Source organism: Mercenaria mercenaria, chromosome 16 (assembly GCF_021730395.1).
Source record: "Mercenaria mercenaria strain notata chromosome 16, MADL_Memer_1, whole genome shotgun sequence".
NCBI classification, from domain to species: domain Eukaryota; kingdom Metazoa; phylum Mollusca; class Bivalvia; order Venerida; family Veneridae; genus Mercenaria; species Mercenaria mercenaria.
The window spans coordinates 64,482,025-64,626,203 of NC_069376.1; the positions used below are offsets into that span (position 1 = coordinate 64,482,025).

Sequence of the window (144,179 nt, forward strand, 5' to 3'; positions counted from 1 at the left end):
TTAATAAAGATGGTCAAAGATATGGCGTCTGACGTGTTAACAAGCATTTCCTTTGATTTGATCAGGTGACCTACTTTTTGACCCCACATGACCCAGTTTCAAACTTGGCATAGAAATAATCAAGATGAACATTTTGACCAAGTTTCATGAAGATAGGGTCATAAATGTAGCCTCAAGAGTGTTAACCAGCTTTTCCTTCCAATTGGCTGAGTGACCTAGTTTTAGACCCCATATGACCCAGTTTTGAACTTGGTATAGGAACCATCAAGATATACATTCTGACCAAATTTCATGAAGATAGGGTCATAAATATGGCCTCTAAAGTGTTTTTATTTTTTGTGGGGGGGGGGGGGGGGGGGGGTGTTGACATCACATCGACACAATTATAGGTCATATGGCGACTTTCCAGCTTTGATGGTGGAGGAGGACCCCAGGTGCCCCTCCATGCATTATTTCATCATGAACGAGAACCTGGGTAGAACCACCAACCTTCGGTAAGCCAGCTGGATAGCTTCCTCACATGAACAATTCAATGCCCCGAGTAAGGCTCAAACCCACATCGATGAGAGGCAAGTGATTTTAAGTCAGTGACCTTAACCACTCGGCCACAGAGGCCCCCCACCTCTACAGTGTTAACAAGCACTTCCTTTGCTCTGAGAGGGTGACCTAGTTCTTGATCCCACATGACCAAGTTTTGAACTTGGCCTAGGAATCATCAAGATAAACATTCTGATCAAGTTTCATGAAGATAGGGTTATAAATGTGACCTCTAGGGTGTTAACAAGCTTTTCTTTTGATTTGACCTGGTGGCCTAGTTTCTGATCCCACATGATCCAGTTTCGATCTGGCCAAGAGATTATCAACATTCTGTGCAAATTTGTATCAAATCAAAGCATAAATAAAACTTCTAGATGGCTGAAGGGCAAGTAATTCTAGAACCCATAACGGAATTTGGCCGGCTTTCGAAAGGAACCAAGGTAATTGTGACTTAAATTATGTAAGTCTGGTTAAAATCAAATGTAAAATAATACTTCTATCGTGTTCACAAGGTAAAATTAACAAATTTTGGCTCTTTCCGGTGTCAATCAGTGGCCATAACTCCAAAACTTATGATTGGTTCTGCCAGATTCATCATGGAATTCAAGATCTATTGTTGTTAAAGATATTTTTAAAGTTTGTATCAAATCAAACCATAAATGAAGTCTATATGACTGCAAAAGCCAAAATAGCAAATGATGGGATCTGGCCAGTTTTTGAAAGGCACTGAGGTATTATGCCAATACGATGTGTGCAAGTTTTATTAAAATCAATTGCAAAATGTGGTTTCTTGCTTGTTCACAAGCCAAAAACAACAAATTTTGGCTTTTAAGGGGCCATAACTCTAAAACCGATGATGGGATGTGGCCAGTTTTTGCAAGGAACCGATATATTCTGCCAATGCAAGTTGTGTGCAAGTTTGATTATTTTTTTTTGTTGGATTTAGCATCGCACCGACACATGATAGGTCATATGGCGACTTTCCAGCTTTAATGGTGGAGGAAGACCCCAGGTGCCCCTCCGTGCATTATTTCACCTGGGTAGAACCACCGACCTTCCGTAAGCCAGCTGGATGGCTTCCTCACATGAAGAATTCAACGCCCCGAGTGAGGCTCGAACCCACATCGATGAGGGGCAAGTGATTTGAAGTCAGCGACCTTAACCACTCGGCCACCGAGGCCCCTAGAATAAAATCTGTTGCAAAATGTGGTCTCTACCCTGATCAGAAGAAACTGAAAACGGACGGATGACAGACTAAGGGCAATCACAAAAGCTCACCTTGTCACTATGTGACAGGTGAGCTAATAAAAACATTTATGCATGATAACAGTTTTATGCATTAGGGTTGAAAATAGTACACACTTCATACAAATATAGCTTAACACTGAAAAGCTGGAAGTTTTCTTAAGGTACCGCTGTTACTGCATAATGTGTAAGTGTGAACATTGCACTACACACATAATTAATATATATATACAATGTATTTAATTAAGTTAAAAACATTGACAAGAATTTGCTACATTTCAAATAAATATCAAAAGATAAAATATTTTCGTGAAATAGGCATTGGATATCTTCAAGCAATCAATGTCAAAGCTCGTCTTAATCCACAAAGACTTCAAAGTATTTTGCATTCGTCTGTCACTGGGTTAAAAAGTTGCAATTTCACACATCTTAAGAAACTATTTAATTATCCTCTGGCTTCAAAAACATTCAATTCAATCTGACTTCGTAGCTTACAGTTTCAATCTAAGACTTATTCAATTTCAGTTAAATCATCAGCAGTTGCCTTGAGTCCATGTTTCATTAACAAGTGAATTTCAAGAGCTTTTCTACGAGCTGTTGCATAATGGCATTGCTTACATCTGAATGGTTTACTGTGAACCCTCATGTGTTGTTTGTAGTGCGAATTGGTTAATGCTATACCACATATGTTACAAGTTAAGAAGGCCCTACGTTTCTTGGATTTTCCAGTAACCTCTTCAACACTGAAAGTTTCAGTATCATCACTGAGAGAATTAGACGTACTTGAATGTTTGAAAAGAGCGCCACCTCCTGTAGGGCTCTCAGATGCCACTCGGGACATTATTTCTAAACTGTCCGATGTTGCTGTATCCATTGTTTCAATGGTAGATTTTGTAGGATCTCCAGTATATGTCCTTTTTCTTTCTTTCTCTGGACGGCTGTATTTTGACAGGAAGTCCTGTATTTCTTTTCTCAAGCTGTGTCCTTTTGAATCTTCACTGTCAGAACAAACAGTGCCAGATGGATAATGATGCTGGACAGTCAAATGCATATTTCTTTCTCTTTTATCACGAAACCCAATGCCACATTCCTTGCACTTGAAAGGTTTAACATGTGTGAATATATGTTCAGCAAATCTTTTTCCATGAAATTCTTTACCACATAGTTTACATGAAGCATACTGGAAGCCATCTTTGTACTTTATTTTATAAAAAAAATTCTCTGGACCTTTACTATCTGGGTTATATGAACATTCATCGTTACTATAGCAAATATCTTCAGTGTCTGAATTATTATCTGTTTCTTCCAAAGATACAATGCTTTTTTCACATTCATGTTCATCTTCATTTGTAATCTTATTTTCAGCATTTGAATCTCTAACTTTCATTTCTATTTGTTCAGAATCATTACCAGACTGAAATGGTTGACTGTCAGCAGGCAAGTCTGAAAATATGCCTAGATCATTTTCTGACTTAAGTTTATTATTTCCAGCTTTTTTAAGATGTTTCTCAGATTTATGTTTTGGTAAACTTCTTCTTGAAATGACACTAAGGAAGATATCTCTTATTCTCTGTGCTTCATAGTCTTCTTTGTCATGATGACTGTCCTTGTCAATATTATGTTTCTTCCTTAAATGGTTTGTACGGTCAACCCTAGCTCTAAACCCTTGTCCGCATTTTACACATCTGTACGGTTTGGTATGTGTTAAAATATGCTCTGGGAACCTTTTACTCAACAAGTCTTTTCGACATATTTTACACTTAATGTACTGTTGTCCATCATCTTTAAATACAGTACTGTCAATATATTTTTCAACAATTTCCTTTTCCTCATCAATCAGCTTATCTAACTTGTCACCAAAATCCGAGGTCAGAAAACCTACATAATCACTTCCAGGCACAGTTTCCGTTGATGTTGGTAGAACTGAATCATTAGGAGATGTGTCTGGCGATTCCATCACAGAATCAGCAGACTTGTCACTGGTACAAATACTTTGCTTTTTGTCCAGATCGTCTATACATATATGCCTCTTCAAGTGGCAATGAAAATCAAATTTTCTCATACAAGATGTACATGAGTACAATCGATCTTTTCCACAACTATCACTTAGAACAGTTTGCTTTTCTGTTGGCAGATTCCTATAAATAATGTTACTACAATCTGGTACTGGAATATCTTGCAAATGTTCCCCATTGTGACTGTAATCCACTGTCTCAACTGAGTCCATATCATTCAAATTTTCATCAACAACTGTTTGGATGTTACTGTCACTATTTGTTAACTCAATGTCGAAATCAGCCATTTTATTATCAAAATCTGTAAACAGATTTCTATTCAAATTTACTGCTGTGTCTTCTTGCATTTTTACAGTTTCACTTTGTTCAAAACATGCAACAGTATCTGTATTTAGGTTTATTTGTTCTTTAACTTCCTCCTTGTCACTGTGAGTTTGAACTGAAAATGTCTCCTCTTCAGAGAGTATTTCACTAGCAATGCTTCCGGAATCACTTTCCAATGATGCTTCAGATTTATGTGGCACAAACTTAGAGCTATTTTCTTTAGAGTAAGCGCCTGATTCTGCACATTTCCTTCCTGTATCAGGCCTTTCATCTGTAAAATAATCTTAAGATAAATAACACTTGCCTTACCAGTTAAAAGCTCGAAACACAGAAGTATTGCTTTCTGTTTCATTGAATGAAAATTCAGTTTTTGAATAAAACGTTAATGATTTCATATAAAATAAATAAAAACAAGAGGGCCATAATGGCCCTATATCGCTCACCTGTTATCATTGCACTTAAGCCTTAAGGACAAGAAGGTCAAACAAGAGCTGTCAGTTGACAGCGTGCTTGACTATTCTCAGTGCTTGATAGTATAATATAAGCTATGAGTAAAACTTTAACATTACAATAGCATATTCTAAGTCGAAAAGGGGCCATAATTCAGTCAAAATGCTTGATAGAGTTGCCTCCTCCTTTTTACAGACTGGGGTAATGATGGTAAGCAAGTATGCAAAATATGAAAGCAATATCTCAATGGACTTTGAAAATATTTGGGGTGGTACGCAAACTTTAACATTTATTCTAAGTCGAAAAGGGGCCATAATTCAGTCAAAATGCTTGATAGAGTTGCCTCCTCCATTTTACAGACTGGGGTCATGATGGTAAACAAGTATGCAAAATATGAAAGCAATATCTCAATGGACTTTGAAAATATTTGGGGTGGTACGCAAACTTTAACATTTATTCTAAGTCGAAAAGGGGCCATAATTCAGTCAAAATGCTTGATAGAGTTGCCTCCTCCTTTTTACAGACTGGGGTCATGATGGTAAACAAGTATGCAAAATATGAAAGCAATATCTCAATCGACTTTGAAAATATTTGGGGTGGTACGCAAACTTTAACATTTGTGTGACGCTCACGCTAACGCTAACACTCACGCCGATGCCGGGGCGAGTAGGATAGCTCCCCTATTCTTCGAATAGTCGAGCTAAAAATCATAATCAAAATCAATCAAAAGAATTATGAGAAAATATAGCTGAAATTTTCTTAAAGTTACTTCAAATAGAATTATTTTCAAATCAGGCCAGTAGTTTCATGCCCGAAGGATTACATCAGAGGAGGATAGGAGCAAAATTTTGACTGATGAAGTCCAAAGGACATGAACAACAAAGGGAAGAAATTTAACCAAAAAGAAAAAATAATTCTTACAAGGTACAGATATGTCAAAATACACCTAAAAATTTGAGGTACCATCCATATTGTACCACAGAAAAGTGGTTTCGGTTTTCCTTACGGCCAATAATAAAAAAGTTACTAAATAAGCTATTCATAGCAACATAAAAGGGAAGTAATTAGTGAACAAAAGAAGGATCTGCCAAATAAAAACAAGAGCACTGCAATGCAGAGCAATATACACACAAAACAAAGTCATATGACCTTTGACCCCTGAGTGTGACCTTGAACTTGAAGTGAGCCATCCGAAACATGTGCTCTGAACGTCGTTTCGATGAGGTGAACATTTGTGTCATAGTTTCTTTGAAATCCTTCAAGAGGTTCAAGAGTTACATAGCAGAAGGGAAATTGCTAACCAACAGACAGACAGACTTCAGGGGCCATAACTCTAGAACCCATTATGGGATCTGGCCGGTTCAAAAAAGGAACCAAGATCTTATGATGACACAAGTTTTGTGCAAGTCTGATTAAATTCAAATCATAAATGAAGCTGCTATTGTGCAGACAAGGTCAAAAAAGCTAATTCTGGCCCTATCAGGGGCCATAACTCTAGAACCAATAAAGGAATCTGGCCAGTTCAAGAAAGGAACCAAGATCTTGTGGTGATAAAAGTTGTGTGCAAGTTTGGTTAAAATCAAATCATAAATGAAGCCGCTATTATGCAGACAAGGTCAAAATAGCTAATTCTGGCCCTTTAAGGGGCCATAACTCTGGAACCCATTAAGGAATCTGGCCTGTTCAAGAAAGGAATCAAGATCTTATGGTGATACAAGTTGTGTGCAAGTATGGTTAAAATAAAATCATAAATGAAGCTGCTATTGCGCAGACAAGGTCAAAATAGCTAATTTTGGCCCTTTCAGGGGCCATAACTCTGGAACCCATAACGGAATCTGGCCAGTTCAAGAACGGAACCAAGATCTTATGTTGATACAAGTTGTGTACAAGTTTGGTAAAAATCAAATCATAAATAAAGCTACTATTGTGCAGACAAGGTCAAAATAGCTAATTTTGGCCCTTTCAGGGGCCATAACTCTGGAACCCATAATGGGATCTGGCCAGATCAAAAAAGGAACCATGATCTTATGGTGATACATGTTGTGTGCAAGTTTGGTTAAAATAAAATCATTAATGAAACCACTATCGTGCAGACAAGAAATTGTTGACGCACAAAAATAGCAAATTCTGGCCCTTTAAGGGGCAATAACTCTAGAACCCATGTTGGGATCTGGCCAGTTTTCAAAAGGAATCGAGATATCACGCCAATACAAGTTTTGTACAAGTTTGATCAAAATTGCTTGCAAAATGTGGTCTCTATAGTGTTCACAAGAAATTGTGGACGGACAACGGACGAAGGGCGATCACAAAAGCTCACCCTGTCACTATGTGACAGGTGAGCTAACAAGAGGTGTCGGATGACAGCGTGCATGACTAGTCTAAGAATCGATGGAAGAATGGGGTCAAAATAATACCACAGATTTTCAGAAAAAGAAACAAGAGTGCCATAATGGCCCTATATTGCTCACCTGTCATCATTGCACTTAAGGACAAGAAGGTCAAAAAATCATAATCAAGATCAATCAAAAGAATCATGAGAAAATATAGCTGAAATTTTCTTAAAGGTACAGATATGTCAAAATACACCTATAAATTGGAGGTACCATCCATGTTGTACCACAGGAAAGTGGTCTTGGTTTTTCCCTACGGCCAATAATAAAAAAAGTTACTAAATAAGCTATTTATAGTAACATAAAAGGGGAGCAATTAAAAAAAAATTATTGTAAGTGAACAAAAGAAGGATCTGCCAAATAAAAACAAGAGCACTGCAACGCAATGCAAATGCAGAGCAATATACACACAAAACAAAGTCATATGACCTTTGACCCCTGTGACCTTGACCTTGAAGTGAGCCATCCGAAACATGCGCTCTGTACATCGTTTCGATGAGGTGAACATTTGTGTCAGGTTTCTTTGAAATCCTTCAAGGGGTTCAAGAGTTACAGAGCGGAAGGGAAATTGCTAACCAACAGACAGAAAGACAGAAGGACAACGAGGCGATAACATAATACATCTCTTAGGATGTATAAAAAGGAATCTTATGGTGATACAAGTTGTGTGCAAGTTTGGTTAAAATCTAATCATAAATGAGGCTGCTATTGTGCAGACAAAGTCAAAATAGCTGATTTTGGCCCTTTTAGGGGCCATAACTCTAGAATCCATTATGGGATCTGGCCAGTTCAAGAAAGGAACCGAGATCTTATGGTGACACAAGTTTCTGTGCAAGTTTGATTAAATTCAAATCATAAATGAAGCTGCTATTGTGCAGACAAGGTCAAAATAGCTAATTCTGGCCCTATCAGGGGCCATAACTCTGGAACCCATAATGGAATCTGGCCAGTTCAAGAAAGGAACCAAGATCTTGTGGTGATACAAGTTGTGTGCAAGTTTGGTTAAAATTAAATCATAAATGAAGCTGCTATTGCGCAGACAAGGTCAAAATAGCTAATTTTGTCCCTTTCAAGGGCCATAACTCTGAAACCCATTATGGGATCTGGCCGGTTCAAGAAAGGAACCAAGATCTTATGGTGACACAAGTTTTGTGCAAGTTTGATTAAATTCAAATCATAAATAAAGCTGCTATTGTGCAGACAAGGTCAAAATAGCTAATTTTGGCCCTTTCAGGGGCCATAACTCTGGAACCCATAATGGGATCTGGCCATTTAAAGAAATGAACCAAGATCTTATAGTGATACAAGTAGTGTGCAAGTTTGGTTAAAATAAAATCATAAATGTAACCACTTTGTGCAGACAAGAAATTGTGGACGGATGACGGACGAAGGGCGATCACAAAAGCTTACCCTGTAACTATGTGACAGGTGAGCTAAAAAGTAGATTAGACAAACAATGTGTTAATTTGGATAAGTCTTGCACTAAATGGCAATGTGTGATCATGAAGGTAATGAAGTGTTCAAAGTTTCAAAGTCATATATCAAACAGTTTAGACAAAATATAGAATGGCATGATAATCTTAACTTATTTCTATGTCAAAAAAGGGCTATACTGAGTTAAAGTCCTTGGCCTAGTTAAGAAGTCTTGCATACATAATGTAGACTGTGATGGTAAACATGTGGTCAAAGTTTCAAAGCCATATGACTAACAGGTTTGGTAAAATATGGACTGGTATGAAAAATTTAACTGATTTCCTAGTCCAAAAAGGGCCATAATTCAGCTAAAATAGTTGACAGAATTTTGTACTGTTGCCTACAGATGGAAATTATGTTGATAAACAAGTGTTAAAAGTTTCAAAGCCATATGTCAAATAGTTTTGACAAAACTCTGACTTGTATGAAAAACTGAACCAATTTCAAAGTCAAACAAGAGCACCGCCTTGCTGGTGCAGACGCTCATCTGATTTTTTTGCCTCTGTATAATAGAAATATTGTCCTACCCATGATTTTCTAAGTCCAAAAAGGGCCATAATTCTTACAAAAAGCAGGATGGAGTTATGTTTCTTGATATACAGGGTCAGCTTATGATGGTAAACAACTGATGCAAGTTTCAAAGCAATAGCTTTGATAGTTTAGAAGAAAAGTTTACCTAAACATAAAACTTAACCAAGAAATCTGATATTTTCTAAGTCCAAAAGGGGCCATAATTCTTACAAAAAGCAGGATGGAGTAAAGTTTCTTGCTGTTCATGGTCAGCTTGTGATGATGAACAAGTGTTGCAAGTTTCAAAGCAATAGCTTTGATAGTTTAGGAGAAAAGCTGACCTAAACACAAGTTTTAACCAAGAAATCTGATTTTCTAATTCCAAAAGGGGCCATAATTCTTGCAAAAAGCAGGATGGAGTTATGTTTCTTGCTGTACAGGGTCAGCTTATGATGGTGAACAAGTGTTGCAAGTTTCAAAGCAAAAGCTTTGATAGTTTAGGAGAAAAGCTGACCTAAACATAAAACTTAACCAAGAAATCTGATATTTTCTAAGTCCAAAAGGGGCCATAATTCTTGCAAAAAGCAGGATGGAGTTATGCTTCTTGCTGTACAGGGTCAGCTATTGATGGTTTCAATAGCAATAGCTTTGATAGTTTAGGAGAAAAGCTGAACTAAACATAAAACTTAACCAGGCAATGCCGACTCCGATCAAGTGATGACAATAACTCATCTTTTTTTTCCAAAATATCAGATGAGCTAAAAAAGGCCATAATTCAGCCAAAATAATTGTCAGAGTTAAGTACTCTTGCCTACAGATGGAAATCATGATGATAAGCAAGTGTTCAAAGTTTAAAACGTGGACTTTTACTAAAACAGAACCAATTTCTAAGTCAAAAGGGGCCATAATTCAGTCAAAATCCTTGATGGAGTTATGTACTCTTGCATATAACTGGACATGGTAAAGGTAAACAAGTGTAGAAAGTTTCAAAGCTTTATCTCGAAAGACTTTGTCAAAATGTGGAGTGATACGAAAAACTTAACCAAGGTGTGATGCCGACGCCGTGCTGAGTAGGATAGCTCTACTTATTCTTCGAATAGTCAAGCTAAAAATTGATTTTCAAATAGTAATTATAATTGTAAGATACAAACTGAAGAATTCTAGGTCAAGCACTGGTCGAAGTACATCATCATTCTGACATCTACTTTGCTCTGTCAGACGTGGATTACTTAGCCCCATTTAATTTGACCTTATTGCAGTCTTTTAATTTAGACTTTTTAAAATGGAATAAAATATTGTAAAGCTCACTACTATAAACTGCTTATCGTATCTTTAACCCTTACCATGCTGGACACTATTGGTTCTGCCTCTGCGACCGGTGTAGATCATGATCAGACTGCACATCTATGCAGTCTGATCATGATCTGCATTGTTCTCTATTCAGTCAGTATCTTTTTGGTAAGCACCCCTTTTAACAGTTAATGGTAATGTCCAAATTGGAAGATGGACAAGTTCATTAAAGAAATTTAGCATGGTAAGGGTTAAAATGGATCAAAATATCTAAAACAGCTTTAGTACCCCGATTCACTCTAATGTACTGTTCAATGAATGGGTCTGGCATGGTCTTTTAGATGGGTATGGTCTGATTCTGGTATTACAATGATCCCTTTTGTTGCTAGAGCATCCTAAAGTGGACGATAATACATCTCTCTGAACTGATGGAACAATGGTAGAATTTTCTAAACTGAATTCCTGTGATGAGCCAGAGAGTCTAGGAACTATCTTCTTTCCGGGTCTAAAGGAGTCCATTTGTTGACATGTTTTCTCAGGACTGGCCTTTACAAGGTGTGCTGAAATAATACATGTAATACCATAAACTTACATCCATTTTTTAACCTTTAGCCTTCTGCTGGCAGCATGTGATTCTGCCTTTGCTGACCATGGTCTGCACTGTTCGCTACTCAGTCAGTAAATTTGCAGTGAACACCCCTTCAAATAATAAATGGTATTCACTATTGCCAAACTGAATGATGAACCAGTCCATTTTAGACATTTAGTTGGCTAAATGTTAAACAGTGGTGTAAGAAATGTATCAAAGATTAGTAAATCAACAATGATAGTTTAACATATTCTAGAGGCTAAATGAGAGTTTCATTATCCATCACAGTGACTTAATTCAGATGACATTTTTCTTCAACTGAAAACCATTCACTCATATTTAAAATGTCTTATCACATTCAATTAAACATTGTTCTGTAAAAGTACTGTCAAATTCATACAATCAAAACTATTTTGACAGACCTCTATCTTATTTCTCAACAGATTTCATAGAAAACAACAAGTTTAAAGGAAATTAAAAGCCCTCAGGTATAAAGAAGATATGAATCAACATTGAAATCCAAAACTTAAACCTGAAAAATGCCACCATGGCCCACATGATTGCACTTGACTGAGTTGCAACCATGATTACAATGTAATGTTTGCAGCATGGGTTCTGCATATCTTGGTTAAGCAAACATCTGACTCAAGATTCATTAATATTCAACTAGAAATGTGTCCCATGTGTCCATGGGACACAGATGCCCCCACTACATGACATTAAAATGAATTTTTTCCCAGGTCAGGGGCCAGAACTCCTACAATACTGAATGAATCCGAATGCAAAACCCCAGGTGCACAACTGCACATGCTGACCAACATTCCTGTAAACTTTGGTGACTCTAGGTCAAATACTTTTGGAGATACGCACGACACAACATTAAAATGACCCATTTTTAACTAAGTCAGTGGCTATAACTCCTACATGACTGAATGAATCCGGACGCGAAACCCCAGGTGCACAACTGCATATGCTGACCAACATTCCTGTAAACTTTGGTGATTCTAGGTCAAATACTTTTGGAGCTATGCGCGACACAACATTAAAATGACCAATTTTTTACTAAGTCAGGGGCCATAACTCCTACATGACTGGATGAATCCGGACGCGAAACCCCAGGTGCACAACTGCACATGCTGACCAACATTCCTGTAAACTTTGGTGACTCTAGGTCAAATACTTTTGGAGCTATGCGCGACACAACATTAAAATGACCAATTTTTTACTAAGTCAGGGGCCATAACTCCTACATGACTGGATGAATCCGGACGCGAAACCCCAGGTGCACAACTGCACATGCTGACCAACATTCCTGTAAACTTTGGTGACTCTAGGTCAAATACTTTTGGAGCTATGCGCGACACAACATTAAAATGACCAATTTTTTACTAACTCAGGGGCCATAACTCCTACAAGACTGGATGAATCCGGAAGCAAAACCCCAGGTGCCACTACACATGCTGACCAACATGCCTGTAAAGTTTTGTGACTCTAGGTCATATACTTTTGGAGCTAGGCGCGACACAACACTAAAATGACCAATTTTTACAAAGTCAGGGGCCATAAGTTCTACATGACTGAATGAATCCGGACGCGAAACCCCAGGTGCACAACTACACATGCTGACCAACATTCCTGTAAAGTTTTGTGACTCTACGTCAAATACTTTCAGAGCTACGCGCGACACAACATTTTCGGAAGGACGGACGGACAGACAGACGGACGGACGGACGGACAAGAGCAAATCTATATGCCCCCCCACCCCACAAAGTGGGGGCATAAAAAGGGTGTTGGGCATATGGACTGGCAACCGTGACCTTTAGCGATGTGGCTGCAATGTCGGTACTGCACATGACCTTGATGAGGTGATCAAAAGACTTCACTAAGTTCCATGAAAATCCTTCATGGAATTAAATAAATACAGACCTCTCACGGAACACCATGTTCATCAAATATTTTTTGTTAGTTCTAATTATGAGTTTGGCACCATTTGTCAAAACTATTTCAGTTATGTAGTTACACTAGCTTTCCTGAATTAACTGACAATACTCACTTCTTCACTGCCAAAAATATTAAAATCTTCTCCATAGCAATAACAGGTGAAAGACCCATGACTTCATTTGTATACTGTAAAATCTGCTGACAAGCTCTGCCTTGTCTATGGTCTGAATTTGTGACCTCTATCTCTATGGTGATAGTCTTCTGCTCATCTAGACAGGCTCAAATTGTTAAACTTACCTTTTAAACAACAGTCTGCAAATGTGATCTGATATGATCATGGTCTTCTAGGAAACTTTTCACCGAGGAAACTTTTCCCCAGAAAAGATTTCAAAAACTGAATCAAGACTAGCAGGTATACAATTACCATGTGTTGCGCTGGTGGTTAAAAGTACTTTTAATTCTAACACGATCCGATTCATTTTCCGATTAAACAAAGAAGGCTGGAAACAGTGAATTATTAAACAACAATTCACTGTTCTGACGTCACAATTATTATGTCATAGCGTGAAAAGGCGTAGCGGCGCACTGGAAAAGAAACCGATTGAAAATGGGCAAGTATTTAATGAATGCCAACAAGGATGTACTTTAAAGTCCTTGGTAACGTGTTAGAATCAAAATAATATATCTTATTTAGTGATTTGCTCTTGAAAAAATCATTGTTTGTTGTTCAGATGCGTAGTATTATATCACTCGGGCTGTGCCCTCGTGATATAATTCCTTCACATCTAAACTCCAAACAGTGATTTATTCAGAGACAAATCACCGATGAGATATATTATTTCTTAATTCTAACACTGTGCAGTCTCAAACTATTAAAGAGCTCACTCACCTTTTAAACAACAGCCCTCTTACTGCGATCTGATATGTTTGTGGTCTTCTGGGAAACTTTCTCCCAGAAAAGATTTCCCATTCTCTCAATCAAGATTAGCAGGTATACAATTGCCATGAGTTACGCTGGCTGTTAGAATCAGAGACTTTTCTGTGCAGACTCAAATGACTGAAGAAATTACCTTTTAAACAAAAGTCCTCTAATTGTAATCTGATTTGTTCATGTTCTTCCAGGAAAGTTTTACCCAGCTTGGAACTAAGATTAACAAGTGTACAAACACCATCAGTTATGCTGGCTGTAAGAACTACTGATGCCTCATCAGTGCTACTTGCTAACTGTTCAACCTAAAACAAAACAGAAAAATAATTATAGAAAACCAAAACCAGCACATACCACAAATGAAGAAATCTACCATGTGTTTTTTTCCTATCTTTTTATCCTTTGTTCATGTCTCAGCAATGTACATTTTCAAGTTCATCATACAGAATTACAAAATATGAAAAAGTACATTGCCATTTTGTATAACATTACCTTTTGTATATTTATAATTAAACCATACAATAACATGAGGGCCATCATGACCCTAGAGCATTCCCCCAAGTTTCACAGCTGGCTTAAACAATTTTGGTAGAGGGTCACGCAAGGAAAATACCAGCGAAATCAGGTATGAAATTGGGCCAGGAGTTCTAACAGCAAGAATTTTAAAGTTTCCACAATATATATATTGGAATCACAATATAGATAAAGTAAACTTGAATGCATCGTATTTTTGCTATGCTTTTAAGGACGTCTTCTTTGACCTCTAAGTTTGACCATGACCTTACATTTAGGGGCACAGGCCTGCTGACATTCTAATTCTGGTGAAAATTTGTGCCAAGTAAATAGAATATTCATCTCTGGACAAAAGTACATAAGAAAAATGACCTAATGTCTATGACCTTTGAGCAGACAAATAAAATGACCTAATGTCTATGACCTTTGAACATAATAATTATGTGCCGAGTTAAATCCAAATCCCTTCATCTATTGTAGAGTTATTTACCTGATATGAAATAGGGCCTGTAAACATTTGACCTTTAACTTCGAGCTACAGGATAAAGTGCTGTGTGCATTATATCATCTCATCACTAGACTGTGACATATAATTTAAAAAAAATCTTGAAAAATGGCAGAGTTATAAAGTGGAAAAGAAGGAATCACTGACAGACAGACAACAAGTGCTAACCTATGGTCCCCAAAACTGATTTTCAACAAGCAAATGGTATCCCCTGCTGGTTTCATCCACGAATGAAATTCTTTTATTTGGCTACTAGGCTACTTTGTTTAAATTGGAATTTAAAGATTTTTAAACAAGTCAAATGCAATAACTCTAAAGGTAGTTGAGATCTCCTGACAAATGTTGCAGTGCACAACTGCTGTACAGTAATCTGTATTTGTACTAAATTTCATCAAGATCCATCGATGGGTTACTTTGGTATGTGGGAATTTATGAATTTTAAAACAATTAGAGAGCAATAACAAGAGATCCTGATGAAATTTGCATGACCAGCACTGCCCTATAGTGATCTAAATTTTTTTTTTTTTTAAAGTTTCATTAAGAGTCATCAACAAGTTACTAAGGTACAGTCAAATATCCCTTAATAAAATCAAGGGGAAAAACTCTGCTTTTACTGAGTCAAGGGGGATGATATCAATTATATGTGAGCAAAGGTCATGTGCTAATTAATAATTATGTGAGGTTTGGTGATTCTAGCTACAAGTATGTTTTGAATTATAAACATGTTCAATTCTGGACGGGCGGATGGATGGACAGACAGAAGCACGCACAGATGGACCAATAATATCAAATCTATATCTTTTTACCTTCAGCGGGGGATAAAATGTATTATTGGAGATTAATTCACCAAGTAGGAGAAATGTCTCCAAAATATCTTTTGTGGGGTGGGGGAGGCTAAAAGGGTGTAGGTAAAAGTTGGGTTGGGGTTAAGAGGGACACTAAGAAAGAATATTACAAGATGCAAGATACATGCAGGTGTAAGAAAGTGTGAGAAATGTAAAAAATCTGTTGTTGTTTTTTTGAGGATGGGAGGGGGTGTATTGGATGTGAATGTGTGTGTGTAATGTTGTGTGTGAATGGTGTAGAAGTTGGGGGTATGATCAGTATACAATTCAAGTTTGTTTAAGACCCACATGACCTTGACATTAAGCCTAAAAAGAATATATTACCCTTAACCAAATGATGTATGCCCCTTGCCAAGAGTAACCATTATGTGAGGTCTGATGACTAAAAATAAAGATACAGTGACATTGTTAAGCTTACAATGAAACTTTAAACAGCATTATTACAATATGGGATCTCAGTGACCATGAACTTTGAGCACCTGATCCTTGGCCATAAAATTACTACCCCTCATCACAACCAACCCTTATGTTAAGTCCAATGATAACAGGAGCAGTTATTTAGAAGATATAGTGAAACTGGGAAGCTTCCCACAAAACCTTAACCTAAAATCAACGGATGACAACACCGAGGAGAGTACAATAGCTTTCCTTATTCTTCAAATAATTGAACTTAAATGAGTACTGACATACAATTTGCAAGACAAAACTACAAATGTAGGAAAAAGGCAAATCTATATACACCCTCTCCCACTCAGTTTGATGGAGAGCATAGTCACACAAGACAGAAAAAAGTCTTAAAACAAAATCTTGGCTGTCCCTATGCACATGGTAAGACTGCTATGGTATAAAGTCCAAATATTAAGATGTCAAAGAAGTATAGTAACTTTTTTAATAGTCACTGTCTTCAAATTGGTAGACACTACCTATAAAATATCAGATCATAAAATGAGCCACGCCATGAGAAAACCAACATAGTGCATTTGCGATCAGACCAGCCTGCACATCCGCGCAGTCTGGTCTGGATCCATGCTGTTCGCTAATGGTTTCTCTAATTGCAATAGGCTTTGAAAGCGAACAGCATGGATCCTGACCAGACAGCATGGATGCGCAGGCTGGTCTGAATCCATTCTGGTCGCAAACCCACTATGTTGGTTTTCTCATGGCGGGGCTCAAATGGTATTTAAAAATCATCCATGTAAGTCCATTAATTAAGGCTAATGGCATGGAAAAGTTACCATTTTTTTCTAAGGTGGGCAACACTATTAAATGAACAGCTTACCAAATGCTGAATCTGGTTTCTAAGAACAGCTTTCAGAATAACACTGTACCCTGGTATTTCCCTGAGCATTTCATAATCTCTGTCTGCTTCTTCCATTCCAACTCAAGTCTAAATAAATATAAAAATGCATGCACTTCAGTTTAGTGGTTTGTTTAGCTAAATATACAATAAATGGACAAAGATGCAAGCATCTGCTTCTAGTTATTAAATGGTATACAGGATTATGTCTTGTACAATTTTGTTAATTTTTAAAATATGGTATATTATAAGGCCAAGGAAATATATACCTGTGTAAATGGTTACTTGACCCTAAAACTATGGTAGGTAGGGAGGCTATTTTTCTTTCCTGATACTTTTTTTTCTTTTCTAGTATTTTTTTCCAGTTTTTATTTCATGTCAACAAAATATTCTTTAAGGTATACTTTTGGCAAACAAAGGTAAAGGTTGGTCGGAAACCTTAAACACAGGTTTTTTCCAGGCCTAAGTTAGAGTAGGATGAACTGAATAGGATGTAATATTGTTTGCTCAATCATGCAATATTATGAACATTTTGGGCTTGAACTTTATTCCAGACAAAATCATTGATGGAGTTATGTACTCATGCCTAAAACTGAACATGGTGATGGTACACAAGTGTGAAGTTTCAAAGCTTTATCTCAAAAGGTTTTGTCAAAATGTGGACTGGTACGATAAACGATAAACTTAATCAAGGTGTGACACCGACACCGTAGTGAGTAGGATAGCTCTAAAAATTTTTTACTGAAATTAACAATTTTGGCTCTTTCAGGGGTCAAGCAGGGGTCGTAACTCCAGAACCTATGATTGGATCTGACGGATTAATAATTGAATCCAAGATCTAGTGTTGTTAAAGATATTTTGCAAGTTTGTATCAAATCAAACCATAAATGAAGTCTCTATATAGCTGCAAAAGCCAAAATAGCAAATTTTGGCCTTTAAAGTGGCCAGAACTCTGGAACCCATAATGGGATCTGGCTAGTTTTCGAAATGAACCAAGATATTATGCCAGTACAAGTTGTGTGCAAGTTTGATTAAAATTGATTGCAAAATGTGGTCTCTATCGTGTTCACAAGAAATTGTGGCCGGACGCGGATGACCACGAAAGCTCACCTTGTCACTAATAAAATCAGTGCAAAAATCGACAGCCCTGTATTCCATGTAACTATTACCAATAAAATAAAAGTAACAAGGTAGGTGTCATCATAAAGCCTAATATTATACAGCATTGCAAAACAGTGGATTGATGTTGACATGAAAAACAAACATTCAAATGATCCAGATAAAATAATTTGTTTGTTTGTATATAAGCTTATTTACAGCCGTCACCGGTAGCCCATATGGCTACTCCTCCAAATGACTGTTAGTAATGTTAGTAGTAGGAATGTGCAAGATATAGATGAAGCTTCCCTGGTTCTTTAGCGTTCCTGGTGTAAAGCACCTATACACAGGACTCTTATCCCAATGTTTATGTAGTAATTTTTAGTCGGAGGAGCCGGGGCTCAAACACCAGGGTTGGCCTGAATTTCCTAGGGGCGGGAATTCCCGCCGGTATTTACCGGGAGTACCCGTACTGGAAAATACTCCTAGAATTGCAAAAAGTAGGAAATTCTGTCCATCAGTTATCACCCGGAAACCACTTAATTGTTCCGGGTCACTGTGACCTTGACCTCTGATCTACTAACCTCAAAATCACTAGGGGTCGTCTGCTGGTCATGACCAACCTCCCTCTCAATGTTCATGATCCTAGGCCAAAGCGTTCTTGATTTATCATCCAGAAACCGTTTAACTGTTCCAGGTCATTGCGACCTTGATCTTTGACCTACTGACCTCAAAATCTATTGGAGTAATCCGCTGGTCATGATCAACATCCCTATCAAGTTTCGTGACCCTAGTCCCAAGCATTCTCAAGTCATAGCTGGAAACAGTTTAATTGTTCCGGGTCACTGTGACATTTACCTTTGACCAAATGATCTCAAAATCAATAGGGGTAATCTGCTGGTCATGACCATTAGTGCTGCAAATCTACAGAGGTTTAGAGCATCGAACTGGTCTACGTGTTGCAACAGAAAGTTTTATATATCAAAATGTTTGTCAGGGTCTCTAGTTTCAGGAACTGCTATTCATTTGGTTTGACCTGGACGCAAAAGTTGAGAAATCCAAGATGGCCACCAAGATGGCCGCCAAACACAAATATTTATTGAATATTCATATTTTCCCTTCCCACTATTGAGTTTCAAATTATTTACATCATCTTAAAAGTTAGAAATAATGTTACTCATGGGATATAAGTGTACGTTGTTACTATTTTGTCGTTTTTTATTACTTTTGTCACCTAAGATATGCTAAATTAAGCTTAAAAATAAGGGTTGGGGTAAACAATTTCATTTTTGTTTTAAAACAGAACACACAAACAGATGTTATTTTCATTTGAAATTAATGAACAGTGTATAGACACTTATGTAAAGGCCATACTTTTGACAATTAGTGGGTTTTATGATGCAATAGTGTATATAAATAGTAAGTGGGGAAATTTAAACTCCTTTCAACTGATTCTCATGTTGCTATTTTACCTATACAGTTTGGTGACTCTTACAATATTACACATGGATTTACAACTTTAATAACAGTAAGGTATATGTTGCGATAAATCACATAATTTGTAGGCCATGGCTAAACAAGGATTATCCCATATTGTGACTAACAATAGACGAATACTTAATGTAAGTTTGATAAACACCGAATGTCACTAATACGGCAATATAGGTGTTTCATAGCATAGCCTCGTTGAATATCATCGAAATATCCATTCCATTTAACAAGAATATAGACATTCAATTCTTGCAACTTGTACACTACTGTAAAATATTATCAAGTCATCTACATTGTGCAAATCAATACATACGTTACTGGCACCACTTGATAGATTGTGTGTTTAAAGGTCTCTGGTTTTCTAATTGTCCAGTGTATATTGTAATAATGTAGCATATGTTTAAGCAGTTGTCAACAGGAGTTAGTAGACATTTAATGATTAGCACTTTAATGCACTTTTTACATATCTAAGCATATGTTAAATGCTTGACCCCAGTTTATTGATACATTCGTAACTATCAATAATTATAGGACATAGCGATGAAAAAATTTTTCGATATATTTTTTGACTATCTGTGTTACTGCGAAAGAAAAAAGTAACATTACAGAGTTACGTGTTATATATACTGAACTGCTTTTGATCTTTACTCTAGGGTTAGAAATGGGTTGATACATATGTTTCAAATTAAATCTAAAAGTAACAAAAAAGCAATAATTGTCTAGGAAACTGCTTGTTCTGGAAGGAAATGTAAAACACTTTCATAAACAGGATATTTATTTTACAAACAAGAGGCAATCTGTTTGTAGTTCAAATTATCAGAGAGATGCTTACGTGACTGATATAAACGATGCCATAAACATTAGAACTAGTTTAATATCCTCCTCCTTGTTTAGATTTTCATTGTCTTGAGTTGTTTTTGGAGGTCATTATATTAAACAAGAGGGCCAAGATGGCCCTAGGTCGCTCACCTAAGAAACACACCATAACAGTGTAAAACATGTCTGACCTAGTGATTTCATGGAAACAAATATTCTGACCAATTTTCATTAAGATTGGACCAAAAAATTGGTCTCTTGCGATAAAACAAGCATTTTCTTAGATATGACCTAGTTTTTGACCCTAGACGACCCATGTTCAAATTCGACCTAGATTTTATCAAGGCAATCATTCTGACCAAAATTCATGAAGATCAATTGAAAAATACAGCCTCTATCACATACACAAGTTTTTTCTTTGATTTGACCAAATGACCTAGTTTTTGACCTCAGATGACCCATATTAAAATTCTACCTAGATTTCATTAAGGCAATCATCCTGACCAAATTTCATAAAAATCAATTGAAAAAAACAGTCTCTATCGCATACACAAGATTTTTCTTTAATTTGACCTAGTGACCTAGTTTTTGACCTCAGATAACCCATATTCAAACTCGACCTAGATTTCATCAAGGCAATCACTCTGACCAAATTTCATGAAGATCAATTGAAAACTACATCCTCTATTGCATACACAATGTTTTTCTTCGATTTGACCTAGTGACCTAGTTTTTGACCCCAGATGACCCATTTTCGAATTCGAACTAGATTTTATCAAGGTAATCATTCTGGCTAAATTTCATGAAGATCAGTTGAAAAATACAGCCTCTATCGCATACACAAGGTTTTTCCTTGATTTGACCTAGTGACCTAGTTTTTGACCCGAGATGACCCATTTTCGAACTCGGCCTAGATTTCATCAAGGTCATCATTCTGACCAAAATTCATGAAGATCAATTGAAAAATACCGCCTCTATCGCATACACAAGGTTTTTCTTTGATTTGACCTAGTGACCTAGTTTTTGACCCAAGATGACCCATTTTCGAACTCGGCCTAGATTTCATCAAGGCAATCATTCTGACCAACATTCATGAAGATCAAATGAAAAATACAGCCTCTATCGCATACACAAGGTTTTTCTTTGATTTGACCTAGTGACCTAGTTTTTGACTGCAGATGACCCATTTTCGAACCCGGCCTAGATTTCATCAAGGCAATCATTCTGACCAATATTCATGAAGATCAATTAAAAAATACAGCCTCTATCGCATACACAAGGTTTTTCTTTGATTTGACCTAGTGACCTAGTTTCTGACCCGAGATGACCCATTTTCGAACTCAGCCTAGATTTCATCAAGGTTATCATTCTGACCAATATTCATGAAGATCAACTGAAAAATACAGCCCTTATCGCATACACAAGGTTTTTCTTTGATTTGACCTAGTGACCTAGTTTTTGACCCGAGATGACCCATTTTCGAACTCGGCCTAGATTTCATCAAGGTTATCATTCTGACCAATATTCATGAAGATCAATTGAAAAATACAGCCTCTATCGCATACACAAGGCTTTTCTTTGATTTGACCTAGTGACCTAGTTTTTGACCCGAGATGACCCATTTTCGAACTCGGCCTAGATTTCATCAAGGTTATCATTCTGACCAATATTCATGAAGATTAATTGAAAAATACAGCCTCTATCGCATACACAAGCTAAATGTTGACAGACGACAGACGACAGACGACAGACGACAGACAGACAGACGACGGACGCCGGACATTGAGTGATCAGAAAAACTCACCTGAGCATTGCTCAGGTGAGCTAAAAAATCTAACTTAATAATCTCGAATTTGATTAGATTTGATGGGAACCTTCTTACTGATAATAGATATAGTGGATATTATTTTCCCAATGGCTCTATTTGTTGCAAGCATTCTCTTGTCTGATGTTCTTTCCTTTTAAATATATGTACAAGCAATCTTGAATACATGTCCATATGTTTCACGAAGTGCAAGGATACATACGTTATAACCAGTAACGTATGTACTGATGTTTTCTAATGCCTGCAAATTGTTACTGATTTGCTTTTTTGTATACCACTGTTATTCTTTAACGGGTTATACCAATTGTGTAGAAACATACAAATTGTATAGAAACACTACATGAAATGCACTGTATGAATATAGAAGTATAACAAAATTTCCTCATGAATATCTGGCCACCACTTTTAGTTTAAATATACCAACATATTCTTCATTTCATCCTTGATTGTTGGCAAAATGTTTCTAATGTATATCCTTATTTGTCTGCATATTTCGCGAATATATTCAGCACAAAATCTGTTATCTATAGCATTAATATACAAACAATATGGACTGAAATACTGCTGAAAAACGGCGTTAAACCCAAACCAAACCAAACCAAAACAAACAAAATGGCAATCCTTTGTATTTCAGCGTTTTCTCAGTAACGTATGTACCGATACTTACGTTACTTGCTTTTATAGTTCAAATACTAATTACATGTATTACAGCAGTGAACACTCTCTTCAGTGTGCCATAACTTTTGTTTCACAAGTTTGGGGTTGGTGTAAATTTCAAAGATGACTCTTTATATGTTAAACTGTGTTAACAATTCAAAATTTCTGGAACATTTCTTTTTCTTTTTATTAACAATTATCATTTCAGCCTCATTAGTGACATTGGCTGTAAATTCAGCATAAAATGATCATAATATTTCACAAAAAGCGAATATCATTAGAAAAAAATGTGTACCTTTCTAAAACTAAGTTCTTACAGTAGGTTCATGTTAAGTTATAAACATTTTAGTGCTGAAGAACAATCAAATCTCTACGAGGGCTGTTCAAAAATAATGTAGCAATTTGCTGTCAAAAGCTACATTTTGTGTTTAGTGCAATGTGAGATATAATTATGATTCGCAATTTTTGTGTACTTCGGTCATACAGTTTTTGTAACATTTTTGTTGACATGCGAAGCGCGTAGAACGTTTGAATTACTTACAATAGTTACGTCTAACCTGGACAGTCGCTTTTAGTATATGCGATCGCTATGTTCGCACTGAATATAGGTAATGACAATGAGCTCGGATAACGAATAGAAAGTTACCGCCTTGTTTATGCCAGAAAACAGATATGATATTTGATACATTATAGAATTGGATCAATAAAACAATGTATGCTGGAATACAGTGGCATTTATTATTAATTTAATGATAATATGTCAGGAAGTATAATATTCGTAAACACTTTGTTCAGCATGACCCCAACTTCAAAATACTTATTTAATATTGACATGCTTCTTTTTTGAATACGACTCATTTCACATTTATACATTGTGTACATTTGTAGTACATTATACACCATTAACCTGGACTTCATTAGCAAAACTAAACTGTTAACAAGAGGGCATAACTCTGTCAAAAGTCAAATAAAAGTTGTGGGTATTGTTTCTCCTAGCGTAGACTTTGCATTTGCACCCACCTTGCATTTGCACCCCTCCCATTTTACTAGGAGTGAGTTATTGTACCCACCATTATTTTGGCCTGCTTGTTTGTGTGTACGTGCGTGGGTAAATGTGTGTCTTGGGCATTGCCAACGTTGTTGTTTTTCGTACTTGTGTGGTTGTAAGTTGTGTGCGTTTGTCTTTTGTACTTGGATGTGCACTGCTGTAGTTTGCATTGTTGGGCTACTGCGTTTCAGGAATGTGGCTTTCCCTTTTGAATATTCATCCTTGCTCCACTTTCCCCCGACATTGTATCTATCCCTTACCCCTTCGCCTTTTCTGTATTTTGCATAGTTATAATTAAAATGTACTTGTTTGGTTTTTGAAGCAACCCGTCTACAATATTTTTCCGTTACAGTATCTTTTTGTTTACTTTACGATGCATGGTTCTATGGCTGTGTTTGGGGTGCTCTGTGCTTTCGAAAAATGTGCTCTTACCTTTTATCTTTGATAGTAAATAACTATTTAAGTTTCAAGTCCAAAGCTTTGATAGTAACAGAGATATTTGACTTTATCAAAAACGTTAACCAAAAGAATCTAAGTTAAAAAGGGGCATAACTCTGTCAAAATTCAAATAAGAGTTATAGGGGATTGTTTCTCCTGGTGTAGACGTTGATAATGAATAACTATTTAAAGTTTCTAGTTAATAGCTTTGATAGTAACAGAGATATTGGACTTTATCAAAAACTTAAACCAACGCCGACGAGTACAATACATGTAGCTCTACTTCTTCGAAAAGTCGAGCTAAAACTGGTTATTGATCGCACCCAAGGCTGTTATTGGCACTTTATATTGTATCTTTGCAGAAAGATTAGAAATGCATTTAGTAGGCTAAGGGTTTATTACATAGACTAAATATTTAAAGAGGGCAGGTGGCATAAACCTATCCAATTCCTTAAACTGAATGAAAATGTCACTATTGCAATACCTAAAGTATGAGTTTAATTTTGTTTAAGAATGCTCGCATTTAATGATTTCAGGAAAAAATATATAAAGAAATATATCCGGTCAATACTAAGTACGCCAATATTTATTGAATAAATGACTTCCGACAATGTTAATATTAACAAGAACTTAGCTATATATGTACATAAAGATTTTGACTTTGTTATCATACATAATGTATGAATGTATATGCATATAATAATGATGTAACAGTTCTAAAAATATGAAATAAGGCACTACCTCAATCCGGAATGAGTCCGACTTCAACTCATCCTATAACATTTGAAAATAACTGTCTAATGACAGCACGGAATGACATGATATTTTAAATCGATAGTAAAAGATCATTCGGTATATCGCACGTTACCGTGGAGGGATCGGTCCAGATTTTCATTGCTACGTAAAGGATCGATTCCCCATCAATTTAAGTGTACATTTTTGAATAAAAAAACACCGCCCATGTTATATTGAGTTACAGTTAATTTCCGCCTGTTGGATATGCGCACCCTCCGGAGATGTATATTTATTTTGAGCTATATGATCTGTGCTCACTGTGTACTTTTATTTACAAGTGCACACTACATGTATATATACAATATATCCATATTTGTAGTTGTAGTTTGGACAAATTATGTGGACCCTTATAAGCACAAGGAAAAGGCGTATTCTTCCAAAAAATCCAAAGTCAGACGCTCTGTGCACGTGCCGGAAGTACACACTTTTTTAATTCGATAGTATATATCTCATTTGGTATATCGCATGTTATCGTAGAAGGATCGATCCCGATTTTCTATTTATATAGTACTGATACTTGGAATATATACTAACACCTTGTAAATTTCTTGTGCATGTATATAAATTTATATTTTCATATATACTGAAGGATATGTGTGGTCCACTGCGTCAGCAGATAAACTCTAAAGACAATTTATTCATTAAAATGTATACATGTGTACACTCTTACTAATGAAGAAATAATATAGTAGCTGTCTTTTAGGAAATTGAGAATATATTACTATATCATAATAATGTGACATTTCATGGAATACAGTGTTTTTTTTTGTAAAATGTAAAATCAAATAATGACTAGTTAGTGTAAGTGTACAATGTATACTAGCGGCTGATACATTTATTAGCTTACTTAGTAATTCATCATTTTATCTGCTTTGAATGATGATTTTAGTAAAATGTCTACAGAAGTTTTTTTGTATTTAGTAAATACTGATGTGAAAGCACACAGCTATCAGTTTAGAGTAAAATATACAACATTTTGATCCCTATTTCGATCACCATTTTGGCTGCCATTCTGGATGCAATTTTGGCAGCCAATTCGGACCATATTTTGGTTAATATATTGAAATTTTGACTTGGCGTTAAGTTAAATACTTTGTTACTGTATACTGAGTAAATGTATCAATCAGATATTATTGCTTTTTCATTTATAATATAATGTAATAACTGTAGAACCTAACACTATACAAGGTGCATCTGAAATGCATTAGAATTACCCCACTCACCCTTGAAACCCTACAGCTTAATTCTAACACACTGGTTGTTCTTTTATTTGATGAAAGATCTAAATAAACATACTCGGAACAACAATTTCGGCTTGAAATCAACATTTTTTTGTGTCCTTTGTTATCCTACATATGAAAATGCTAACCCTTACCCCTAATTTTGAGCTTAATTTTGCATATTTTAAATAAGAAAACGTAAAAAACAATGATAAATAGAATCAAAGTACACTTATATCGCATTAGTGGTATTATTTCTACCATAAAAGATGATATATGCCTTTTTGAATCAAATCATGGAAAGGGAAAGTAAAGAATATTAACATCCCCTAACTGTTTGTACTTTGGCAGCCATCTTGGATTTCTCTGACTTTGCATCCAGATGGAACCAAATGAATAGCAGTTCTAGAAAGTACAGACCCTGACGAACATTTTGATATATAAATGTTATTGTTGCAACACATAGACCAGTTACCCCTCGAAATATGCAAGTAATTTCAGCTGATTTGCAGTACTACATCCTCCCTACCAACTTTCATGATCCTAGGCTGAAGCATTCTTGAGTTATCATCTGGAAACCATTTAACTGTTCAGGTTCACTGTGACCTTGACTTTTGACCAAATGACCTCAAAATCAATAGGAGTCATCTGCTGATCATGGCCAACCTCCCTATCAACTTTCAATCTGTAGTCCTGATTGGCGACATATAACCTATACTGTGTTGGTGCGCCGTAAAACCCAAATAGATAAATAACTATCAACTTTCTTGATCCTAGACCTAAGCGTTCTTGAGTTATCATCCGGAAACCGATTGGTCTACTAACAGACTGACTGACATACCGACCGACCAACATCTGCAAAACAATATACCCTACCTTCTTCGAAGGGGGGCATAATAAATGCTAGTGCTGAATATTTATAGGTTATTAGCCTTGTTTTGGGAAATATGCAAGAGTTCAGCAGCGGAAATATTGCACCACTTTAGGAGCACAATATTATTCCGCTAAAGAACGAGTGCATATTTCCCAATGCAAAGATCTACACGTATGAATGTGGACTAGCCAAGATCCAAACGGAACTAGACAAATTTTAATATTTCACACTCTATTCTGCATGGAATCAGTGAGCCTATCTAAATCTGTATAAGGTCATATGAAGAAATCTTATAGGGATTCTGTCTTAAAATAAAAGCTGTGTAGTAGGGTAGAGTATAAAGGTGCACTTATACTTCCTTGCTTTTGAGCTAGCTTTTATAGCGACGTGGTAGTGTCCGCCTTAGGTGTGAGAGGTCCGGGTCTGATTCCCAGTCAGGCTAGTCCAAATAATAGGACGTTTCGGGACAGTGTCATAACATTTGACTGTCGCTGTCTCCGTCACGTCCAAACTTATTCTGCATATTTCTGTTAGGAAATCCCCAATGAACGTTGGGAACGTTTTCTGGTACATGTACAAAGTATTTGTAATGATTACATCTTTGACAATGAATTTATGTTGACATTATTTTATGAATGTATATTTTGTGTTTTGTTTCTGCAATTTAGTGTCGTTTATTGAAACCGGTGTCAGGGTAGATATCTCCTTGCACTGTCAAAACATATTAAGATTTAAGTCTCTTATTTAAAAATATAAATTAAATTCAACCTATCTGAAGTTTCTACTGGAATATTAACGTTTAATTTATTAAAGCAAGTAAGTCTGACCAGTATATTATGACTTTTTTGGATTTTTTAATGTCTTCGTTTTCCTAACAGTAAAATGCAGATATAGGTAAGGCTTAGACAGGTCGGAGACTTCCCCTGGATTGAGAGACAATCTCTCGATCTAAACATTGTCTCTCGTTCCAAAGACAAAATGTCTGATGGAAAGACTCAAATTAGCTTAAGCAATGAAAATCAATGAAAGAGTAATTAAAACTTTCTTTTCAGAATGCGCAAATTTATTTCAAATATAGAAAATTATCTTTCTTTTATGAAATTTTCAAAATCAAAATTATATTTCTTGTAAAGTTTACTTGAAATAACAAGTTGTTTCGATAAATAATTAATGCGACTGTAATGAAATTGATTGTTTTGATAATGATTTCATGTTTTTTCAACACTTATTTAGCTAAATACAGTCTTTCCATCGAAAGACATTTTGTCTTTCAAACCAGATGCAGGGTTTAGATCAAGAGACTGTCTCTCAATCCAGGGGAAGTCTCCGACCTGTTAGAGGGATGACAACTATATAATTATTTAATATCAGATTATAAAATAAGTCATCCCGATAAGCCAAAAATGAGTAAAGCTACGGTCAGGCCTGAAGTATTTTCAGCCTGTTACATTTGGCGCCCAACGTAAATAACTCTAAATGAACACCTAGGAACGTCCCAAAGAGGTTCAAACTCCTGGAATTCGCGGACAAATTCTAAAATGGAGGGGGGTGTATGTAGTAGGGCAGAGTATAAGGGTGCACTTATACTTAATTCCTTGCTATTGAGCTAGTCTAAATAATGAGACCTCGGGTAGACCAATTTTACATTTTGATATTTTACATTGTCTACCTAGAGGTCTCAACAGAAACAATCAAAACTGTGGTGGAAACTGTGGTCGACTGAAATTACTATTTATCAGTAGTAACGATTTTTCTTTAGCCCTAACAACTTACCTGTTGTTTTAAATCATAAATAGTAAATAAAAAACAGAAGAACGGGACATATTTATCAAGAATTTCTGTTGTAAAAAATTTAAACCCCTAACGTTTCAATCGTCTTCATGTAATGGCGGTCGGAGACGTGACCAATGAAAACGCTTCGTGTAGTAATGTGTTTACCTGTATCGACCATTTTCCAATATGTAATACACACGATTTAAACCTCTGAATTTTTTTAACTGCCATAGTTTGAAAGTTTTTTAAGGAATCTAGATAATATATACATCACTGGAAAGGAAAAATTACAGGCTTTCTATATGTATGTATTTCTTTTTGTGATCAGTCGCTTTATTATAACACAATTCCCACCCAACGGATTCAGTTGGGTGTTATTTACGCAAAGAAGGGGACAGTGCTATCACATTCTTTTCCTTTTCTGGTTTGTACTCGGAGGCGGATATCCACAAGTCAAAAAAATATAACGATATTCAACTCTCGAGTACAATTATTTGGACTACTATTGAGCTAGCTTTTATCGCAACATGGTAGAGTGACCGCATTAGGTGTGAGATATCCCGGGTTCGATTCCCGGTCAGGTCTGAAGTATTTTCAGCCTGTTACATCTGTAGCAGTATTTACTACTATGCCCAGGTTACTCTGTTAGATTTTTAAATTCACTAAACTACAAGGAACACAAAAGCAGTTTACCGGGTACAAGATGTATTTTATTATTTTCACATGGCTCGTTTTACATCATAGACAAAATACATCAGTAACAGTTTATACATTTTCAGTTAACAATATTCAAAACAACTAAGCCATAATTACAACCTACAGAAATTAAAGTCCTATACCTAACGAAGCTAACGTAATTTTAAATAATTTTGTCTTTAAATTTAGATCCCGGTCCAAAAGGAAACAAGAGCTGTCCGTAAGACAGCCAAGCTCGACTATTCGAAATATTGTCACAGAAGCAGGAAATTATTACCCAAAATGTTAAATATCAAAAGAGTTTTAAGTTCGAAACGGGACATAATTTGACCAAAATGCATATCAGAGTTATGGGACTTGATGCTATCAACTAGTTTAATAACCCCGAAGAAACATGTTAAGTTTCAATTCCATATCTGCATTAGTTTTGGAGATAGTAACTTGCATGTAAAACTTTAACCAGAATTTTCTAAGTCCAAAAGGGGGCATAATTTGCTCAAAATACATGTTAAGAGTTATGGAACTTGACCCAGTGAGGTTGGTAACTGACCTAGAAAAAGAATAAATAAGTTTCAAAGCTATATGCCTTTTGGTAATAGCTGTATGTACTTGCACGCAAAACTTTAACCAGGATTTTCTAAGTCCAAAAGGGGGCATAATTTTCCCAAAATACATGTCAGAGTTATGGGACTTGACCCAGTGAGGTAGCTAGTTTTATAACCCCGAAGACACATGTGAAGTTTCAATTTAATATCTGCATTAGTTTTGGAGATAGTAACTTGCATGTAAAACTTTAACCAGGATTTTCTAAGTCCAAAAGGGGGCATAATTTGCTCAAAATACATGTCAGAGTTATGGGACTTGACCCAGTGAGGTAGGTAATCGATCTAGAAAAAGAAAAAATAAGTTTCAAATCAATATGCCTTTTAGTAATAGCTGTATGTACTTGCACGCAAAACTTTAACCAGAATTTTCTAAGTCCAAAAGGGGGCATAATTTGGCCAAAATACATGTCAGAGTTATGGGACTTGACCCAGTGAGGTAGGTAATTGATCTAGAAAATGAAAAAATAAGTTTCAAATCTATATGCCTTTTAGTAATAGCTGTATGTACTTGCACGCAAAACTTAAACCAAAATTTTCTAAGTACAAAAGGGGGCATAATTTGGCCAAAATGAAGGTCAGAGTTATGGGACTTGGTGCTATCAACTAGTTTTATAACCCCGAAGACACATGTGAAGTTTCAATTCAATATCTGCATTAGTTTTGGAGATAGTAACTTGCATGTAAAACTTAACCAGAATTTTCTAAGTCCAAAAGGGGGCATAATTTGCTCAAAATACATGTTAGAGTTATGGAACTTGACCCAGTGAGGTTGGTAATTGACCTAGAAAAAGAATAAATAAGTTTCAAAGCTATATGCCTTTAAATGATAGCTGTATGTACTTGCATGCAAAAACTTAACCAAGGTGTGACGCTGACGCCGACGCCAGGGTGAGTAGAATAGCTAGACTATTCTTCGAATAGTCGAGCTAAAAATATACCCAAAGACAGCAAGGGGTGGAAATGGCTAGGCTCTGACTAAAGCAGTGATTTTTTTCAGTTTTGGGGGAAGGGGGTTGGTGCCCTTTGGAGGGGGAAAAATACAACGTAAAACTAAGAAAAGGGGAATTTATCATTTGTGTTGAAATAAACTATAGTTTCAAGTTTATTGATAAATTCAGGGCCCATAAGAGCATGTGACATGACATATAACACAATGTAGCATATCAATACCAGATAACCAAATAAATTTTTCAAATGTGGAGGATAAGACATCCATTAGACTACCAAAATTTACAACAGACATTAGGTCCCTTCTTAAACAAATCGGTGAGTGGCTGTTTTTATTTTATTTCTGTCAAATTCTGTCATTTGCAGTCACTGTTACATTTGACCTGTCACAATAAAAACAAACTGTAAAAAACAATGTATGCATTGGACTAGTCCCTTCCCAAAGCATAAAATCAAACCCTGACTGACTAGAAGATGGAAAACTCAACACTACCCAACCAAACAAATAGAATGCAAATCATTTACAGACTAACATTCAACAGCGTTGCTGTGCAGAATAATAAAGCGCTTCGATGATTCTGATTAATCAAGGGAAGTTACTCCAACCGGTGTAAACAAAACGCGAGATACCGCGGTGAACTGTTTTCTATATGAAAATAAATAAAATAAACTAGTGAATTATGATTTAATTGATCGGCATTTTTTTTATTTTCGGAGGGGAATTTTAGGCATTGGAAAGGGGAAAAAAACATACTATTTTGAGGGGGGAATGGGGTCGAATTTCGCGGTGAAAAAAAACGCTGTAAAGGTAGAAGTTACCTTTCGAGAGTCGGTGAACACTAGCACAGAGACTGCCAAAATCAGGGCTTATATACCCTCGCATTGGTAAAAGGCATGAAAAACCCATGCAGAAAAATTGCAGTACACATGGAGTGTTCAATAAATTCTTAAAAGTGAAATTATTACCTGTAGCATTAACAATACATAAAGAATGGTCAAGCTTATGTAAACATTTGTATCAACCCTTACATGACTGTATGCTAAAGTTACACCTGAGTGATTTCAATATCATAAGTATAGCAAGTACATGATAGTGTAAACCTATTACCCAAAATAAGGTTGTATAAATTTAAGTAGAAAGAATACTGTAATTAGCAAAATGCACTAATATCTATAATAAAGTTATAAGCAAAATTACATTTGAAAGTGCACAAGCTTATTTAACTAAAGTGTTTCAATAATATTAAGGTTCATGTAAAGTGTTTGGAGACCACCCCTCAGGTGAATTTTGATTTTGGAAATTTATTCTTCAAAGACCGTTACTATTTATTATAAATACACTGAATTGTTCAGAGGAAGTAGGGAATACATTATACAAAGGTAAGCTTCTTTGAGAATAAGTATTTTGTCAAAAATTACATGTACTTCGATCGTCACAGTTCTATTTTGTAGAAAATATTAAACTTCTTTTTCAAAAGTATTTTTTCTTTAAATATGTTTTGTTTGTGTCTCTAACATATTTATCTAGGTACTCCCAGTATTAAAATAGGGTTAACTTACATATTTTCTGAAATATAGGAGTATTTTGTCATTTTGACAGCTCTACTTTCACTTTCCTTTTGCAATTTTTGCAATTTTTTGAAATGTAGATGTATTGTAGCAATTTTAACACTGGGAGTACCTGGAGAAATATGTTAGGCATACAATAAGTATAGACCTAATGTCATAATATTTTTGAAAAAGAAGTTTGATATTTTTTACAAAACAGAATGTGGACAAGCAAAGTACATGTGATATAAGAGAAATATTATTGTACCGAACAAAACAACCTCTCTTGAATGACATTTCTACTCTTTCTGAACAGTTTGGTATATAATGTATGAAAAACAAAGGCCTATGAGGTCTCAAAACATGAAACGAAAATTCACCCGAGGGGCAGTCTCAAACACTTTACATGAACCTTAAGACTACAGTATGACAAGGTTCAGAATACCGACTGCAAGCTATACAACAAACTTTAATTGTTATTTTAAACAGTATAATATTAGGATACATGTGTAAGATAAAGCTAGAATTAGTCATTCCTGCCACACATCTGTAAACAGGACGGGTAAATGTCCGCCTTGATTTTACAGAAAATCAAACATTACACAATATCCTTCAATGGGCCTAGGCAAACAAATAACTTATGGAGCGGACAGATGGACAGACTGTGGAGAACGTACCACTCTGTTTTCGATGGAGGATAACAACACAAAAGCCTATATCGACACGTGCATCATCAAACAACGAACTGAAGTAAGCTATATATTCTGTACAAATGGCGAAGTACCAAAAAGGGGAAGTAATCACTGAGTGCATACAATACAATACAAATTTTATTTACTGTCGGTATGGCATAACAAATCAACATTAACTATGAATAGCTATTGACCGACTTATTTAACAAATATATAACAATTGATACACAATTTTAGTATGAGTAAAAGTATTTGCACACATATTAATAAAACAACATAATGTAATATTTAGCAGTATAAAAAGAAAATCCGAGGTACTGGTGCTAATCTTGACCGTAGCCTAAAATGCCTTAAGATAAACATGGACAGGCCGATAAAAAACAAACTGCATATGAAAATCAGCACAAGTGTGTCTAATTTAATCATTAAAGTACTAAAACACCTATCAACTTGAATTAGATTCAAGGTGACCTGATTAGCACCGGCATCTCGATAGTTGCAGCAAACATAACGTTATATAGCGTGCATACAATCGTAAAGCATAACACAAATAATGCAGGTACAACAAGGAAAGATGCAAGGAAAATCCTAGTCCGTGAGTGAGCCACGATATTGTGATAATTTTTGCATAGGTCAATATCTTTCCTCCATAAAGAGAGGGATTATGACCTATCACGAAAATATCTCCGTCAAATTATTTGGACTAGGAAAATCCTGTAATAAAATACAATTAGAAATATTTTAGATAAAAGCATAGATAAAAGCAAGCATAACAAAATAAAAATCAGCAAAAGCAAGATCAAAATAAGCATATAACAGAGGTTAACTCAAAAAACAGCACATGAAGAGCATCTGCAACTCTGTCTGCTTCAGGCATTGACCAGACTCCGGAACTGGCTCAGGTTTGTTTCTCAGTCACGGAAGTGCTGAGGGAGTGTGTTCCAAAGTCTGGGCGCTGCTGAGCATAGCTAGAGATCTTTGACATTATCGGAAGATATATCTCTGTCTGCTATTATTTTGCTTGGTTGCAAAAGGATCTTTTTATCGATTTTATCATTAAAACTACCACAAAAGCAATCTTTAGTAAGAGCCGGCTAGGCAAACCAGGTGACCGCAACAGAGGGATAATCGTTAGGTTTGTCTCGCGTGAATAAAAAGAATCTTCGGGGCAAGGTGAAATGCACGAAGGTATTTTGTAATGATGATCTCACTCCACTCAGAGTAAAGTGTTTTACCTCCGTGAGGAAACTAGATCAGTTGGAATGAGCCTTTACAAGAGATGGTAAGGTAGTGTGTGTTCTAAAGGACAATTATCGCCATGTCATAGTTGAGAATCCAGATGATCTATTCAAGGCTGGTGTCAACCATGTTGATTATGTAGCCTTTGGTTTTACACACTTTGAATAGGACAGACATGGAAGACCCTATACTAATATTGCAAACTGTCGTGAGGATGTGAATGGTGTTTTTGTAATGTAATAACTTTCAACCGAGTAATCTTTCTGTGCAAAATAAGTGTGCAAATGTTGTAAGTTCAAACCTAGATATCTCAACAGCAAGTGTCGGTAATCTTGAACCATATAACAGGAAGTGTGATGCTGCAAGTTTTCGTGAACCGTGTTATTTTGATGATAAAACATTTCTTTTAAGATGTGCGATGCTACAAGTTAATTTAGATGCCTCAGCGTCAAGTGTCGGTAATCAGAAACTATGTAACAAGAAGTGCGATGCTACAAGTTTTCGTGAACAGTGTAATTTTGATGATAAAAACATTTCTTTCAAAAAGTGCGATGCTACAAGTTCTCGTGAACCGTGTAATTCTGATGATAAAACAGTTCTTAAGTGTAGTTATTATAACAATAACAGTACTCCACAAAATATTTCAAATAATATTGAATAATATTAATACAAACAGCATACATCCAGTGACTAATAACTCCTTTTGGTGGTATTTCTAACAGCTTGTTACTTGATCGCGTACTCGCGGTTCAAAACCAAATTACAAATTTAGTAATGGATAAGATTGAATCTGAACTTGAACATATGTGAACGAGGAAAATACGGTAAAGTCTGGGAAAATTTCAATGACGTCTGACAGGACTGGTAGCATACATTCTGAAGCACATATAGGGAACTGTCAGGACGATAATTTAGGCTGTGTGCATACTGATTCTCATTCTCATTTAGTTAACTGTCATGATGACAGTACTGGTATCACGCATATGGAATCGCGTTTAGTTAACTGTCAAGATGAAAACCCTTTTCTTATACAAACCTCTCAGGGTCATGAGACCCTAATTGCGCATGAGCCTGTTAGTCCTTTTAAACCATTAATGTGCAAATCCCTATAGGGGAACATCCCACAGTGTGTGACATTGATATGGTTCAGGAACATTCGTTGTTCCATTCACAAATTTCAGTTCTCAATGAAGTAAGACCAGACGTTAATGCGGTCGGTAAAGGTACTGGTATCCTTGACCCTATGCTACCAACGCAAATGCCAAGGGGATATGGGGGCGTTGGTATTCTATGGAAGGATGACATTGACTATTGCATTAAACCACTTGATGAAGGTGGAAACAGAATACAGTGCATACATATTGATAACTTTGCAAAAGGGAAGGTCTTATTGTTATGTTCCGTTTACCTCCCTAATGGTAGTACTCAAGTACCCTCCGACAAACTTTAGAATTCTTGGGGCGATTTAAACGAGTCTTTGAACACAGACCCAAACACTAGACGTTCTAAGTATCTTTATGAATTTATTTCTGAATTTAACTTTCGCTTTGCATAATTGTGGTTATACGTATATAAATTCATTAGGGTGAGACTGCAGTGAGATCAACTACTTTTTGTATTGTATACCTGAGGAATTAGTTCAAGTACGGAAAAACATTTTGAACAACATGTTTCTTAATGTATCTGATCATCATCCAGTCAAAATGACCATTCTGAGTGAGACTGAGTCGCGAAATCCCACGTCTGAAACGCCATCAAACACAGTAAACTGGAATAAAGTGAATCTACAGTTGTACAGTACAACGGTAAACGAACCCATGGACCGGCACTTGTGGCTACTCGATACAGACAACACAAACATTAATCTAGTCTTACATCAGTTCTGTACAATTCTAAACGAGGCAGCATCGGCAGCTAGTAAACCAAAAAAGTACTTAAAATCAAATCCAAAGTTAAAGTTACGGAATCAAGAAATTATTGAGAACTCAGAAAAAATGACGGAGGCTTATTTTTCTTGGAGAAACGCGGGAAAACCGGTGGGCATAGATAATACATTGTATGAAAAAAGAAATCTTACTAAGAAGCTATTTCGCGCATCCTGTAGGTAGACAATAGCAAAGCGTGATTTTGAATTAAAACAGAAAATTTTAGAAGCTAGATCTTATGACTCTAAGTACTTTCATAAACTGGTCAGGAGCCAACGACAGAGAGGAAACACATTTATTTCTGATCTACAAGTCAACGGGAACCACTTTGAGGGGAATTCCAACATTTTAGAAGGTTTTAAGCAACACTTTGAACAGCTAGCCACTAAAAGTAGTAACGAGCTCTTTGATGAATCATACCACAACCAAGTGAATTCCGAAATCAAACATATTGGAAATCTTGTAAAAAATAAAAGTGTAAAACCAGTGTCGCTTGACGAATTAAACATGGCAGTGAAAAGTATAAATACGGGTAAATCACCAGACATATATAATATTTCAATCGAAAATAGTCTGTATTGTTCACAGGGTGTACTGAACTTCCTGTTGAAGATCGTCAACTTAATTTTTGCTAGTGGTGAGTTTCCAGACTACCTGAAGGTTGGAATTGTGTCTCCTATCTTCAAGAACAAAGGACTTTCGGATGTTGCTACAAATTATCGAGGCATTACAGTTCTTCCAGCCATCGGTAAAATTATGGAAGCTATTATTCGAGAAAGAATTGCTCCAATGGTAGAACAGTCACAGAACAGTGTACAGAGGGGGTTCACCCGCAAGACTTCTTCAATAAACTCTGCCTTCCTCATTGAAGAAATGTATAGAGAATGTAAAGACTTAAACTCCTAATTGAATCTTATATTTCTCAATGCCAAGGCTGCATTTGATGTTGTAGATCACAAGCACATGCTTCACAGACTTTATCACACTGGTATAGATGACAGTCACTGGTCCAATTAAGTTCAGTTCAGTTAAGTGGCGAAATCAAATTTCAAGTCAGTTCTTTGTAAATCAAGGTGTAAGACAGGGAGGTATACTTCGTACCGACCTATATAAAACATATGTAAATCTTTTACTTGACCGACTTCAAGAAACCCGGATCGGAACAAGAATCGGTAATGTTAAATGTGCCGCCAGTGCCTGTGCGGATGATGTCTGTTAATGTGCAGTGAATGACAATGAAGCTCAAACCCACCTAGACATGTCTGCTGACTTTGCCAATATGGAAAGATATCTCCTCCGGCCCTCAAAAAGTGTCCACATCAGAGTAAATAATAAACGTAAAAAAGTACTGAAAGAAAATTTTGAAATGAACTGTAAAACGATACCGTTAGTGTCCAGAACTTACTTCTCACTTGGATATAATTAGAACAGACTCCATCGGTTCAAACCAGAAAGAAAATGTAGATGAAAATATTAAGAAAGCTAGGCGAGCAGCATATAGTTTATTTGGAAGTGGTCTTAAGGGTCAGATAGGTCTCAATATACTTGCAATCGTGCATCTGTATAAATCATATGTTGTACCCGTTTTACTTTATGGATTGGAGCTTCTGCTACCGACACAGTCATTAGTTTCAAAACTTGAAGCATTTCAGAGGAAATTTGTCAAAGAAGTTTTACAACTAACCGACAGTACAGCTAACACTGCGATATATACGATAACTGGTCTCTTACCTATAGAAGCTCACATTCATATACGAGCATTGACTCTTTTGATTAATATATGTCATCAAAAAGAAGATAGAAGAAAATTTCTGAGGCAGTTAGAAACTAAATCAATAAAAAGTAATAGTTGGTTCAGTAATATACAGATAATCCTCTGGAAATACGACCTCGGTATGCTGTGTGACATCGTCGAGGATAATCCTTCTAAATTTAGGTGGAAAACTCGTGTGAATAAAAAAGTACGCCAATTCTGGAGTGAAAGGTTAACTCAGTCGTTGGCATATTACCGATCTCTACACGTTATGAAATTTGAGGTATTCAAACCAGGAACCTTGATGCCAGTTTTTTTCATGTGAATTCTCTGCCCGTGAATCTGCATGTCTAAAAATCAAGCTACGGCTAAATACCGGTATATACATGCTCCAAACTACTCGTAAAAAAATTAATTAGTACAATATAGACACTACTTTTCAACTTTGTATTAATTTCCCAGAGACTGCAACACACTTTGTTCTGGAGTGTATATCATTAGACAGTGTGAGAGCCGCGGTTCTACCTAGTATTGAACAGCGGTGGTATGAACTAACTACCCACAGATTCCAAGAACAGCCGGAGGAATAACGCGCTCAGATCATCATTAACTGTTGGCCAGTCCTACAAGAATACACCAACTCCTCAAACCTGGTTGCATTCTACAACTTCGAGGTGGAGTGTAGTAGACTTCTGTTCAACCTCGATAAGGCACGCCAGTCAATACTCAGTGTTGTATCCCAGCAGTAGCCCTCATAGCCCAAAAACAGTGTACATTAGTCTGTTTTCTTCCAAGAAACTTTCAGTAGACTTACATTTCGAAGTATAAATTTGTGTGTTTATATATACGTAAATAACTTATCAATAGTGGTCAGTGTAATAACTGCCTTGGTGTTATTCGTGGTGAAGGGATTTACAGTATACACGTTATTCTTGGAGTTTGGAGTTATATTCGTGTCTATTCTACGCCCTTGTGGTGGTTCTCCTAGGAAGGAGGGAAGATATTCAAGATACAAGATTAGTGAAACTCGTTTACAGAGAAATAATGATATGTCTACTTATTTTTGCTCCAATACAGATGTCACTTTATTTGAGTCTTGTTCTAATAATGTCTGTTGTAATGATAAAATTTTATCAACTGCTTGTTCTTGTATCAGTAAAACTAAACGTTGTTGTAATGAAGCTGTTACAGAAGATGAATGTACTTGTAACAAAAATACTTCAAATTGTTGTAAAGAAGCTATTACAGAGGTTTTATGTTCTTGTACCAACAAAACTAGAAGTTGTTGTAATGAAGTTGTTGCAGAGGTTGCTAAGTCTTTTTCTTGTACCATTAAGACTATAAATTGCTGTAATGAAGATGTTATAGGAAATACATGTACGTGTAACCCTTAGTCTAAAACTCGTTGTAATGAAGTTGTTATAGACGATTCTTATAAAGAAGCTGTTATAGAGGACATCAGTCACACTTCTGAATCTAGTAATCTCTCTAATCATTCTGTTAATACAAAAGATAATACTAAAGATCAACATATCACAGGGAGGATCAGTAACTTTCATGATCATAATTATGTAGAACCTTTAAATATCAGTCATTTGAAAATTGTTTTTCTAAATATTTATACTCTATTGTCCAAATTGAAAGCATCTGATTGTGAAGATTTTTTTTTCAACAATATGATATTGTTTGTCTAGTTGAAACTAAGCTTTCCAGTCTTGATACTTTTGATGTAAAAAAATTCAAAAGTTTACACCTTTTGAATCGCAAAAATCCCTAACGTACCTTCTTATAAAGAAAACTTGCACAGGACTACTTACTATCTCAATTGAAGACATTAGACTTGCTATAAAGTCATTGAAGAATAATAAAGCATGTGGAACAGATAATGTTTTAAATGAATTTTTAAAGAATTCAAGTAGTGTCATGATTCCAGTATTTCATAAACTGTTTAACATTGTATTTAATACTGGTGTTGTGCCTGATGCGTGGACGAAGGTATGATATGTCCACTATATAAAAATAAAGGTGATCCCACGGATCCAGATAATTACAGAGGTATTACCATATTAAGTTGTTTAGGTAAACTTTTTACGGCTGTTTTGAATAATCATTTGAATCAGTATCTAAATTCCATGAATGTACTTTCTGAGGAAAAGCAGGTTTTAGAAAGGACTATAGCACAATTTATCAAATTTTTAATCTGAAATGTTTAGTGGATGTTTATCTTCATTTTAAAGCGCCTTTGTACTGTGCATTTATTGACTACCGTAAAGCATTCGACTCTGTCAATAGAGCATCATTGTGGATGAAACTCTTACAGTAGAGCGTTGATAGTAAAATTTAAGATTACCCAAAGCTTATACCAAATTGCCAAATCTTGTATCAGACAAAATGCTAAACTGTCTGATTTTTTCATAAGTAATATTGGTGTTCGTCTGGGTGAAAATTTATCACCGACTCTTTTTTCTATGTTTTTAAACGATCTTGTTGACTTCGTTTCAAAAGCAAATGATGGCTTAGATTTAGTGAATGATATTGCAGGAGCTTTGCTTGATAATGAAGAGGTGCATGTTTATCTCATATTGTATCTGTTATTATATGCAGATGATATTGTTATTCTTGCTGAATCCAAGGAACAGTAACTGTTACAGGCTGCTTTGAATGCTATGTACTTATATTGTCAGACATGGAAGTTAGAGGTAACTCATGTAAAACAGAGGTCCTTGTATTCAGCAAGAAGAAGCAAAGAAACAAACCTATATTGACTTTTAATGGGGAAAATTTATCAGTAGTTGATAATTTTGTGTACTTAGGTATGACCTTTACTAGTAATGGTAAATTTGATAAGGCAAAAGTGTATTGATAGAACAAGCTAGAAAAGCCATGTTTGGTGTTCTACAAAAAGCCAGGAAGTTGGCATTACCTTTAGATATGCAACTCCAGTTATTTGACAGTTTGATTGCTCCAGTAGCATTGTTTGGTTCTGAAGTTTTTGGATTTGAAAAGTGCGATGTATTAGAGTCTCTTTTTATACAGTTATACAAATATATACTTCATTTTAAGAAAACCACACCAACCTGTATACTTTATAGTGAGTTGGGAGATACCCAGCTGAAATTCTTATCAAAGCCAGAATGGTTGGTTTCTGGAAAAGAATTGTACGTGGTAAACAAGATAAGATATCTGCTATTTTGTATAAACTTTTGTTACAATATTTTCTCTCTAAATGGTGATGCAAAATTGAAGAAACTCTGAATTATTGTGTTTTTTTCAGGTTATTGGCTAAATCAGTATGTACATCAATATTGCAGTCTTGCAAAAATGGTGTAAAACAGGTTGTGTGATCGGTTTAAGCAAAATTGGTATAATTCTATATATATAATGCCTAAATGTTTAAATTATAGGATATTTAAAACATCTCATTGTTTTGAATATTATCTCAATGTACTGCCGACTGACCTTAGAATAAGTTTTAGCAAGTTTAGATATGTTAACCATAACCATAAACTGCCAGTAGAAAAGTAGAGGCGTTGCACATTTCATTACCTTTCATAAGACATGCATATAATATGCCCGAATTGACTATGTACACGGCCCTGGTGTGAAATAAAACTCAAATATGAACAGACTAAATCAAACCAAAGAACTCTTTGATCAAACCGAGTCTACTGTTAATTTGCTTGGTTGCTATGCTTCCAAAGAATCTTTTTATCGATTATATGTAAACGTTAAAGATGAAGCCCTTAAAAGCTTAAGATATTCCTACAAAATATAAACGACATCTATGTTGGGAAAAGTAGTTTGTGGTGCTGACAGTGCAGCAAGCGCTGACTTCAATTCGTGGACTGTGTCAACGCCGATAGTGCAGCAAGTGCTAACTTCAATTCGTGCACTGTGTTAGCGCTGACAAGTGGTGGAAAAATTTCAATGCAACAACCATATGCGGGGAAAATGAGTATTTATAACAATACTATTCACTGCAACTTGTATGTGTCTATGGTAGATCTATCAACTTACATTACACGTGACATCTCGGTGTCGTACACACAAGGAAATCCTAAATTCAGGTAATATTTCACTCATAATTTCCTTTAATATTACTTGACCGAATTTAATAATATGAAACGCATTTAAGACGGGAAAACAAGTGCTTTTCATAAAATGTCTTCCAGACGTTCTCAATATTTTTCTCGAACACGTCGCCAAAATGTTTTTTTTTCCACGGATCATCTGTGTAGATAATGCACACACCGGCATTTGGGCGAAGTGTTTGAAGAAAGTATATCTTCGGCGTATTTTTATCTTAGTCTTTTATCATTAAAATCGTTTTACCGCGTGATTACAGCTGATTTACACCTTGCACACTGGAGCGAAATTTTGTCAGTCCTTTTTCGTTTTCATTTCTATTACATTTCAATTTTCGGCGTATATGAAATGGTACATTTAAGTTTTTGGTTCGGTTTCGGTTCTATGCATATGTGTAATGGACTATATGCAAACTAAGATATACATAATGTGCGATTGAAAACTGAACATAGCTTATAATGTTGCAGGTCCGGTTCCATAATATTTTGACGCGGGGAGAGGGGCACCAGTCTAGAACGAAGACGTCACCGTCGAAGCGCATAGCGGGGATAAGGAGGATCTCTCCCCTGGAAATTTTTTAAATACAGGTACGCAGTGGTTGCCTCAGGTGCATTTACTGGTAGGGCACTCCATGGGGCTCTCCTCCTGGAAAGTTTTGAAATACAGGTGCATTTTGATATAACGGAGGGGCAACTCCCTTCTTGGATTGCTCTCCCCTTCAAAAATTTTGAAATACAGGTATCAAATTGTTGCCTCTGGTGCATTTCTGGGTCTAAATTTTGAGAAAATATTATTTCATTGCCAAAAGAGTAGGGTGCATCTTGATGAGTATAGGTCACTTCTCAGCCAACTGGGAGGGGGGGGGGGGGGGGCGCACGAGCTCCCTTGGCCCGGCCCTGGATCCGGGCCTAATGTATTGTTGTCACATGTGTCCGGCTATATAAATACTGTTACAGTCAAACCTGTTATAAAGTGTACGTCTGAATAAAGCCACTGCTATAAAACCTTTCATAAAGGCGATTATCTTCTCTTCCCGTTTAACCATAAACAGTATCGAGAGACCACCATTCAAAAGAAAGGTCACGTATTTCATTTTACAAGGGTGGTCTTTATATAAACAGGCTTGAATGTACTTGACTTATCTGGTCTACAGCTTATACCGTTTTCGCTCGCAAAAGAGACTGAGAAACGTAAAAAAATATTCTGCCGATATAAGAATCAGTTAGCCACTAGCTGGTTTTCACTCGATGAGAGATATTTTTGATCTCACACTGATAAAGAAAGAAATCGTTGCCGTTTTAGTCACCTCTAATTGTCTTCAGGGTCGCACCTGTGCATGCGCGTATAATTTAGATTTATTATCGGGAAAATGAAATTTTAAAGCATAAAATGCGAAAAATACAATAAAATGTAACGCTTGGGAGTTTCGTTTAGGTATGATATTATATTTCTTGTTTCTTTTTCTTCTTATATGTATTGATATAAAGACCATTTGCAGAATAATGAAATTGTTGTGTTGGTAAATGTGTTACTTATTACCATATACAGGCACATTTCACCTGACTGAATATGTTTATTGTGAAAGCTTCTCCTGTGCTTAAACTGAAAAATAGTCCGGGAACGACCCTGGTTTATGTAGGACAGTATTTAATTTATATAATTTCATATAATAAAACTCACATAGTCATTGCCTACATATTATAAGAAATTATTTTGATCATATTCAGACCGTTAATATGCGTGTCTAAGGACTTTTGATATTGACTTATCAAGTTCAATTAAACCCTATTTTGAATATGTTTTACAGGAATAACAACAGACTGTTTTTTTTTTTTCGTTTTTTTTTTCGTTGTATGAGTAAAGATATAATTAAAATCAGATTTGTCTATGTAGTTAATCATGACATTTTAAATGGACCAAATAGAGCGAGGTCAAATCCCGCCTCAATCGGGATTCGAACCAACTACAACAAGGTTTCATCGGAAATCATACGCTTCACCAATACGCCGCTGCCCCGGTAAATGCAGTAGAAAAAAACAGCAACTTTTTTATTTTAATGTTTCTTTTACGTCTTTTGTTGATCAATTACTGAATATATACATAGTGTTGTGTAAAAATCCATTTAATGAAAACCTGTTGCAAGTAAAATGTTTTAATTTAACCAGTCACGTGATATCGATCAGACTAACAGCTTGACACATGACAATTTTCATTCTCTTCTCGATTTAACAGTTACAAAACTGAAAAGGATTCCCTAGGAATAATAAGGTAAGAGGATATTTAATATTGTTATTTAAACGCATTAATCATCGACATGTACGTGTGCATGAAGATCTAAACATTTGTGAAACGGGTACGTTTTGATTATAAAAGAGTTTAATTTAACTTTTAGTAAAAGACGGAGCGGATAATTTATTTTTATCATTTTCTTTCGCCTAATCTCGTCCGTTAAATAGTAAGAGAGGATTATGATCGCTAGGACAGAATTAATTTGTGATTTTCTGGTGCCTTCCGAAACACACGGTACCAAGCACAACATATAAGTATATTCATATACATGTATATTCCTAAGCCCGTCCAGACTTACTAAGCTCTGTAACTTGATCAGCATGCAACAGCCAGTCCTATCAGCTCCGTAGAGAGAATTAAGAGGTCAAAAGTTCGACTCTTAGAGCGAGGTGAATACTCTGTGTAACGACTACCAGACGACTTGGCGACGTTATATCTTAATTCTCTACCTTGGAGTGATGTAGGAAAGTTCTCCGTTAATTTCTCAGAACAAGTTAGAACTGGTACAGAATCAAGGAACATTATCGGCCGTTGGACAACAACATTCAAACAGACAGTCAAACAAAAATAGACAGACAAACAAACAGACATACGAATCAATATTCAACTCATCCCGAGATCTTAAGGTCTGAACCATCTGGTACCGACTGCGTTATCTCGTTAATATATTCCATTCGATAATTTGTTAACGAGAAAGACGACTGCATCTTTAATGTTTCTTTTAAAGGAGCGAGGATACCGTATGATGGAAATTTCATTTTGAAAACGTACTGAAATGTTTGCTGGTAGAGTCTATTCAACTGCAGCTAGCATAAAAATGACAAGGTTTTATAATCTCAGCATTAGAATAGAATATCTGTGCATACCAAAATGCTTTTTGTGACCTATCAAGGCCTCTGTGCTGAGAGATCTATATATGAAAAAAGCCACACCATTGTAATTCCCTTACATAGTACACGTCATGGGTCCCTGTTAAGCTCACTAGAGCACAACGTGCTTGATTACTTAAAGAGAGCTAGTATGAACACTCACCATCCGTATATGGCCGCAAGGGAGCGCGGATATTTTCCCTCAGATTTCTCCAGCACCATTTCAACTAGATGTAGATGACAAAAAGTATCGGTATCTTTTTTTATTTTTATCGAAGTTTACAATTGTGGGTAGAATACTGTCGGACTATTTCTGAGATTTTAAATTGCAGGCAGGAATGGTCTGAGACAGTACAAAAATGGCGGCACCATTCAATGACGCCACCAAAGACATACCTGGATATAAAATCATCCTGAAGTCGGTACTCAAAAGTCAGATTCAACATTTGGTAAGAATTTTATCAAGCTCCAATTTATTAAGCAGTAGTCTCCCCTTACGAGAAGCTTCTGTATCGTTGATTTTTCCATCGTTTTAACATTCTATAATCACATTATTTCAATATATTGCATTTCTTCTTACACTTAATAAGAATGTGGGTATATACCTTCTTGGGCGAGGGGTTAAACTTCGATGACCTCGAATAATGTACCCCTCACCCCTTATAACGTTCGAAAATTTGCTGGCTTTAGGTATAGAATCCTTTAATGATGAGGAAGCCATTCAGCTTGTTTGCGAAAGGTCGGTGCCCGCTTGAGCCTGAAGTAATGTCCGAAGAGGGACCTCTGTGGCCTTCTTGCACTATCAAAAGCTGGAAAGTCGCCATCTATACAAATCTGGGAGCCGATCTAGAACTGAACATTACTTAAAAGTTGCTAATGCCATAGCATTATACACGTGTTAGAAAAATCGAACCACCCATAAGATTCTGAATGATCCAGCTATACATAGCTTATGTTAACTTGCTGAAATCTCACCAACAATAAACAAAGTTGATTTGATCTCTGTGACAGTGTCAATACGTAACATATGTTGAGTTTTACTTTATTGAAACTCAAAGTATTTACTTATGATCAAATTCGAAGTTTGCAATAAAACGACAAAAAAATGGACGTGTGATTAACCTTTACCCTGCTAAATTTCTATAATGGACCGGTTCATCATTCAATTTGGGAAATACCATTTATTATTCAAAGGGGTGTTCACTGAAAATTTACTGACTGAATAGCGAACAATGCAGACTTTGATCAGCCTGCGTGGTCTGCACTGGTCGCAAAGGTAGAACCACTTGCCGCCAGCGGGCTAAAGGTTAAACTTTGTTTCATTTATTTTAAAAAATTGCTAACATTCTAAAATATATTGTATATGTTACACTGTAGTAGATCTTAGCTTATCTTCAGACCAATCTATATATCACCACACAAGTGACTTCAACATTAACATGTACATGTAAGTTATTGATATTTTCTAGCGGAGTACAAAAGATGTATAAACTTTTTATCACTTTCAAATCACTTTCAGCTGTTACTTCAAAAGGTTCACAGTATTATCGATCAATTTTACATCGATTTCACAATGTTTCATACATAAGGCTATCCTAAAGAATGTTTGTTTGTCGTGCTTCAAACAAATCACCAAAATTGCACATATCCAAACATAATTTGGCCTTTGAAAATGAGAAGAGTCGCGCCATGAGAAAGCCAACATAATGCATCCGCGCATGCATCCGCGCAGTCTGGTCAAGATCCATGCTGTTCGCTAACAGTTTCTCTAATTGCAATAGGCTTTGAAAGTAAACAGCATGGATCCTGACCAGACTGCGCAAATGCAGTATGTTGGTTTTCTCATGGTGTGGCTCATAACTACCTACATGAGTGAAGGTTATTAGGCGACCAGTCATGCACACAGAAACCGCCAACTGGAAACATTGTTAAAATACTGAAAATGAAAGCTGGCGTAAATACACGATTGAGATATGTTTACCGGGGCATATCCCATCCTGGTCACACCGTGGATGTACTGATTAGCAACCCCTCTTTGCATGCTTTAAAACAACAGAAACGATTGAATAAAGATCATAGTCATTAAAAATTATTTACATAAATAGACCATGTTCCTATTTAAAATATTATGACAGATTTTGGCACATAATCTAATAAAAAAGATAAGTTAAAAGTGCATTTATTTTTTTAAAAAATAGATTTGACAAGTAAAAAAAGTTATGCTCAATGGAAACAGCTTTTGCGTCACAATAATATGCAAATCGTCAAAGGTTACAATTAAACAAAACATGATACTCGGATTTTACTGAAACACAGAATGAGAAATACGATGTTTCTGTTATAATAGGAGTAACGTCACATTGAAATTCATTCATAGCTGCCCTATGAAAAGTGTTACATTATTTCTCAACGACAAAGTCAGTTTTAAACTCTAAACTTGTTTCTTCCTGTCAGTTCTATAAACTTAACTTTTCAGTGTGCAACTTATTTCTCCATTACATGGTGAGGAACTTGTTTCATAAACACAATGTTTTGATGCACGGTTTCAAAAGAAACATTATTTATAAATTATATTCAAATGAGCCGCGCCATGAGAAAACCAGCATAGTGCATTTGCAATACGGATCCATTACCTTTACTACAATGTGTAATTTTTTACAATTTCTAGCTTTGTAATCCACCCAGAGTGTTACTGTCTTACTCCATATGTTGCCATTCACCGGCTTGTTTTTTTGTTTTAGCAACTGACAAATGTGAAGTAGATGTTGAATATGTGCAACTAAAAAAATATAATGTACAGTTGTTCATCAGTAGCTTGTTGACAGCTGAATGGTTGAGATTTGTCCAGCATTTGTCTTGAAAATGAGCTAATACCGCTTATTAGTTATTGTGTTGGTCCTTTGTTGATACGTTATATTATTTAGTTATTTTCTTATGTTACAAGCTTTATATATCCCAAACAGTGAAATGTCTATGATAAAAATCATTGTTTGAAGTTTAGGCTCGAAGGAATTATTTCCCGAGGGTGAAGCTCGAGTAATATAAAAATACTCATCTGGACGACAAACTGATCTTATTCATGAGCAAATCACTGTTTGAGATATATTATTCAATTCAGATCGTTATCAAAGTTTGCTATATATATCTTTGTAGATATTCAACAAAATACTTGCCTGTTTAGTATGGTTTTCTTTCCCAGCATGCCGCCGTGACATTTGACGCTATGACGTAATAATGTTTGCACAATGAAACACAGTTTCAGTCTACTATTACTGTCACAATGCAATGATCAATCGTTTATTTTTATAACTTATGAAGATAATTTGTCTTTGACCAATTATATGGCGAATAAACAACATTTTAGGTTGAGCAGTTGGCAGCTAATACGGATGAAGAGTCAGTGATTCTCACAGCCAGTGTTTCTGATGGCACACTCAGTCATCTTGGTTCACAGTCCGGCAATGATTTTTTGAACGATCACGAAGACATAAAACTACAATTCCTCGGCTTTTGTCTAAAAAGTAAGTGTTAAACTCTCTGAAAAACGGGTTATTTTTGCAAGCTGTTTGATAGTATGTTCGTTTCTTTCATTATTTAGTTGATTCCTTTGTGTATTGCATATAAGGTACTAGATCTAGTACTTTATGTATGCTTTTAGTATATTTTGGCATTATACATTTTGGCCGTTCTTTGAACTTCAGCCTGTAAGTGTAGAGGAAGATCCGACATTTTCTCTAATTCAGATCACCAAACACATGAGCTCCGGACAACCACCTTCTCAGTTAACTGTATATTAGTTCTAACAAGCTTGTCACATTCTAAATTTAACGTTGTTTTGATGTTTTATAAGTCAGTGTCTCTGGTCAGGAGCCTTTGCTACAGTTTTCAGATGTAAGAAAAAAAAAGAAATAATTCTGAATCAATAACAGTTATTTCTATATTTTTCAGATCACTATGAACGGAGGCTTGAAATGCAACGGCAAGAAACAGAAACCTATTCGCATGATTCAAAAACACAGTATATGAGTAATTTCGGGGACGACAATGAAACTTACACAGCGACCACATTCATTCCACCACCAACAAGTGACTCAGTTTACAACGTAACAGCAAAACCTTTACCTTGCAGATCCCCAGCGAGATCTCCGCGGGTAAGATTTGAACCTTACATGTCACCGAAGCGGTCTAGAAAATATCTATATAACCTCCACCAAGACCGGTATAGAAATCATGTGTTTGGCCAGTCTGTATTTAATGTTCCGAATGAACATTTACCTGATGAGGGAAATGTCGATATTGATGAATCTAGCAAAGTAGTTGAACCCACAAAAGAAAGTACTGATTTTCCTTTCTCTCGACCTAGTTTGAAAACAGAGTCTTGCGGTGTATCTGACCAAACATTGACTAAATGTGACAATGACTCTGGATTAAGTGAAATAGACAATGTGCCTGAATCTAAATTTAAAGAATCTGGAAATATGTTGGAGCCAGGTAATAAAAATCCCAACCAAGAACAGAAAGATTATCGTCATGACGCAACTGAAAATGACGTGAGCGAAGACATTGATGATGAGGATGACACTACTTGTTCAACATCGGCTCAGCAGTGTGATGGTTCGAATTTCAGTATTTCTTCAACTGAAGCAAATCAAAATCAGAAGGACATATTGCAAATTATAAAAGGCAATGGGAGTGGTAAATTTTTGAATGTCGAAAAACATTCAAAATGTAGTAGAGTAGAACCAGATTTGCACGCAGATAGAGAAGGAATAAAGACCCCGAATTCTGTAACAAAAAGTCAAATAAAAGCAAATGGAAGTAGTAAGTGTAATGAAAATACCGAGAAAACACAGGAGATGCAAGATACTGCAAAAATGTCTGATAATTCATCGGCTTCAGCTAATAATAAGGGCGATCAAGACAATCATGAATCATATTTGTCCAGGTTGCGAAGTTCCAGATCTCTACAACGGAAGTACGAAGTAAATAATGCTTTGAAGTTGTCACATGCTAGGCGGGCATCTAGACGAGGTGCAGGCAGGGAACATCATGCACGTGTTTCATGTTCACTAAGCACGGATATTGCTGTATCTAACACATGTGACACTTCAGCAACGAATACAGAATCCGAATACGAAAATTCGGAGCTGCAAGAAAATGGTCACTGTAATATCAAGGTCGAAACCCCAAAGGATCCTCTGAGAAATCCTCAATGCAATAAGAAGGAGATCCGTGTCAAAGACAATGAAGAAGAGAGCGAACAAGAACAGGATAGAAAGGAGAAGGAAGTAATGAAACCAGAACTTATCAAACAGGAAACGAATTCTGATTCTGAATCAGAATTAGAAATCATTGCTATAGAGCCCGGAAGTGTGTTCTTATTCAAAGACAGTTTATCTAAACTGAAAAAGCCGGAAGACACGGGTGCAAAACAGAAGAAAGTGTTTATTAAACGTGGGAGAAGTAAGTAGAGATATCTATAAGAATAATGGTTTACCCTGTAAATATGACCGAACTGTTCGTTGCTGGTTTTTGCACCCTTTGCTGTGACACGTTCATTTATTTTACAATTGATTTTAATGTTGATTTAGTACGTATACTCATTGCCTTACTCGGGCTTACTTACAATCTTTTTATTATGAACAAAGTTCACACATGTCAGTTTTAACTGTAATGTTTTAGGAAGCTTGAGACAAGTTACGCACGCACGTACGTACGCAGGCACTTTCACTCACTCACGCACTAAAACTCATACAAACTGCACAAACCAGCCTAGCCTATGTTTGCAAATGGTTAAACTGACCAAGTTAATTATTAATCCAAATATTCGTTACAAATGGTCCCCTTCAGTATAGGTTTGAAAATGGTTTACTGGACCAAACTAAGCCATTATATTTGCAAATAGTTTGCTTTTGAAATTTGTCATTTAGTGTTTAAATACACACACACACACACAATATGTAAATTTGATATGCACAAACTTGTACTACCTCCGTTGCTAGCTATATTTCTGTTCATTGTTTCGTACAGTGCATGCTGTCTTACATTTAAAAAGGCAACATTTGGGTTTGATAGGGATACTGGGTCCAGCGTGTCTGGGAGGACTACTATTTATTATTATTATTATAATATTATTGGGAACTATTAGATCGCACATAAGTTTTAATTTACTTATTTTGTAACAGGTTCGTCAGGAAAGAGCATATTTGTAGGGAGATTTTCTTTCATAATTTGCAGTTTTACGTGTTGTTCGGGATAATGTGTTATTAATTAACAAGGTTCTCGTTTTCCTTATATTAAAATTAGCGTCAGGGTAGGATTTAGTTTGTTGTCATTCTAAGTCTGGAGAAACAGGAAACAAAAACAATCTGTAGATTATACTGTGAAACATTGTCGAAACTATACACAAGTTTGATTTCTTAGAATATTCCTTTGAAACACTGAGCTTAAACCAACAAGTTGTAGCAGACTTGGTTTAATTGTTTCGGTTCATGACCGGAAATCAAAAGCGCAACACTCCCTACTCCTACATTTACCGACTAAGGTGGAACTTTATTTAAAAAAACATTGTGTGTTCTCTGCGATCGCAACAACAAGTACGGGTTAAAATTTTTACGGCCGCCACACAGCATTTAAAAATTGTTTTAAGGGAAGGTTTAAGAAAGCTGTAAGTACAATCGTAGGATGCAACCGAGCAGAATAATGAGAAACACGGTTTGACAGAATCTGTGTATGAAAGACAATACAACGTACAACACCACTCACGCTTATTAGGTCTGGCTTAACCACTGAAATTGACTAGAAATAATAATACAGTAGCGACACCGAGGGCAAATTCTAGCAGCACTTAATGTCGATGTTTTGAAGATTAATAAGAAAGATCCATAAGAAAGTCATTTGAAGTAAGCAAAAGATAGCAGACTCGGCCTGACTGAATATTAATTAGGCAAAATGAAACATTAATCGAACTCCATGACCCCGTATACCAGTAATAGTTACCACAATGAAACACATTACGGTGTGACTTTTCGCGAATATCCTGCGACACTTATAGACTACTGTTGTGGAGGTAATCATTTCATGAAATGCGACCAAGAATTCCCGAAATTCTACCCACAAGAAAAAGTCGGTTTCGAAAAAAAAAAACCCCACAAAAATTTCATGCCCATGAAATTAGATTATTTGACAGCGTTGTCAGGTAATGGTAAATTATTGGGAGGACCCAGAAGTGTGAATCACAGTAGTGTTAAACAGACTAGCCCTGTGATTTCAAAATGTCTATCATTTTTCTTCCGACTTCAAACAACGGATATATTTCGATTGATAATGCAATTTGCAGCCTTAACTAATTTGGGAAATAGATCTTAGTTTTGCGTGCTTTGTTTGCAAATAAAACGCGTTTTGAGTTCAGATGCAAAGGCCTGAGTGATTAATTACGACGCGTCTGAACTCAAAACCGTGTCATATTTGCCAACAAAGCACGCAAAACTAGAATCTATTTCCATTCTAACACGTTCAAATTACACCAGAAAGGGATACTAATCTGGAATCCGTCTTTAGCCAAAAGTAGGTCATTTTGCGAAACGTGTTTTAATCGACAAGACAATGCACGGTAAAATCCTTCCTTGTTTATATAAAAGAAAATCTTAAAAGTGTTAGAATCGTCATTAACCTTTACCCTAAATTTCTATCATTCAATTTGAGTAGTACCATTTATTATTTGAAGGAGTGTTCATTTTCACTGAAAATGTACAGACTGAATTGTGAACAGTGCAGGCCATATGAGCAGGGTGATCGTGATCCGCACTGGTTGCAAAGGCAGGATCACTTGGTGCCAGCAGCTAAAAGTTAAGACCATTTTTCTGTAAAAAATAAATAACAGAAACTCTAATTCACAGATTTTCATAAAGTGATATTTTTTCTTGAAGAGCTTGCAAAATTAAGCTTTTCCTGTTTTTCTTTTTCTTTTTTTCGCTTTAAGTCTTTGCTAACATGGAGATGACGAGGTTCTTAATTTTATAAAAGCCAGGAGTGCGTGCTTCTTTTCTTGAAAATACTGTAAAGTCGGTTTCACTTTTATACTTGCAAATTTTAAAACTTAAGAAACAAGGTTTCACTCAAAACTTGTATTTCCAAATATTTATTGGATTCTTCTGTGATGTTAAAGAAACGTGTTAACCCTTACCCTGCTAAATGTCTATAATGAACTTGTCCATCTTTCAATTTGAACAGTACCATTAACTGTTAAAAGGGGTGCTTACCAAAAAAATCTGACTGAATGGCGACCAGTCCAGATCATGGTCTGTACTTGTCGTAAAGGCAGAATCAGTGTGTTCAGCATATAGTGTTAATATTATGCTCAGATTTCAACCTGATTTTACATGTAAGCATACAAATACAAGATTGCGTTCTTGTGCCCGATTTCATACTTTGTTTCACTGTTTGGTCGAGAATTAGAATAGATTGTTCATTGAATTATTGGAGCCGTGCCATGATAAAACCAACATAGTGGGTTTGCGACCAGCATGGATCCAGGCCAGCCTGCGCATCCGCGCAGTCTGGTCAGGATCCATGCTGTTCGCTAACAGTTTCTCCAATTCCAATAGGCTTTAAAAGCGAACAGCATGGAGCCTGACCAGACTGCGCGGATGCGCAGGCTGGTCTGGATCCATGCTGGTCGCAAACCCACTATGTTGGTTTTCTCATGGCACGGCTCATTGTAAGTAAAACTGATGTTGTATCTGTCACTCTGTTGTTGTGTATTTATTTTATTTCTTTGATATTAGTTTAGAAATTCAGTGACGTAACGACGGGTAGTTAACTAAACTAGAAACTGGCAACTTTATGAATTGAACAGAGAAATCAAAGTCTGGTTCTATCTTACCAAGAAAGTTATTATGTCATTTAGTCTTTGTGAGCACCTTATTACTTAAAATACGTCTTTTTAAACCACATAACTAGAAGTTATAAGCTCGGTTCGGTAGGATTATGAATTTCATTCAATTACATGTATCTTGTAATAAAATTTTGCATAAGCAGGAGTTAGGGTGGAGTGGGAGATTTTACCAATTTCATGACAGAACAGACTCATCAAACCAAGTCTGCTATTTATTATACTTTGAATAAAGATATGATCACGTGTTGTAAATAATAACAATAAAAAGTTATGAACAAAATGCGTTTCAAGGTGTCCGCTATTCTAAAATGTATATGAAATGTATATGTCACCTTAAAATGTACATATATAGAAGCGTGGCTTCCGTGGCCGATTGGTTAAAATCACTGACTTCAAATCACTTGCCCCTCACCGATGTGGGCTCGAGCCTCAACTGGGAGGGGGGTGGGGGGTAAAATTCTTCGTATGAGGAAGCCATCCAGGTGGCTCACGGAAGGTTGGTGGGTCTATCTAGGTGCCCACGAGCGATGAAATAATGCCCAACGGGGCACAAAAATAAAACATATACAGAAGACTACGGCAATAGTTTGGTGAAGGTATTAAGTCAATTTAGGTTCTGTCGAAGGACAACGCCTGGTTCTTTTGAATTGGAAACACCGAGTTTCAACTGCATTCTTATGCGATTGTCTCTGATTTACCTATCGCGTCTTTTGTAACCATTCCCGTGTGACGTGATTATTTTTTAATACTTTTCGGTATCTTTGAAAAATGTTGACGATAACAACTCTAGCTATTTGCTGTTAACATGTTTAGATTCCTCACTACTGTTTTTCTATTACCTTCACTGTGTTCCATTATTTTTCTTGTTCTTGTCACGTCTTTTTATCTCACCTGAGCACAAAGTGCTCGAGGTGAGCTAAATGAACGCTCACCGTCCGACCGTCCGCCCAAAATTTTCTTTAAACAACATCTCCTCCTAAACCAACTGGCCAAATTTGATGAAACTTCACATGGATGTTCCTTGGATGGTCTTCTTTAAAATTGTTCAAAAAATTGAATTTCATACAGAACTCTGGTTGCCATGGCAAGTGAAAGGAAAAATTTAAAAATCTTCTCGTCCAAAACCACAGGTCCTAGGTCTTTAATATTTGGTATAAAGCGTTATCACGTGATCCTCTACCAAGATTGTTTAAATTATCCCCCTAGGGTCAAATATGGCCCGCCCCGGGGGTCACATGGTTTATATAGACTTATATAAGGAAAAGCTTTGAAAATATTCTTGTCCAAAACCACAGGGCCTAGGGCTTTGATATTTTGTACGTAGCATCATCTAGTGGTCCTCTACCAAGATTGATCAAATAAATTCACCCCAACACCATTGGAAGAAATATGGCCCACCCTGGTGGTCACATGGTTTATAAAGACGTATATAGGGAAAACTTTGAAAACCTTCTTGTGCAAAACCACATGGCATAGGGCTTTGATATTTGATATGCAGCATTAATTGTATTGTAGCCCTTTACCAAGATTGTTCAAATTATCCCCCTGGGGTTAAAACTGGCCCTGCCCTGGGGGCACATGGTTTAAATAGGCTTGTATAGAGAAAAACCTTTAAAAAATTCTTGTCTTAAACCAGAACTTATACATTTAGTATGTGGCATGCTGTAGTGGTTCTCTACCAAGATTGTTTAAATCATGACCCTGGAGTCAATATATGGGGTCCCTTGTTTTACATTGACTTATATAGGAAAAATGTTTAAAAATCTTCTTGTTCAAAACCATAAGGCCCAGACCTTAGATATTTACTATCTAGTATTGTCTAGTGGTCAACTATCAAATTTGTTCAAATCATGACCCTAGGATCAAAATTAACTGTGCCCCGAGGTCAACAGTTTTTACATTGGCTTATATAGGGAAAGCATTAAAATATTTTTTCTGAAACCATAAAGCCGAGAGCTTAGATATTTGGTATGTGGCATTCTCTAGTGGTTCTCTACCAAGACTGTTCAAATCATGACCCTGGGGTTAAGATACTCATCAATTCTCATCTTGAATAGTCTTAACCGTGACCAACTTTCTTTCTTGTTCTTGAAGGTACAACATAGAAATTTGGACCATCTGAAGAACTTTTTAACTCTATCAATATTAGTATAGATATTTAGCTCTATCTGTATTACTATAGATATTAAGCATTAAATGTGGTGCTATAGATATTTAGCTCTATCTCTGTTACTAAAGATAGTTAGCTCTATCTGTATTACTATAGATATTTAGCTCTATCTGTATTACTATAGATATTTAGCTGTATCTGTATTACTATAGATATTTAGCTCTATCTGTATTACTATAGATATTTAGCTCTATTTAGCTCTGTCTGTATTACTATAGGTATTTAGCTCAATCTGTATTACTATAAATAGTTTGCTTTAAATGTGGTGCTATTAGAAATTTAGCTTTATCTTTGTTACTATAGGTAATTAGCTTTATCTGTATTACTATAGATATTTAGCTTTATCTGTATTACTATAGATATTTAGCTTGATCTGGTTTTCGTAAGATATTAAGCTTTATATGATAATAATCAGTATGATTTCTAAGTATTATGCGGAACACTATGAATACTAATAATTACCCGCACCACTATGAATACATTTTATTATCCGAACCACTATGAATATTTAGTACTATCCGGACAACTATGAATACTTAGTATCAAGAGGATCACTATGAATACTTAGTATTATTAGAATCACTATGAGTATTTAGTTTTTAATGCTATGAAGTCTTGTATTACCATCCTGTATACGTGTTTATGAGATTACTAAGGAAATAATTTTAAAAATCTCTTTAAAACGATATAGGAGAACCTTTAGAATTACTTTAGTATTGTTAAGGGTTTAAACTATCAAATACGTAAATTCATGAGGACCTAGGATCAAATTATTGCGCCCCGGGGTCAACATTACATGTTGTATAGGGGGAGGCATTAAAACTGTTTAGTTTTTCTGACTAGTCAGTGCTGTATTTCGTTGTGGTTCTTAGTGTCTTCCAGACGTTCAATCATGTGGTCAAATACTCACCATATCCTTAATATCTTAACCGTAAACTTCACATTCTGTTTTGAAGGTACCAACAGTAGTTGGCAGCTGTTAGATTTTTTATGTAAGTAAAAATTGCTCAGTAGTTTATGGAAACTCTTCTGTTTTTTTAGTTTAGATTACTATATACATAGGTACAGTTTCTTATTGCTACATCTCTACAATATCTAGCTGGACTGTATTAATGAATTACCTACTGTAGTACTATAAGTATTTGTCATTGGGATTTAGTTTTCTTAGATATTATTTTTTTTACAAGGGGTTATGATTTGCTGTTTCTGTTTACTATATATATTTACTTATGATACAATATTTAGTGCGCAGATTTGCTCTCTATCCTTGATATTTAGCATCTGTATATATGAAACTCTATCTGATTATGATTCAGTATAAACAGCAGTATTTGCTGTTGGCATAGTTTTAGGTTCTTTTACATAGATATTTATTTTTTTACTATAGTTATTTAGACTTTTGTATATTTTTTTTGTTCTTATACTATAGACATAGCCATCATTACTTGATTTGGCATGATACATATATTGCTGATCGTATTGACTCAAGATATTATGACTTTCACATAAATACTATCAGTACAACTAGTATTGTGCTATTGTATTTTAGGTTTTTCATCGTACAAAATTGCTAGTAGTTATGGTATTTATTGTCTGTTTCGTAAGATTAGCTTTATATAATACAGTATGATATGCAATCTTTGCACATGCAATCTAAATTACCCTGCACACAATGAATAATTATTATCACACAATGATCTTAGTACTAATCCTAACTATGGAATGAGGACATGAACATTGATTTTAGTATAAATATATTCTTGTATAAGTTATGGTACTTTGTTTTATGTATGATACTGTATTACCATACAGTCTATATACATATAGAGATCACTAATTATGCTAGTATTTTAGTGTCATATGAATACGTGTAGTGCATGAGGAATTCACTTATGATAGTTATTATATTAAGTATTATGAAGATCAATATGAATACTTAGTGTAATTAGTACCATTATGAATACATAGTATCATCTATTATGAATACTTGGAATTATCAATATCACTTTTACTTAGTATTATCTGGACCACGACGAATACTTAGTATTTTCAGGATCACGATGAATACTTAGTTATATCAGAATCACTTCTCAGTATGGTCAGGATCACTATGAATACTAAGTATGTTTTTTGAGCACGATGAGTACAAATATAAATTGCAATGAAAATTACTTTTCAGAGCTTGGAGTTAAAATGAAAAAGAAAACTACTGGTGAAAATGAAGAGCAAGTTTTTCAAAGGACCAATTCAAATACCGAAGGGAGATTGTGTCCTCCGGCCCCATATGTGACAAAATTGCGAAGATTTAAATCATCAGTTGCTAAAATTAAACCATGTTCTTCATCACTTTCAATCTCTGGAGAATGTTCCAGCCGGGAATCAAGTGACAGATTGCCTATTACAAAGTTGACAACCTTCAATTCTGGTATAGAACGTTCTGCCGGACCGAGCGCAAATAGAGATGAAGTTTATGTAGAGTCAATATCAGAAACAGAAATCTCATCCACACAAAATTTAAATTCTAATGAAGCTGGTGAATTCGAAATTTTAGAGGTAGATGAACCAGATAGTTCTAATCTTTCTGATGTAAAAGCAAACAAATCGGACCGAAATTTTATAGATGAAGACACCCCATCTCCCATTTCTTTGTCCAACAGTTACCTGGAATCTGAAGATTATAACGATGAAATGACTTCTGATTCGTCAGTATCTTTGACTCGCTTTTCAAAATTTGCAATGGGGACCCACCAAACAGAGCAAGACCCTGTAAGTAATAGAGTAGACTCGAATGTTAATGCTAAATTGAAGAGACTAAGATCTAAACTGAACTTGCAAATTTCTCAAGTACGATCTGGTAGGACAGAGTTAAACAAGGACAAATGGGGAAGTAAAAGTTTAAAGACGAAGAAATTACTTTTCCGTGACGTTGCTTCAAAGAAAGGAATAAGGTTAGCAAAGCAGCAAAGAAGTAAGTGCACGTATCATATACTACAAAACGTAACTTTAAATGTTCCATTCTAAGGCAGTATCAGTTTATTATTGTTATTATAAGAATAGATAACAAATAAGTACATTGTCGAGCCAAATATTGCCCCACAAATGAATTATGAAGTCAATAAAAATATGTAAAGATTCCTGAAAAATGTATTCCATTTCTGTTAATACTTATGAAAACTGATAAATTCGGATGTACAGTAAATTTGCATTTACATAGGAATTCGTTCTGGGTAATCGGACTTGGAATGTGTTCACATTCACAAATCACCTTATCTAAATGTAAAGTTTTGTTGATTTCCTTTATGTTTTCCTTGATGTATGTATTTGTTTGTAACAATACTTTTATCACTTTAGAAAACTAAAACCGACACCTTGTTCATTTCTTTATGTATCTTTTGGTAGTCTAGTTTTACTATAAATAATTCATTTGAACCATTTATTTCACACAAAAATGCCACCCCTTATCCTTTTCTTCTATTACAACTCGCTACTCAATTGAAATGCACAGTAAGTTTTCAATTTCTTCCCGTTTCAGAAAAGGGTATTCACAAACATAGACGCAAAAGAAAAGAAAGAAAATTATTGAAATTAGGAATAAAAGTAGACCCTGAAACGTATTGTTACACCATTGCACCATCAACTGCTGAGTTACAAGATTCATCATCCAGTCAGAGTAGAAATCGAATACCGTCAATGATCTTTACAAAGTTGTCATTGGATTCTCAGATGAAGTCTTTGAGCCTTAGTAATGACGACCAATCAACACAATCTCCACAAACGATCAAGTCTCAAAGAGACAGCAAAGAACATGATAGGATGTTTAGTCAAGAGCAGATTCACTGTACGGACCAGGATGTATACCATGAATATCGACCAGTTCAGAAACAGGATTCCAGCTCAGAACAAAAGCATGGTTCGGAGTCAGAACAAAACCAAAGTCTGGATTCAAACCAGACGCATGTTTTGGTCTCGACGGAAAACCAACGTTCAAAACAGAAGTATGTTTTAGGGTCTGAACAAAATCAGGGTCCGAAATCACAACAAGGACTAGATTCTGAAGCAGAACAAACGAAGGTTTTTGAGGACAATAAACAGGCTCTCGTGGATACCATGGTACTTCAAAAACAGCCGGATGTCGACTGTAGCTTATTTGAAAAGTTTACTACAAGAACCTTTAATCACATAGTATATGACCCTAACTGCGCATTAACAAAAGAAGGTATGCAGTTGGAAAACGAAAGAAAACATCTAAATAAAGCAAACAATGATAATGTGAGTGAAAACCATGGAAATAATTCAGTTGAGAATAATGGTATGCAACCACATGAAAGCAAATGCGTCAGAGACAACGGTGATGATAGAAGCAGTGGGACTGCAAATCCTGGTAACGGCAATAAAAAGAATACTAACTTGTCAAATATATTTGTGTGTTCTTCTGAAAATAACGTCAGAGACAACGATGCTGATGGAAGCAGTGGGACAGCAAATCCTGGTTACAGCAACAACAAGAATTCTACCTTGTCAAATATACCTATATGTACTTCTGAAGTAAACTTTTTACCTTCATCACTAAGATTTACAATAAGTAAATTAACAGGTTATGACAGTACTGTGCCCCACAGCAATGATATCTTACAAGCTTCTGACAAAATATGCACATCATCTCCTCGATCAAACATTGACAAAGGCCCCGGATTTCAAAATAATGGCAGCGCTAATACAAGTGCAACTGATTATATTTTATCATTTAAGCAATCTGTTCCGAACGTCAACGTCGAAAACTCCCAGTCGCAAAGTACATGCCCCGTCAATAATCCTTACGTGGAATCTCCATTACTTATTTCGAGCTGTATGCTAAAAGCTCACGAATTGTTCGAGGATAAGCAATGTGCGAGGTCCAGTAAAGAGTCGACGAGTGTAGACTATGTTGAATGCAAAGACTCATGTCAGCTTAATTCTGTCCCTGAGGAAAGACAGGAAATCCATTTGCGGCTGAATTCATTTAACACCGGACTACATGATAGTTCGGATATGTTAGTCAATGGCTACCATGATAACTCAGACAATGTTGTGGAAGATAGTTCTAGATCATTGTCATTACCATCCTTGACGGATACTGTAACATCATTAGCAGCAGCATCAGTAGCAGCAGCATCAGTAGCAACAACATCAATAGCAGCAGCAGAAACCTCTCCTTTAACATTGTCATTGTCATCGCTTACGACATCGTCATGTTCATTGTCATTGTCAGTATCGCGATCGTTAAACTCATCACCATCATCATCGCCTTTGACATCGTACCTGTCATCACCTGTGCCATCATCATCGCCATCGTCTTCAACATCTTCATCTTTATCATCACCATTAATCCCAAAATTTTCAAATGAAAATGACAGCGAGATAACTGATGTAATCAGAGCAAATAATAATAAAGATCATATACAATCGACACAGCAAGATTCTTACAGAAAAGGTAAATATCAGCATGAGGACTCCGAATACTTTCGGAATGATCACAAACAACCAGCTTATATAGACACTCAGTGTGACATAAATAACGTAGAAGATTGCTATTTCCACTGTAATTTAAAGATCAAGAGGGAAAATGAAGACATACTCCTTGTAGCAGATGGTCAAAACAAAAATGAATCTGTTCAAGTGACATCTGGATCTGACGTTCTACGTTTCAATGACTTAGAACCACTTGAGGCAAATCTTAGCTCAGAAACAGAAATATTTCAAGATTCTGCAGAAGAGAGTATACCTGACAACAAAAGTGATGGCAATGCCAAAAATCAAGAAGAAGAGCCATCCTTTTCAGAGTGTAGTGAGTATTATCTTAATTTGCTTTTGCCTTCTAGTGCCAGAATATCGTTTTCATAATTACAAGATTATTTTGTTTAACTAATATTTTCGTTTTTAGAGTCTACTGAGCATTTTAATTGCTTAGCTGCTGCTTTCTAGTGCCATTATATCGTTTTCATAATTATAAGATTGTTTCCATCTTACTGACTTTCGTTTTAGGGTGTAGTGAGTTTTATATTTGCTTTGGTGTTGCCTTCTCGTGCAAGTATATCGTTTTCATTACCGGATTTTTCTGTATAAGTGACTTTCGTTTTCAGAGTGTAGTGTGTATTATATTTTTTTGTTGCTTTCTTCATGTGCCAGTTTATCGTTTTCCTCATTACATTTCATTCTGTATAGCTGACTCGTTTTCAGAGTGTCGAGAGTATTATATTTAATTTGCTCCTGCCTTCTAGTGCCAGTGTATCGATTCATAACTACAAGCTTTCAATATAACTGATTTTCGTTTCAAAGGTATTTCATAAATTCGCTTAATCATTATGCATGTATGTAAATGGTTTTACTATCTTAAACGCATGACTTAAAAGTGAATATTGATACACTCAAATAAAGTCAGTGAACAAAATACAACTAATTACAAAGATAATCTGTTATGTTCTCTTTTATTTTATTTACATTTATAGAACGTAACAAAATACTTTTAAAGAAAGTCGCGCCGGAAGAAAAACGAAATTTCTGTTATGAAAACCGTTGAAGCTTGAAAATTTTCTTGATTTTCTAATGATGTGTGTTATTTTCTTGTCAACTATGGAATGCGTTTAATGTAAATGGTTTTATTTCCAGTGGTAAATTCGAAATACACATGTGATACGTGTGGAATGATGTTTCAATTTAAATCCACATTGACTGAACACATGGGAACTCATACAGGGAAAAATAAACATATGGGAGTTCATGCAGGAGAAGAACTTTGCACAAGTAGAAGAAAGAAGCCCGCTCGACCAGTAGTACATGCAGAGCATTGCACTTCAAAGAAGAAGAAAAGTCAGAGAAAATATTTAATGGAAAATCGCTCCATATTCCGTTCAAAGAAACGAAGACGTTTCACTTGCACATACTGCGGGAGAAAATACTGTTTGAAGTCAAGTTTAGAGAAACATATCAAATGCGACCATGTAAGAGAAATCTACTCAAAATGCCAAGTATGTGGTTCAAGTGTTGAAAAAAATAATACGGATATCAGCATCAAGGGCAGTATCCGTACCAACATACCCGACAATGGAAAACTTGCCGCTTTACCCAGTTATTGTGGACATCCTGCTTTACTTCACGATAGTAACAATTCCATCGTACTTAACGACTGTAGCACATCTTGTGGACATAACATTAGTGAATATCCCACTTTACGTACTGATAATAGTCTTCCCGCCATTCGTAACGATAGTGACTATTCTAAAGGACTTAACGGTAGTAAGTCCCAAAGTAAATCTAAAAAGTATGCCACTGTATGTGAAAAATGTAAATATTTGTTACAATCTGAAACAGATTCACGAGCTGAAAATGATAACCAGCAAGTGCCAATTGAAAGACACACATCTATGAAAAATGAGTCGGAGAAAGATGGAGGTGGAAGTAACAACATCGGAATTACTGAATCATGTGAATGCGATTTATGCGAGAAAAAATTCTCATCCAAAAACAGCTTAAAAGTTCATGTTCACACGATTCATTATGGGGAACTTTTCAAATGCAACATGTGCAGGAAAACGTTTACAATGGAAGAGAATTTTGAACGTCATAAGCGAGAAATCCATGAAAACAAGAGGTCGGACTTTGAAGATAATAGAAGTGTGGTAAAGTCAAAATATCACTGTGGAGTTTGTGGACTCCCGTTTAAAGGAAGTATGCAACTTAGAATACATATGGGAATTGTTCATTCCAAAAAGCGTTTCAAATGTCACAAATGTAAGAGGACGTTTAGTTATAAAGCTTGTCTAAAGCGCCATGTTTTAGCAATTCATTCATAAAATTAGTATAGTTCAAATGTTCGCTTTTGCCTTACTCAGAGAAGTACACTTGAAAAATAAAACATTAAAGAAAAAATATTTTGTTCCAAATTCAAACGCGCTGCAACGGTTGTGTGTGAAAACATGAATTTATGTTTACAAGGAGCACATCGAAAACAATTACATTTCGTGATGTCTGTTTTATAACATATGTGTTAGATGCTCAAAAATGTTATTGCACCGACATAGAATAACGAAATAATGCAATGTCAGGCTTGCATTGTCTGTATTAAGAGTTATTATTTATATTACATCTTATATGACAAGAAGGTTTAGCATTATGTTTTAGCATTATGTGTTTTGGATAGGGTTGTGTCTGTGTTGAAATTCCAAGGGAAGCTGTACAGAATAGGTTTCTTCACTTATTGAAAAAAATACTCTATTTAGAGGCTTGGTGAAAAATCTGCCCTTGCAAAACGTATTTCGTTTCTAAGTTAATATTATAAACACATATATCTTAAAAACATAAGGAGAATATTTGTCTGTTTCAGCGTAATGTCGAAATATATTTCACCAAGTGAATACCAAAGGCACTACTCTCATGAGTTGTTTAGCCATAAATTGGTGAAAAAGTATGATCTAGCATTCACGAGGGAAACAAACATATTTTCTTTCAATTTTCTGGTCTTTTCAATGTTTCTAAATAAGTTAAACCCATTTGTCCTGCCCATATTATGTACTATATTTGGTATTCTTAAATACAGAATATACCATTAGAATGATCTGTCATGTAATAAATGCGTACTAACCCATACAAAAGGAATAAATTACAATAAAGTATCATCATAATATATTTTAAATAACTTAAAGATACCAACAACAAAGGTTTTGTATGCTCTTTACTATTAGTAAAAATTGATTTTTAAATTTCAAGTGTAGCGCATTAAGTAAGTGTGGTAATTTTGTGGTAAAATAGTTTATTGCTTTTTGATGACAATATGTTAAAAAGAACAATACTATGTTTAAAATATTAATCTTAAACGTGTCGCATAACAGAAATGTGTAATTCGTTTTGCTTTCCATCTTGTAGGCGTAAATCTTAATTAACATTAACTTGTCTTTGCTAGGATCTCATATACACAAATGGTTTAACATATTTTTGTTTTAAAAATTCACTAATTGGGTCAGCGGGTGTTCGCTTTTTCATAACTTTTCTATTTGGGGAGCCTTTGCAGTTGCTATCGATGTTTAACGTGATTCATTTTCCTATGTGAGCATTGTCCGTTTCCTTTCAATGCAAGTAGGAACCTTATTTTTTGACGTATATTGTATTCAAACAGACATTTTGTCCGACTTTACAATTGCCTTGTTTAAAGTACTTTAAGCAGTGGCTTTTACTTGTCCACTTGTTTTATCACTTCATGAATTAAAGCCACAACTGAAGTGTTTTAAGGTAATTTAAAAAATAAGGTACATATCTGTCAATTTAGACGACCACTCCCCCCACCCCCCACAATAAAAAGAAGAAAGAAAAAAAATCAACAATAAAAACTTGGTCGATCCCTAGATATTTACTCTCAAACCCTTATCGCAATGATTATTAAAACTATCGGATCATTCGTTTGACAACAATTGGCATGTATTGGTTAGGGGTGGATGGGTGGGGGGAGAGAATATAAATCTTATTCCGGACCTTTATAGTGACTTTAAGAAACCGAATGAGTATTTTTTCATTAAAGAGGTTATGTTGGTATGATGAAAGAAATTGATGAATTTCAAATTATCCTCTTTTTTTTTTTAATTATCTGTGTTGTTATATTTTTTGGTCCTTTGGGATCAATATCACTGTAATAGAGTTCCACTTAAGCCGGTGCTAGGGGGCGTAGGGGGTGTTGCATATTCCAATACATTTCATGAACCGAGTCTGCTATTACTTTGCTTGGTTGTATTCAATGTTTCCAAAGGATCTCCATATAAATTTTATTATAAAAATCTGTTGTTTATTCTCTAAAAACATCAAGGTTATAATGCCATGTTTGGAGGCCAGTCTGATTGGTTGGTTCTCAATATTTTCTTAAAATTGACCAATGGTAAAGTTGCTTTCGGAGGCTGTTCAATAACCCATGTTTGGAGGCCAGTCTGATTGGTTGGTTCTAAATATTTTCTTAAAATTGACCAATGGTAAAGTTGCTTTCTGAGACTGTTCAATAATCCCGGACCCCGGCTGAACCTGAAAGTCTTTAATACATGTTTAATCTTTATAATTATAAACGTACAGATATTTCTACAGCATCTTATTTTCAAATGAAAAAAGCTGTAATGATATCGTTGGAAAGTAGACTCAGTTTAACTGAGTTTGCTTATGAGAGGAAATGTGCGGCAACTCTCGTGATCCTTAAATCGGCCTGAGGGAAACTCTGGTAACATTAAGTGAACGTATTTCCATATTTCAAATAGAATGAATGTAGGTGTAAGGCAGCTTTTACTGTTCAGTGTCAGCTATTATGCTTGAATTATGTACAATGAGATAGATTTTCTTTCATATCATATTGTATATGTAATTTGCATGGTGATATAGTTTGTTCAATGGAAAATAAATGTTTGCTTTTAAAATACATGTATGTCTTATCTTTTGATACTCTGCCGTTTTTCTATATGTGAAGAAACGCACGCTATTTACATATACTCCAAAGCTACGACACATGTGTACATATAAATATTACAACAAGTGGTTGGAATATTGGCAGTTAACTTTTCTACCCAATCACACTGGCACCAGATCAGAAAGAAAATGCCTCCGTACGTGTTATACCCTACCCCTAGGTATTCTATAAGACCCATGGTCGTGAACGGGAAAACATACTAACCCATTTCAATCGCGTATTTCATACCTAAAACACGCAGTTCAGTAAATGTGTACTATTGATATTAAACAAGCGGTAATTTATCTTCCGTTGTGTACCGGTCACATTTCTTCAATACTTCTTATCTTAGAAAAACAACGTGTAGTTTACACAGTCAAGGTACACAAAAAACTTGCTTGAACTTCCCTGGTGAAGTTCCGTTCTAGAATACAGACACACTCTGATTGGCTGATGTGAAGATGTATGTCAGTCGTCATTTTACTACACGTGTACGCTAAAATGTTTATATGCAGCATAAATGTGCAAAATGAATTAAATAAACAGAATAGATGTATACCAATGTATGATTTCAAGTTCAAAATCATATACAAGATGAATTCCATTCATCATTTCGAGTCTTATCGTAAAACTGTGAATATATTGCATTCTGTTTTTGTTTGTTTACATTTCGTTTAACATGTGCACACTGCCGTGACCTCTAGACCGGATGTTCATTAGGGGAGTTCACGCAAGTTTTTTCTGTAACGTTGACTAAAGCATAAAATATATGGAGCATCTCTGCAATATGGAATATTGAGACAATGTGACTGGTGCACGATGGAAGATAAATTATCGCTTGTTTAATATCAATAGTACACATTTACTGAACTGCGTGTTTTAGGTATGAAATACGCGATTGAAATGGGTTAGTATATTTTCCCGTTCATGACCATGGTTCTTATAGAATACCTAGGGGTAGGGTATAACACGTACGGAGGCATTTTCTTTCTGATCTGGTGCCAGTGCCCAATCACACCAACTTATTTTTGTAAAATTATTGATACGTGTGTGTGTTTAAAACCTACCGTCACTATTAACCATTAATGAATGTGCGTTATTTTTATTATATTTTTTAAAACAACAGATAAATAATCAGAGAGTTTCTCAAAATACGTAAAGGAAGCATACGTAAGATATATATAGCTATGCTACAGTACATTTCTATGCAAATACAATGCCTGCTATAGAAAGTGTAAGGAACAACAGTCGATGTAATCACAATTTTCAATGATTTTGTAACCGTATTAGCTTACAACAGAACAGAAAGCCGTCATACGCCTTACAAGAGGCCATGATGGCCCTATATCGCTCACCTGTTATCATTGCACTTGAGGACAAGAAGGTCCTCAGAAAAAATATCTAAGTCCAAAGGACAGGAACAACAAAGGAAAGAATTTTAACCAAAAAGGAAAAAAAATTCTTACAAGGTACAAATATGTCAAAATACACCTAAAAATGGAGGTACCATCCATGTTGTACCACAGAAAAGTGGTCTTGGTTTTTCCCTACGGCCAATAATAAAAAAGTTACTAAAAATAAGCTATTTATAGTAACGTAAAAGGGAAGTAATTAAAAAGAAAATTATTGTAAGTGAACAAAAGAAGGATCTGCCAAATAAATCTGTCGACATAAATGAAATTTCAGATCAGTATCTTCATTAGTTACGGAGATATACCCCTTTTAATTTGAAATAAAGGAAGGTAATTTGACATAAAGTCTGTCCATAGTTATCTACCCTGATTGGTTCAGTCCAACTAATGACAATAATGAAATTTCAAAATAAATTCTATAAGTACTTACTGATATAAATCCATTTTGACTACAATCAGGGGAGGTAATCAGATATAAAATAACTCTGGAACCTACGATTGGATCTGATTTGTCATGGAATCCAAGATTTATTGTTGCTGAAGATATTTTGGAAGTTTGTATCAAATCAAATCATAAATGAAGTCTCTATATGGCTGCAAAAGCCAAAATAGCCAATTTTGGACATTTAAGGGGCCATAACTCTGGAACCCATGATGGAATCTGGCCAGTTCAAGAAAGAACCAAGATCTTGTGGTGATACAAGTTGTGTGCAAGTTTGGTTAAAATCAAATCATAAATGAAGTTGCTATTGTGCAGACAAGGTCAAAATAGCTAATTTTGGCCCTTTCAGGGGCCATAACTATGGAACCCATTAAGGGATCTGGCCGGTTCAACAAAGGAACTGAGATCTTATGGCAACACAAGTTTTGTGCAAGTTTGATTAAATTCAAATCATAAATGAAGCTGCTATTGTGCAGACAAGGTCAAAATAGCTAATTCTGGCCCTTTCAGGGGCCATAACTCTGAAACCCATAATGGAATCTAGCCAGTTCAAGAAAAGAACCAAGATCTTATAGTGATACAAGTTGTGTGCAAGTTTGGTTAAAATAAAATCATAAATAAAGTTGCTATTGTGCAGACAAGGTCAAAATAGCTAATTTTGGCCCTTTCAGGGGCCATAACTATGGAACCCATTAGGGGATCTGGCCGGTTCAATAAAGGAACTGAGATCTTATGGTGATACAAGTTGTGTGCCAGTTTGGTAAAAATCAAATCATAAATAAAGCTGCTATTGTGCAGACAAGGTCAAAATAGCTGATTTTGGCCCTTTCAGGGGCCATAACTCTGGAACCCATAATGGGATCTGGCCAGTTCAAGAAAGGAACCGAGATCTTATGGTGATACAAGTTGTGTGCAAGTTTGGTTAAAATAAAATCATAAAGGAAACCACTATCATGCAGACAAGAAATTGTTGACGGACGGACGCACGGACTGACGACGGACGAAGGGTGATCACAAAAGCTCACCTTGTCACTATGTGACAGGTGAGCTAAAAATTGTTGAGAAAGACGTTAAACTCGAACACACACACACACACACACACACACACACACACACACAGAGTTCTTAAACAGGTGATTTCTTAAAAAAAATAACAACACAAACACACACAAATAAAATTAACACAGTCATGTAGTCCGTCAGGTTGGGGACCAACATTACACCTTAATAACATCAAATCTAAACTAATGCTTTGATTTGTATAATATTTCAATATATATAAGACCGTAGGCAATGGTAGGATAATGTACAAAATGTATTTATTATAAATGATAAAAGTTTATTTATATGTCACATTCATCTAGTAGATTCTACATAAAAATGTGACCAAAATGAAATATTTCAGTTGTACTGATTTTCAAAAATATTATAGACAGTCTTTTGTTAAAATAACATTTATGTTATAACCTAGTTTGAGCATTTTTGAAAATAAGAGCTAAAGAGAAAAACACACACTTGATTTTTTTAATTATATCCAAATATTCCCTTAATTAATTCTAGATTCAAAAAATGATTGTTGTTATTCAATTTTGTTTTAATTTCTTTAAATATTTTTTAATTCAAAAGATTTATCTAAGTTAACAAAATTAAAGGGATTTTATTATGTCACTTACATCAAAGAGTGTTGTTTTAGGTAATCATCCTATTAGGATCAATTAAAGACCAATTTAGGGGTTTAATGGTCTCTTGTATATTGGCACCCTGTTGAGACAGTGTGATTTTATGGTCTTCTATGGCCACCTGCAGTTTGTAGGGGATTGTTAGGACATAGTGTAATGAGACCTCAACAAGTCACTAATTAATTGTGTTGTTTTAAGGAAGGATTTTAATGCATTTTATGGCCCTTTATTTTGCAGGTCTATGAAAACCTGTATTACAAGGTTATGAATCTTAAGAAAAGACCCTTACTTACTTACTTTTTTTAATATGTTACAGTCCAATTATGTGTAATGTCCATCCTCCAACATTTTACATGTGATTGACTGATATTATTGTTTTTCCAAGTTTTTCTTTCTACAAGTTTATACTCATTTGTCCTTTAAAATCTGTTTATGAAAATAAAGTTCATGTTGCTAAAGATTCCCAATCTAATTTTGGTAACTTCTGTGCGTGAGAAGTACAAGCTTCAAAATCAATGATAAGGCCTAAAATACATGTTTGGCCCGATCCTTAAATGTTTTTATTGCCCTGGGAGAATTTTTGTTTTACTTTTTAACAAAAAGTTGCAAAATTGCACTTTTTATGCTTTATTTATGGTCAGTGATGTTAGAAACAACTTAATGATGCTCAAAAGGCATAACCCCTTATTTGTATTACTTTTTGACACAAAAATAGTTTCCAAAAAGACCCATTTAATAAATAAAAAAAAAAAAAAAAAAAAAAAACACCCATCTTTTTTTAGCATGTTACCGAAAACAGCCAATATTTATACCTTAAGGCCCATTACAGATAACTTTTACACTTGGGTCAATATTTCAAAAATTTACACAGTTCATGGATTCCTACTGTTAATCAATTGACATCATTTGAAATGAAAATAATATTTGAATTTTGCAAGTTTTATAATACTTGAATAAATTTATGGAAGAGGGATAGACATAATAGACATTTCCGATCATTTCGTAACAAATAATTTTGAAGAAATATTGAACCATATAAAAAGGCATTAAAAATGTTTGTTACCAGTGTAACAGTCAGTTTTTTACCCAGGGTGTTTTCCCCAATTGCAACTAGTTACTTGATCATTCTTATAGTCAATTCTCCCCACCCCCTTGTCAATTTCCTGGCTAGTCAATTATTTTCCCTGTTGTTATTCTTAACTAGCCTGATTTTTTTTTATTTCAGATAGTCAGTTGTCAATGAAATTTCATTTAAAATAAGAAATATGTTTTGTGTAAATTAAAGAAATGGTTTCAAATGAACTTAATTCAGTTTCAGTTATATTTTTCAAATCAGTGGTCTTTTTCCTGTTTCAGTTTCTTCTAAGGTAAGGAAATCACTGCTGGTCAGTTCTATCCCCACCTAGCCAGTACTTGACCAGTTCTTTCTCCCCTAGCCATTATTTGAAATGTCAGGTAGTTTATACGAATTTATTTAATCTTGATTGTGGAGAAAGCTTAAAGCTTATTTGAACCACTCTCGAGTCTGCTTCCTGGAAAAACCAGTACTGGTGTCATATGAGAAGTCATGGTCATGACCGCAGTGGGGCTCGAACCCACGACCCCTGGGTTGAGCAGCCGACACCTTAACCACTAGACCACCGCTCTCCTATGTCAGGTAGGGGAAGTAAATCGACCAGTCAGTTATTTCTCCCTTTGCAAAAAGGGGAAGAAATTAATTAACCTTTCAGTTCTTTCCACATGTCATGTGAGTAAAGAAACTGACTGGCCTGTCCTTTTCCCCTATCCAGTACTTGACCCGTTAGGTGGAGGAAGAAACTGACCGGTCAGTTCTTCCCCCCTTGCCAATACATCGTGATATGACTTGTAGGTTCGAACCCATAGCCACTACCTTTCAAGTACCTGCCAGTTTCCACATAGGTAAAATCACAGGAGTCTGAAATTCTATCAATTTAATAGACGTCTATTAAAATATCAGGGGTTTAAGTTTGTGCAGTGGGGGCTTCATTTATGTCATTTATTTTCTTAGGAAAAAATGGAGCTGAAATATGAAAATTTGTCCAGCTACTGCTTCCGAACCAGTAGATCTAGATCTATACACAATTACACCAAAATGTGTTTGGAAATAAATATAAATAGATCACTGTTTGAAGACTGCTATAGACACTGAACATTTTAAAAATTGACCCAATGCATTTTTCCCTGACTTTTATAAACTTTCATTTCTCAATGACCATTAAAATTATCAAGATTTCCTGACAATTCCCTGACTTTTTAAGGCAAGTGGCAAACCTGGTAAGCCTGTCAAAATTAATGTCCTTGCATGCCCTTGGTTCGATCTGAGAGAAAAAGCCATGTTTGTCTCACAGGGGTTCGGCTCATGCCTAGGTCCAGGCCCTACCCTATAAGAAAGTGTTTCTTCTCTAACATAACTTTTTCCTACTTTCCAATCGAAAGAAAATAAATTTATTTAGATCTAGATATAAGTAAGTTACTTAGAATCTAGTTATCTAGAGTCATCTATTCTAGAACTAGTAGAAGTAGAATCTGTGTCGGTCAGGAAAGAATTTTCATTTAAAATGAATGTTTTGAAAAAAATAGGCACTTTCCTTCTGGTATTCAGGAGGAAACAACTAGTAAGTTGAACTAGATCTAGTAAGTGAAAATCCGCGCCTATTTCCTAAACTCTTAAGCAAAGTCAGTGAGCCATCAAAACTAAATCTAAAAGATATTATAAAATGTACTTACCATTAACGTCACGATGAAGACCAAACTTCTGTATTTCGTGTTGGACATGTTGATAGCGCTGTGCATACGTGTACCCGAATGAAATGTCACCATGACACCGTGTAAAAAAGAAGCTGACAGTGGACGAGTCTATTTATAGAACACACGACTGATATGGGGGTGGCAGGTAAAGGAACAATTAATTTTATTTTAATATTCGTAAGTTTTAATCAAAAAAAAATTCATATAACTATTGTGAATAATTTGGTATAATTTATTTAACATCTTAACAACCAGTTTCCATTTTGAAGCAGTGAAAATTAATTTTAATTCCGGAAGAACCCAAATTCCCCATATGCGATATTGGAACCGTCCGGTAACTGGCGTGTACCGTCACAACGCGCCTTGTTTTCGAATAAAAAAGTTGTATATCTAGATCTACACAAAGTTTTGTCATCATGGAGTCGTGGTATTTCAGCTTAGACGAGAATTCAATGAATGTTATTGTTGAAGGTGAAGATCGAGGTCAAGTGAAGACACTAGAAGCTTCGAAGAAAGTCGGGATGATAAAGGTGAGTATGCATAATATTATGCACATAGATCTCTATTTTTTTTAATGCAGCAATACTGGATCAACTGTTGATCCACCGTTTTTTGGACGTTGCCAGTTGAGATTTATGTAAGACCCTATAAAGGGCTCCAAGTGTAGATCATCTAGACTAGTAAATTTCTAAAGTTATGAATTAATTTAGGTGATTCAAGTTGTTCTATACAATTTTTTTTGTATAGGCTATAATAAAGTTGCCTAAGTTATATATGTTATATTGCGGCTGTCACAAGTTTGGATCACTTGCATTCGAGTGGACCCTGTAATAATAAATCTAGTAGATCTTGCTTAAAAAATTCTTAAAATACTAAGTTTTGACGGTTGTACTGAATGGTCCGATTCGAGAGATTATTTGCAAATTATGTATTCGTTCTGGTTTCATTTTTTTATAAATACTGTACGCAATAAAAGGAAGTAGTTCACTGCGCACGTCCATGACCATGTTTTACTTTCGTATTTCTCAACCAAGGTAAGCACTGTCAATATTCCTAGCATATCAAAAATAGGCGCACACGGCTCGTCTATAAGCACATATCAAATATAAGCGCATAGTTTTGGCTTAAGTATAAGCCATATCAAAAATAGGCGCATAAAAGTGTCACTAAAATTATTATAAGCGTATAAAAAGTGTATTTTTAAGCTAGTGAGAGATTATATTTTCAAATTCGTTCGAATAAGTTTAATATTGCTTGTGTGGTTACAGTCTGTGTCTGGATATACAATGATGATGATAAAAGATATATACAGGTGCGTAGTAGTTTGGGCTGGAGGGTTGGGTGTTCCAGACCCCAAGTGTCTGTGGTCTAACTCTACCCCTTCTGTGTCAGAGGTAAATTCACTTTGAACAGCAAGAAATCGCTTATGAAATGAAAAGTTTCCACTTTTGTACAATAAATCAATAACAGGTCTTGAAAGAAGTAAAAACTTACTAGAAAAATAGGAAAATAAGGGAGAAAAATTGAGGTGCTCTATTACGGGTCTAATACCTTAAGTCGAGCATTTCTCATCGGTTTTTCACCAAATTTGAACAAAATGTGTTTGACCATAAGTCCTTGGCCAGGTTTGATAACTAGCCAAATCGGCCAAGGCACTTCAAGATTATGGCCCTTGAATTACTGAAAATCAGCATTTTCACTCTTGTGTCTGCCCTCTAAGTCGAAGATTTGTCATCTGATTTTCACTAAACTTGAACAATGTTCCCCATGGTAAGACGACGTGTCATGTACAACACCCTGAACCCAAGCTGAAAGGTTAAGGTCACCTATTGAGATCAAAGGTCAACGGGACTTTTTTCCTGTCCGGTCTATAACTTTTCCTTTTTCTAAATCAATTACCAACCTCACTGGATCAAGTCCCATAACTCCGACATGTAATTTTGTCAAATTTTGCCACCTTTTGGACTTTGAAAACTCTGGTTAAAGTTTGTGTACAAGTTATTATCTGCAGAACAAATGCAGGTATTAAGTAGAAACTTTACATGCGCCTTCGGGGTTATTAAACTAGTTGATCGCATGGAGTCCCATAACTCTGACATGCATTTTGGTCAAATTACTGGTATGTCCCCTTTTGAACTTAAAATTTCTGGTTAAAGTTTTACAATGCAGGTACTGGATTTAAACTCTTTAGTTATTTTAATATTTTGGGTAATATTTTCCTGCTTCTGACAATATTTCGAATAGTCAAGCATTGGCTGTCTTAAGGACAGCTCTTGTTATATATACATGTATAAGTTAGTTAGGTTTTACGGTGAGCAATGTTTGTGTACTTTTAATAATGGAACGGTCCGTTATTTAGGTGGTGTTATTTGGTACGATAGTGATTGTTACCTAAATTAGGTAAAGTAAATCATGCTGACTTTCCTAAATCGGTAGAGGAGTATATAAAGTGATCCATCAAACTACATGCACACTTTTGGTTTGCTGCCCACGTGATAGTGTTTAAAATGCTGTCGTGTATTGTTCTATATTTATCAATGTTTACAAAATAAAGCGTTGTAACAGTTAATAAAAGTTTGCAAGAAAAATTGCAAAAATTAAAATGTTCCTGTAATTCTAGAAACTACAAACTAGTCAACATTTCATGTAAATATATGAAACAATGGCTGCATTTTGCCTTTCTGTGATGAATTATTTTAAAAGTTACAATTCACAATATGTGGATTACTCGCTTTAAGAAAGTCTTCATTATAATAAACCCATTTTAAAAATCTGTTTTCAGGGACATTTGATGTGCACGTGTGCAACTTGTGCCCCCCACATCCATCAAGGTCAACAAGGCTCTTGGACCATGACCATGTTGGAAACTTGGTGGAGTCATTCCAAGGGAATGGATGTGGCCAACTGGTGATGATGATTGGAATGGTTTCACCTAGAACAGACCTTAGACGTCTCCGTGAACCGGGTGAAGCGATGATAGAAGTTCTTGGTGGGAACCACACCCGTGAGGCTCTCCAGGCTCTGGAGAAGAAAGGGGCACTGGATGTGGAACATGTGAAAGTCAGGTTGTACAGGTCCTTACCACAGACTTCTGCTTTGGCCCTTGGCTTCCAGCACAACTATCTGTTGCATGAAAAGAAGAGAGCTGTGACATTTCTGGAAAAGGTGAAGTTGATGAGGGATTGTCGACTTGACAACAAATCAGAAACAGAATGGAAAGACATGCTTGTCATTGTTTTTAGATTTAAGGTAAGGTTTTGCTGAATGGTAGCTAATATCCATATAAGCTTTATTCTGTTCAACATTTCCAATTTAAAATAAACTACATGAATGATTTAAAAATAAGTATATTAGCATAAGTGTTAGCATTACCGATATTCACTGTTGTTATACCACCACTAAACATGTTTGCGGAGAGAGGTGGGGTTATATAGGAGTCACTTTTGTCACGTCCTGTCCCGTCCCAGTATCTATATCTCAGTTATCATGGTTATTACTTAATGGATTTGATTCAAACTTAAAATAGATGTTCCACCTTATCAACAACATCACGTGACTCAAGATGCATAATTCTGACACTATTTTTTTCTGAATTATGCCCCCTTTTACTTAGAATTTAAAGTTAATTTTGATGCATTTTCACTATATCTCGGTTATTACTAAATGTATTTGATTCAAATTTAAAATAGATGTTCCACCTTATCAGCCATATCACACAAAGTGCATAACTCTGACACCAATTTTTCAATGATTATGCCCCTTTTCACTTAGAATTATAGGTAAATTTTAATGCATTTTCGCCATCTCATTTATTATATACTGAATGGATTTGATCCAAACTTAGAATAAATGTTCCACCTTATCACCCACATCATGTGACACAAGATGCATAACTCTGACACCAATTTTTCATGAATTATATCCCCTTTTACATGTACTTAGAATTTAAGGTTAATTTGATGCATTTACACTTTATCTCGGTTCTTTAAGAAATAATAAGTTCCCAAACGTGGTTTATCGTAGAATAACCCGAGTTTAGAGTTCTTATGCGTAAAGATATATCACGAAGGCCGTAGGCCTGAGTGATATATTGTTTCGCATAAGAACGAAAAACTCGGGTTATTCTACGATAAATCACACTTGGGAACTTATTATTTCAATTCTAACACGACATACTAGTATCAACAGTGTTAGAAGAAAGGGTAACTACTTTTTACGACCGTGCTACGCACCTGGATCGGATGACGTCATTGCACTTGAGTGGTTTAATGCAGAATAACCCGAGATAGATTTTGTTCTACATGTATGTAGGTTATTTGCTGGTCGTGTTAGAATGCTAAATGGGTTTGATTCAAACTTAAAATAGATGTTCCACCTTATCACCCACATCATGTGACACAAGGTGCATAACTCTGACACCAATTTCTCATGAATTATGCCCCCTTTTACTTAAAATTTAAGGTTGATTTTTCACTATATCTCAGTTACTACAAAATGCATTTGTTTCAAACTTGAACTAGTTGTTCCACATCATATGACACAAGGTGCATGACTCTTGCACAAATATTTCCTGAATTATGCCCCCTTTTTGCTTAAGAATTATACTTACATAGTGTTTTGATTCACTTTATCTGTACCTCTCTTATTATTTGATATTTTTTAACACAGACTCAAGCTATTGTGCAATATTCATCCACCATTGGAGTCGTTTAACACTCCAGTGACACTTCTTGACAGATTTAAATGTTTTTGATACAGGTCAAGTGCGATTTAAATTACACCTTCTTGTGGCCATGTCATTCTTATGGTTGTCATTCTCCTGTAACAAGACCGTATTGTGGGGGTATTCGTCACTCCTATGACAGTTCTAGTTTAATCAGATTTTGGTCATGAACATGTTTCCATAAAATAAATACTTTACAATGTCTGGTCATTTTTATAATTTTTTACCTTGACAGTTACATATATTGTAGAGCTTTAGCCAGCATTCTTACTAGTCTCAAGTTGTGCATGTAAGTACTCTTCTCTAAAACTGCTAAGCCTAATATTTTCAAACTTCACATTTCATGAGATGACGCCACAGAATTTGTACTTATTTCAGGATAGAAGAACTCTTCAACAGCAGATGACACACCATTTGCTGATGGCAAAGCTGCCAATGAAGATTTGGACCATGATTATGAAATTTGGTGATGTCCCAGAAAAATTCTATAGAAATCTAATGAGGTTAGATGACGAAAGCCTGCTGGAGACCTGCCTTGAGGTATTACTCACTGAAGGGCCAGGGAAATTTAGGTTGAAAGTGTAAGTGACTGGATTATGTTTTGCATTTCAGTTTGAAAATCAGCTATATTTTTTTCATTTGTGTAACAAATTAGATAATCATGTTTTTTATATACTGATTTTGGATCTGGTTCCTAGATAACTCTCCATGACTTCCATGTGATAGGGTAAAAACCCTGGTTTTGTGATGTGGCTTGTTGAAAGTCAGTGGTTCTTGCTAGGTGCAAGCCAGTGACTGAAATATTGTCGGAGTTTACATTGTTTTTTTTCTGTACCATCAAAATCTGTAACATTGCCAAATGACTTAAATTGGTGTGAATTAAAGCCCAATAAAATGGATTGACTTGTTTTAACAATGACAATCTGAATGAAATACTTTTGAAAGATAGTATGGTATTACATGGTATACAATGTATTTTGACAGTAGACTGTAGCATTAGGTGGGCCGGTGGTCTAGTGGTAACATGCTTGACTGTCAATCCAGAGGTCAGGGTTTCGAATCCCGGTCCAGACACTGGAAATTTTCTGAGATGCTCTTGAGTGTCTCCCACCTAAGTAAGAGGCCTGTACTGGTTATTCCCAGCAAATATGGCTTCACGTTTATCGTTGCTATACACCGGGCACATTAATGAACCAGACTGTCTATTAACAAAGAGCTAGGCTAAGTTAGCCGGACAGGCCTGTATCTGAAAAGGATTTCTCTCTATCTCTTATAGGGGCTTTATCTCACTCTGTCCCTCCGGTCAGAACGGTCTGTGTCTGTACTGGTGTGGTTGCGTTAGCTTTATGTAAAGCGCCATTGAATGTGTTTATCATGAAAAGGGCGCTATATAAATCTGGTACAAATGTATAATAATAAATAGTATTTAAACATGAACTCAACAAGTTGTTTTGTTTATTACAGATGAATATATTTTCTCTTACAGGAAAGAATATATTGATATGGGACACACCAGGTCCAAGAGGAAAACAAAAAAGGTATATAATTTGAAATTTTTGTCTTTAGTATGTTGAATAAATAAAACTATTTCAGAGTTTACCAGAAAGAGCAAGCCTTACCCAGACTAAGAATATTGCCTTCTTAAAACTTTGTGACAAAATCAACCAAACAAAATGAAAGTTTATTGATGCCCATTACCTGTTTTTTCGACAAGTTGTGGGCATGTGTTTTACAATATGTGGCTTTTGTTGTGTTTACCGCATTCAATTCTTATAGGGTGTCAACTATAGCTTTTGGATTCAAAATGAATAGGCATTACCAACCTTTTTTGTGTAAAAAATAAACATCTGTATTTTATTGTTCAGATGATTCCTTTCAAGCATTATCACTTGGACTAATAATTGAATCTTATACTTGCAGGTGTCCAGTAGCACTCCTAACACTCCGGCTCTATCAGATGACAACATTGTCAAAGAAATGGAAGTTGATTCAAATCCTACAGGTATGGTAAGTCATTACAAAATCAAGCAATGAAACATTGCTTGCCATGTGGTAGCTGTAAATAGTCCCTATGTACTAAGACCCATTTTTTGTCTTGGGAGTGTTTGAGTTGATTCAGTTATACTACTGCAGCATTCCATTTAGCCAGTGCTAGGCATTGTGACAAGTGTCTGCAAATGTTATTACTTCTCATGAACAGACAGTCAAACTGAGTCTGCTATTATTTTTTTAGAGATTTTATTGCACACTTTCTTATTGAATATGTAAACATTAAAGAGAAATGTTGTTATATGAACACAATTTTGCAATTATGGTTTTCAAATTCAACAAAACGAAACAACTTTTCCATTTTTAAAGAGAGTTAGAATCTAGATGAAACTTTTACATATAAGCATTAAATAACAAGATCTTGTCAGTGGTAAAAAGCATTTTGAAACCATTGTCTAACTTGTTTAGCATGTTCTTTTTCTAAATGAAAATTATGGTTATCACTATACTTAAATCTTTTTGTTTTGTTCCATCCTAGGATGATACCATACAGGCACAGTTAGACACAATGACAGCCAAGTATACAGATCTTAAGGTAACATTCTATTTCCAGCTGACAGAAATTCTAAAAATATGGAATTTACAAAATATAATCGTAAACTCTTTGGTATTAAGTATTAGTATGCTTCATATTCAAAAGAAGTTTTAGACACTCTATACATATCTAAAACAGAACTACAGTAACTATTCATTTTGCCATACCATTCTTGTTTGAATGTGTCAATAATTCTACATTTAAATTTAGTAATAAAAGCATTTGCACAAACTGTATGAGGATTGTCAAATACATAGGAAAATCCATACACGTTTAACATTTTTTAAACATTTGTAACCCAGTTTTTATAATCTTAATTACAATCATTCAAAGCCTGATTATACACAGTTTTTATAATAATATTATTACTGTCAATAACTTTCAACTAATATTTTATAATACGAACATATCTAATTATATATAAAGGGTATCTACCTAACTTACCGTATTCAGTAGCATTACATGTATTTATTTTAACATTTAACAACCGTTTGCAAAATTTTAAATGGATGCGTTCGATCTCTTTTGCTTTATTAAAACCCCACATTTCAGAGGCATAACCTAAAATGGAACCAACAAAGGAATCAAACAATTGGCAAAACAATTTTGGTTTTAGATCATATTCCTTACATTTGTATAGTATTCATAGCCTTAAGAGCTTTTCCAAGTAAATATTCCTGGTTAAATGTAAAACTACCAGTATAATTTATTACAGTGCCAAGATATTGAAATTATCGACGACTTCTATATTTTGTCCATTATATGTCAATTTCTCATCTTGGCGGGTTCTACCCCTTTTGCGAAAGACCATTATTTTTATTTTTGAAGTGTTTACGTTAAGCCCTTAAGAATTACAATATAAGTAAAGGTTGTCTAACTGTGTTTGTACTTCTTTTGACGATTTACCTAAAATTGCCATATCATCTGCAAAAAGAATTAAAATTAATAATCTATATTTAAACCAGAATGTATGCTATCTTGTAAAACAATTCCAAATCTTCTACAAACAAAGAATATCAACCATTTCTACAAAAAAAGATACAATATAATAGTAGTTATCATATCTTATAATAGTACACTGAATTGTTAAAAGGCAATGATGCCAGTCAAAATATTTGATTTTGATTACCTGAAATGAAAAGAGTATTTAACCATATGCCTTTAACAGGTTGTAAATGTATGGTAAAATTACTTAATGATATGTAAGTACGAAGTTTTTATTGAAATTAAAACATTTAATATTTTGATTCTGATACTACTTTGTATTTGTATTTAGTTTTTTTTTCCTAAGTCATAGTCATAATTCACATACAGTGTGTTTTTTAGTTTTTTTTAGTTCTACTCATTGCTTGCTCGTTTAGGGCAAGCCCATTATTTTAACTGGGGAACCAGGTACCGCTTTTCATAGAATTACACGCTAGTGTATCATTAAAGATTTCATGTGCATCGCCGTATGAACACATCTACGGATGTCTCTAAATTATTTCTTGTACTTGAATCATGTGTAAATGTTGACTTCTGCTCAACCCGGGACTAGAGGGCGTGGACGGTAGCATGCATTTCCACTAACGTCAATGAACAGGCTCAATCAAACCGAGCCTGTAATATGTGCGTTTCTGTCGTGTTGAGCGACCTGTGGAGTGTTCACTTTTTCATTTTTTGATAGTTTGAAACTAGTTATAACAAGTTCCATGAAATGGTATTTAGCACAATTTACTCCTAAATTATGTCGTAAGTTCAAACTTTGTTTGTCAAAAGTAGGCTCCGTGAAACAGGCCCTTGTACGGCAAACATGGTGGTCATTGATTACAAAGAAATATTATAGAAGCAAACATTTGCTGACGTCTGATTTTAAAAAAATCGATATCACTGCAAAGTACTTGAATATTTAATCAACTGCCTATCAATGTATGTTTCCCTCCAAGGAAGGCTGTGTCCTAATTGGGCCTTGTTGCCCTTGCAATTTGAATACTATATTCTTAATGATTTCCTACACCAGCGATTTGATAATCGTCCTTTTCCTTATGTTTATCTAAACGCTGGGTTTATGTTGATTGCTTTAAGCGTATAATTCATGCTTTTGTATTCATTCTTATCTCAAATTCATCCTAAATACTATGCAGTTGATATACACATCATATCCTTTATAGGCATCGCTATGGGGACCTTACCAGTTTGTGCATTGTTTGGTGTTGTAATATTTTAAAACCAAGTAAGGTCTCGCACAATAGGGACATACCGTTTTACCAATGCACTTATTTGCCGAATGTCCCTGGTTATGGCACTTTTTGCAAATAAGTGAACATAATAGAAACTGGCACACTGGGACCTCTGTGCCATCGTTATGTTTACATTTAGCGGAACTTGCTCTGTACTGAATGTAAATGTTATATTCGATGATGGTATTTTCTTCCATTTCATTTATTATTTCAAAGCCCCTGTGATATACCTTGATGTTGTTTTCTTTTGCAAACTGGTTAACCTTATCATTGCAGTTATATCTTTAACATAAATGCCCCCTTTTGACTGTGCTTTTCATTTCATTTTGCCTTGACGTTCAAGCTACGTTTAGTGGTTCAAGTACAAAATCATACTTTCCGAAAATAGATTGCTTGGCCATGTCAGATCATCATTTCTGTGTAAAGCGCCTTTGAACGTGCTATATAAATCTGGTATTACAATAATATAATTTCTGATTTTAAAGGTTGGGCAGCCCTGCATACACACCCGAATTGTACAACACATTCGCACTGGTTAAATATTTGCATATATACTGAAATCTCTGTTATCATGTCTCACAAAACAGTAGTGAAATTTTATATTTTAGCCTGGTTTACCTATTGGGACAAGAGAAGCTATATTTTATCCCTCTGAAAGTGAACTGGATCTCGAGGATACACTGTATCTAATACATATACGAGGGGTGTTCGAAAACATTTGCAAATGACACGTTTATTTCGAGATATTAATTAAAAGTTATATATTTTTGGTCTAGTTACCTTCGAAATATTCCCCTTTAGCCAGAACACATCGTTTTAATCTTTTAGTCCATCTTTTTTAAGAATCATCTTTGGGTACACCCATAAGAAACTGGTGAACTGCATACCCCAATGCACTTCTGGACCTATATCTCCTACTAGGTTTTTTTTTTTAATTTTGGGAAGAGGACAAAATCGCACGAGGCCAGGTCTGGGCAGTAGAAAGGATGCGACAATACATTGACATATTCAGATTGCAAAAACTGTACTTCAGTCGAGGATTAATGGGCTGAAACATTGTCATGTAACAAATGGACATGTTGGAGACCGGTTTTTGACGTACTTTTTTATTTTTTTGGTTGCATATTTTTCAGAACCATATTCTTATAGAAGCTACCAGACACATCCTACTTTTGGAACAGCAATTTGCATGATTGGTCCACAATTTCTAAAAATTAGGTAAATCTCGTGATATTCAAGTAGACAGTGCGTTTGCAAAAGCTTTCGAACACTCCTCGTATATATATATATATTTGGTGAATATATTAAAGTGTCTCTATTAAATTTGTATATAAAAGTTTGACCCACCAATCAGTTATAATCTAAGAGACCCACTTATCAGTTCCTGACACATTAGGCTAGTTTCATAGGGGTAATCCCCCTAGACCATTGGGGAAGTGATAAAAAATAGATTGGTGCAAAAAACCCACTTCTTGAACCAATAATTGACTTTTAGAATTAAATGGGACCTTGTAATTAACCAAAGTCAAAAACTATATATATTGAGCCAGTACGAATGTAGAGTACAATTCGGGCCCGTATATAAAGCAACATCGGAAGTAATCTTATAGGGTGAGTGGACTTGCTGTGACATGTGCGTGTTCGTTTGTACTGCTAGGCGCTTTGTCGTAACTTGTCTGGTATATTGTGGTGGTGATTTAGTTTGTATAAATTCTCTCTACTATATAATAATTTATAATGCAAACTTGCATCCTAGCGGATCTCACGTATGGGAAAGTCAACTGTTCTGAATATGATTATATCCCTTAATCCAAATTATCTTTATATATATTCAATGTATCGTCGAGATCCAGTTAACTTTCAGAGAGAGAAAATATAGCTCATCTGGTCCCAATCAGTTAAAAAGATTAAAAAATGTCACTACTGATTTGTGAGACATGAAAACAGAGATATGAGTATATATATGCAAATGTTGAGCCAGTACGAATGTGTAGTACAATTCGGACTCTTATATAAAGCAGCATCGAAACTAATCCTATTGGGTTAGTGGGCTTGCTGTGGCATGTGCGTGTTCGTTCGTACTGCTAGGCGCTTTGCCGTAATTGGTCTGGTATATTGTGGTGGTGATTTAGTTTGTATAAATTCTCTCTACTATATAATAATTTATAATGCGAACTTGCATCCTAGCGGATCTCACGTATGGGAAAGTCAACTGTTCTGAATATGATTATATCCCTTAATCCAAATTATCTCTCTATATATATATATTCAATGTATCGTCGAGATCCAGTTAACTTTCAGAGAGAGAAAATATAGCTACTCTGGTCCCAATCATTTAAAAAGACTAAAAAATGTCACTACTGATTTGTGAGACATGAAAACAGAGTTTTGAGTATATATATATATGCAAATGTTGAGCCAGTACGAATGTGTAGTACAATTCGGGCCCGTATATAAAGCAGCATCGAAACTAATCTTATTGGGCTAGTGGACTTGCTGTGGCATGTGCATGTTCGTTTGTACTGCAAGGCGCTTTGCCGTAATTGGTCTGGTATATTGTGGTGGTGATTTAGTTCGTATAAATTCTCTCTAATATATATATATATATATATATATATATAGTAGAGAGAATTAATTAATACGAACTAAATCACCACCACAATATACCAGACCAATCAGATGTGAGAGAGAGAGAAAGAGAAAGAGATAACTATGTCATCTCAGATTTTGTCTGTGGTAACGTACGTACCAGAAATTAATAAGGCATTCATTCAATCCTGTATAAAGCAGTCAGTCGAGGAAGTGAGACAATCTGGTCTCTGAAGGCAGGTGCCTCTTTTCGACAAATGGATATTACAAGAAAATGTCAATTTTAGCAGCCAGCTGACTGTCTGCTTAACGCAAGCGGCTGCTCAATACAGGTGACTGAAAAGGCAGGTTCAGCAGTATTTCTGTATTACACATACTGATACTCTGTCTGAAGCTTTATAAATATGTACAATTCCTTGTTTTTATTCTGTTTGCACAACAGCTAATACAAGAACTCAAACTTGTCCATTTCGACCGCACCATCTGAGACAAATATGCCCATACTATCATTTCGTTTGCACATCTGTAGTTAAGGTTATTCTTCAAATATATGATCATTTACAAAATAGTCATATACATTTTATATAGTGAATTAAACTTTTAGTTTGGATGTTTCAGTATAATTCAACTGCCAAATATTTGCTCTGTGCGTAAAACGTTATTACAGTTATTGATGAAATGTAAATAATTAACAACATAATGACCATAAAATGCTGTAACTGTATTATACCTGTTCTATAAAAATAAAAAATAAAAATAGATTGTGGATGATCATGATGTAACGTACATAAAAGAGAGGTGTTAGAAATACCCGGAAGAGTTCTAATATCTTTACGAGAATTGAAAATATGACAGATAAAAACATACTGAATGTGAATACTTAAAATACGGATTTCAGGACATGATCATGATTTATTTATCGTTCCTAAGGCAACGTCACTACAACTTAAGTGGTCCAACGTCAATATGACGTTTTCATATCAAACAAAGTTTATCAGTACAACTCATGATTACCTTCGTTTTAATATTTCGTGACATTATTCTAACACCTTCCTCTGAACGAAAAAGTCCAGCTCATATAATATCCCTATGGTACTATGGTACTGTTTAATTGGGACACTGAACTGTGATGCAACGGTCTATAACAAGGAGCTCTTTAGTTTTTAAAACCTGACTAAACATTATTAGTTTCTGACATCTTAACTGGGTGCCGTCAGTGATACCATCCTAGCCAATTTTAAACCTCAAATACCACTGATAAAATGTTTTCCCCAACGATATTTCCCTTAAATCTTTTGCAGCAACGCAGTTGTCTCTTTCTTTGATTTTTTTCCCAAAACACAAAGAGTAATCGCTTATCTCCGTTTAACGCTGTTTTTAGGCGACGAGCAACACAAAATCCCAGCTAAGCATTTTAATATTGTCACAAAAATTGACGTTATACTAGAGTAACACTTATATTTTACGGAAATATTAACCCTGTTTAAGCGTAGCTTGAAAAGTAAGTTTGTGGCAAGTAAAATTTAAGCGAATGCAAAACAGGAAAAGAGGATGACGTTAAACGACGTTGCAATTGGGACAAGAACTTACTTGTCATTTGCCCAAAGAAAATATTATTTTAAATCAGCTAAGGATTCCTTTATCTTCATTCTATAACAGTTTCATCTTTTTATGGTGATATTTTAAGAAATGAGAATAATTTTCCGGGTATTTATTGAACACCATTCGTAAAATTCATCTACATTACTGTGAAATCACTTAATTTCGTGGGTATGAAATTTCGTGGTATTGGACAAAACGGCAATTTCGTGGGGATATTAATTCGTGGATTTCAACTTTTGAATATAAAATTAATTGGAAAATTACTTGTTCTTTGGGATTAAATTTCGTGGATTGACTCAACCACGAAATCCACGAAAATTAGTCCCCCACGAAAATTAATGATTTCACAGTAATTAAGAAAGAATTGATATCAAAACAACTGACCTAGTTCTTTCGGAACAGCAACAAAGATAATCAAGGCAATGACGATCATGTATAACACAATAAGCAACGCAAAAGCGATACAGATGAAATACTTGATTCTTTTTGGTATTTCTTCGCATCTCAAATACTTTCTGTCGTTTTCTTTTCCTTCTAATCTTAATTGCTCATACAGTCCTTCTTCTTTCCTTGTTTGTTGAGGTTTTGAACTTTTAGCACTTTCCAAAGTTTTATTGGTTATATTTGTATTCTCATAGCTGTTTGTTTCAATATCATCATTATGTTTCTTATAAATATCACTGAATTCCATCTTAAAGATATTAACAGAAACTGTTATGAAAAACTATCAGATATTACGCAAATATTCTTTACACTAAATGTATTAACATCCAGTTTCAGTGCTCATTAGTGCGCATGAAAATTTATGCTCTATTGAGAAATAAATTCATTTTAACGTTTTACATGAATATCTACCTACTTCTTAGTCACGTTGAGGATGCGTTCACCGGATATTGCCATTTTGAGATAAGGTTGATTTTTGTCAACAAGGTAAATAAAAATCCAATTTATTATTCTATTTTACTATTACAGAAAAAAGATGGATTTTATTTTCAGTGACCAGCTACTGTGTATAATGCTCTGACAAGAGTAAAATAAGCCAATCTTAAGTAGAAACGCTAAATTTTGTGATAAAATGACAAGTTTATCATATGATAAGCACACTTCTTCCGATATCATCACCTATTGTCTTGTGATGAAAATTCTGAATCGTACGATTTATTTAGTTACATACAAAGCGTGCAAAATGTGCAAAATTTAAACTTTGCAAATGTTAAACTGACGGAGAAATCGGCCATAAATGAACGCCGACGGTGTACTGTGTATTGAATATACATGTAATGTGTATTGATCTGTATCACATTGTACTGTACTGTTTAACGTTGACATTACCACTGAGTTTTATAGAATAAATCATAAAATAATGAAAATTATCATTTCCTTTTAAAAGTAAAAAACACTAAGGTCTTTGGCCCTGTAGATAAGTAATGTTTTACATTTATATTTAGAACATTTACTTCGTTGTAGTTTATGTAATAAGCTTTAAATCGTAATTCACAGTCACAATAGTGCCATAGTATGCAATAATCTTTGCTATGCTTACCAGTTCTAAATGTATTATTACGCTATATGATGTTGTTCATTGTTTCAGCAGTTGATATTACATGAATGATCTCAAAAACAGTTAAAGGTATCGTTTTAATTTGGCATGGGTATGCAACTAAAATGTTACTCTCAATATCTTGCAGAAAGGCTTGTCCTACTAATAAATATTAAATACTTAATTGTAATTTTTTTATGAAGAGAACAAGGCAGACTAATTACTGTTGATTCTGAAAATATGAAAATACATGTTTCAAACAAGAACCCACTTACAAAAGGGACCAATTTTCCAATAGAAAACCCTTTCAAAACGGTTAATAAGACCGATTTGATTTGGGCAAATTGTGAGATCTAGAGGATGAAACAGAAAGAGTGGAAAACAGGTCGCCCATTACAATTTAGATGAAATGCAGGCTCGGTTTGATTGGGCCTGTTCATGGACGGTGGTGGAAATACAGGCTACCGTTATTGCTCTTTAGCCCCGGGTTGACCAGAAATTAACATTTGCACATGTTACCAGTACCAAACTATAATTTAGAGACACCCACATAATTATGTATTCATACTGCGGGGTTCATGGAACCTTCAAACTGGACAAACAGAGTCGAATTCCACGGAAAGACGAGGTTTTAAAAGAGTACACACTGATATACAGTCTTTGAAAAAATGTGACACAATGGGTGAATACATAGTCTTTAGCCAGTTTTGTGAAAGGAAAGTTTCCTTTTATCGTTCTATTTCTTGACGTTGCAAGATGTTTTCCATCGACTTGGCTAATATGAGTTATAGTGAAGAATGCAAGTTGTTTTGAAGAACCGGCTTAAAACTCTTCCGGGGATTAACCATATTCTATATTTTTTGCATAACAAACCATAAACAACATTTCTGACGCTAAATCAACAGGAAAGATAAAAGCTTGACAGTCAAAGTGTTCCTGACATTTAAAGAAGCAGCTAGTTACTGCATCAATGTAAAGAGAGTAAATTACTCACACATAAAAGGCTGGTCATTGATAATGAAGTATTGAAATAGGTTCTGTTGCGACAGATTCATCTTACGAAACATTATTGACAAGCAATATTTTAAAAGGTAATAGGTAAGGGTAGATTTCTTGGAAGCACAGAGCACCAAAAACACAGCCCCAGAGCCACGAATATTCACAGCAGGCCCACAACAAAAAGAAGCTGTAATGGAAAAATATTTCAGACGGGTTGCTTCAAACATCCAACACGTACATATTTAATTATGCTAAATATTGATGGAGACGAAGGAAACGGCAATGGGCGGAGTGGGGGGCGGGGGGATCCGAAGGGGAAAGTTGAACAAGGACGAATATACAAGGGAATGCCATGTTCTTTAAAAACAGTCGCACTACAACGTTAACCACAATAGGGCAGACACTCATGTACCAAAGATAAACACACAACTACGATCAACCAAATAACATAGAAAAACGAACAAGCAACAATAAGAAAACAGTAGGACACCGTTATAGACTCACAAGCATACAAACGCACCTACACACGTAGGAAAAACAATCAAGTACCGTCTTGGGATTCGGCTGCCAAAACAAAGGGGAGCCACGAAAACTTACTAAAAGCAAAGGTGGAGGGGATGCAAAAAGTATAAAAAGTATAAAATGTATGCAAAGGGGGAGGGGATGCAAAAAGCCATATTTTACTTTGATAAAGAACAAATAGTCATGTTCATTAAAATATTTATTAACCCTTACCCTGTTCAATTTCTATAATGAACTTGTCCATCTTTCAATTTGGACAGTACCATTAACTGTTAAAAGGGGTGCTTTCCAAAAAAGATACTGACTGAATGGCGAACAGTGCAGACCATGATCAGAATCATTTGCCGCCAGCAGGCTAAGGGTTAAACTCGAAAGTAAAATAAACTCTATCATAAACACTCTACATTCAACAGTATGAATACATGCAAAAATTCGGAATGACCTTCAAGCCAGTTCTCGATTGTTTATATAAGTGTCATATTGTTATTTTTCAAAATTGATAGCATTCTTATATACTTATTTGACCAACAGGGATGTTGATCATATAAAAAGAATAACGAACTGTTTGCATTAGAAAGTACATATCTTGTAACTAAATTGTGCAAAATATGTTTTGGGCATAACACATGGGCATTGTTTCCTCCTACTTTTAAAACATATTGCTCAGTGTGTAAGACATCTATTCTGTTTCGTATGAAGCAAGTGGTGAGCTGATTACCTTTCACAAATTGTAAAAGTAATAAAATACATTTAAAGCAATAAAAATAACGTTGATTATATTATTTGTTAATAAATATACCTGTCAGCTTTCTGATATGTTACATAAGAAATTGTTTTTTGGTTTTTAGGAATTTTCAAGTGAAATTAGAAGGTCAATCAATGAAGTTCGAAGGGTCTATGTCAAATGAGTCTCAGGTTATTGAGGAGAATTCAAAGCCCCTTGACGTAAGTCTCTATGAAGCTTAAAGGCAACAGGATTACATATTTTCATGTTTGTTTTTCTTATGAGGGGAAACATTTTCCACACTTATCGCCATCATATCCCGTGTTATATTATTATAAAACGTCACGGGTGTACTTGTAGCTGGGCCTGTACTTAGCAATGACTTGTCTTTAGACAGTTTTGCAGAGTATCTATTGTCATGCCGCTGTAATTGTAATATGTAATTGCAGTGTTGGTATATACTAATTTGTTTCAGCTCGATTGTGATGAAAGCTTCATGCTTATTGGAACCACTCTCGAGTACGCTTCCTGGAAAAACCAGTACTGGTGTCATATGAGAAGTCATGGTCGTGACCCTAGTGGGGCTTGAACCGACGACCCTTGGATTGAGCGACCGACACTTTATCCACTAGACCACCGCTCCCCTTAATTGCAGTGTTCAAACTGGTGCTTGTTACTTTCATGTATGATACTAAAGAACCCGCTGTGAAGTCTAATCTCATCTGCAAATAGGTGACATTCCATTCCATTTTTCAATTACAATCATTTTGGTAAATGCTATTACATGCTTTGTCTATTTAATGACACAGTTCAAATATTATTTTGAAAACTCAATACACAGTACACCATCGACGCTTATTTATAGCCGACTTCTCCTTCATTTGGACATTAGTAAAGCTGAAACTTTGCACACTCTTTCTTTGTATGTAACTAAATAAATCGTACGATTAAGACTTATCCCCACTATGCAAATAGGTGACGGTATCGGGAGAAATGTGTTCACAGCATGGAATTATCAAATAATAAAGTTGTCATTTTATCACAACTTTTAGCATTTCTACTTAAGATTGACTTATTTTACGCTTGTCAGGACATATAGACAGTAGCTGGTAATTCAATATAATGCTCTCTTCTTCTAAAGTTGTAAAATGCAATAGTAAATCGGGCAAAAGGAAAAGGCTTCAACTTGTCGTATCCACCGATGTGCCATACAAAGTTTGGACTCAGACACGAATATGTCCGCCGAAGAAGTCGCCTTCGTTTCCTTCTTTCCACTCCATTTGGATCTGCTATCCGCATTAAACGGATCACCGTAGACCGATGTACATTAAAAGCATACTTCATTTTAAGTCTCTCTTACATTACATTATACCCTATACATTTTCCACTTCTAGATAGTAGACCGGTAGGTCTTCAAGAATCGCAAAGTTAATTAAAATACTTTTTGGAGAGCTCTTCAAACAAAATCTTTATTAGTTATCGCACATTTCATTACCTCTTTTGAACAAATTTTATTTGACTGATGTTCCGTCATGGCCGAAGTTAGTTACAGCAAACAAAATACCAGGCATGCCTGTAGAAGATCTCAAGGATTTAGTACACATTCGCATTTCATTGTCCACATTACCTAAAGCCGAGAATTTCTATTTTAATGTTCATTGGTGCCTATGAAAATTTATGCTCTTTTGATTTTTATTTATAGGTGCTTTTTCTTACCTAATGTAAGGCCTTACTTTATACCAGCATACATATCCGTATCCTTCCAAATAGACTTTTGTGACATAAATGGAAATGTACTTGTCTACATAAATTTATACGTATTTTGATCAATTTCGAGTTTTCTTTTCAAAACACTGGATAGAACATATTTGAATAGCAATGATTTTAACGAATAATTCAACCAATTTAGATAAAAATCAAAGCAGAAACGAAACGTACGTAATTAAAAGTCTGGCACTAAACAACCCTGGGATAAGCTAGATCAGTTCCTCCTAGGGTGGTCTAACCCAGCTGTATCATAACATGAGACTTGGTATAAATGTCAACTAATGATACGTTATTCGTTTGTTGTCTTGAGAAAGGAAGCATTATTTGAATGGGAACTGTAAAAGGAGCTGAAAACACAAGATAGAAATGACGGCTGGACGGACGGACAACGGATATTGCCCCACGAGTAGAATAAAACTCTGTTGACGGTAGTTCTGTTCAGATTCAGCAATTAGGCGACGACCGTTAGAAAATTATAGCAGCTTAGGCTGGCATATTCTAAACATGTTCGTTTCTATAAACAGTATCATACACAAATAAACACGTATAGCTGAATGAATGGCATATGTGAAACACCAGGTGATGCACAATAACAGCTTATTATGGTGAAAACGGCCAGGCACAAAAGATGAAATTTTAAATATAGTTTTTACTGTCAACATATTCTTAAGTATATTAAGATGTAGTTAAATAATTATTGCACAAGAAGCAATACATTTGTGATTGAAGATTCTAGGATATCCTTGCTGGAATTAAAGCCAAATTATATGGATACTGTCTTTCATAGTGAATGAGCAAGATATGGAACAGAATAGAAAACGTTGTTATTACAAGCGAAGCCATTATATATTTGTTACTGAATATTCTAGCATATCCTTTATTTGAAGCCAGATTATAGCTTTTTCATTGCAAACTGAATTTGGATAGGAGACTTTGGGATATGTTAAATATTAGAATATTTATTGAGAGCGACGCGAGCAAAATGGTCTTTTGAGATTTTAGAATATATTTCCTGGAATATATTTTCATTATAACTGAGACCAGACTGCTTGTATATATACTGTCCAGTGAACACACTGGCGCCAGATCAGAAAGAAAATGCCTCTGTACATATCATACCCTACCCCTAGGTATTCTATAAGAACCATGGTCGTGAACGGGAAAATATACTAACCCGTTTCAATCGCGCATTTCATACCTAAAACACGCAGTTGGGTAAATGTGTACTATGGATATCAAACAGGTGGTAATTTATCTTCTATTGTGTACCGGTCACATTTTTCAATACATCTTATCTTAGAAAAACAACGCGTAGTTTATAGTAATTTCAACATTACACAAAAAACTTGCTTGAACTTCCCTGGTGAAGTTCCGTTCTAGATTACAAAACCATTCTGATTGGCTGTTGTAAAAATGTATGTCAATCGTCATTTTACTACACGTGTTCGCTAAAATGTGAAAATGCAGCAAAATGTGCAAAATGAATAAAATATACAGAACAGACGCAGACCAATGTACGATTTCAAATTAAAGATCATATACAAGATGAATTTCATTCATCATTTCGAGTTTTAGTGTAAAATTTTGATTTTTTTAAAATCTGTTTTTGTTTGTTTACGTTTCGCCAAACATGTGCGCACTGCCGTGACCTCTAGACCGGATGTTCATTAGGGAAGTTCAAGCAAGTTTTTTCTGTAACGTTGACGAAAGCATAAAATATGTTGATAATCTCAGCAATATGGAATATTGAGACAATGTGACTGGTGCACGATGGAAGATAAATTATCGCTTGTTCAATATACTAGGTACCCATTCACCGAACTGCGCGTTTAAGTTGAGAAATGTACGATTGAAACGGGTTAGTGCACTTTCCCGTTCATGACCATGGTTCTTATAGAATACCTAGGGGTAGGGTATAACATGTACAGAGGCATTTTCTTTCTGATCTGGCGCCAGTGAGTGAACAAAAAAAAGGAAATTTCCGATTTCTATACATATTGTTTAATGTTATTAAAAGAAATCAACATGTCAAATGGCCTGCATATGTTTGTGCCAAATAAAACCAATTATAACTGGATTGTATGCATTACACAAAAAGAAAACGTTGAACTCGATATCCTCATGTCATGCATGCACGGACCAGTATAATCCGTGTTTATAAAATCAAACCTTTCAGTCTGATTTTATAAACTTTGTTGTCAATAAGAAAAAGACGTTAAAAATGAATTTATTCAGTTTTCTTTCCTTTTTTATGTCTAGAATTCCACCAAATTTACGTGAACGTGCCATTGGCATTCTGACATCTGGTATGGCGATGAATAAGGTTGCTGGGGTTGCTGGCAATTCTATCCGTGCTATTAGAAACCTTAGGCAACGTTTTCAAGCAACAGGGCGTACGGAAGATTTACCACGTAGTGGACGTCCTAGCGTCATGACGCCTCGGCAAGACCGCTATATCATGAACATCCACCTCCGCAATCGTTTTAAAACTGCATTTCCACTGCTGCTAACACCAGTGGTACACATAACAAGCGATATCTGACCAAGCTGTACGCAATCGTCTGCGCGAGGGTGGTCTATATGGACGTCGTCCTTACGTTGGCTGTGTTATGACGCGACGTCACCGCGTAAATCGTGTTAACTGGGCACGTACACACCATCGCTGGTTAGGGCAATAATGGAATAGCGTTCTCTTCTGCGACCGACGAGTCGAGCTTTTCCATTGATGGCAGGGTTTGAGTATATCGTAGAAGAAATGAACGTTATGCCGACTGCTGTGTACTCGAACGAAATCGATTTGGGAGTGGAGGTTATGTCTTGGTCTGTGCAGGCATAGCTCATACTTATAGCACACCTCTCGTCGTGATCAGTGGGAAATTGAATGCCCAACGCTACCGAGATGAGATTCTCGCGAGGCTCGTCATCCCCCTGTTTCAAAATAATGCCAATATTCAACAGGATAATGCCACAAGCCATACAGCTAGAGATACTGTGAATTTCCTCAGGACGAATAACATTTTATTTATTAATGACTGGCCCGCCAAAAGCCCAGATCGGAATCCCATCGGGATAATTTGGAGCAGAGTGTTAGACGTCGCCCTATTCCCCGTCATGGTCAATGAACTAACACAGGGTTACTTCAGGAGTCGAAACACGTTACACAGGCCAAAATCAAAACACTTGTCGGTTCTATAAGCCAGCGATGCCAGATAGTCCTCGATGTTCAAGATGGCCATACCCGGTAATAATGTGTGGTTTTGTTGTACGACTCCTACCACATTTAATCAACCATTTTATCAGTTTTCCGTAAACGTAGAGTGATAAAATTTTCCACTTAAATTCACATTGAAATACTCTTGCAAAAGATATAAAAATAATTTAACGCTTATTTTCATATTTACATATATCTTCACTTAAACAGCGGAAGTTTCTTATTTCGTTCAGTATATAATGTTTAATGTTGGAGCCGTAATGCATCAGTATTTATTTACTTTTCTGCCAGCCTCGCCTTGATCTTCTGATGGTCATCACCTTGTAATAATATAGATATGAATAATGTGAATAATGTAATGGAAATATGGCTGTGACTATAAATTGGGGTAAACATTTAACACTTAGTGACAGAACTACGTAGCGAAACGCAAAGGTCGGATGGAAGAAGAGGCAGATATATTCGATCTCTGTGGAATAAGTTTAAAATCTTTCAATAGTCAATATGTCGATAAGTAAAATCAGTTCTCAGTGTGGTCAAACACAGCTATGCCACGACTATGAGCCTTTTTTTTATCAATATTAACTAAAGATATGTTAATCGTTGTTGAATTCAGAAAATATCCACGTTTGATCGAAGTTCATAATACATTTACGTAGTCGTTTACATACACATTTATGCCGAAAGGCCTAATAAACATTTTCAACTTACTTTGACTCGGAGTACGGACAGCGGACAATGGACGTACAGTAGGGATTTTCTCAAGTTATATGAAACGTTCTGAAGGAAGAAAATATAGACATTGTGTGAAGCTGTATTTACCTTTTATCTACAGGTAATACAACTCTTGTTTTCACTGTAAATCAGTGTATAGTGAAATCATCTGTTACAATACAGTTCTCTGCTAATACCGCATTGGATAATGTTACAACACATTAAATCGCTGTTCTTCTTTATTCTATATAAAATTGACATATTTCCATTGGCGGCAGCGCACATCAGGACCAATTTTAAATGTCTGCAACTTTTTTTCTTTTTTTTTCTTGAAGAATATTGTCAGTGCTGAATAAAACTCAAAAGAAAAGTGCAGGTCATGATTGATGCAAGAAAACTATTTTCAGTCAAACATACAAACTGCAAAATAAGCTAAAAATGAGAACCCAAATTGTAATGGTGGTGTATCAGAGCAACAAGAGAAACACCTTAAGGGCCCGACGAAACAGGCCAGAAGACAAATATCAAAACAGTTCAGTCCTGGTAGGATTTAAAAACTGCTTATCATAGAGTCCTCCCCCTCTTCCGTCAGACGCAAACAAAGAGGGAAGCGTAGTGTCCAACTGTAAACGGGTTGAACACTAAACATGCGGTATGTCTCAAAACAATTGGGTCGTAACCTCTTTTAATAAAACGTTTGATAATCTTTCCAAATACATTTGGAAAATTACCGTGACCCAAGATCTTACGAAGTTTGTAAACCACATCCCCATAAAAAAACGGGTTTAGAAATACCTTCTCGCAGAAGTGTCTTTAAATTACTATTGAATTTTAAAACTAAATCAGAATTACGATAATAAAATTTAGCAAAATATTTACGCAATTTGTAATAACGGTAGCCTTGCTGAAGAAGTTTACCTGTAATATATTGATTACGTTCATTGAAATGCTTGACATGACTACACGCTCTGGCAAACCGAATTAATTGAGAAATATATACCCCATAAGATGTAGCCTGAGGTACATCCCCATCCAAATGGGGAAAATTTACAATACTAAAATTAAAATCATCCCTCTTGTCATAAATTTTGGTATGTATAAAATTGTCATAAATAGAGAGATGTAAATCTAAAAATGAAGCATCAGTATCCGAATTGTTAGTTTTAATTAACTGAAGCTCCCTAGGATAAATAGTACCCACCAATTGACCAAAAAACGGATTATCCATATTAAGAATATCATCTAGATAGCGTGATGTATTATTAAATGCCGTTATAATATCTGCCTGCGTATCTGGAGAGAGGCTCAACATAAAGTCTCTTTCATAACAATATAAAAACAAATCTGCGACAAGGGGTGCACAATTTGTTCCCATGGGAATACCAACAACTTGTCTAAAAACTGCATTCCCAAACCTGATGTAAATGTTGTTCAATAAAAAGGAAAGGGCTTTACAAACTTCGTCACAGGTCCACATTGTATAATGTTTAATAATATTGTTAGTAAAAAAAGCTTTAACAAAATTGCAAGCAATAAATGTAGCATTCTCTCTGGCAAAAGTCTTTTGAATTAGGGCAGTTAATTTGTCATTTATTAAATCCTGTTTGATTTGTATTTATAAGAATATCTAGTACCGATTTTAACCGTTTTGCTAAAGATCCTGAAGCTAATTTACAAACAGTGTTCAGTAAAGTTATAGGTCTCCAGTTTTTTAAGTACTGTTTAGGTTTATCTCCTTTAGGTATACAAACAATAATGCCTTGTTTTTGTGTAGTTGACAATTCACCTTTCATAAATGCGTAGTTAATAGCTCTTACAACAAAATGTCCAACTTGCTTCCAAAAAACTTTAAAGAAATTTGTAGTAAATCCATCTGACCCCGGACTTTTATCATTTTTCATACTTTTTAAAGTTTCAGAAACTTCGGTATAAGAGAGGAAACCTTCTAAACTATTTGCTTGTGCATCGTTTAATTTAGGTATATTTACACCGGTTAGATAGTCATCTAAATTTGTCGCAGTTATATTATCATTCTTAGCATATAACTTTTTATAAAAGGTTCCAGCTTCTTTCAAAATTTCTTGTTGATTGTATATAACAGTTTTGTCATCTTTTTCCAAAAAAGGTATAGTTTTAGAGGTATAATGGGTTTTTTCTAAATTACAAAAATATTTTGATTGTTTCTCTGCGTCATCTATCCATTTAGCTCTAGAACGAATAAAATATCCTTGCATTTTTTCGTGTCTTAAAGTTTGTACTTCTGTTTGAAAAGTTGACAAGAGCTCTTTACTATTTTCACAAAGATTTTCTTCAAGTTCTTTTATTTTGGAAATTAAATAGTGTTCCCTTGTTTTGCAACCCTTACTTTTGTAACTTGAATATGAAATAGTCTGTCCTCTTATCTCCATTAAAAGAGTTTCCAAAAAAAGCTGATCATGTATTGTAAATTGCAAACAATCGTTACTTATTTCGCCAATATTAGATAAATTGTAAACTGGTAAACAGTACTGTAATTTAACTTCTTCTATTTTTTTATTTATACACTCAAGATAATTAATATCATATAATAGTGAATTATTAAACTTCCAAAGACCTTTTCCGTGTGTAACTTCCTCAAAATTTAAAGACAAAATAATTACTGAGTGATCAGACCTATAGCTTATGTCAACAGTACAATTTCTAACATGTGGTAGAAAATCTTCTGTAACAAGAAAAAAATCTAGTCTCGCCTGTTGCAGAGGATTAGTTCTTCTCCATGAAAATTTACGTATAACACCATTCAATTCTCTAAAGGGATCATATAAATGTCTCTCGTTTACAGCTCTTAATAAAACTTCTCTAGCTTTTTTATTATTATCTAAGGATCTATAATAGTAATAATCTAGGTCAGTGTTTAAAACAAGATTAAAATCGCCACACCATATGTATGTATCATTTCCAATATTATCAATACCCTGAAAAATGTGTTCATAAAAAGATGGTTTATCAACATTCGGTCCATATATGTTTATTAAAGTGAAACGTTTTGAATCAATTCTTAAGTCTAGTATAACATAATAACCTTCAACATCATACAATGTATTATAAATATTGAAATCTATATTTCGTTTAAACAGAATGCCCACACCACTAGAATTTGTTTCGCCAAAGCTGAAGAAACATTCTCCATTCCATTCTGTATACAAAGTTTTATTCATATCAGCTGTAAAGTGCAAATCTTGTAAACAATATATATCAGCCCCCCTCTCTTTCAGAAAACAAAACATATCAGCTCTTTTTCTACTGTCACGTAAGCCTCTACAGTTGTACGAAATTATTTTTATATTAGCCATTGTCATAAATAACACTTAAAAATTGTTTTACAGAACCAAAGTATACATTGCATAAAAGATATAGTTCTCTGTACATGAATATGACATTCATTGAAAAACGAAGGAAACAAGAAAAAAAATACAAAAGAAAAAAAAGTGATAGAATTTTACTTGTAAGAACCATTTACGACATTGGAATGCAGAAACGGAATTTTAGCGTTTTACATTGATGTTTATATGCTGCATTATGAAACTCATATTTTAACATATATAACCATCATAACAATTTATTTTCCAATTAAAAATCTCCATGAAAAAATTGCATTTATATAACTAAGAAAAATTACAGTATTATAAGGACAACAAATGCGCGTTTACAGCAGGCTAAAATTGATGAAGTCTGGGTAGATCTCTCAAGGACTGTGGTAAACTGTTCCATCCCTGTACCCCTTTACATGCAAATGACTTCTCCCAAAAACTGCGTACTTTAGGCTTAGCAGAACGACACTTGTCACTAAGAATATAAGTAAAACTAACATCTGCAATAGGCTATTGCACAAGACAAGACAAGACAAGACAAGACAAGACAATTTTATTGCAAATCATTTAGGCTTAAAAGCCCATCATGACATAAATATTACATAATACAAGACATACAGCAAACAGTGGTGCATATCACGATATGAAAGTTACTATAAAGAGTTATATAACATGTAGACGGGCGACAGAAAAGACAAAGTCACAACCATAAAACACACAAACAAACAAAACAAAACGGAGAAGGTCATCTTTGACAAGTTTACAAGAGTTGTACAACTTGACATAGAACTATTCAAATCAACAAACAGAAGCATACTTAATGCTTAGATAAGTATCTTCAAAACAGAAGCAATCAACCAAATAGACAATATATATGGACCGTTTAACAATACATTTAAATACAACATATATAGAACAATCAGTTCAATCACAGCCTTGTCGAAACGAAATACAAGACCTGAAAAACACACACATTTAACTACAACCATAACATAAAACATAATAATATAGGGTATTACAAAGTAGACTGTCTAAGTTTAAATGCATTAGATATAAATATTCCTAAATTTTGTATTATTTTCTTATTTTCGGAGTTCAAAAGTTCTATAAATTTAAACATATTTGGTCTAATCCAGTATTTTCTTGGTATATATTGTTTTCTTAAATCATTATACAAATCACATTCTATTATAAAATGGTATTCATCTTTAATTTTTGACAAATAATACATTTCCTTTCATCTAATGGTGTACTAACTGGTCTTACCCATCTTCCAGCTTCTACTTGTAATTTATGAGAAGATACCCTTAAACGTGTAACAGATATACAAAATTTATTTACATTAAAATATTCAAGATACGGCTGAAATCTAAAAATTGAAATTCTCTTATACAATAAAGCTCTAGAAGAATTATTTATTCTTGAATTCCAATTTTGTATAAATTGATCATTTAATCTTTGTTTAACCATATATAAAAACATATCAACATTACCTACACCTTGATATATCCAAGCATCTACAAAACCCAGCGAACAAAGTAAATCTTTAAGTAAGAGCACCAGTTACGTCTACCATGATTTTCAAAGTCGTTTTTTAACAATGTGTATGTTATAAAAACATATTTGTTATGACCAAGTTGTAATATTTTTAACCAATATTTTACTACATTATACATGTGAATTGTTCTGTAAGATACTCGACCCAATTCGCCCTATATGAAGTCATTTTGAGTTACCTTTTTAACTCCTAAAAGTTTCTTGCAAAATTGCATGTGCACCCTCTCGACGGATAAATCATTTACAAAACCCCAAACTTCGCTGCAATAGTTTAAAATAGGTGACACAAGCTTATCAAATAATTCCAATTTATGTTTTGGTGATATATAAGTAAACTTATACAAATATTTATTTAATTTGAATATTGCCTTTTGTGCTTGGCCTGCTAAAGTATTTTGGGCTGTACTCAGTGACCCTCCACATGTAAATGCTATACCAACAACATTTATTGACAATTTCAATCCTAAAACCATCATATAGAAATTCTATGTTTCTTGGAATACTACCTCCTTTTTAAAAAATCATTATTTTTGTTTTTGTAACATTCACCTTAAGATTCCAAAGCATGCAATAATTATGTAGCAGATTAATATTGTTTTGTAATTCTTCAGCAGAATTTGCAAATATAACTATATCGTCTGCATACAACAATAAAAATACTTTAAACATATTAATATCTATTCCAACTGCATTACTATTCCAAATCATTGATAAATATTGTGAATAAAAAGGGAGATAAACACTCCCCCTGTCTGACCCCTAACATACAAGAGTACTCTTATCTTAAGGTATTACAATATTTAACTCTAATTTTATTAATTTATACCATAGATTATCTCTTATCTCTTACCACATAATCAAAAGCCTTCGTGTAATCAACAAATAAAGTATACAATTGCTTCTCTTGATTAAAAAAATGCGATATTAAACCATTTAATACAAATACATTGTCAACAGTACTCATTTTTGACCTGAACCCCGCTTGGGCCTCAACATAAACATTGTAATTCTCAGCCCATAATTTTAACCTATTATTTATTATACGGGTGAATAGTTTACCTATACAGCTTAATAAAGTAATGCCACGATAATTTTCAACGTTATTTGTGCTTCCTTTTTTGTGTAACGGAATAACGTAACCTTCTGACCATCGCTCAGGAAAATAACCTATTTCAAATATTTTATTGAACAAAGAAAACAAAACAGGCACTATAGTATGTTTACCGTTTATAAAAAATTCATTAATAAGTAGATCAGGACCGGCAGATCTGTTATTTTTCAATTCTTTAATCGCAGTATTAATCTCATCTATGCTTATTCGACAATTTAATTCTTGGAACATTATTTTAAATTCTTCGTGTTCATAACGGTTAACAAAATTCAAAATGTCTTCATCCGGAATGAAAAATCTGTCTTGCGGGTTACTTACCGCTTTAAAATACTGTTCAAAAGTAGATAAGGGAATATTTGATTGTTTAACACCACTCGATTACTTTAACATATTCCAGTATAGACGAGCATTCTTATATCTGGCTTTCAATAGCTCACTAGTTTTTTCTTTATCAAAATTATATCTACATTTTCTTAACAAAGATTTATAATCAGATCTTGCACTCACCATATGTATTCTGTTTGCATCATTCGGGCAATTCCTATATTTATTCAGGCACATATAAAATATTTGCTGCTTTTCATAACATTCCTCGTCATACCATGGCTGACTGAAATCACAGTTATGTACGATAGACTCATTATCTATTTTTATTTTCTTCATAAACGGGGAGGCAACATTACTAAAAATAATTTCTAATTTCTGTATACAATTATCAATGTCACAACTGGAACTACTTGACAAAATATCATTAGATAATATGTTGAAGGATTCTGTATTCTCATCATACGACAATAATTCAATGTACTGTTCTTTTAACTCAGATTTCCATACATATTTATAACTTGGACACATAAATTCATGTTGCGTGTCGCTATTTCTGCATTCATCCTCTTCCATTCTTTTGAATGAAAAAGTGACAGTCAAGAGGCAGTGATCCGAAACTATATTTGGGCAGTCGACCGAAAAATTTTGTATATTCTCAAACATACTAGATCTACATAACAAGTAGTCAACAACGTCATGTCCTGGTATTGCGATTATACACTGTGTTTAATGGGATAAAATGTTCTCTAAGATACTCCAAGATACTGGTTATGCCACTTATATCAACTAAGAAATTGAGTGATTACATTTTTTGTTTTATTCAGAAAAAAAGAAACTTATCGCATTATTTTCGAATTTTAGTGCTGTCTGTAGATGAAGCGCTATATACAAAGGAAATAATTCCGAAAACTTATGTATGAATTCTGCATAATAAATCCACATTTTACGAAAACCTGAAAAAAAGTTTGTTACGGGCTTGGTAGAAGGAAGAGTAGAGGTAGCTGAACATAAAAAAGAATGGTTTGATTTCAAATAATAATACAGTTAATGCTTTTATAACAAATTTTGTAATGTCTATTTGCTTTATAGCTGTTTAAACTTTATACGGATATATGTTACTCTAAATATACATTTTACCAGTTAGATATCAGAAAGATATTGATTTTAAACATACATCTCTAAATGGGAGAGAATGAAAAATAGACATGGAAGTACTTATCCAGTCTGAGGGTTGAATTCTGATTATTAAACGGCAGAGTGAGCAAATCGAATGGAAGTTAAGAAATTTGATATCTGAGCGCAATTTTAATGTAATATTATTTGATATTACTTCGTAGTTATTTATCCGCCACGGAATGGAGTTCGATGACATAAATAGGAATCCAAGACGCCTTGAGACAAGTTTCTATGAGAATACAAGCATAACCTCCGCTACAACTTCAAACCATGGCAAAATGGAAAACGACGAAGAACGATATGAGAGTTTAAAGAGAGAAAGAAATGTAAAGAAAATTGAGCCTAATTTTCGAGAAGATACACTCAAAAGGATTAAAGTTTTTGGTTCTATCTTTTTTGCGTTACTTATCGCGTTGTATATCGCTGTGATTACCTTGGTAGTTGTCATTACTATATCGAAAGAACAAGTATATTTACATCTCAATGCAATGTGTAGAAAATGTCCATGCGTTTATCATGGAATCAAAATGCAGTTATGTGTTAAAGTCAATGTCATCTGAAACATGTTTAATCATTTCACATTCATAAAACACGTTTTTAAATGTATCGATGTTTATATACATGTTTCAAAGTCTATAGGAACGCCATTTAAAAACCCTTGTTTTCCGCCATAAAACCTCATAGGTAAAAACTTGTAAGGACTGAACAAGTCCTTCAAAGTAATAAAACGTTCCCATGAAAAAACTATTTCGAACTATATATCATTTCCATGTTCTTATGGCACCCATTTATGTTTGATATGACCCTGTACTATAGATGATAAGCAATCATGTCAGTTTTGGTGATAAAACAATTAAAATGTTTCGAAATAAAGCTGAAACATTGGGCTTGTAGTAGCAGTATTTTGTGTTGTAATAAACTAACTTGCATATTCATGAATATTGATGAGAACGTTAAAAAGTGACAAAATTTTGTTCAAAAATAACATTACAAGGTTTTAAATCAATTTGAATACATCAAACAGTTTCAATCCGATCTTATAGTCTCTCATTGCTCACTAAAATAACATTTTGTTACTTTGAAATGTAACATGTTTTAATTCAAACTAAGCATGCTTGCCTTATTTGAATAAACTCAGCAATAGGTAGCTATATTGCTTGGGATATAGCGTAAATACTTAGTTGAAGGAGGAAACAGTACGTAACATACTCTGCAAATGTTACGTTGCCATTTCAATAACCTCAGTTATTTAGAAAAAAAGCCTTGAGGCATAATTGATATCAAGTATTTTGTACAATAAGAGTACAGTGTGCTTCCTTACTAGTCAGACGGTGAGATTTTTCTAATAATACTCTTTAAAAACGTTACACTTTCCTTTACCTTTCATTTTCAGACTAAATCAAACTTTGAGGCCAGATAAAACTGTCTGGCATATATTTTAAGAATAAATGATGCACTAAAAACAAGGTTATTAAAATGGTGACATATCGTGTGTAAAGTATGTTACATACTGATTCCTCCTATGTAGTATCGCTAAACAAAAATGCTTAAAATCGTTATTGTATTGATAAAAATGAACTATATCATTTTATTCAGCTTTAGTGGTATCTTGTTCCTGATACGTTGCTTGTGGCACTGGTTCATTTTTTCCAAATAAGCGAAGCATACCTAGTTTCGAGAAAAACATTTTACCATCAGGGTGGGAAAATGCCATTTTGAAACACTTGGAGACTTATAGAAGGAATCAAAAAAGTTTAGTTCATTTAAAGTAATTTAAAACTTGTTATTTTTGAACCAAGATTTGTCATATTTAACAGTCTCATTAATTTCCATGAAGGTACGCTATATTTTAAAGAGCTTTTGCCCACTATAAGTCAAAATTATATTATCAGTAACCCTGCTTTGGTATCTATAATAAAGAAAACTATTGGCATAATAAACCTTTATGCTAGGAATATGAAGTGGCTCGATTTATTGAAAAGGGGTGTATAATCATTTGTACGCACGTTGTCCATAGCCTAAACTTGCAAAATATTATAGTTTTTTATAAAAATATGTAAAATTATAAATCTTAACACAATAATTTAATACCTTTTTAAAAATGTCCAGTTGTTTTGTTACTTTGTTCGACATTAAAACGGCCAAACATTTAGCTCGGATAACTTTTTAACCTCTAAATTTATGTAAAAACTCGTTAATTGTGGGATTCAAATGTTGTGCAGCATTTTACTTGTTTTAGAGCATTATCATAATCAAAAAGTTATATTTGAAAGTCTGTATTGAAACAATCTTGTACAACATCTAATCCTGGCTTTAATCGGTAAATAATGCAGGTATCAAGAGCCTGCCCGGAACCATCCGATGTACTACGGTTTTAAACAAATTTTGTATCCGTAATTTTGAAACTTAACATTCTGCTGATTTTTATTTCTACTAACCATGCAAATACTGTAGCATCCTTTGTTAGATTTTTACAAATACTGTTTATCCTTTAGTAGTTTAACCAACCTATACCACATTTTTAACATGCTTCTTGAATGTATCTTTTATAGGTTTATAATGATATATAGAATTTGTTCAGGCATTGAAGCCAGTCAAATATGTTAACATTTTGGTCCTATTAACTAACACAAATATTAAATAAGCATGATAAACCAAGTTGTAATTGGATGGCAAAGATGTATTTCTGTATTCTATAAAATAAACTCAGTTATTGATTTTGTTAAACTTTGAGGTTTAAATTTATTTTGATAGTTAAGTTGTAGTCCTCGGACACAGTTCTGCATATCCTTATATATTTACAACTCAGATCATCCCTCAAAGTTTAAGACTATATTAGTTTTATTTTTGATAATCAAAAGCTAACATTTTCGACTGGCCTGAATGCATATTTAAACTTCGTTTTTTTATACATTGTCTAATAGTATATCACTACATTAGACAAAATCATTTAAAACATACTATTTGTTACTGTGACGTTATCTTTCTAAGAAAATGGTCTTATTGTACAATTTATTCCGAAATATTTCGAGGTCTATAATAATATGTTAATGCATATGTATCTACTGATTAAGGAAGCGCAATCTACAAACTCCAGATGAAGTTATGCTTTTAGATGCCGTCACAGCGATTTTACACCACATTTTGTTTAGGTACATGCAGTGTCTTTATAAATTACATCATTTATATTATACGATTACTATTTACGTTGCATATTGGGCTGTTCTTCTGATAACCTCTCATAATATTATACGGCTATTGTCTCATGAACATTTTGTTATTCTCGAAAAAAAGTGTTATCAGTATTGTTTCGGTGCGTTTTCGAAAGAAATAGTGGGTTCTGAAACATGCTGAAAAATGATTATGTTACGTAACGTCAACAGTCAGACAAAATGAGTTGTGTAGCATTCGACGTGTGTCACTTGCTTTCGAGGTACATTGTGGTGTTTTATATCTCCTAAATATCTTTATGACTGGATCATTTACAAAGACTTAAGGCTATAGTTAAAATCTAGTTTGAATGTCTACACTATCGGTAAGGACATTTTCAAATAAAAAAGACAGAACATCCATGTAATATGAAAACGATAGCAAGCTATTGCAATGTTGCGTTTTTATATGTGCTTAGTATATGTCAACACAGTCAATACAAGTTAAAGCAGAAAAAGATGTCTTGAGATAGTTTATAGACAAGTTTTATGAAATATATACCAAAATATTGCAACTCTGAGCCTTAATCTATATTTAGTGTCACGTTAAAAGATATTTCTTGAAGAAAAGATGCTTTCTGATAGTTTATCTGATTTATATAATGAATATGGGTCTACCTTGTGCTACATCGCAAAAACATGCATATGTGTTACAACATTATATTATATACTTTCAGATGGATGCTGGACAATTTCGAATGACTGGAGTACATGCAGTGAGAGTTGCGGGGGTGGCCTTACTCCATCCCACACCATCCATGCATGGAAAACAGTGTGTTGGTAACTCGGAACAAGTCAGTCTATGTAATAGACAAGCATGTCAAGGTACTTGAGATAGGTCATTTTGAATAGGTATCTATAAGACATCACATGTATACTTAATGATTTACATATCTCTGTTTTGATTTTTCGCGGACCAATAACTCGTATTAACCATTTATCTTGGCATGTCAACATTTGTTAATTAAATATGTGTAGTAAGGCATGCTCTTCTTCGCCGCATCATCGACAGATAATATCATGTTTACTTTCTTCTCTAATGTGATAACTGCTTCAACAATACTAACTCTCGAATTCTTTTGACATTATTTGCATTTTTCTGCAATCCTGAACTTATAGCGATCATTTACAATAAAGATATATTGTTAGTTAAAATGTTATACGAATTTAATCTGACTTTCAAGTAGCCATCATACGAGGGCTGATCGGGAATGTTGAGTCAAAGGCTATGCATAGATTGATAAACAAAAGAAAAGGGAAAAAATGATAATTTCACAAAGCTAGTTGTTTTCCAGCGAGCAAACTGTATAGCTGCATTTACTTATTAATATAGGCTATGGAATTTCGGAATAAATAGCACATCACACTGAAACTTAAAGTTTCAAACGTAAACATAATATATTACGAAACATCTGGATAATCACAAGTTACAATAAGTATATCAATAATACGTAACAATATTTCATAAAGCAAAATTAACATTAAAGTATCTGTCATAGTTTATGTTCATGATAAAACACATAGTTTTATAAGGCATTGAGGTTAGACATATACGTTTAGATATAGTTACATCATTTCTATAATACAAAGAATTTGTAAAACTGATTTGAAAGTACCTAAACTGTAAGTTGACGATGTGTACAAAATATTCTTAATATCAATGATTCTTAACAGGGCTTGCGCAGTCAAAAATGTATTGTAAAGAATATTGAAATTTTCTCTTAACAACCTCTCATAACATTAAATATGTTTTTGCCTTATGAACATTTTGTAATTATTGATCAATGTGCGGACAGTCTTGGTTATGTGTGTTTTCGAAAGAAATAATGGGTCTGAATCATGTTGAAAAAATAATTATTTTACAAATCATCATCAGTATGACAATAACGAGTTGTTAGCATTCAATTTGTATCATCCTTTCTCATGTACTTGCTTCGAAAGAATTATTGTGGTGTGTACTATCTGAAGTGTTTCTCTGGCTTAGAAATACACACCATTATGATTTTGAATAATAACCAGCTTATTTTGCAAATTCAATTCATTGCGTAATGTTCAATATCATTCGTGTGTCACAGTAACGATTTTATGCTTAACCAAAACATAAAACAATGCCTGCAGCGGCACATTTAGACCTTCTTTCAACAACAAAACTGGAAAAACATGTCATAAATAACAAATAAAATCATACTTTACTCAAATGACAGATAAACATAAAGTTTCAAAATATCTTTATGACTGAATAATTAAATTTTATAAGTGCAAAATGCTATCGTTAAAAACTTGAATGTTCACGATAAGGGAGACTATATTTTGAAACAAGAAATATCTTTAAAAATGATGGTCGGCGAATTGTAATAAGGAAAGAAGTTTATGAATTTTTCATCTAACATTCATCTTTCATCTAACATTTTTCAAATTGCAAAACTAAACACCGCACTTTAACAATTTAAATGGTTCTCTTTTATTTTTTCGCAGAGGTTTCGTAGGATTGCAATTTTGTTTCGTTTATCCTTAGACAAATAATTACAGCAATAGTTTGATGAAGATTCATGAAGCTGTTCATAAACGTGTTTATATTTTTAGCTAAATTGGTCCCTATCCCCATTTGTAACAAAATAGCAGGAGACCTTACGATATTGTTACACATCGAGTTTGATAAAAATCCTTTACATTTTAGTGGTTAATACGAAGAAAGGCATATCTACTTTTAGCTATAGTGGTTCCTAATAGTGCCCAAGTTCCTATATAAAATTTGGAAGAGGACCTTATATTGATGCTCCAGACCAAGTATGACAAAGATCCACCAAGCTGTTCATGAGACGCTGTATAAAGGCATTTCTAGTTTTAGCTCTAGCAGCACCTAAAAGGGGTCAAATGTCCCAGCTGAACAAAGTTGGTTGCGGGCCTAATAAAGATGCTACAAATCAAGTTTGATTAGAATACATGAGAAAAAATCAATTAAAGGATTTTTTTATTTATTATTTTTATTTATTTCTAAAATAGGCCAACTGATCCCGCTTTAACAAATGCATATTCGCTATTCATGAATCTTTGGACAATGACGTCACACCTATAAAAAAGTGATGGTCAAGCAAAACATACAATTGTAATTATTTCAATATTTCTGTTTCATAAACAAAGTTTGACCTTAGTCATATCACATAGATAAACTGTATGCAGCGTACGTAATGAGATTCAGTCATTATATAGCATATATATAATGAAACAGATTTCAACTGAGTTCAATATTTGCATACCATACTAAAGAAAAATATTCATATATAATAAATCAGTTAAATAATTTTTAACAAATATATCAAAGCAAACAAGTACTCATTTTAATATGCAATCTGAATAAGTCACAAAAGCAAGAAACCTTTTCATATATAGACGACAATTGTAACAAGGAAAATCTTTTAAAAAGCACTTCTCTACATAAAAGACTCTTATCACACCCTTATTCTTGTGATACGCAGACCGTATTCAGCTCTTTCTTTAATTTGATATATGTTGGTATTTGAACAGGTTTTTATCATATTTATTAAACTAACTTATCATTTTGAGATATATCAATATTCTTGCTAAATGTACTGAGCCAAAGTTAGCTTTAAAACTGTGAACAGCGTCGTGTAGGATAAACGCTTTGTCTACATTTCCCTCAGCGTAGCAAAATCAACAGAGTGAAAGAAATTGACACTCTCGTCCAATCAGGAAGAGTGTTGCATAAATCTTCCATTTTGATAAATTATCTATAATGCCTTATCAAGTAGTTTGATTTGTAAACTGAAGTCACGTGGCATAGGTAACGAAAACGAATTTAGACGGCGTCGCCGAAAAACAATCTATGCCATATGAAAAATATAGCACAATTTTGCAATGTTGCGTTTCTATATGTAGTGAGTATATGTGAAAAGATGTTGTAAGATAGTTTATAGGTAAGTTTTATGAAATATATATCAACTTATTGCAATGATTAGCCTAAACCTATGTGTACTGTCACGTTAAAAGATCTTTCTTGTAGCAAGCAAAGATGCTTTATTATAGTTTACTTCATCTGACACTGGCCCAAACAAATCGGTCTACCCTGTGCGACATAAAAATTATCACATAAACATATATTACGTCCTTACGAAAGTCAAATCAGTAATCATTTTCATATGAAATCGAAGTGTATACTTTCAGATGGTGACTGGGCGGTTTGGAATGACTGGAGTACATGCAGTGAGAGTTGTGGAGGTGGCCTTACATTTAGGAATCGTACATGTTCTGATCCCACACCATCCAGCAATGGGAAACAGTGTGTTGGTAACTCGGAACAAGTCAGTCTTTGTAATAGACAAGCATGTCCAGGTACTTGAGAATTTTTTATTAAAAACACTTTAAGACATAACATCTACACTTAATGATTTTGATATTATTTCACTCTTTCGAGATACTGTACTAGAGCAAGGACTGCAAAATGACGTCTAAACGTATAATAAAATTTATATTTTACCCACATTTCATATTTGAACATCTGAACAAATGCGCGCAGTTTCTTGCGCAAACGTGAAATAAACGTGTTTAAGTGTGAACGTAATGCGTACTAGGTCAAAAGTACACATTTCTTAGTACAGTATAGATTTATAATACCACAAAAACATAAAGTAGTCCTACATTTTTCATTACTTTGGCTGTAGACCTAAAAACATAACTTCAAGTAGGCACTACCCTCTTTTTTAGACATTTTCTATTGAAAAAAAAAGATGTGTAAAGATCAAAATGAAAATGTCCTGCGAAAAGTATGATATTTTTCATACGTATACTCAATTGAAATTTGTCAAGAAACGATATTTTGTTAGAGTTCAAACTCACAGAATTTCACAGGGTACACAATGTTGCAAGAGCATCAGCTGGACATAGAATAATTTCTACTACTCATGTATATAAAACAAAAGTATGAGAAAAATATCTCGAAATATAAAACATTCAAACCCTTGAATGTACGACTTTGTTATTCTCTATAGCAGATACTTTTCCATTTCATTGATATAACATGAACAGGTAAAGAACTGACGAATGATTGCCAATGGAATTCATCAGGCATAGAATACAAAAAAAAACACCAAGAAACTTGCGAAAGAAATATTCTGTTTAATAGGTCAACTACTTTTATATGAGATATAATTAATATGGTAATGTATCACTTTTATCGTCATATTTCATAATTATATATATTTATATACATACATTTTCTATATGTTATGTCTGCCGACACCATGATCAGATTGGGATTTCTGCCAAAAAAGTCTGTCAAATTTTGCAGTCGAGATAATGTTTTGTTTTGTTTTTCTAATTCCTATAGTGGTTAAAAACGGAAAAGTATCATATCAAAAGTTGAAACTCCACAGGTCCTTCGAACTCACACTGGATAACCGGCTATCCTGACGCCCGCTGGAAATGTAACCCAGCTGTAAATCGATAAGTAAAGTGTTTCATTCATTTCTATTAAAACGAAACCAATTCTTGCAAATCAACTTGACAGTTTTGTCAAGGAATGACCATGTGCACCGCCGTATGAACACATCTGCGGGTGTCTCTAAATTGTTTTTGTACTTTTTAACATGTGTAAATGTTGAGTTCTGCTCAACCCGGGGCTAGAGGGCGTGGACGGTAGCATGCATTTCCACTACCGTCCATGAACAGGATCAATCAAACCGAGCCTGCAACATTTTCGTTTTTGTTGTGTTGAGCGACCTGTGGAGTTTCCACTTTTTCTATTTACATTTACAATTTCTGGGTCAAAAACGATCGTTATGTTTTGAGATATTCGCTAACAATGTCTTCAGTTTGAAAAATCGAGAAAAATCCAAAGTTTTGCGCGAATTGTTTTGTTTAGGAACAACATCTGAAAACTTTTATCATCTGGTTAAACAGATGTGTCTTTTCGGAACACCTGTGTGAAGTTTCCGGGTTCTACGTTATTCTTGAAAAAGTATATTAGCCGTTAAATAGGCATGGTCGAGAAAAAAAGAAAACGGCCGCTGTATTTGAAATAGGCAGTCGTTGAAGTCAGCTGTCGGCTATCGAAAATACAGCTGTATATAAGTGAAAAACTGTCTTGTAGACATGTTATATGCCCCGTTGTGTCTCTTCTTTATGTATATTTTGTATCTGTTTAGACTGTCTGTGTTTTTGCGATTTCTTTCATCTTCCGTTCGTGTAATACACATGTGTATATTTGCAGTCAATAAACAGTTTGTATATACTTATGTATGGCCCTTATTGCCATGTCAAGTAATTCTGGTTGATTTTATTATCATTGTCCTTTTGGTTTAGAGTCTAGAAGTTGCTTTGCTCCTTTCGTCGGTCCGTCCGTCCGCCCGCAGTGTCTTGTCCGGACTCTGATTCTACATGCAATGACTGATTTTTAAGTACATGTATTTATTTTTAAACTTCAAACATGTGTCACCGATGATACAAGTATTAGTGAGGCCCATTCATTAATGACCACCTCCAATGTCAGTATAACAAAAAACGTCTTTAACACAGAGCTATAAATAAGTATCTTGTGTCAGGCTGGCAATTCCTACATGCATAGACAAAATTTCAAATATATTGTGTCGTATAGTAGAACTTCATGCGGTTTTATTTGATAGCTGACTGTGTAAGATCGTAAACAAGTAAAGAAGAGTACCGATCTACCTTGTTATATGTTAATTAAAGCTACATGTGGCTGCCATGTCAAGAAATAACTTATTAACAGTCATGTGACATTTTGAAAAAGTTCTGCTTATTTTGATTTGAAACAATCGTTTTCAATCGTTTGCCTCTATACACCAACAACTTGCAGTTTTAGACCATGAATAAACTGGTATTTGTTGAAAAGGTATTTATGAATCAAACAAAATTGCACATTTACATTAGGAGCAATTAAATAATTATGTATGGGCAAATAAATTTATACACCTATCAAGCACCGCACTGAGAACACTTTACTAAACAAGAACGGGCATTTGAGATACTGAATTCTTCAAACGAAATTCAAAGGACTGACGACCAGAAGCAATCATTTGCACTTGCAAAACCCGAGGTGAAATTACATTCTGAAGTAGCCCGGAGGCATCAGCCCGGGAGTGAAGGAATATAGTCCTAAAGCCTTTTGAAATGAAAGTGCCATTTTAAAAAATAATTACGTTTCCGTCAAATCACTGCCAGTAATACTTTTTACATACAAAAGTATTCAAAATCATCGGAGTTAATGGATAGTCTATAAATGTTAACATCCGAGTTCAACGGCAGCACTAGCGGCCGTCTTTTTTTCTCGACCATGCCTATTTAACGGCTAATATACTTTTTCAGGAATAACGTAGAACCCGGAAACTTTACACAGGTGTTCCGAAAGGACGCATCTGTTAAACCAGATGATAAAAGATTGTTTGTTCATAAACAAAACAATTTGCGCAAAACTTTGGATTTTTGCTCGATGTTTTCAAACTGAAGAAATTGTTAGCGAATATCTCAAAACATAAAGATCGTATTTGGCCCAGAAATTGTAAATGTAAGCCATGGTCATTCCTTGACAAAACTGTCAAGTTGATTTGCAAGAACTGACTTCGTTTTAATAGAAATAAATGAAAAACTTTACCTACCGATTTACAGCTTGGTTACATTTCCAGCTAGGTTACATTTCCAGCGGGCGTCAGGATAGCCGGTTATCCAGTGTGAAACTAAACTTAATAAATTCAATGAATACGTACTTCCTCACAAACCCGACTTTACTTTAAAATAGCTCAGAGAAGAAACATTAAACTGTTCTCTATGAATGTTTCATTTCCAGCAAACTAGAGTGCCAATGATTCAATTATTTTACACCTACACTATATACATTTTTACGTTAAAAAATATATAGTACTAAAAGCTACACATTGTGTCAATCAAGTGTACAGGATTTTGTCACCTATGTTATCACTCAAGTTTGTGCTCATAGATAATCTGCAGGATTTAACTTCCTAATATGAATTGGATTCCTGAATAACATTATCATTCACATTAAGCTCGTTTCGTAGCAAATTCAAGCTTTGTGCAATTTCTAACTTATTTATTTATACAAGAGAGGCTTTAATATGTTATCAATATTTCAAAAATAATATGCACAATCTGGATGATATTTTTAGTATGAATAATTCCTTTTTGTTCGAGTAGTCGATACGTTTTATGCCTGGGAAGATCGATTGAATAAAACTGTCAATTCGAATACCATGACATCGCTTTTGGATTTGCATATATCCATATCTTAAAATTGAGAATTTTTGATAAATAAGATTTGTAAGATCGAGTAACTGTCTTGAAGTTTCAATGCACGTTATGAATATGTTACCAAATAAACTATCGTTATCATCAACAGTGGGATTTTAAGTTTTCTTATCTTTTGAGATTTATTTAAGGAACAAAAATAACGATTACATAGAGTTAGGTTCCTAATGAAAATGTGTAGTTATGAAAGTTTGTAACTACCTCCCTTTACTATAAAAACATTTTAATTGTTGATTATTTCTTTTGATTTCAATATAATGTTTAGTTTTAAATTTGCATTTGATAAATATTTGAACATAATAATAATCTGAAAAAGAAGGCAATAAAATCAGAAAGAAGAACCTTTGAAAGTATAGAATCAAGCAAAATAATAGCAGACTCGGTTTAATTGAGTCTGTTTATGAGAGGTAGTGGAAAGAGCAACACCCCTTACGCCCCCTAGCACCGGCTTAAGCGGAACTCTTTCATCCATGAACATTGACCAGTTGCGCAACCAAGATAGACAAAGGGAGATAATGATAATCTAATAAACTTGCATTTCTAATCAATTTTAGCAAAGTATATACTTGTCAATGCAAACAACTTTAATGCGACTGGGATAGAAAAATCAAATTTTTAGAAATATTTCCATTTAAAAGCTTATTTGTGTTAAAAAAAAAAGGAATCGGTAAACATAAGTGTAAATAATCAGTTGGTAAAGATTTGAACAAATCCATTAGTTGAACAAAATCTGGAAAAAAAATTATTTTTAAGCGCTATCATCTGCCCCTGGTGCCCTTCTTTAAAAAGTTGAATGACTGTTAAACTCGTGGGTCATCTAGGGTCAAAAAGAAGTCACAAGGTCAAATTGAAGAAAACCTTGTGTATGCGATAGAGGCTGTATATGCGATAGAGGCTGTATTTTTCAACTGATCTTCATGAAATTTGGTAAGAATGATAACCTTGATAAATCTAGGCTAAATTCGAAAATGGGTCATCTAGGGTCAAAAACTAGGTCATTATGTCAAATCAAAGAAAACCCTTGTGTATGCAATAGAGATCGAATTTCAAATGATCTTTATGAATTTTGGTCAGAATGATTGCCTTGATAAAATCTAGGTCAAATTCGAATATGGGTCATCTGGATATGGGTATATTGATTAAGAGATTTAAGAAAATGTAGGTCATATTATGTCTGCCTTGAAAGAAAACAACCAGTGAGACAGGAGCCAAAATGTGTACTCTTCCAGTCACAAACACTCGTTGGTTGTTTTCATTCAAATATGAATAAATATGTGAAAATTCATAAGAAAACTTATCGTAATGTAATCAGCCGGCCATATCTATCAACCGCTTTTGCGACGAATCCTCCTCTGCCGCGGCGTTGAGATAACCGCTTCTGTGAAAGCTTTGGCCAGTGTGGTTACGGCAGCGGAATGAAAATTGTTTCACATTGAAATTATGTATCACAGCTTTTTACTATGTCATAAATTTATTCGGCGCCTATTTCTTATCATCAAACGTCCGTTTACATTGTTATTCAATTCTGCAGTAAGGGGGACGCTTTTATAATCCGTAAACAGCAAGCGTTTACTAGCTGGGTACATTTAGATTCGAAAATTTTGGGCACGGACAGTCTTACATGTAACGAGTCGCAATATTACACTTCCCTTATGAGCAGAATCAGGGTGGTCATTTTATAAACTGCGTACATGTTTTGTGCTTTTAATCAATGGCAAGATCAGGATTCTCATACAAGAATAAAGAAAGTTATCAAAACGAAAGTTTTATACCATCCATTAAAAAGCATGCCAAAATCATCAATTTTGCACTTTTTGAAAGGCTGCAATGATCCCGCTGCAAGAACAATGCCCAACTTTATTGCATTTCTCAATTTAATAGTCCTTACTGAACTTCAGGATATGAACGGAATGGGGGCCCATTCGGCTCGTTTTTTCACAAAATAACGAAAATGTTCCCGAGTATCAATCAACAAGCACAGAAGCCTTCCGTGATTTTATTTTTTTTTCCGCGAAAAGGTGTCTCATTGATTCATACAAAGCTAGCAGCAGTTGGATTTACAACTGACATCAGAATTTTACATGCATCGGCTGTATAAATTTTCTAAAAAATTAACAGTCATTATCTCTCACCTTAATTTACAGACATTCAAAATCACAAAGTTCTAATTATTACAAATGTTGACCGGGGCCAAAATTCGAAATGTACCCTGCTACCTAACTACTTTGCGCATAGTCTTCTGGAAGAAAACCGAACAGCCCCGAATCCAATTAATACCATAAATCTTCAACTCGATAGTATACACTATATCTGTTTTCTTTTTCACACGTCTTACCGTTACGCGACGCTGTCGGTAGCTCTGCTATCAAGTCTTAAAGTGATGGGTATCGGTTGTAAAACGTTTACCGGTTCTTGGATGCAGTATTATATTTTCATGTAAAAGAACAACGCTTAAGCCAGGGGCTGTGAGGATTGCTACACTTTTAATTACCTGTCATCAACACATTCAGTTAAACCGGGTCTACCATTACTTTGCTTAGTTGAATTCTTTGTTTGCAAAGGACCTTTCTACAAATGTTGTAACAAATGACTGTTATCACATATCATTTAAATTTGAACGGAAATCTATATATATTTAACTCATAGAAGTATACAGTGAGTTCGTAACTGCACCGTTTCATGTGCTTGTGCTAAAGTCAGTGACCGTGACATTTACCGTGACCTTGATCGACTTGTGTAAATAAAGGTCACCTACATTCCAAACAGAGAACGTCCGTGACAGATCACGCAACAACCACTTATCTGATCAAACGTATCATAACATTCATCGTTCATTTATTAAAAGTTTTCATATTTACCCGTTGTAAAAAGTGTAATAAAACTGTTTAAAAGTATCTTAGATAAAGACACTAAGGATCTGTTACCAACGTTCCAGAAAATATATACTACAAGAAACAATTAATTTTTATATTAAAAATTCATGAATATGATACATAAAATAATGTAAAAATAAATTAGGTATCGATAACATTACACTTAAAAAATCCTAATTGATTTCGAACCCGTGGTAACATGCGAGGAAGTCAAACATCTTACCATTACGCCACAGTGTCATTGAATAACTGGTTATTTTACCTTAGTAATATAGATATTTTCAGGATACAAATCTTGCGTAAAAGAACGAAAATGCCCGAAAATATCAGCGAAGATTAATGAGTGCCAGGTCAATACTTACGGACAATATATAAATATGGTATAATAAATGAATGAATAAATAAATAAATAAATACATATGCCAGTAAAGGATGGTCTTCTTTGTTGGACATGTCACATATATTTGCCCGTGAATTCAAAGAATAATTAATAAATACCGAGAGAAGTATCTTTAAAAATATCATATAACAAAGCCTCATTTAGTCTCGTGACAGCAAATGAGATACATGTATTAGCACGACGACGCTGTAGACCATTCAAGTTATTTGAACAAATAAAAAAATGGATATTTTTGGATACGTGCATATTAAGCAAACTATAAGACTGAAAATAAGAAGTGTACTTTGAATTAAATTAGATTGTCATATCTCATGATATTATGCAATTCTCTATATACTGCAGCTGTTAAAAATCAAACTGTCGCCAATTCAACACCATGACGACATATCCCTAAAACTAAACATAGACTTTATTTTTTCTCATTACAAAGTGTTAATTTTAGACAGGTAGCATCATTATTTCAAACCCATAAAATAGCACATGATATTTGAATTTTTCAATAATTAATTTGCTCAGTATACATTTAGAATCTTTTTCTCTTCTGTATGCATTCGATATAATAATGATAAAATAGATATCGCAAACAACTGAGTTTGATGTCTGAAATCGTTAACCAATGGCGAATCCTTAACTGACGTTACATGTCTCTTGTTCACATTTCTGATAAACACACTCAAAATACATGTTATATGCTTAAATATTTATTTGAATATGAGTTTGAAGTCGATTTCGAAAATATTGAAATTCGAAACCGTTTTCAATTGGGAAACTTAAACACTTTCAATGAAATGATCTGCGTTCTATTTTAAACAAATAGCTCACTTGAATAACGGATGAATGAATTTTTTTAATGAATAACCATTTATCAACAAACATTCGATGAATTGGTATCCCCCCGCCGAAAGGGTTTATGGTGAGGAATGGCAGAAAAGTTATGGATGTTACTAAGAAGCTAATAATTTCATTTAATTTAGTCAAAATCAATTTAACAGAAAATGAATGTTTTAAGTGTGCATAATAAATGTATGTTATGTTGATCCTGACTAATGAAATTATTTTGAATGGAATATGTTTACTGTAATACGCTTAGCTTTTAGAATCAAATGGAGTTATTTGAAAGGTGAGCTTGAAGTAACTAGAATGAAATATTGTCCTCAAGTAGTTTGGCACCAAGTGTTGCTATTTAACAGGAACATTTGAACTTAAAACGACATATGTCCTTAAGAGAGTACAATCAAGTAAGATATCTTGAACATGACAAGATGCGGGGTAGTTGTGTTATGTTGAAGGTTTGAACATTTTTTAAAAGAAGGAAAGGAAAAATAATTGGGGGGGGGGGGGGGGGGGGGCTGGTGGTGGGTTCGGCGGGGGTGACCGGGTAAGGGTACAAAACTTCACATATGGTTTATAAATATTGATGGGGAAAAAAGATGTTGGGGATGCGTTACGGGTTGGTGAGCATGACTAGGTGGAGTAGCGAGATGGGGTAACAAAAAACTTTGCGTGTTGTTAAATAATCATTTTTGATAAAAAAAGGTCAAATAAGGAATGCATTTTTTGGTGGGGGTTGGGGTGAGGGAGGGGGAGTGGTGTGACCAAGGCAAAGAAGAAATGAACTTGCATCATGTATGTTGGTTCATATTTGTTTCAAGTTTCATAAAATTCTTTCAACTAGTTAAATAGAAATGGCTGCGGACGTGGAATTTTCATTAAATCAAGGGCAATAACTTTAAGGAAAATTGACCAATTAAAAAAAATGAAGGGTATCATCGAAGTATGTTGGTTCATATTTATTTCAAGTTTCATGGAATTCTACCAGCTTGTTACTGAGAAATGACTGCAGACGTGGATGTTTCATTAAATCGAGGGCAATAACTCAAAGGGAAATTGACCAATCAAAAAAGTCTTGACGGTTATCATCGCAGTATGTTGGTTCATGTTTATTTCAATTTTTATGAAATTCTACCTGCTTGTTACTGAGAAATGGCTGTGGACGGACGGACGCATGGACACACAGACGGACAACGCCATTTCAATACCCCCTCCCGATTTCATCGGCGGGGGATATGAGAATAAGAGTTAACATGGCAGAGTAGTATGTTTAAATAAAGTGAAACAACATGTTCATACTTTCCTTTCTAATACATACATGTGTTTATAAGGCCGTTTGCATAATGCAAAAGATTTAATGATTGAATGCAAATTGGTATAATCTTGATTGAAATGATTTAATGCTTTTTTGTAATAGCAAATCTTTTATAAATGAATCGTTTTGTATACATACATTATAACATTTGTATAGATGATCGCAATATTTTGATTTTATCTCGCTATTTGATATTCCAATAGCGAGTGCACGTTCGTATAAGATCATTAAATTATCATTAATTTGTCAGCATGTAAAAATAAAGATAATATCACTTTCACTGGTATGACCTTTTTCATAATTATGGAAGATATGTTTGTCAATAAAAGAAACTTAACGTGTTATCGAGTTTTCACTATATTTACGCATAGTTTGTAAAAACATATCTAGTTATAAATTTTTTTTTATAAAAATGAATATTATTGATTTTTTTACTGTCTAACCTGTGTTAAAGACCACCTCTGAACAGAAGCCACCTTGCTCTAAAGACCACATGTTTTGTTTCCCATTTTAACATTTACAATGTATTTTAACCTGTGAAGGAAGGCCATCTCCCAATAAAGACCAGATTTTGGCTCTTCCAAGGGTGGCCTTTATAGACAGATTAGACTGTTTTATCATTTCATACAATTTTACGCTAATTATGTGTCTGTTTTGAATATAACCCTTGGCAAAGACAATAAAACAGATATTACTAATGTTATGCAAATGAAATTAACAAATCTTACTGAAACTTTGATCCGGAAGTATTCTCTATAGCCATTTATGAATTATGTACTTATATGCAATTTTTAGAACACAGTGTGGCATTCACAGCTTACAGTATAAACAGAACATCTTCAAGCTACACTACCCTCCAGTTCCAGAACACCTACATCAACAATGGAAACGCATATAACACCACTACAGGAGAATTTACATGTAATGTTCCTGGTGTGTACTATTTTGTTGTGACTTTAACAAAGGTATATGAGGATTTAGGCCAGGTAACTGCATATTTAAGAATTAATGGTACCAATATGCTTTATCTGACCTTTGACCCTAAAGACGATAACAGCAACGAAGTTGGAGTATACATGTTGACTGGTGCTGGTACCTTCCATTTGAACCGGAATGATGTCGTAGATGTTTATGGAATTCCTAAATATTTTTGTAATTCTATATATTATTTTTCAATTCTTTTATTTTATAACTGTAATTCTTACATCACCGGTTTCTTGATAACCCCAGACCAATAAAGTCAGTTTATCAATTATTGAATAAACTAAATCTTGACATAATCAGACCTGTATTAATGTAGTGTCGTAAAAAAATCAATAAAACATTTAGGTAAAAGCTTAAGATGAGAATGAGAAGTATGTCACATTTTATGGTGACACATTAATTCAGGTGTTGGAACACAGAAAAACGGAAAATCATAATGATTGACGGTTATTCTATTTCCATGGTAACAGGAAGGAGGACATTTAAAAAATCAACAAGAAAAGTCAGCAATACATATTTTATTAATTCATTTATTTCATTCCTTGAGTGTTTACCTAAGGAAAACGTTCAAAGTGAGAGTCTATGGGGATTTTGTTGTGGCATTTTCTCGTCGAGTAAAACCCTGCAATTTAGATGTTCATGAAACTTTACTCAGTTGCACATTCACCTTTTTCAGTCATACGAGGGACGTTCAATATGTAATGTTACTCCGTATGTAGTTCCGTAACTGCTTATTATTTTTAGATGCGGTTTTCGGCACATTATAGAGCAATGTATTAGCAATACAATGCTATATAAATTATAAAAATCGGTAGATTCAAAGTAAAAATACATTTCAGTGAGGTGTACTCGGATATACTGGAAAATAATATATCCAAAATATTGAGATTGTAATACGCAATTCCTTGATTCTACTATTCAACAACTAGAACTATAGTTCAATTTTCAGTTTAAACAGATAAAACAAATCATGAGCTTCACAAAAACGTATGAAAACTAAAATAAAACAGTTTTAAATTGAGTGTGTATATTTTTACTCGAAAAAAATAAGGTGAGTACAATAAGCCTCTGCAATTTTGTCAGGCGCGATAATCATCGTTAAAAAAATCTTGTATTTTAAGTTGATACTAGTATCTTAATTCTCGATTGTGAAACTAGTTCTTACAACTTTGATTAATCGCTCTCAACACCCATTCCAGATGGAATCAACATCGAGTTTAGATTTAAATGTGTTGTAAAATTAAAAATGCAATAAATAGTTTACAACAAACGCAAACTCATCACAATTTGCTGTACCTTGTAGAAAAATGATAGTATTTTGTGATTTTACATGTTATTCTATTTTTCTGAGACTCTGGATGACCAGGACAAACCTAAAATATAATTATGGTCCAGTATACCTAAATTATAATTATGGTCAAGTATACTTGAGTACACCTCACTAAAATGATTATATTTTATAATTTATAAAAAATTGTGTTCCCAATAAATTGCTCTATAATGTGCCGAAAACAGCATCTAAAAATAACCAGCGGTTACGGAACTACATACGGAGTAACATTACTTATTACATACTCGTTTCTATTCCCCGTTAAGTTACACTGGTACCGGAAACGTCAATATTTTTCTTGAATTTCATATCGGGTGCATGACGTAATTTAGTGCGTGTTGTTGTACTATTTTTTCTATTTAGTTCAGTATTGTCAATCCTATTCAGGCTATTGAACAAAATTATGATATTTACATTATATTTATACCCGTTGTTCAGAGGAAGAATATTGTGCTCCAAAAGTCGCGCAATATTTCCGCTGAAGAACTCGTGCATATTTCCCGATACAAAGCTAATAACCTATAAATAGTGAACGCCCCTCGTATGGTTAAATAAAATCTGTGTAGGTCGTGTGGATGCATACATCAACCGATAAAATACAATCTTAGAAAAATAGTATAGTTGCTAGTGGTCAATTAGCACAAGAATTGCCATCTATTTTGGCATGCGTATGCCGGACACATGTTCTAGGTTATCAAGATGAATGACTCGTCGTGACATCAGGCGAAACAAAGTTGCCGATGCTCCTTAAACTACGAACAAAATGGCATTCTTATGGCGGCCGGTAGCGTCCATCTTAAAGCCGCGGGAAATATAAAATGTCGAGGGCACCTTTCGAATGTCGCAATTGTATAAAATATCGCGGCCAAGACAAATTCTCAAGTTTTTCTGTCACACTTCTGTCGTAAAATGTCGCGATTTAAAGACGAAGCCGCGAAGTTTTCTATCTAAGTAGTAGAATATGCCACGCAAACATATCCTTAATTTAGGTAGCCGATTGCGGCCATTTTAATCCGCGATATTTCTTTAATGCGTACCTTATAAAAAAAATCGAGCGGCAGTAGCAGCAATAGCAGTAGCTAAAACGTAAAACTGGCGGTAGCAGTAGCAGTAGAAAAGCAAAAAAGTGAAAATGGCAGTAGTAGCAGTAGCAGTAACAAAAAGTTTAATCGGCAGTAACAGCATTCGCATAGCAGAAGAAACAGTTGTATCAGTAGCAGAAGCAACAGTCAAGTAGCAGCAGTATCATCATCAGCAGCAGCAGCAGAAGCGGTAGCTGTAATTGTAATAGCAGTAGCAGCAGAAGCAATTGCACACGTATTATTACTACTGCTACTGCCGCTATTGCTACTGTCGATTTCATGTATTTGCTACTGCTGCTACGTCAACTGCTACTGCTAATGGTGCTTCTGAAACTTCTGGTACTACTAATGCTACACTGCTGCTACCACTACTTCTGAAACAGCTGGTACTACTACTGCTACACTGCTACTACTGCTACTGCTACTTCTGATACTGCTGATACTACTACTGCTACACTGCTACTACTGCTTCTGCCGGTACTGCTTTTGTTATACTACTACTACGGCTACTGCTGCTGCTACTCCTGTTACTGCTACTACTGCTGCTACTGTTCCTGCTACTGCTACTGCTGCTATTGCTACCCTGCTACTGCTTGCTTGCTGCTATTGCTACTGCTGCTACTGATAAAACAGCTACTTCTACTACTGTATTTACTACTACTGCTATTACTGCTATTGTTGTTACTGCTACTGCTGCAGCTGTTGCTACTGTTGCTACTTCTGCTAATCCTACTGCTGTTTCTTCTACTACTGCTACTGCTACAGCTACTACTGCTACTACTGCTACTACTACTACCTCTGTTTCCTTTGCTGCTATTGCTACTGCTGCTACAGATAAAACAGTTACTTCTACTACTGCATTTACTACTACTGCTATTACTGCTACTGTTGTTACTGCTACAGCTACTGTTGCTACTTCTGCTAATCATACTTCTGCTTCTGATACTATTGCTACTGATGCTATTGGTACTAGTGCTATGGTACTGCTGCTACCGCTGCTACTGCTGCCTCTGCTTCTACTGCTGCTACTGCTACTGCTCCTGTTATTGCTGCTTCTGCTGATACTGCTACTGCTGTTACTACTACTGCTGCTACTGCATCTGCTTCTGCTGCTGCTGCTACTACTGCTACTATTGCTACTGTTGCTGTTACTGCTACTGCTGCTATTGCCTATTTTACGTTTTTCTTAATGCTGCTACTGCTACAGCCAACTTAATATAGGTTTTTTAATGTAAAAAAGACAGGTTATTCAAATCACTCCGTCTGCATAAAATCTCACGGCTATAAAACTCGCTATAATTTGCCGCGACATTTTATGAGATTGTTGTTGAGGAACAAAAAGTCGCGACTAAATTTAAATTTTTACCTTCGACTTTTTGTAGAATTTCTACATCAGTTGCACAAAATGTCGCGGATTTTTTTCTTTTCCTCGACCTTTTATATACAAACGAGGGATAAAATGTAAAGTCAAACCATGGACGCTACCGGCCACCGGAGTAAAAACTGTTCCTTGTTGTTTCCAACAACTATTTTAAAATATCGCGGTTTATACTTTCCTCGCGACATTTTATACTATCTCGACAGAAAATCTCGCGGATTTGTAAGTTGCCCGCGACATTTTATGCAAAAACAATAAAATTTCTCGCGGGTTTTAAATGGCCGCAACCGGCCACCATACATTCTAACTAAATTTAAGATATACACCCTATGATGTTGCGATCAGGTTAGTGATCTTCATATCACCAAAACCAAACACTTGGTCTTACACACCCGGTATTCTTGAAAAAAAAATCAATCGCTAATTTTGAGCAAAGATGATTTCAAATACTCTATTTCCTTATGAATATATTTACATTTTTTTCACTGAAGTCAGTTTATGATATAAAAATATGAGAAATTCACAGAAATAACTCTCAAATATATCGAATAAAGTGTTTAAGTAGGGGACCCTTGACCAGTCTACAAAAATGGCGAAAAGTTTTTGTTCGAGTGTTGCTTCAAATTCATTGTTACAATTATAATTATATACCTGCATTAAAAAGAAAGTTAATAATTAAAAAAAAATCAATTTATTTTTAACTATGAAATTTTATAAGTTCGTCTTATATACAATTTTTGTGATCGAAACACAATATTTGAATGCAACTGCCGATCCTATATCAATGACGTCATCTTCATGTGAGGAAATTTTAAGCACACCTACTGGAAGCCGACTTTTGCGGCTTCCAATAAAAACAAAATGAATAGCAATCATATTGTGCCGAAACTGAGCTGGTTGTGTGAGAAGAGGTGATATTCAAAACAAGAATATATTAATAACGCACTGAAGGATAGAAAATGAGCAATAGGAAACCGTTTCATGTACGGTATAAATGTAGTATAAATAATTCGATGGTCAGATTGTTTTATATTTGTGACGGGCAATCTAACTGTCAAACTTCGAATGAATAAAGTAATGAAGGATAAAACAAAGTACACAGTCGTGTCACGTCCAAGTTTTTTCTGCATGCATATTTCTGTTCGAAAATCTCCAATGAAAGCCGTTGGGAACACTTTCTGGTACATGTACAAAGTATATATTTGTAATGATTACATCTCTGATAATGAATTTATGTTGATATTAAAGCATAAACTTGCCTTGCTGATATTTTTTGAATCTATATTTTGTGTTTTGTTTCTGCAATTTAGTGTCATCGGCAGTCTGCTGTGTTTTGAAACCGGTGTCAGAGTAGTTATTTCCTCGCACCTGTCACATAAGTTTTTTCGAATATTTAAGTCTCTTATTTAAGATTATTTGTATTCAACCAATTTGAAGTTTCTACATGATTTTTAATGTCTGATTTCAAATTTATTAGAGCAAGTAAGTCTGACTACTATATTATGACATCATTTTTTAATTCAGTAATTATCGGATATTTGAATTTGCTAAGTGTTCAGTAACTGGACCTCTAGAAATGTTGTCTAAATGTCTCAAAATTAAAGTGCATGCAGGGTTCTCCCCAGGACTTTTTCATCAGGTCTAGGAAATTGGTATATTTAGAGATTCTATAAATTTACAAAGTTTTCAGTTTATAAATTTGCAGGTTGTGTGTATAAAAACTGATGAAATTACATTTATTCTCAAAACTGCAGCGTGAAATTAAATACTATATTTACAGTATGCATATATTAAGATCATATGTGAGTTTCAGCCATTTTTGTTGACTGAGTTTTTGGCATTCTCAGAAAATTCAAAGTCAAAAGAAATGACTGAAAGATACAAGTGTCCCCCATAAGTAAATCAATTAATTTCAAGCTGTGATTTTAAGTCTAAATATAATTTTAGCAGTTTGCAAACACTTGATCTGTAAATTTATAAATTAGTGTAAATGGTAAATATTCTAATGTATCCAAAAAAATCCATTACATGATAAATATCTTACTCGGAACACCTTAACCCTTACTTTCTGTTTGGACAGTACCATTAACTGTTTAATGGGGAGCTTACCAAACATTCTGACTGAATGGTGAACATCCGTGCAGTCAGATCATGACATACACTGGTCGCAAATGGAGAATAAACCTTTTCCAGCAGAATAATAAGGGTTAAGCCACTTGCCTGGTGCGAGATCTATCTCAGTTTCATAAGTTTTGCCTTCTCTGATTCCATGAAATTGACCTGAGCGTAGTTGTTTTATTTCCTATTTCTTTATTGAATTTCTTAGGTTTTTCTTTTCTGATGGAACTTTCTATGTCCACGAACTGCCTTCTCTTCACAGATTATCTACCAGTAGATAGGCTCAAGAAGGTAGGCTCAGTTTCTTGTGAATCTGGAAAATTATGTGAAATTCACTTGTATTAATATTATGATGCATAACGATAAATGTGTTTTGTTAAGGTTCCACAGGTCTTTGACAATGACAAGTTCAAAATATTAACTTCTTGTGCTATAATTAATATAGAATGAAGTCTGACTTTATCATATTTTAATAACTTGGTTTGACTAAACAGAGCAAATCTTTCTGCTTGCAATGAACTAGTTTTCAAAGTGAAATTGTGTGATTTTTAACTTCTTTTATATAAATCTAAGTGAATCATATTTTTCATAAAGAAAGAATATTTGTATTTGTTGAAAGTAGTTAGTAATGTGAAGAGTTAGAAAGTAATGAAACAATTTTTTGATAAACATCATGAGCATAAAACACAAAGTAGTACAGTAACACCAGCAACCCTGAAGTTTAGACTTTTGATCCTCCACAGAGTGCACTCTTTGGAGCATTTGATGCGACGGCCATATTAAAACTTTCGTTGCTTGTGACCTTAAAGACATATCGCACAATATTCCTACGGACAGAATTTCTTTAAACTTTGTGTACTGACGAAGAGTTAAGTTTAAAACGAAATATGTCTTAAATATCATAGGTATTGGGACTTGATCTTAAATTATCAACCCTAGAAAATAAGAAAATACTCAAAAATACTAAACAAAATCCAACTTTCAAAGGTGGATAATTCAATATCAAGGCAAAGAAACTATGCATTTTAATTCATATTTCTGTTTCACACTTCATTTGCAGTCAGTATACACAATTTAACGAAAGTTGGTCCATGGTAAAGACCTGGGGTGCGTTTCATAAAGAATCCTAAGTCTTATTCCTAAGTGTAAAGTTAGGACTGGAATAAGATTGCACTTATGTGCGTTTCAAGAAACACTCGTATCTCTCGTAATTAGGAATAATCTTAACTTTTGACTTAGGACAGTTTCAACACAGTGACGTGACGCGCACCTGCTTGGAAACGTAAATAACAACAAAATTTAACCACCGCATAATCCTGAAACTTTGCGATTATCTAGCCTTCTTGTTTCTGACTTGCAACAAATCTTATTCTTGATTGTACAGAATTGATCCTAGTTTAATTGTTTTTACAAAAATAGTCGTGAAAAACACGCTTAATTTCTAAATACCGACTATAAATATGGCTTAAAAGTGTCATAGTTTTCGTCTACATGTTTAATCGATCGAACTTTATCCGCACATTCGATGAAGTTCGTGATGTATTCAAAAGTATAATTTATGCTAAAATTGATAAATTATTCTGAGTTTTTCTGTGCTCTCCACAATTGGGGGAATAAAGATATCTATCTACTTATATGTAATTTTAGACATAGAAGATTTCAGCGCCAGATGTGTGGTTTAGACAACCCTTAGCAGTTATAAATGCCACCCCTACCTCTCTTGTAAGAAAAAGATACTGCATATATTAATATTTATAGACAAAGCGCCTCCCAGTTATAATCAGTATTGATTGTTGGGCAGTAGGCCTAAAATGTAGATGTACTGTAGATGTTTATTTGTTGATCAGTCATATTACGCACAGTACGCACGTGCGTAATGTAAAAAATTCCAGGTATGTTTGTTGCCAAAACAAGATTTATTAAATTATAGCACCTTTAATGCAAGCAGGCGAGTATGATACCCCATTTAGCGTTCCCACACCCACGACAGTGACTAATTTCACTGAATTAGGGGTTCATTACGCATCACATATATGCTTAAACATAGTACTTACAAGTGCAAGTAATGTAAGGCACCTTTCGTTAGCAGAAAATGTTATTTAAAAAAGAATAAAAAAAAAAACAAGAAAAAAAATATATATAAACTGTCGCTGGGAAAGCTATGAGTCACCGCCTGGAGAGCTCGAAACAGTTTATGTCAATGTTAATATTTCTCACAATCTTACTCAAAATGGTACTTTCAGCGGTTCAAATTTTCGAAATAGTGACCTTTTAATGTCCGAAGTCCCCTAGGATTATACATGTATGCAACAAAATGCGCCAGAATGCACCATTTTTATCTAAGTCTCAAAAAGTTCGCTGTGGAGGCCCCGGACCCCCACCAGCGTCTATACTACTGTATACATCGGATACCTGCGAAATATTAGGATCCTCGATATACTTAACTATTAGCAAATAAAATTTGGAGTGTGCTATTCATATCTGAATCACATATTAAGAAGTAGAAGTACCAGTTTTAAGTATTACAAGATCAAAAAAGCCCGCCTGCGTAGCTCAGTAGGGAGAGCGTTGGTTTACGGATCGCGGGGTCGCGAGTTCGATCCCCGGGCGGGGCGTGTGTTTTCCGTGACGATTTGATAAAATACATTGTGTCTGAAATCATTCGTCCTCCACCTCTGACATTTCATGTGGGGAAGTTCCACCTCTGATAATTCATGCGGGAAATTGGCAGTTAATTGTCTAAGTAGGGGATCGAGCACAAGACCCTGACTAAAAGGGGTAATCCGATGCTTATGGCATTTTAGTCACTAAATGGCATTATAAAGGTATTTTCCATTTCCATACAGAAGCAGTACCTTTTAGGCAGAATTTGAGACACAACATTAATTGCAAGTGCCTATAATCTGTTCGGTAGTAAGCAATTCAATACTATTAACTTTCATTAATTAATGTATCGCATATATTCTGAGTCTGCAGGGCATGAAAATGCAGCAGCCTTGGTCATGTTGGTCACTTTGATGTATTGATTTTGTACAATATGGTTACCCTGTTACCAAGGTGATGTAGCAAGGTGTCAGCAATGAGACAAGATTCTGTGAATGTATCAGCTGCCTATGCACTTCATGATAAATGGAACACCGCTGTATTCATTTTCAATTGTATTTTCTAGCTTTAATTTCAAAAACTTACGAGTTCGGCATTTTGCCCGACTGCTCGAAATATTGGGACGGCGAGCGCCACCCCTGCCACCCCAGCTCCTACGCCCTTGTAAAAAGTCTAAATTTATTTTGTCTAGTAACTGAAATTACTAAACTGCCGGTTGGGTGTGTGTGTGTGTTCGGATTTAACGTCTTTTTAAAAAAAATTTCAGTCATATAAACGACGTTGTCTACTTGTAGCAGTGAGCACAATGCCCAACTTTATAGTGCTGTCTCACCGGAATATCATGCCATAGACACATGACATGATACCCCACCCAGTCACATTATACTGACACCGGGCTGACCAGTCCTAGCGCTATCCCCTTAATGCCGAGCGCCAAGCGAGGAAGCTGCTAGTACCATTTTTTTTTACATCTTGGTATGACGCGGCCAGGGCTCGAACCCAAGACCTCCGCACTCGAAGCGGACGCTCTACCACTAGGCTACTTTGGTGGTAAACTCTAAAAACTCCGCACGACACTTAACCCACATACTGGATCCTTCCCTGCTGGTCACTGGGTGCCTTTCTGGGCACGGCTCATGCCTAGGTCCAGGCCCTACCCTGTAAGAAAAACACAGTGTTTTTCTTATAGGGTAGGGCCTGGACCTAGGCATGAGCCGAACCACTGTGTTTCTGGGGGGAAACCGGGTGGGTGGAGAGTGATTAGTTTTGAGCCCCGATAACGCAAGCAATAAATGATGCAATAATCCAATAAAACAAGTAACTGTAGACGAAACATACCTCACGAATGTTAAATGTCCAGCGTTGAAACTGAATAAATCTACATGTACATTTTGTGTGAGCTCTGTGATAAAAACAACACTGTCTCCGACCCAATTGCAAACAAGTTTCTGATTGGTCGATGTACCTTTTATTGCGTCACCAATAATTTCACAGTATTGGAAGATGTATTACAAAATCAAGTATCAGTTGGGTTAAGTTTTTCAGGATTTATAATGGAAAAATCACTTAGAAGCGCAAAATACATGGGCGCCGCCATTTTATTTTTGCACGTAGTGTTTGTCTTAAGACAAAAGATAAAAGTTAGGGGTGCCCTGAGGCACCCCTAGGAATAGTCCTAATTTTAGTCTTAATTTCACACATAGTGCGCATTAAGATTTTTCTTGAAACGCACTTTTCACCTAGTTTTGCACTTAGGAGTAAAAACAGACTTAAGATTCTTTATGAAACGCACCCCAGGGCTTTGCTGTATCATTTTGTTATTTCATAGTTAAGGACATTTGACACATTGTCTATATTGACATGGGGCAAACTTTTTTACATACGGAATTTCTTCTTGAAACTGAGTTAACTGACAGAGAATCGAATAAAAACATAAATATGAAATAAAACAAATCATAGGTACCCAGCATTGGTCATGAATTTTCTCCCCTTTAAAATCAGAAACTACAAAATAAATTTATTTTAAAGGACTGATAATTCAAGATCAAGCCACGTTTCCTATGATTTTTAATACATATTTGTTTTTTTAACTTGATTCTCAATCAATACAGAAAGTTTAAAGACATTTTGTTCGTATGAAAATTGTTGCCTATATACATGTAGAAAACTGTGCGATATGTCTTAAACAAGAAATATCGACATTCACATCAATGGTAGAAAAGAAATGATACTGTAGGTTTTCTCCAAATCAATATCTTGAATTACGCATTTTGACAGTGTAAGATACGTACGCTAAGGTCAAACAATTTCGTCCTTTATATCCTGCTAACTCCTGTTGTTCCCACCTTTTAAACTGTAGTTTTGTAATGCTGACTAAGTATGCATCAGAATAGCTTCTACTGATACATTGCTCATTCTTTCTTCATTTTTTCTCATTCATATTTTATGACTGATCTGTTAATACAGATAACTTTAAGTTTTTTTACTTTAGCTTATAATTTCTTTATATGCTTGTATGAGAGAAGAGTGCTAATCAGTTCATAGTCTGATTTGTATCAAGAGATTTTTAACCAGAACACACTTGTGTCTTTTTCTTTAAATCTTATGTTAGACCATCGGTCTTTCAGTATGTTTGTAAATATGCAGTTAATTTCAATCTATGACTTTTTGTAAATGTGGTAATGCTTTTATCTCTATAATTATATGTTTATTATTTGCGTTCTTATTGTTTGTTTATATGTAAAAAGGATAGTTTTGTTTTGTCGGAAATGGCTACATTAGCTAGTATTAAACTGTTTGATAAAACCGACGTTAAATAAAGATCATCTCATCTTATCTGATCTTGTTTGTATCCCATCAAAATCATCTAGCATGTTTGAAAGATTTTCATAGAGCTAGTAGCAAGTTTTTACAATATAAAGACAACATGCACAACCCATGTTCAAGGTTTTCAGGTCCGAGATATAGGTCAAACATGGAGACCAATGTCAGACAAAGTTAAGTTTGTTTGCATTATTATTTCCGACCAGATATAAGGATGTCCATACAAATTGTATGGTTATTTACATAAACGGTATGACGTGCCAATAGCACAACCAGGCTCCCTTGGTCCGATGTCAAGGTTACAAACAATGTATGCCCATAGGTCTCAGGTCAGAAATCTATATTCAATGTCACCACATTCTCCACTATTGAAATGAAATAGATAAATTCCTTGAAATCCATATCCACAAATCACTGGGATAATAATCATTTGTTTACCTGACACTCGAGTTCAATTATAGTTCGGAGGGGAAGTTGCTATTTTTTCTAATTCTTATATTGTCGAACAGCTAGAATTATTTACAGGAAATTGCATATATTAATGTTATACCTTAATAATTGTAATGCCCACTTCGAAGGTCGTGGTAAATTGGTTTGCTAAATGTCGATTTGTCGGCAGACCATTTGGTATTCCGATTGGTTACTAGAGACTGGTTTAACAGTGGTCAAATATCTTTTGGTGATTGCACATGGAAAGACATTGACCCTTTTTTCGTTGGTGTAAGTCGGTAAAAGAAACTGTGGTACACTTAGTAAATTAAGAATCATTTTACCCAATACCTTCAAAAGTCATAGGATGATTACAGGAGGTCAGTAAAGGATTTCTATTGTCAATTTGATATGGTGCTCAGTAGGTCATGTATCTAGGTCACAATGTCTTTTGTCGCTGAAAACATTTCCACTGTATACCTAAAGAATACTGGCCTATAGTCCAACTTTTTCACGATGGTTTCATTTTGATATACAAATTAAGCAAAAATATAGCAATCTCCCCAAACTGAATAAATACATACTGACATTCTGAAATTGACCTATTGCTGTTTACCCACCTGATGTGCACACTTGATCAAGAATACGAAGTTTCATAAGACTTGTATTGTTAACATATTATATTATATATGACTCTGTGTGTGTGTGTGTGCGTGCGTGCGTGCGTGCGTGCGTGCGTGTGCGTGTGCGTGTGCGTGTGTGTGTATGCGTGCGTGTGAGATTTACAATGTTGACTGAAGTTCGGATTCATTTTGTACCGAATAAATATTAACAATGGTAAGAGTAACAGACCGGACAGAAAAAGCCCTGTTAACCTTTTACCTCAATGTGTGACGTTTAGCTTTGAGCTAAGGGTCCGGGTTTTGTGCATGACACGTTGTCTCCTAATGGTAAACAGTTGTGCCAAGTACTATAAAACTCCTTGATGAATGACAGAGTTAAGGGCCGGTCAAAAAATTGCGGACGGACAGACGGACGAAAAGACGGAATGATTGATGGAAAAGCGCATTCATATAGTCCTATAAACTTGTTCGTAACATGTAAAGGACAAAAAAAAATAGAAACTAAAACATACGCCATGTTATTGTTCCTAAAGGTTGTATGAGCTATAATACCTCTATGACTAACTTAGCTAGAAAAACAAAAGACTGGAGCACGAGTCTTCATCATCAGCAGCATGTGACTGCTTCATTCAATCCTTCGGCATTCTGGTGAGATCGGTATAATGTGACCACTTTTTTTCAAATCCTGTTAAGAGTGATATTTAACCTATCATTTCAGAATCCTGACGAGAATGGTACGTGGGCGCTCCATTCTGTTCATGGTGTGAGCGGTATGTGACTGCTGCATTCGAATCATGGTGTAAACGGCATGCGAAAAATTAATTAGAATCCTGATAAGAGAGTAATGTGATGATCAATTTGATTCCTTATGAGAGCAAAATGTCTAAGCTCAAGTGGGATCCTGAAAAGAGCAGTACTTATGTGAAAGAACAAATTAGGATATCCTGATAAGTTTATTTTATTTTGTTGGGGTTAACGTCGCACCGACGCCATTATAGGTCATATGGCGACTTTCCAGCTTTGATGATGGAGGAAGACCCCAGGTGCCCCTCCGTGCATTATTTGGATGGCTTCCTCACATGAAGAATTCAACGCCCCGTTTGAGGCTCGAACCCACATCGATAAGGGGCAATATCCTGATAAGAGCATTTTGTGCAATATCAATTAAAATTCTGGTGAGAGCTGAATGTGGAAGATCAATACGAATATTGATGAGAGCGGTATGTGAAAAATCCATTAGAACCCTTATGAGAGCAGTATGTTAAAAATAAATCAGAATCCACATGAAAGGTCAATTAGAATAAGATGAAACGGGTATTTATGTAACAGATCAATTAATATCCTAGGAAAAGTGGTATCTGACAAATAAATTGGAATTCCGGGCGGAAATTCGGGGTAACTAACTAGGCCACAATACATATTATAGTTACAACAGCCAAAACCGCCTGACACAAACTTGGCGGTGACATTTTACCACGTTATTTAAACGCCCTGATCGTATAGAAATAAAGCTTTCAGAACTTGTCTTGATAAATCTACCGATAGAGATAGAAAGTGTTGACTGATACGGCCTTTACATCATAATTTATTATTGTTCTAAGATGGACATTCCCATTCACCAGAGGTGTGATATAATCCCGATAATGTTTACACTATATATGGCATCGCAGATTGTTATCTAATGTAAGATATACACCGTTATTTTAATAAAACTAGTTCTGTTAAACGACCTGTCCGAATTTTCTATTCAGTTAAGACACTATCAAGTAAATACAAGTTATATCAAACCAATGCGATGACCACAAAAAAAGATAACAGTTTTATGATATAGATATGCGTACATGAAAAATAAAATACATTTTAGAAAGTCATCAAAAATTGTTTAAATCGTATAAAATTTGTTTATTTCATTTTTATAATTTAAACAAAAATATGTACTATTTTCCGACGGGAAAGCCGGATCCTGAGTCATTGTTGCAGCAAAAGAAAATAGCTCCATTCAATCTAGTATCATCATCGTCTCCTTGTTGTGAGTCAATCTTCGTTTTTAGACTACAAATAGCGATGCCTTTGGCACAGCTGTCGCCCCACCTATCCCAGTTTCCCCAATAACTATGACAATGCGGGCATTTCAATTCTGTTTCAGCATATTTCCCATCAATGTCTAGACTCTTTGAAAAAATTTACATAGTTTGCAGAGGTTTCATTACCTGTCCCTTGCTGTAATAAAACAATATTCGTGCTAATTTTCTATCACGTGTGACATTTGCTGCAAGTGGTCACCGATAAATTAAAAGAACATAAATAAAAAGTCAGAACAGGGTTACGCAATATTCAATCATGTTTATAATCACACCGGTAATAGCTTTCGTAAATGCGGTGGTTCAAAGGCAGTGCCGGTGGAGGAATCGTCGCAGAAGCGGTGGATAAATATGGCAAGGCAAATTTAATTTGTAAGTTTTCTAATGAGTTTTCCCGTTTTTTTTTTCACTTTTAGCTAAAAAACACTAAGTGAGACAGGAGCCCAAATATGCACTCTTCCTGTCACAAACACTTGTCTGGTGCTATTTCTCGCCATTAATGTAAACATTTCTGTACAGTTTGATCAGGGACTTTTGATTTTGTAGAATTTCGATTAAAGTGGAAATATGCGCATTTTGCAAGTAAATATTCAGCTAAAATAGATGTTTGTGTACAAAGGGTGGAGGGAATTATAGCTTTCAACCCAATATACCAAACTCTCCCTGTTACCAGTAGAAAATAATAATTTTCCAAATATGACTTTATTATTTTGACATGAGCAGTCTTTTTTAAGAACACAAAGAATAAAAACTGGATGTTTAGAGATAACGTTTTATTGATATTTACTTCCGCTTTCTGACTTTTGAAATTGACTTATAATTTTAAATCATATGTTACATAATCTACTGCTAATACTAACACCATGTTCTTATCGTAATAATTGCATATAAATGTGCTGTATTTTGAATGTTTATACAATGAATGCATCAAAGAATACTTTAAGATTCATCCCCCACCCAACAAAATTTAAATAAAACTTATATCGAATATTTGATTAATATCTGACCCGATTGGATATTAACATCATATACAAAATATAATGTGTGTGTGTTCAGGTTTAACGTCTTTTTCAACAATTTTTCCGTCATATAAACGACGGTGTCTACATGTAGCAGTGAGCACAATGCCCAACTTTATAGTGCTGCCTCACTGGAATATCACGCCGTAGACACGTGACATGATACCCCACCCAGTCACATTATACTGACACCGGGCTGACCAGTCCTAGCACTACCCTCTTAATGCTGAGCGCCAAACGAGGAAGCTACTAGTACCATTTTTTACGTCTTTGGTATAACGCGGCCGGGGATCGAACCCACGACCTCCCGCACTCGAAGCGGACGCTCTACCACTAGGCTACCGAGGCGGTTACAAAATATAATACGTAGACATATATCCATAGAATTTCATAACAATTTGGTATATTTAGCTGCTGCGTTATATCAGTTCAGGATTTTATAACTGGATTGACTTGTCTTTACTTCTACAGTATGCTTCTTCAGAATTATACCAAAGGATTTCAAAATAACAAGACAAAAAAGTGAAGATTTCTTGTTTGAATAGTGTAAAATAAACAATGGAACAGACTACCAACTACTAATAAAGGACAATAAGAAAACCATGATATAAAAGGCTAGAACTTAAATTACCTCTTGAAAAGGTCACAGTGATAATCAAACACAAGAAACCTTGGACTGTGATTTTTTTTGAGATGGTACAACATTTCTTCCCATTTTCAACGAAATACTTTTTAACACTCTTATTTCATGTAAATACAGGATATTACTCTGTTTAATGCAATCGCAAATATTGCAATAAAGCTATCACTTTCATAAATATGTATTAAATTGAATAAAGATTCATAAAATATCAGGAAAGGAAACAGAAACAGGAAAACAATTGGCAATAGCTTTGAACCTTTCAATAAGTGTTTTATTACATAACATCAAGTATCAGTTTCATCAGTAATCAAGAACAACAGGTAAGCTGCGTATTTGCATAAATTAAAATTGTAAAATACCAAGTAAAATGTTCGTAATGCATATGTATCACATTTCATGTCCCCGCTGGATTTAACAGTTGCCGCTTGAAGTGCCGGACCACGATGCAGTCCGAATATATTAAAATGTATTGATACATGATTAACTTACTAAAAATAAGCTAACTATTTTCATAGTGGTATGTTGGCGTCAGTTTTGGAATAGGATGTGAAAACAAAATTACACCGAATTACTCTATGTATATTATATCCAGTAAATGAGAATGTTGACATGAAATTTTAGCACTCCGGCACTCGTTTTAATAAAAAAAAGCTTTTAAATTGTTAAGCGAATGGACAACCAAGTATCCTTGGTTGCTCAGAAACTATGCAAAAACCATGTGAATACACATAGTGATTGAACATCCTTTCTTCCGTTTATTTTTTTAAATATCTACTCAATCTGAATACTTATGTTACTCTGCACAAACTATGATAGTATTTTTTTTTATTAGCACTGTAAGTATGTGATGAAAACAGACCGACCGTACAGTACAACTATGGATCTGTGATTTAAATAAGGAGTTATTAGTCAGTGTGCTGTAATGGACGTTATCAAATCCAATCCCGAAAGAAGTGCAGTTTAGGTAAGTGTAAAGCCCAGAATGGACATTAAAGGAAGCAATGCGTTGCACCTATATTCATCGTCCACTGCGTTGGAATCATTTTTTTTTGTCAGTTATTTCATATACCTGCATTGGCAATTCACGGAATAAGGAAATTAATGATGTTTGATAGTGTCATTGCCATGGGGATAGGTTTTCACCATCTATAATTGAAATGATGAAAAGAAGTCAGTGCTGTAATGTACTATTTTAACTGTTCGGTTGAGATGGTTTACCAATCACAATTAAACAAAATTGTTCAGTTTGATAATCATGTTTCTACGAGAAAACACCAAACATTTAAAAGGTCTCGGTATTTTATCGTCTTAACAGTACTTCAGCTGCTGCTTCGTACTGACCTATTTTCAAAATACTAACCTGACTCAGAGGTTGATGGCAAATACTGCATATTATCGTCACGAAAACCATATGCTTTGCCCAAGGCTCAAACTCAAAGCTTGCAGGGCCGGTTAACTTGTGTAGCGGTCTTTGACCAGCTGCCAAATGGACTCTCAAGTCAATAAGTGATTTGGTAACCTAACTGCGTATGTCCAAGGTCATCACTACTCGTTGAATAGCATTAAGGGCTGTATTAGTGAACTTGTTACTTTCAATCTGTTTCAAGTTCAAAGAGGAATTTATATAATTAACATATGTTACATTTGCAATCACTATCATTTAATGATTTCTTGTCAATTGTTACGCGATTAAATTTTAAACTTTTATAAATTGAAGTTTACCTTCATGCTAAATCCGGATGCAATTGTCCCCAGAGAGCAGAACTGGGGATTTAACCAATATCCGTACCGTCCTGCATTTGTTACTTTCAATAGTTTAGTTACGTTCCGGTTACTAGTTTCTAAAAGAAATCCACTGGCTAGGCTAACAGACAAAATAAACAGTACAACAGAATGTCGATTTCTTCTTGTTTGTTTCGGAACGAATATTATGGTATACGTGTTCGCTCTAGAAATACCTTGAGTGATCTGATAAGATATCTTTTGTTACTACAATTTATCCCAAGTTTATTTCGAAATGTCTCGACATTTCAAAATAAAGGTAAGTGTCACTTAAAAATTCAGAAGTTTTTCGAATACATTCGAGTACAGAGGATAAATGGTGCCATATAGAATGACCGTATTTGTATGGGGATGGCATGGGGATGGCATGGGGAAGGCGACCTTCGCCGTGGTTTCCAGCGCTTGTTATTCCTCCAGAGACATGTTATTTCTCAGTGTAAAAGCGAATCGTTGGATGTTAGAATGGAGTTAACTGTCTGAAACACAGTCGGTTTTCATGCATCTAGGTCACATTACAACAGAAATGTATATTTGTACAAATTTAACTTAACGAATAATGTACATAATGATCAACAAACCTTCTATGTGATTTGGGTACCATGACCTCTTTTATTTCCGGTGGATGCGCAGGGATGCTTATTACAGTATACTTTGTAAGTAACATGAATAATTTCACATGCGTATCAGAGTTTTACCAGACGTCAGTGCTTTACATGTAGCGATGATGTGACATCGCCAATTTATACAATGTGAAAGGCATAGTTACGCATAGTTAGAAACTGTACATTTATGGGATAATGCATTCTTTATCTTTTATTTTTTACGACTGGTGTGCCGTCACTTATAGGTAACTGCTAAATGTCGTTTCAATTTGCAAAATGCTAATTGCATAATGCTAAATCAAATATCGACTGTTAAATGGATACTGTCTAATGATAAATGCTAAATGTAAATTACAAAATTCAGAACGAAATACGTAAAATGATTATTTTCAAATATTTCTCAGTCCTTTTTGTAATGTAAGGTTATCTCTTTTATCCTTCTGACCTATCTTTCTAATCATATTAGAGTTGACAGTTTAAGTCTCCTATTTGCTTTACCGCTAGAACCTGATGTTTTCTTTTAATCAGAATGGACAAACTTTATATGTTTTCAAATAATTGAATATTACATTCATAAGTTTATGAAGTACGATCTTTATAATTCTTAATACACATAATTCCGCAATAAGCATTTATCAGTAGACATCAGTTGAATTCTCTATTTAGTATTTGGCAATTAGCGTTACGTTTAATGCTAATGCAATTTGACATTTAATATCTTTTACAATGTATTTTTTTTTATTAATTTTGATAATGCGTAGATGTCGGTACACTTCAGAATAAAAAATAAGTGTTACACCACAAAGTGGTACTTCCGCATTTTGGTACTCAGTGATCGGTACCAATATGTGTCGGAATTTAGGTCGTATCAAAAACGGTGCATACGATTTTTCAAGGAACATGCAATAAAAGGAAATCAATAGGCGCATTAAATGAATAACTTTGACCAGTTAACTAATACATAAGACTATTTCTTTTCAGCACATTTACATGTCCTCTGGTACCCCAAGCACGTGATTTTTACTTCTTGCCGTTAGAGGTGACAGTCCAGTGTTTGTCTTACTTACTAGCTAGAACATGTATGGAAAGGTACTGCAAGTCAGTTTCCATCTTGGACATATATGATAAGCTTTACCCCTCTGCCTAATATTTAAAGCCACGCTTTACCTAATTACAAAACAAAAAATGATCATGGCGTCGACGACGACGACGCTGATGATAATAATTATGGTGACGATGATGATGTATAAGGTAGTGTCTTTGTGTTATTTGGTCTGCCGAACTGCTGATTTATCATATTATTGCATAAATGCATTAAGTTCTTCCATTTTCGCCCTGTCAAGACGCCAACAAAAGTCCAAGGACACATGCGCTAGAAAAATGACATGATAACGAAGTTTGGTTGAATGTTCCAGGGAACAACTCCTGTGTTCATAATGTTTACTATTCATGGTCAAATGAACCAACATTTTGCACAAATAGAATACTTTCCAGAAGACGTATTTTGGACAAAAATGTAACACACCGTAAGGCAGCCAGCGGTTGCAAAACTTTTGGCAACCATTGCTTGATCTAGTAACGAACTGAAGCGTCTGGCAGAGCAACAGATTAGCTTGACATTTGCGTAAAAAAACGGATTAGGTTTGCGAAATACACAAAAGAGTTTTATTTTAATGCAAAGAATACTCATATGTAGAACCGAAATAACAAATTCTCACCCCCATGCATACTATACGTATCATCGTATATGTAAAGAAGAACTAGACAGTTGTCGCTTATAGTCATAAACAGTCCGAAGAAAAACCTACGCGCAGGAATATCGTCCAACAATCACCCCTGCCTTCAACAAATTATGGACGATGGTAAAACCATGTGCTCTTTTGCCGACAAATCCGAAGGTATGAAAAATACAAGTATAATTATTTCATGTATGTTTAGCATACGATGTGTACTGAACTAAATTACTTACTTTTTCAAAATATCTCTTCTCTGAAATATTCTACCACCCTCTGAAATAAATAAAATGTTTTTTATCATACGAAAATGTGGAACGCAAACACGGCCGTTATCCTTTATCTTAAGTAGGACTTTCAGGAAGATATTATTTATGTATATTTATTAACTGATCTTGCGGTCGTAGTTTAAACGTTTTAAAGTTCATTAATTATTTTAACGGAACAGTCATCGGATAAGAAAAGTTATTTTCAATGAAGTCAACTTTCCTTTAGCAGTAATTTCAGCTTGATATCTTATCGCTCACGCGTCCTACAATTTATTGACATTAATGAAATTTTTAAACCACTTGCAAGTCTAGAGATCGCAAAGACGTAAACATCTAAAAGAAGAATAAATGTGTTTTCAAACGCTCCCTAAATAGTCTGCGTTCGATGATCACCATCAGACTTCACATAACAATAATTACTAAAATTCATTTACGAATTAAGATGAAGTTGACAGTGGGGACCATCTCAACATTATTTAATCACATTATGCATGGTAGGAAAAAAATGTCCATAATTGTTATGAGGTCTGATTTATTAAGTGACCACTTTGCGATTTAGGATATAGATTTTTCTTTATCCATCCGACCGATCAGTCGTCTGCCCGTCCGTCTTTCCGTGAAAGAAAATTTGTGTTACGCATATCGCACACAGGTATTTGATCTACCGTCATTACACTTTTCGAAAATATTCTTCTATTTTAGAAATTATTTATCTAAGAAAATTTGATCAAGGTTAATTAGTGTGAACGCCCTGTGTCCGGACCCGTATTCCGCTATTACAGAGATCACATTTCTGGCCCAGTCGTATTGCAATTAAGTTCGAATGTTTGCCGATGAGTTTGAAACTGGGTCTAGCTGGTTAACAAGTAAAGTTTATCTAAGATTTGTCCTACTGACCTTGTTTTCAATCCCAGATAACGCAATGTTTAAATCGATCTAGACTTCATGAAGAAATTGTGCTAACTTTATTTATAAATCAAATAGAAAGAAAAGGTTGCCTCTATAGTGTTAAGAAGACTTTTCTATGATTTAACTAAGTGATTTAGTTTCTGACTCAAGATAACCTAGTTTTAACCTTGACCAGGTTTTTATCGAAATACACACTTATGATCAATTTTTTATGAAGGACAGGTAGAACATAGGTCTTAAGAGTGTTTAGAATATTTTTCTATGATATAAAGTAGTTGTGTACCCCAAAATAACCCTATTTCAAATAACCCTATTTCAAATTTCGGCGATAAATGACAATTCTGTGTCAATTCGCCGTAAAACCCAACTCACTCACTATTTCAAATTTGTTCAGCAATTTATAAAGCAAATTTTCTAAGTTTCATGTAGAAAATACGGCATCTAGAGTGCTAAGAATTTTTTTCTATAACTGAACTTACTAACCTTTTAAACACCATATTACCAAGTATCAAAATTTATCTAGACTTGATCAATGCAAACAATATGCCTATGTTCATAATTATCGATCAGGAAAAATGTTCAGTTTCTAAACCTCTTAACATAATAAGATAGTGATATATCTAGTGAAAAAAAATATCACGAATAAATGATATACATTTTCTAGTTCAAGTAATGTTGCATGTGCAGATGTGCGGAAACATTTATCTGGCAGTCTCAAGGGGGATTTGAGTCCTGTGTCTGACCATGTATTGTTTTTCTTTATTGCAAACTTACTAG

At 34.8% G+C, this 144,179-nt stretch overlaps 2 protein-coding genes across 2 annotated transcripts; one reads left to right on the top strand and one right to left on the bottom strand.

Moving 5' to 3' along the window:
• Positions 1–2,003: 2,003 nt before the first annotated feature.
• LOC123539813 (zinc finger protein 700-like) lies at positions 2,004–33,449 on the bottom strand. The gene is made up of 5 exons (XM_053527266.1): positions 33,362–33,449; positions 16,835–16,942; positions 13,835–13,997; positions 10,523–10,794; positions 2,004–4,392 (listed from the first exon to the last, which is right to left on the bottom strand). The coding sequence occupies exons 4-5, from the start codon at positions 10,563–10,565 to the stop codon at positions 2,294–2,296; spliced, it is 2,142 nt and encodes a 713-aa protein (XP_053383241.1). The 5' UTR covers positions 10,566–10,794; positions 13,835–13,997; positions 16,835–16,942; positions 33,362–33,449; the 3' UTR covers positions 2,004–2,293.
• Positions 33,450–44,564: 11,115 nt separating this feature from the next.
• LOC123540692 (uncharacterized) lies at positions 44,565–65,943 on the top strand. The gene is made up of 7 exons (XM_045325919.2): positions 44,565–44,647; positions 45,870–45,986; positions 48,902–49,058; positions 49,486–51,000; positions 58,783–59,571; positions 60,136–62,427; positions 63,249–65,943. Exons 2-7 carry the CDS (start codon positions 45,897–45,899, stop codon positions 64,430–64,432), a joined length of 6,027 nt encoding a protein of 2,008 aa, XP_045181854.2. The 5' UTR covers positions 44,565–44,647; positions 45,870–45,896; the 3' UTR covers positions 64,433–65,943.
• The last annotated feature ends 78,236 nt before the right edge of the window (positions 65,944–144,179 follow it).

What these genes read in the sequence shown, in the direction of transcription:
- LOC123539813 (XM_053527266.1), bottom strand. Translation starts at nt 10,565, where the DNA reads ATGCCAGACCCATTCATTGAACAGTACATTAGAGTGAATCGGG. An exon ending in GTACATTAGAGTGAATCGGG is followed by an intron (nt 4,393 to 10,522) that starts GTACTAAAGCTG and finishes ATTATTTTACAG; the next exon opens with ATGAAAGGCCTGATACAGGA.
- LOC123540692 (XM_045325919.2), top strand. Translation starts at nt 45,897, where the DNA reads ATGGCGGCACCATTCAATGACGCCACCAAAGACATACCTGGATATAAA. An exon ending in AAAGTCAGATTCAACATTTG is followed by an intron (nt 45,987 to 48,901) that starts GTAAGAATTTTA and finishes ACAACATTTTAG; the next exon opens with GTTGAGCAGTTGGCAGCTAA. An exon ending in GCCATCCTTTTCAGAGTGTA is followed by an intron (nt 62,428 to 63,248) that starts GTGAGTATTATC and finishes TTTTATTTCCAG; the next exon opens with TGGTAAATTCGAAATACACA.